The following is a 144,179-nucleotide window of genomic DNA, read 5'->3' on the forward strand; positions in this document are numbered from 1 at the left end:
TTTCCATCTATACAAATACAAATGATTACTTTTTCTTTTTGCCAACTGCTCAACGAAATGATTAGATAATCTTTTCTAAACACAACACCTCTTTAGAATTTAAAACAAAACAACTTATAAAACTTACTTTGGTAAATTACAATCTTTAGGTTGCCACCTCCACTTTTGATACATAGAATCTTGTCTACCATTTTTCATACAAGTAACTTGTTGTGTCAAAAACTCACACTCATTTTCTTTGTATAAAGGGTGAGTTAACTCATCAAAAACCCAACTCCCATCAAAAACATCACAGCTTTCTGGTGGCAATTCAATATCTTCAAAGGTCTCTCCATCATTAATAAAACTTGGAAAGATTTTTTGAGAAAATGGGAATTGTGTCAAGTCATTGTAAAAAATGATTCCAATGACAAAAACAGTAAAAACAACTATGGAAGTAGTGAAATGATGAGTATTTTTTCTGTGAATCATTTTGTGAGGAATTTGAAGATGTTGAGAGGAATAGAAAAGAAGAGAGATACATATACATTTATGGGTGAAGTATAGGAAAGAATATTGGTGAAGTGGGGACTGTCTTTTCAAAGTATATTTGGTGGATGAAGTGTGGTTTTCTTGTTTTGATTTTGCTTAGGATATTAAGGAAGAAGTTAACTGTTCTAACAACAACTTTGTTTAGTCTATATCTGGCATTGGACTTTGGAGAAAGAAAAGAGTAAGGAGAAAGGTTTGTAGAGAGGTGGGTGGGGAGGTGTCTCCACTGTGTACTTTAGTTTTTCGAAAGAAAGAAAAAAAGAAATATAAAAGATTTTAAAATAAATTATGTTTTCGAGTTTTTTTTAAGAAGGAAAAATAAATGAAATGAATAAACTAATTTTACATCAATTATCTACACCACTCGTCGCTACCTTACCACCAGCCACCACCACACCGTCACCGTCGTAACCGGTACCGTGCTAATTATATATATTAATAAACATACAATTCCTTTGTGTTCATTTAAATTCATTTTTGTCCTCTCTTTAACAAAATAAACGATCATAAATGTTTGGCTATTTATTTATGGATAATCAGTTAACTTTGAACAAACATGAAAAAGATTTTGTTAAAGGAAGGAACTGGTTAATTTGGCCGGTTAACACATACATTAGAATTTATCTGATATAACAATTAATAATATTTAAAATTGTATGTCATTTTGTCATAAGACAAATTAATGAAGTAAATGTCTACAGTTTAATGCTTGTCTCTTCCCATCGACAAAAATAAAAAAAGATACGACGGATTTAACATATACCTACCTCGCCTCCAAGAGTCCAAGGAGAATGCGCAGGCGATATTACAAAAACAAAAATGCTATGATAGACATATCGATTTTATTATTATTACTACTACAATTATTATTAATATAATACTAAATTAATAATAATAGAATAGAATGAACTGCAATCGTGGGCACGACATGCCTCCTTCTAAGAGAGCATCACGTGTGTTGCTGTTATTACGTGAGGGCATTCACATCACATGTATATGTATCAGTGTTCAACCATACATTCGGAAGTTATGGAAATACAAATGTCATATATACTCCACTAGAAAAAAGAATTGAAGCCAATTATTTTAACATATATCATTAACAGTCCACTATTTTTCTAGATACAAAATTCAATTTGAGACAACTAAAGACATTCTAACCAGAGAGGTTTCCAAGAGGATGGGCCGTCACATGTCTTGTTGCCAAAATCCTTTTAGCGAAATACAGATATTTAATGGAGCAGTGGATCTAGCATTCATTAAATAATTTAAAGTTATTATAATTTTACAAATGTATGAAATTATAGATGATAATCTGATATTGTCTCGTCTTAAATTAGTTGAAAAGAAATGAGTTGATTGTTTAAACGGTTGAATTATCGTGTATTATAGATTACTAGCCTAATGCCCACGCACAGAGCCGGTCCTGAATTTTTTAATGCTAAGGGCAAAATGATTTAAAAATGCTCCTATAAAATTTTGTAAACAAACAATACACTTATTTTTAAAGATCTAAATCATAAGAAACCTAATTTTTTAACTATATTTTTATTCTTGAGACAAAAAATAGTTGTAGTTATTATAGTCACTTGTATATAAATAGTTCACTAATTGATCAATTAATCAATATTAGGTGGTTTTCACGATATCTCATTAGGTCACATTAGATTTAATATTCATAAATCACAATAATAGTGTTAATTTGATTAACTCAAAAGTGGAAGGGGTTTAAATCAAGACTCTATATATTTAAAAGGGTAGGAGGTGGGAATAAGTAATACTTTTTCATTAGTTAATGTTTTCTCTTTCACAAAATTTATACATCAGTTAAAAAATGGACTACACTACAATACACATGCTACTCATATTGATAGGTGTACAAATTATCTGCCCCATGTTAACACGATGCTCAGGGCTATCGCCCTTACTGCCCTGATACAGGACCGGTACTGCCCACGCATTGCAACGGTTTCAGTTAATAGCATGCGAGATGCCGTACCGATATTAATTTAGAAGATGTTTAAAATATACTTGCCTTCATCCCCCGCGTCTAAGTGTATCGGTTAGATCATGCCATATATTCCATCAATCTATCAAACAAATAAATTAACAAAAATTTAAGACGATTATAAGCCGGTCATTAACAGCAATTAAGAGATGAATAGTGCATGAGTTAAGGAGGGGTAGTTTATGAATGTTCATAAAAATGCTTAATGTCTTAATGTTATTCTCTTTATAAAGTGTTTTAGATTTAGATAGATATTGTCGTGTCTCGTGTACTAATATAAAAACTTTATAAGCTGAACTTAACAATCAACCCCATAACATCCATTTAACAAGATTAAAATGGACTACAAGCCCAAGCCAGCTAACTTAAAAAGTTTCCAATCATCCCAATACATAATTAGTCCACTCTATTTTTAACCCATACAAAACTTACAACTTTTATACTCGTACTTGTTTTTATTTTTTTAATTAACATTAACAACCAAATTTGTTGCCGAAGAGACTTGAACCCAATACCTTTAGGTTGATGGGTCACTCCAATACCGCTAGGCTAAATGCCCTTTTCTTTATACTCGTACTATCATAGCCTTGCATAACACCCAAGCTGTCAAGCATATAACTAAACTTTTTCCGGTTGTTTGACTCTCGAAGAAATACATTGGTTTTGAACAGATCTTCTTTAACATAAAAAGAATGGGTCCCGGTAGTTTGCACCACGAATTACATCGTGATTATAGTTTATTAAAAACAATATGTCCCTCAAGATTACACATTTGACAAAACTTTTTATTAGAAACCAATCAATCAAGAAGGTGATCTATACATCATCACTTTTAGTAAAGCATCTAATATGTTGTATGTTTTATTGGACAATATATCAGCCTAAAACCTATTTAGTGATGTATAACTAAAACAATTAAATGTATGAATCATCATCATTCAATAAAAATCCTAAGAACTACAATATGGGAGGAAATGCCAATCTATAAAATTTGTTATGACGTATATAACTTTGTACGAGTACATCTTAAGAAAGGAAATAGAACTTAAGTTTATTAATTCAGCTCAATGTGACTCATTTGGCCCATAAATAGAACAAAATTATTACTCGTATGATCTGTATGGCTGTACCTGAACTATTTTGCCATTTCCTACAAAGGCTAACAAATTACAAATATTATTATCCCTACCCAACACATTTTTGCCATACACAACAATATATGCGTCAGACAGTTATACTGTATAAGTATTTAATGTATATATTGTTGTGCATGGTAAAAGTATGTTGTGTAGGGATCATTGGATCATTATAGTGATGGATGGATCGATAAACTTAGTAACAAAACATTTTTAAACTTAATAACAGATAGATTTGTAGATACAGAAGTTAGCTCTTTTTTCCTTTTTGGCTTGAGATAATTGGTGGATTTATATTTTGAGAGAAGTAAAGGTAAAGGCAGGCTTATACTAGAATTATATAGTGATGGTCTGATGGATATATCATGTATAGTATGTGTATTTTGGAAGCTAAGGCAACTAAATACTGGCCAATATCACTCAACTACCATTATACCTTACCTTTTTTTCTACAAAAATCAAACAGATTACTGCTTTACAAGACGCGGGGAAAGGGCTTTGTACACCGTAGGCTTGATTAAGGGTTGAATATCAGTGTTATACCCGACTCTCATAACCCTTAGTAATGCACAATGCCACCACTTCATTTATATCTATAATCCTATACAATATAATGAAGTATCTGACCTTTTGTTTGAAATTTGGGTTAAGTGTCGCGGAATGTATCCAACTATGACCAAATGTCTATAATGGGAATCAACTATCAAATTGAATATTGTATGTTCACAACTGATAAATTGTCCAAATCATGTAATATGACATACGTGGTAACCCATATGACCCATCACGTGTAAGTTTTTAATTGGTCGGTTTATGATTTGAACATTTTTACTAAGTTCTTAACGCACAATATCCAATCTGATAGTTGGTTCCCACCATAGACATTTGGTCATAGTTGAATACATAACGCGGCGCTTAACCCTTGAAATTTGAAACTTTTAAGGATAACAAGGTAACTACTCCGTATTTGCCTTTTAAGCATATTGTATATCTTTTTTGACTGGTGACTTTTGAATATTGTATTTATACATTGAAAGCTTGTATTTTAGGAAAACATGCATACAAGTTTTCCTCTTAAATTGGGATTATTTGCAATTCTCCATAATTGAAATAATCTTATCCCAATCAATAGAAAATCATATGTTCACATGTAAAAATGAAGCTAGAAATATTAAATTAATTCATATAATAAACTATCGTCTCATGATTTGGACCGTGGAGAATTGGTTAAAAGTTCTTGAAGAATTGCTTCTGTCACATTAACGTTCTAGCTTCATGATACTGTCCAATTTCAGCTGTAGCTTTGGATGATAATGTTCACCCATTTAATGTACTTAGATTGCTCTGAGATCATCAGCTAATCATCCTTGGCTATCTTATATAACGTTTCACTACATACTGTCCAATTTCAGTTGGATTAAATGACCACTCCATCATGTCCAAAAAATGTTATATATTGGAAACTTAATTTTTGGGGGGGGTAAAGACTTACAAGGGAACACTATAACATGATGGAGCGGGGTTTTGGTATCCCTTCCTTTCCTCCTACTCATTACCAGCGTGCAGAATCCAAAATGGCTGCAGAAGCACCAATGCCTAAATTTGCTAAAATTTCTTACGACAGTTCGTTACCAGTTGAACTATTGATTAACTGCATATCGCGCCGTAAGTAATAACATACATGTAAAAGTGTCCAGATTTGGACATGCATTCAATACGGATGTAAATATTACACACAATACAATTCTCATAACAGTAGCAATCTAGTTCTTTTTTCTGATCAAACTAAAAACATTCAAACAACAACATTTTCCAAACTGCTGACAGGCTAATTAAACAAAAATCAACTCTACACCCTGAGGCTTTATTGATTCAAGTTGTTTCTTGGCAGCATTTTCTGCCTCTATCTTTGAGAAGTCCTTTAAATGCTTGGTTCCCTTTCGACCCTGGGGACGAGGATCAATCAGAATTTTCTTTAGACCAGCAGCATTGTCTATGATATATGCAACAAGTTCAAGGTCAGTGGTTCGACCATAATATCCCAAAATTTCAAAAATCCTGAGGTTTTCATTTGGCTGACCATCTACACGACTCACCTTCCTCCTCCTTTTAATTGGTGAGACCCAAAGTAGCTGCATAATTAAAAAAACAGATAATGTTATTAGGATACTAAATACACCAAACTTAACGAAAATAAACTTCTGCTTAAATTCAGATAAATAACCGTTGTACCTCAACTGTGAAAATCTCCAAACTTGGACAAGCTTTAGCCAATTTAGTGAACTCGAGCAAGCTATCATCTTTCTGAGCTCCAATTGTCAGTCTTAATCTCTTGACATTAGGTAGTTCAGGAACCGCATCAAGCTTTAAACTTTTCTGCAAAGAATGAATACAATCACATATATCCTACTTTCATGGAAGATTATAATTAAACAATGCATTGTGCACGTTAGATACGAATTATACTACTAACCTTTGGAAGGTCGATGTTGAAGGAAAGAACCTGAAGAAACGAAAGACAAGATGAGTTCTGGCTGAGCATATCATTTCCGAACCAAGTAACCCCTCCAATATCTACTTCTTTAAGCTGGGGAAGATCTGAGAGACGTAATGCTATTGGTGGACCCTTGTATTTGAATGATACTAGGTTAAAGTCATATAGATTAATGTATTCAATCATATTACAGAACGCTATTTCGAAATGTTTTAAGTTTAGAGCCCGTCCTCCAACATGAATATTTTCAGTAAGGTGACTCGAGTAATGAATAGATAGCGTTTCAAGATTGGGAGAATTCGTAAGAAACTTCCGTAGAATTGCTTCACTCACGTTAACCTTCTTCAAGAAAAGTTTCTTTAGATTTAGCATCTCCACAGCCACAATACCAGAACAGTGGTGTTTTATATCTCTATCATATAATCGATATGGGAATTTGTAACCACGGTCAGGATGACAACATTTAGGATCACAATTATCCATAAAATCCAATTCAAAGATCTCAACTTTCTTATCTACCGCAAACCTGACCCATTCATTAATATCTTCATAGTAACTTATATCCAAATCAAAACGAATTCTTAACTCTTGAACCGTTGGCTGGTTGTGACTTCTAACCACGCTTTTAACCATGTTGACGTACTTAGACCGCTCTTTATCAACACATAGCTTCCGGTCCTTATACATTCTCTGTGAACTTTCGGTGGCATCAAAGTTCAATTTGAATAGCTGACACCACACGAACCTCCATCTCTTGGAGAGAATACTCGTGGCCAAAACATCTTTTATAGGCAAAAGACACAGTATCATAAGAAGCAAATCATCATGCATTCGGCTGATGAAATCATTTATATTAAACCCTTGACCACTTCCCTACACAAATGTATGTATATCAATAATCATAGATCAACAGTTAACCTTAATTATTAACGGTTCTTAAATGCAAAACTGAAACAGTAAATACTTACGTGGAAGTGAAGGTGGTGCTGTTACACGATTAAGTTGGATAAAATACCTCTCATGCCAATTTTTTAATCCATAAAAAACACGGAGGCCAATTATTTATTCATTATACATTGAATTTAGGTGTATGATAGCACCACCCTCACTTTTCCCAAATAATTAACCTATTAATGATTTATACTGGTTTGATTGAAAGACCCTTATCAAACGTGTACATTTTTGTTGCAATCGGACCTATAATTATATTTGAATGTTATTCGAGTCCATCAATCTATATGTTAGGGATTATATGTACGTAACATTTTTGCTGATATTAATATTTTTAGGGTTTATATAATATATATATATATATATATATATATGTATGTATGTATGCAATTATATATATATATATTATGTATGCAATTATCCTTTAATATTTCTTTTGAAATGTATGTAGTTTGCTATACAGTTATTGGATAAATGATTATATGGAAGTAATTAAGGTCTTTGGGAAACAAATTATTTTTTGGCAAATAACCTAAAAATCAAAATGAATTCAGGAATCAAATTAAACTACAAAATTTAAGCTATCGATTTGTAACAATAGTACTACGTAATTAATTAAGCAATTGACAAGTACCTCATTTCGAGAAAGACGAGGCCTTTGGTTACTCATGATCATAATTGAGTATGTAGTTGAAGAACAAAATGAGTGAGATAGATAGAATTGAAAGAGAAATTAATTAAGTAAAGAGTTTGATCAGAGTAAAATTTGAGACGAGCGAGTGAGGGTTTTCAACTTTTCATATGTAACACAACTCTCTTATTAGATGAATGAAATGTGATTTTTTGTACTAAAAATTTGGAGGATTCTGAAAAATATTCCGAGAACTGATTGGGCCTTTTTTTTTCTTGTAGATTTTAGGCCCATGGTTTTCTACCTTTTATTTAGAGTTACCGAAACGATCGCACCATCAGATAATTTCGTAAGCTTTCAATATATCTATACTATATATAGATTAATGTTTCTTTCGATAGCTAGATCCAACATCAATTTTTGGTTCTTTTGAGATTTAGGATGATGAATTTTGTTTGTGTTTAGAAAATGATGTTTATTTGGAATATGGGTTTTTTTGGAATATGGTTTCGTCGAATGTCAGAAATGATTGTTTTCCCGCATTGTTCACCACTTTCTCAATATTATAATGGGCGGTTAAAAAAACCCGAATAGGTTAACCGGTTATTATTAATCGAAATCGATTAGATAGGTTCGAGTTTTAAAACCTAGAAACTGGTTATTAACCAGTACAAGTTAACCGTAACCGGTTATTACTGTTTCAAAAAATAACCGAAACTGACTATTAAATATAATAACCGAAATCAGTTAACCGATTCTTGCACCTCTAGGTCAGACAAAGGCTATTACATAATGGTAAGTGTTTTATCTATAGTATATCAAGTTTTTTTGCGGATAGGACTTTTTGAGGTTGTGTGAAAAGCAAGTTAGGCAAAATTGAAAGGTATTGCCACGTAATACAACCCTGGCGTACATCTGAGTTAAAGACATGTCCGATTAGGGAAAATCTCATCTATTTACATGTTTAAGCCGTAAAACACTCGTAGTTCTTTTTTGGGTAAAGAACACTAGTAGTTCTTCGGCAACAAGTGATATGGTGTTTTCTGACGTAATTTACATTTTCATAACATGAAGAGGTATATACAAGGAAACATATTTAGCCATTCAATTCATCATTAGACTAGTGAAAATCCTATTATACCTTATTCTACTTATTTCTACGTGACATGTTTGTGAAAATCTTGTGAGAACATTTCAAGGTTTTCAGAATTTCCTGTAAAATTGCATCAGTTTTGTTATTGATATGCTCTTCAAGAAGAGGTTTTAGATTCGGTGTCTCTGGATCCGCAAATCTATATAGTTGGCCGGGGTATGGCCATGTGGCTGGTTGTCTAGTTTCAGGATCCAATAACCCCGAAGGGAAATTATACTTTTCATGACAATTAAGTTTCTCACCGATCGTGTGCAGCTCTAATTCATGAATCTAAACCTTCTTTTCTACTGTTAACCATTCATTAATATCTTCCATATATTTATGGTCTAAAATAAAAGGAATACTGAATTCTTGAATGGTTAGGTAGTCATTAGGTTTAATGACGCTACTTACCTGATTGACAAAAATTTTCTGAAGAACACAACATTCTCTTCTTGGCCATTTCTTTTGTCACTTTAAAATTCAGTATCACTAAATAACACTACAAATATCACCATCAGATGGAGAGGCTGCCGGTTACTAACTATTCTTAATCATATCATATTAAGGATATATATCCTTGGTCCTCCGGCGTTTGGCTGATGTAATCTGTTGTACTTGATTGATATAAATCCACTGTTGGGTACACCATGGGCTGTGACTAGCAAAAGGAGATTTAGAACACTCGAGATTGTAGAAAGGCACTTTGATCTCCCAGTCTTGGATAACTTGGCTACCAATTAACCTTAGATGGAATAACATTGCTATGATCAAGGTTAACTCTAATACTTGGAGAATTGCCCTTGACACCCTGCAACAACTTTGCGACTAATAGAATTAAAACTTATAGGCAGTTTTGGTTGAGTTTAACAGCAAAAGCCCTCTGGTCCCTGATCATCAGCTGGAGGAAGTGTAACTCCCCTGCACTCTAGTGTCATTTATTGGGCTGAAGGGTTTAGACCAAGAAAAAATAAGCCACTTTGATGTTGTTGTTCAAAGGACTCTTTAGAACAATAACTGCCTTAACTCTAAATCGTCTAAACCCGAGCGAGGCTATCTCTAATAATATAGTCTTGATATCTTTCAGTTGAGTTATTAATAAGAGTAATCTTCTTGATACATTCGATATATGTAATGTTCAAGCATCTTGCTAATTAGTAATTTAATTGTTAAAAAACATCATAAAGCAAAGAATAAGCACAAAATTTACGAAACTAAACCCAACACAACAACACTCTTGCTTAAAGACATGAGCTTTACTCCTAAATTTAGTTCATAGTTGTACAAACATCACAAGCTCTAATGGTATGGTGAAATCGATAATAAAGCACTTATGACTTTTGTGTCGTCACAGCAAATCTATTCTACAACATTGTTTTGGACTTTCACCATACCAGCTAGCTATTACAAAGTTCTACAATATATAGATGTTCTGAAGTAATTAAACACACAAACAACAAAGTTTTTAGATTATGATCAAAAGGCAAACTAGAGAATTACCAAATCCACCCCATCCCTGAGAGATATTGATTCCAGTTGTCGCATTGCAGATAAACGTGCAGCTTCCTCTTTCCTTGAGCTTTTCTTTAGAACTGTGGTTCCCTTCTCACTGTGGTGGCGAGTATCAATCAATATTTTTTCGAGTCTAGCAGCATTCTCTATGATGTGCACAGCAAGTTCAAAGTCGCTGATTCGACCATGATACCCCACAATTTCAAATGTCTTCAGTTGATCATGGGGGGTACTAGCAACATGCCTTAAACTATCCCCTCTCGTTTTCATCCATGAAACCCAAAGTAACTGCAATAATATATTGAAGTAATCAAATTACTAATTATAAACTAAAAAAGCTAAATTTATTTTAACTCACAATTTAGATAAAAATAGAACTTTCACACAGCACAAGTACAGTACCTCGATTGTTAAGGTCTCCAAACTCGGACAAGCTTTAGCTAAGTTAGTGAATTCTAGTAAGCATTCATCTCTGCAAGCTCCAATTGTCAGCCTCAAATTCTTTACATTTGGTAGTTTGGGAACTGAATCAAGCTTTATGCTTTTCTGCAAAATCAGGCAAATATTATCAACATATTTTCTTAAAGATTTAAACCATCAAGAGATGAATTACAATTCCTAACCTTTTGAAATTTAATGCTGAATGAAAAAACTTGAATGAAAGAAAGACAAGACTTCATTCGGCTGAACAGGTCATTTCTAAACCAAGCCACTCCTTCTCCGATATCAAGTACTTTAAGCATGTTAAGATATTCAAGTCTTACATATTTTGTTCGGCCCTTGTACACAAATGATTGAAGGTTAAATTCACATAGACGAATGAATCTAACATTCAAACAAGACACGATTTCTATGTGTTTTAACTTGCGATACGGTCCACCAACATCCACATATGAAAATTTTCCGACATCATGAAGGGATAATGTTTCAAGATAAGGAGAATATCTTAGAAATTCCCACAAGATTCCATCAGGCATGTTAATGCTCTTTAAGAACAGCTTTTTTAGAAAGGGCATCCGCACAGCTTTACTGGAAGATGGCCATTCAATGGGGTGACCTGCTTCGGGATCCAGTAACTGTAAAGGGAAACGGTAGTCATTTTCTTGACAGCCAACTTTCTTACCAATCTTCGTCAAATCTAGTTCAAGAATCTCAACCTTTTTGTTTACAGAAAACTGGAGCCATTCATCAATATCTTTCTCATATTCATTATCTAAATCAAAACGAATACGAAACTCTTGGATGGCTGGGTAGTCATGATGTTTGATGACACTATTCTCCTTACTTACAAACTTCTTTCGCTCTGAAGCACACAACTTTGGATCCTTGGGCATATTTTCTAACATTTCGGAGCCATCAAAAATAAGCTTCACTAACTTACACCATAAATATCTCCATTGTGTGGAGAGACTGCTTGTTGCTACCAATTCCTTCATAGGCAACAGACACAGTATCAAATAAAGGATATCATAAGGAATGTTGCTGATGTAATCTCTTGTACTTGATCCTCCGCAACCCTTCTTCACAAATCACAAATGAAAATCACCAATACGCGTTAGTTATTTATTAACTATAAGAAAAATCTAGGCTGAAAAAATTAGGGCAAATAGCCGAAAAAGGGGCATTGAGTTTCAACATTCTCAATATAAGGGTAACCTATATTTACGTTGGATTATTATATAGTATCACTTATACGTTTCAAATTGATTAGTGGACTTATCGTCGTAAAATTAAGGTTAATTACCCTTTATTGAGAAAACATATATAATTTTGCCGTTTCAAATTGATGTATTATGTGATAATTATATCATAACAACAAAAATAACACTAAATTGAACGAATATTAAGCAAAATGTTTATATGTAACAAAACAAATACTTGTGTGAAATTGAGAAAGTAAGTCAGTAGATCAACCATGCAGAATCAATCAAATGTACGGTTTAATCATCAACGCACTAATTTTCGATAAGAATCATATGTTCTTAATTTCAACAAAATATATACTATCTTACATGGAAAGAAAAAGTTGGTGTTAATCGAGTTCCTTTTTTGCTAATTACCTTAAAAAAAAATAAGATCCATGAAGAAATTAATAACTAAATGCATTTCAGAAGAATCGATGAGCCACTATATACATATAGATATATATGGATATGTATATTATAACTGTAATATCTCGAGCAGGATTTTAGCAATCAGAAATGATTGTTGATACATGCATTATATGGATTTCATATATTGGTGAAACCCTAAAAAACAACAAATTGAAAAAACTTCATCATATCTCTAAATAAGCATATATTAATTCGTATCACCTCTGTTTCAGTAGATCGGGTCCTTTTATTATCCATTTGTACGTTGGTTCTTGCTTGTGTAATGTGAAGAAGAAAAAACGGTGACTGTAAGAAGCTGGTTTTTGACTAAAAGTTGACAAACAGGATATGATACATTGATACCAGGTTTTATACTGGTACAATTGGGCCGGCCTTGATTTAATTTTTTGTTATTTTGGGTCCAGCAGTTGCTCCTTTTCCAATACTCTACTTTTTGTTCATTCCTTTTTGTGGGATGAAAAATAAGGTGATTTGTTTTAATTTTTTATATAGTTCCAGCCCAAACATGACAAGGAATTAAAACTCTGACGATACTTAATTAATTCCACCGTGAGGATGTAAGATGTTGACAGTGATACACCGTACCCACCCGAGGGTAGAGCGGCCGGTTGTAGTAGTTATACATCCGGCAAGGGGGAGCTAGTGAGTGGAGTAAAAGTGTGTGTATGTGGGTAGGCATATGTGTGCGCGTGGACATGCATATATGTACGTATGTGTACGTTGCAGGGACGCGCACATATTTATCAGCAACAAAAAAGGAAAGAAGCAGACAACACGTAAGCACACGTGTATGTGAAACGTATATGAGTGTATAACTAAGTAAAGCCACATATGGATAATGAAGAAACTCATTTTAAAGATATAACTAGACACGCTTTAAAACTATCGAACAACATTTTCCAACAAATACAAAGAACGTTAGATCAGAGCATATATAGAAAGTACAAAGTGTTTTAGATAGCAACAAAGATTTGGAGAACCACTAGTGTGAGTTTTATCCCCAAATTACTTAGTATTAAGTCACATGACAAATTAAGATTACCAAGACAACAATTGATAAAATACTTTTCAATGTCAAACTCTTTATTACTTGAACTTAAGAATTACAAGATGTGTTGTGAAAATACGTAAGAACTAATCTATACTTCAACCGGTATAGCTAAATATTTACAAGTAGTCATTCAACGCCCAATAGTGAGTGCGTGGAATGATAATGTCTCGCCTTAATTATAATATCTAGGTGGAAAATTTTTAACATGATCATTTGTATTATTGAAGATTACATAACATCTAGCCATCTATATGTGTCACGCGCGCCATAGAAGGACCAATGATTTATCCAAAATTCGTGAACATATGGCCGTAAACCTTGATCTAAATTTATGATCAATTGTGCAACCAAGCCTGGAAATATCTTTTGAATCTTAAATTATTGTCTCTTAGCCGGTGTTGTAAATCAAGACCTTAACGGCCTTTAATGGATTTAAAGGAGGTCCATGGTCACGTTAAAGGGGTTGTAGGGTAAATTTAAAGGTCTGAGTCAATAATGGTCAAATAATGAATTTAACGGAGCTTAACGGTCAAATAACGGGATTTAATGGTCAAAAACGGTATTTAATGGTCAAATAACGGATTTAATGATCAAATAATGGATTTCACGGTCAAAAGACACCCCGCTTTGTGACTAATTTTGTTAGGATATTGCTAATATGTATAGTTTCTAAATAAATTCCTTTATATTTTATAGTCTCCGTTATAACGCCGTTATAACTATGCGAAATGAGATTTAACCTTAATGGTCGTCGACTGCCGAATAACCGTTGAACGTTATTTACAACCTTGCTTCTAGCAATATTGAAATCATATCATAAATAAAAGATGGTATATGAAAATGGGGCTTGCGTGCATATTAAAAAAAAAAAAAAAAAGGATCGATTCAATAATCTCAAAGTCTGATCATTTTTAACAGGGGAAGTTTTCCAGAGTGAATATTAACATTTAACAACCACGTCCGGAATTGGTGTGGAACCGTGGAATGTTAGAGCTGTTGCGTGGTTTGAGCGATGTGGAGGCAACATCACATGACACAAGAGCATCAAAGGGGTTTAGTTTTTGTTTTTATTTTTATTTTTTGAGTATCAAATAATTAAAGGAAAACTGTTCATCATAATCTCACTAAAAGCTTTTGACATCAAAGTGTATTACCTCGATGAATGGTTTGGATAAAACAACTCGATTAATCACACAAAATAAAACAAATGAAGAAGCCCGCTCAACATAGAAAGGAAAAATGAAATGACATCGAACCATCCTGAATGTTAGTTCACAATTTATGAGGATCTGCGTTAACAATTGATCCCTTTTGGTACAAAGTAATTGCCACTTTTTTTTCTTGCTGACCATAGTAATTCTATTTGATGCTAGTTTCTTACAAGCATGTATATATTATAATAAAGTTGAAGGGGTCTTTGGATTAGCTTATTTGCCTATGAAGACAATATAATCTCAATTTTGGTGTTTAGATAACCTTATTTGCTTAGCTTGTATGCTTTATCTAAAAGCTTGTTTATTTCCATAATTAAGCTGCATTTCTTTAGCTTATTAGCTATAACTTGTACAGTTATACTTAATAACCATAATAAGCCATAAAATATGGCTTACTAACTCATCAAATAAAACCCACAACTAGGCCGTGAACAGCCAACCATCGCACTATAAAAATTGGATAGGTTCCATCTACGGTCATTGAGGCCTCCTAAAACTTCCACTAAATTCATCAAGTTGTACCAAAGAATCAAAACAGCCGGTGATTAATTGGAGACATACTACTTAATAATAATAATACATCAGCAGCATGTGTAGCATTCAGTCAATTTAGACTAATAGGATAATTATACAAGAAGCTAGATGACGATTTATGATTATTTCAAAACCCAACGGGTGATACCAATGATGTTTTTCATCGAGTTAAGCAAACGATCACTACCATTATAATATATGAAGAAGAACTTGCCGAGATCTTCAGGATTCGTTCGAGTCATTACGTCAGCAACATAGTCCATCAGCATGTCCATAAGGATATTGATTTCCAACTTGCAAGCAGCCTGCAGTCAATCAACATACAGAATTAAATAAATAATAGTAATAATAATAATATACTATATATTGATTGAATGAAGTTATAATTAATTATAATAATAAACAAAATATAAATGAAAGGAAAAAGTAAAGTGTAATCGTACATCCATAAGATGAAATAGAGCAGCATCATCACTCTGAAAGGGTTTGATAAAATCGGCATCGAAATCCTTCAACTTGTCTTGGAGGACTTTTTCGTCATCATCAGAATTCGAATGCTGGATCCTGATCTCTGCGCATTTCTTGCAGAAGTCGATAACTTTTATAAGGATGCTGTTTTTGATTCTGAGAGAGAGCTCGCCGTGATATTCATACTCGTAAAAGCGACCGATCAGCTCAGATTCCATTGTAAGAATCTCATCCACCATCACCGGACCATCCAGCATTTTCAGATACATACCACGTCACGGCGTCTTTGTCTTCTTCTTATCTGACATCGCTCGCTCCTTCCTTCAAACTAGTAATTTGATTTGGGCCTTTGGGGAAACCAGAAGAAAAAGACAAATGAAACCCTTAAATTGATTTGTGGTTTTTGAAAGTAGTCTTTCTTTAAATGGAAAAATACATAAAAAGGTAACCTGTTTACACAAATTTTCTATTAAAGATAACCTATTTTGTTTTCGTCTATTTAAAGGACCCTATTTCTATAATTTTCCTAATAAAGGGTATTTCGTTAGTTTTGGACAGACGACGTCCGTTAAGTGTCACATCACCGATGCCACGCCATCAGATTTGCTGATGTGGCAGTTGACTTTGACTAACTTATATATGTTCGTTTTGGATAAGTTAGTCAAAGTCAACTGCCACATCAGCAAATCTGATAATGTGGCATCGGTGACGTGACACTTAACGAACGTCGTTTGTCAAAAACTAACGAGATACCCTTTATTAGGAAATTTTTAGAAATAGGGTTCGTTAAATAGACGAAAACAAAATAGGTTACTTCTAATAGGAAATCTTTTTATCTGTTAAACCCTTCTTTAAATCTATATGTCACTAACCGAAATGGATTATTATTTACATATTAGGTTTATATCACTGCAATGCAATGGCGGTGGGGGTACTGGTGGTGGTGGAGGTGGTGGTGACAGGTGACAGCGGTAGTGTCGGCAGCGGTGACGGTGGTGGGGGTGGAAGAGGAGATGGCTGTGAAGGCGGTGATGATGATGAATATAAAAATAATTGATGCTAAAGGAGTTGAGAGATTTATATTAAAAATCATTAAGTGTATTAAAGTATATTAAAGGTGGTAGCATGATGAATGTAAAAATAAAGAAGAGAGACATTTTTAGTTTTTCAAATGCTGAAAGTTTTTTTAAAAATAAGTCATTTACTTTATTAGATAGTATAGATATAAATTTTAGTAGTTGTTGTCTATCAGTATATTTTTATAAGAAATTTTAGATTTATAAATAATATTATTTGATGTGTGGTTAATGAAATGATAAAAAATAAAATAAAAGAAAGAAAGAAAGTAAAAAGGTATATATGAAATGCAACAATAGTGACTAGTAGAGGTGATAGCGATGGCGACCGGTGATGTTGGTGATAACGTCTAGTGATGTAGGTAATTAATGTAAATGGATTCATGGAAATATTTTAAAAAATAATAAACTATTGGTATAATTTTATCATTAAAGGTGGTATGGTAAAACCGTATATTTAAAAATTATGATTTGCAACAAGGTCTGTATTCATTATACAGATGAAAGAAGAGAAAATAAATTATATGTAAGCTCCACCTAATGTGCCACGTATGACAAATACTTTATGTGTTGTTATTAACCTGTGATTTTTATGTTATGATTCGTGTTACGTAACTAGGGATGAGCAACAGACCCGTTGACCCGTGTCTGACCTGGAACCGGCCTGAACTGACCCGCCTGAAGCCCTAACGGACCGGGTCACGGGTTACGTTTTTAGTGCATTCGCGGGTCACGGGTTGGACGGGTCGGGCCAGTCTGAGTGAAGGCAAAAACTGAAAAATTGTAAAGGAAACTCGCGACCGGCCCGAACCCGACTCGAACCGAAGCGACTCAAACATTCACAGGTCGGGTCACGGGTCATGTTTTCATGCTCTCGCGGGTCGCGGGTCGGGCTGGGTTTCGACCGGTGCCCTAAACGTAACTGCATTATGCATATATTCATTTATTTTTAGTATCAAACTTCAATGAAACATAAAATTGATGTTTGCAAATATGTTATTAGGTTAATACAACAATAACATATATTTTTTTTGGTTATTTATTTTTGGTAATATATATTCAAGATAAATGTTATATGTTTTGTTGTTTAAAAAAAAATAAACATGATAAAAGTGTAAAAGAAATGCAATTTAAGATTTGTATATGTGTGGGCAGAAGCATAAGTAGTAGCAACTTGACAACTTTTCGTTTGATCTAAGTTGAACACAAGTAGCTCCTCTATTGTTGAGGTGTCTGGATCTGATGTACGTAGACGATAGACTTGGACTATATATAAGAGGTGAATACCTATCAACTCTGCAACCTTTTCACTAATTCTTGAGCAAGGATATGTTTCAAACCTATTGGGCCACATGCTCGAATCTCATTCATTGCAACTGTTACACTTACACAATTACATCCGATAACAAAACACAAGCACATAAATGTCAACCTTTTAGATTGTATAGATTGCATTAAAAGTAGGACAAGGTGTTTAGTAGAATGGAATTAAAAAGGAAAGAAACAGAATCGAAAAGACTTTCCTTGTTTGATTACAATATAAAATGAGAAAGAGAATATGATGGAGTGAGAATCAATTCAGCTCCCTCCTTTTTCTATAAATCGTAGAGAATTGATGAGAATAGAAAAAAAAATTGATATTTTGTTTTAATAATGTTATATGTATTTAATTCAATTATTATTTAAAACTTTATAATTTTTTATATTTATTCTCGGTTTGTACCTAATGATAGAATCTATTCGCTTTCTCACTATTTCATTCTCTATTACATTTTTATTCTCTTTGATTTCCTCGTACCAAACACTACTTTTGAACAACGCAAGGCAGTAAGGGCACAAGCCTAGGTCCCGATTTTTATAAGAGCCCAAAATTTTTGAGTTTTTGTAACTTATATAATTTTGGGGGCCGATTTTTCCTTTTTGTCCCAGATTTAATTTTTAATTTTGTCCATTCTTAAACGGATGTGATATTCGTACCGCTTTTTTTGATATATTTACCACAATATATAAGTTTTGCAGATGACTGTACAATTCAATAATACATACTTATGATAAATCTATCAAAAATAGTGATACTAATATCACTTTTTATTCTTAAAGACAACCAAGCTGGGTGCTTTTGGAAGAGCCAAGCATACGCTTGGAAGTTGTGACGTACAAAAATTCTCTCTCATAATCTTATTATTTGATTTTTAAAAAATATCACGATATCGTTAATAGGAGAATGATTATTAGAAAGCTTGGAAAGAGTATCATTTTCTATTACATTTATAGCATTGTAATATAACTTAGTCTTATCCTAGAAAATTAGAGCCGACAATTATTGCCCAGACATCTACATTTGGATCATACTGGACTGTCTATTTTTATATTAGGGTGATACTAGGTGTCTTGTATACATTGAGCGACCATTCCCATTCACAACCCAACCAACTGATACTATTTATACTATATTATAAAGTAAATTCCTTTCAGATTTTCAACATTGAATTGAAATTTTCAATATTGATTTTAAGTACATCATAAAAAAGATTTTCATCTTTTTTCTCTCTCCGTCATAAATCCTTTATTCCTCCAATTCATTCAAAATCTTTTATCTCAAAAATCATACGTCAATAAATTATAAAAGTTGTATGGGTGTTAAAATTTCATGCTCTTTCATTAGAGATGTCATTCGATATACTTTTGATGAATTTTTAAATCTGAAGGCGGAGGCCGTAGGCATTTGACTATCACACTCTCTGACCTAGCTATCATTCCCACCATCTCACCGCCACAACGCGCGGGTACTTACTCTCGTTCATTAAAAAATTAATTTTTCTCTCTTAAAACTATCCAACCCAACTAAACTTAACTTTTACACTCCCATTAACAACCCAACTAAACTAATATTTTAATATAAAATAAAGTTTTATGCTTAACAACTTTTATTCAATATATTTAAAAAACTTTTTTTGTTTACAACTATTAATTAAATTATATTTATCATAATTAAAGTCAAAATTATAATTTACATATCATCGTACGGGGGTAGTATTTTCAAATATTTCCGTAAAGTGTTAGATTTTATTAAAGTGTTAGATTTTATCATAGTAATTCGAGTTGGTTTAGGAGAAGAATGTTTGTAGTTCATATTAAAATAAAATTACAAATTATATATCATCATCATATAAAAAGTTTGGCTAAAAAAAGTATGTAGAAGGATAGAATGAATATTTAACACATATCTAACAGGGTATATAGTTTTGGAACATATAATTGAAAGATATATCCACATAATATAATGACATGTTTTCATAATAAAAATCAGTTATATAAATTTAAAATAAATCATATAAATCTAAATATGTGAAGTAGATACTAATAATATCTAAAGCTATAAAGATGATAAATCCACTACGTACTCATTTTGTTTATATTCTTAATATGAATGTGTTATATCTATACATATAAAATTAAGTTATAAGTATAAAAGTAAACATTTGCAAACACAAACCCAAATTCAGTAAATATTATATATGATTACATATGAAAGTCCCTACCAATAAATTATATAATAGTGTCCAATTAATGTTGGGTGGTACAAACAAGTCGGCAGAATATTTGATGGACCCTATCTAAATGTTACGACCGAACGGAAGAATTATCCCCGAGATCATATGGATGTAGAAAAAGCTTCTCATTTTGATGAATTGAAAACATCTCTTTTCCATTTCGGGGATAGTCTAATAATAGACTTAATATAATTACAAAAGGAGTGGTAGCGGGTCAGAATGGGCAGAGTCGATCACTGGGTAAATCAAAAAATTGAGAAGACAACTTTATGATTACACCAGTAAATTGAGTTCTAAATTTATGTATTACTCATATATTTTGATTCTATCATTTACTACATACCACGTGTTATTTAGAATTTCATTTATACCTATATTTTCCTTTTTCCATTTAAATGGAACTAGACTGGAGCTCGAGCGTTACAACGGTTATATGATGATGACAATATAAAACATGTGAGGTGAGACGACGACGATAAATTACAGAAATCGGGAGAAATCAACCACACTAACATTATATATAGGTTTATGACACCACAAAATATCAAATACTAATAGTTCTCGTAATAGAGAAACATAGAGTGTCAAAATTATTAAAAGCTACTTGGCCTGAAAACAAATAACACGGGGCATCGAAAAAAAAGAAACATAAAGCAGCGCCTATTACAACTTTGGTAAATTGTGAAAATGATAGAATTGGTATTTTATTATTATATTGTATTGAGATAATATAAATATGGAGGGTATTTTAGAGGTAGAATAGTTAAAATGGGGAATGGGCACTTTGGTTTATTATGGAGTATATAAGCATAATACTTGTTTTTAAATACTAACACGGTACCCGCGCGATGCGGCGGTAGTCATGGCGGCGACGGTGTGATGGTTAGGCGACGGTTGGGGATGAAGCGACATAGAGTTGTGTATATAATTAATGTAAAGGGTTAATGGACATATTTTAAAACATAAATGATTGATAGTGTAATTTAATCATTAATGTTAAGGAGATAGTGTATTTGAAAGTATTTTAAGGGGTGCCAAATGAAAATATTACATATTTTCAACATTACCAAAAATAAAAAAGGCTATTCTTTTTATAATATAGTATAGATAACAATTTAATTACTCCGTATTAAAGTTATTATATTTATATAATTAAAATATAATATAATAATTAACTAGGCTTAATTAATAGAATATCATAACTAACAATTATATGGATTTTATATATTGGTCGTATATTGTTTTCTCTTCTTAGCTTTATAAATTGAACTCGTCATTTGTTTTCCATTTCTGGACTTTTTGATACGAGCTATGAACATATTTTGTCAAAACAAGAATATATATTTGTCTATATATCATGTGTCTTCACAGTAAGTTGCCTGTTTCAACCCGTTTTCAAAATTACCCGCATTGAACCAGATCCATTTTGACCCGTCACCCAGCCCGATTCGACCCGTACATTTTGCCATCTCTATCCAATATTACTGTAGTTGTGTTGATATCAAGGAGAATACATTTTAAAAGGCTAAAATGAAAAATGAAAAATAATACTGTAACTAAGTGATGGTTTTTGTGGGATGAATGTAACATAACAAGTTTTCATAATGCATAAGTGAGACAAACTTAAAAACAAAAATATTTATCGTCTTAATAGGTTTATCAAGGTAAATTTACTAATATATTTAGTAATTTTAGTGTGGAATACAGAAAAAAAAGAAAAAAAAAAGGATGATTTATTATTATTTCAAGACCCAACGGGTAAGAGTAAGGATTTCCTTCATGTTGTTAAACAAACGATCATTTCCATTATAATGGACGAAGAAGAAATTTTTAATATCTTCAGGACTCTTGCGACTGATTATTTCAACAATATCGTCCAACAGCAAGTCCAACAGGCTAGTGATCACCAACTTGCAAGCAGCCTGCAGTCAACATACATAATTAAATAAATAAATAAACATCAATACAACAATTCGCATGAATAATAACAAATTAATTAATTTGAAAAAAAAAAAGGAAAATCGTACATCCATAAGATAAAGGATAGCATTCTCATCATTACTCTGATAGAACTGTTTGATAAACTCGGCATCAAAATCCTTCAACTTGTCTTGGAGGACTTTTTCGTCATTATCAGAATTCGAATGCTGGATTCTGATCTCTGCGCGTTTCTTACAGAATTCGATTACTTTTTTATAGATGCTGTTTTTGATTTTGAGGGACAACAAGCCGTGATATTCAGACTCGTAAAAGCGACGGAGCAGATCCGATTCCATCGTAAGAGTCTCATCCACCATCACCGGACCGTCGTGCAATTTTAGATACATATGACGCCACGCCGTCGTCGTCTTCTTCTTATTTGACATCGCTCGTTCTTCCTTCAAACTGATTTGATTTTATTTTATTTGATATGCGGAAGAAATAAGAAAACCCTAATTTAATTTGGGGAACAAGAAGAAGAAAAATAACCCGAGTTTGATTTGGGGGTTTTGGAACTGGTCCTTACTGAATCTATATAAAACACTTTTCTATTCCTTAAATACATAAATGCATTGTAATTTAGTTTTCAATTTCAAATACAATTGTGATGATTTGTTAGCTAGTGCCCCTAGTGCACTGGTTAATAAACATTTGATGAACTTGTTATTTCTATATTAATCAAAAATTGTATTTAATGTATATTAATTCAACTTAGTGATTTCTATTTTTTAATGAATAATTAATACATATTTTCATATTTTAAAAAAGTTGGACTTCATTAAATGTTTTATTAAATGTTTTTTAACTAGTGCACTAGGGAGAGTTAGCAAATCCCATGATACTTTTTTCTTTTTACGGGAGTCCATGTTTTATATATATTTATACTGAGGTTGGTTATTGTAAAACAAGTATTAAAGTAAAACAAATAGGACAAGTTCTCGACCCTAATATCATGATAAAATTGATGCACGAAGATTCACGAATCACACGTATATATATTGATGCACGATGATTTTCATAATGCACAATGATTTTCAGGTAAAAAAACATATTGTTTAATTTGTTTTCCTTTTTAAATAGTTGGTGGTTTACTGTACAACACCTTAATGAACGTTTAGTTGTATACGTTAATAATTGGTGGTGTACAGATCACCACCAACAAAATAGTAAAAAACTAGATTTGAGGCCCGTGTATAATACACGGGGCTTACGGTGTTATCAATATTGGATGTTAGTTTATTATAGTCTATAATTTAATATATTATTTTGAGTAATAAAAAGTTGATCAATATATCAACATTTTGAGTTTTATATTGAAATATTTTTACTAAAAATTTATTTATCGAAGTTGTTTACAATGACATGTTTAACGATAATTGAAAATTAGAAAATATATGTTCATCAAAGTTGTAAATAGTGACATACATAACAATATTTGAACATTACAAAATCATAATAAGCCATTATCATTTTATTTGTTTTATTGTCATACATGGTGTATTACATTCTAATATTACACTATTGAAAGTAATATTTTATCTTTGAATAATATCTTAAATATTTCAGTTAGAATATGACAATGTTTTATGTTTTTTCTATAATGAATTATATTTTTATATATGCTTATGTTTTTTACATGCGTCATGACAATTACTAAAAAACAATAAAAAATAATAGTACAACTACTCATAAAATCTTAATATATTTACATTAAATTTCATTTATTTTTAATTAAATAATATTATATTTATATGATAGAACAATATATATTAATGATTATTCTGTTGGATATATATTAGTTACTATTCTATTGGATAAATATTAGCTATCATTCTATCGGATATATAGTAACTATTATTCTTTTTTTATTTTATTTAAAATTATTGGGTCAAAAATGTAAATTTGTGATAGAAAACAAAAAAGTGTAAATTAAAGTCAAAATTGAAAACAAAAGTGAACTTTAAAAAATCGAGAACTGTGATTGGTTGATAATTTATTAGAGCACCTGTACTTTAGTATAATAAAAGATATTAAAATTAAGATAAGATTAAGATTAAGATAATATTAAGATAGAAAAATCAAATAGAGATTGATAATTGAAATATATAATCATATCTGAAAGAGTAAAACTATAAAATTGATGTTTTCGTTTTCTAGAATTTAAGATGACAAAACCTTTTTGCATGATTAAAGTTTATATATAGATAACGTTTCCGTTTTCTAAAATATATTTTAAGTTTATATATTTTTGAAGTTAGGTCGACAGTTTTGATCATCAATAACATCGAATAAATAAAATGCAATCAAATAAAGATTAATAATCAAAATATATACTCATATATTCAAAGTAAAATTATAAAATTGTTGATGTTTTCGTGTTTTAAAGTCTAAGATGAAAAACTCTTTTTGCAATCCAACATATATGACCACTCATCCATTATTATTGAAAGTGAGCCTAATAACCATATTATTCGGTATGTGTCTTTTACAGTTTTACACTATGTAAAATTGTAAATGAGTAAATCATCTTTCAAATTATCTTTTGTACGTATATTTGACTATTTGTTATATAAGTTTATTCTATAATATAGATATAGATAACTACTCCAAATATAGTTTATCTATCTATATCTTTACGTCTATATCATCGATATTAGGAATTAGCTTTGTTATTAAATTGAATATATCTAATACGTATCTTCAATTAAGATTTACGCATCCATAAATTGTAATTGTAAAATATAGTTATAATTATGACATCATCAATATTTAATTTGATAAAATCAAGAGTTGTGATTGACATTAGGTCAGTTGTCTTTTAGTATATATAAAGATAAAGATTATTAGTATATATAAAGATAAAGATAATACAAGGTTATTTTGAAAATGACCCAATTGCTTCTAATGAATGATGTAATGGAATAGTTATTTTAAAAATTACTCAAATTGTCTTTAATGGATTAATTTACATTTTAAACCTTTATTTTACTAATGTACATTATAAGTCATTATCTTCTAAAATATTTCAATATAAACCACTAGACACCGTCACTAACACCAATAATTGCCGCCAGATTTGTCCTCCCCACCAATGTGTAAGGTATGGAAATGTTTATGTGTAAACAGTCTTTAATCTACCAACAAGTAAAAAAATTTCGTCCAGAAAGATTTTTGGTCACAGTGTGAGAGTAAAGAATGTGTACGTATAATAAATGGTTATTTTTTCGTTTATAGTTGAACTTTCATTTCATCCCTTTTAAAGTGTATTCAAAAAAAATTGCGAAAACGATAAATTTATAAGGTTTGATATATGAACAGTGATTTAGTTTTACTAATTAATTGAAGTCGATTGAAATAAAAATAAAAAATTAAACCAGTTTTAACTAAACCTTTTTAACTTCTGTGGACCATTTAGTCCAATGTGGTGTTTTGAGAGTTGGTTTGGAGCCATGGGATGATCCAAAAGTCTCAAATCCCGATATTGTTTCGGTTTCATCTCGTTTCCAAAAGTGATACCGAATCTCAAGTGAAATTGACACAGATACTTACTTTGATAGTTTTCGGGACCGAAACCGGTACACTGGCAGGAAAATACTAATAACGTACCGGTATTGTTTAATATAGGACCAGGAACAGTAACAAGTTAAAAGAAACTTGTAAAGAATTGCAATGTCATGTAAAGTACACCTCCATATTTGGATAATAAAAGGAATGCTATACACATGGTTTGTCACATGTATACACTTGGTCTAATTTAGGCAAATCATGTAATTGGTTGGTATAAGTATAACACTATAACCCGTGACCGCAACGAACCGGAGCAAATACTAAATGGGCCGAGCGTAGGGTTTGGGAAACGGGCTGGTACAGGCCAGTTTGTGGACCGAGCCCATCCCTGGTCATGTGTATACAGTTGGTCTAATCTAGGCAAATTATGTAAAAGTAATGTTTTATCTGTTGTGATATAATTTAGCCAAAAAAAAGGGATTTCAAGGAAATGTCGTAAACATATGCAGAAACTATACCACGTAAAAATAACAATATCCATTTGCTGAAAGTATCTTTAAACAATTTGTACCAACAGTAGCAAAGGGTAGCTTACTCTTCATTGACCTCATTGCTATTAACAATATCGATTTGCTGAAAGTAGCAAGGGTAGCTTACTCCGAGTATTCCCCGCCTTGGCCACTTTGACTCTCCGAGTACTCCCCATATAGACCCGACTACTCGCAACTCCCCAGTCAGGCAAGTTGGTACCGCCTAGCGAGTTCTGCAACCATGACCAGCAGTAGTAAGAAAATCTTACTCTTTATTGGCCCCATTGCTATTAACAATATCCTTTTGCTGAAAGTATAGCAATCTATACCAGCAGTAGTAAGGGTTTGCTACTTCGTTGTTGAAAAATGGTTTTCTAGGGTTAGGGATGTTATCGGTTTTGAGTTCTCGCTGTTCTTTAAGAAAGTTGAGTGAGAAGAAGTAAGAAGTCAAAATCATTGGAGCGAGACCAATGATTGCTATTTGCAAGTACACCATCTATAGAATCATTATATTTCATTGCGATAGCCTCTACTTCACTTTCATTTTGAACCACTTCTTGACTATCAAATATCAACAAATTCCTCCTCAAGTTTCATCATGTTCCACATCCTGTGCCAAAAAGGCAATGAGAAAAACAATATGAAAAATTAAAACTCAAGAATAACACACTACATTTTTACATATTACATTACACATAACATAACATAACATAACATAACATAACATAACATAACATACATAACATAACATAACATAACATAACATAACATAACATAACATAACATAACATTACATTACATTACATTACATTACATTACATTACATTATATAGCAATGTTTGTGGTTATGAATAGTGTTGGGTCAAATGGGCCAATAAGAAAACTTTTGTTGGGTCATTTGGCCTATCAAAGCAAATAATTTTTTTTTTAAATCTACTTTGATCATATATTCTAAATTCTATTGATTTTGATTGGTCCACATGAGTTTGTAAAAATTTGTTTGTCATTGTAGAATTTCTCTAAATAAATCCCAAATGCTCATGCCAATTTAAAAATTGACACTGTATAGAATATAGAAATTATGAAAACATAGGAAGTACACAAACCTGAAAAGATCTTTGAACATCTTGACTGAAGATGTGCTCTCCTGAACAGCATATTCACCATCTGTAGACCAAACAAATTCCACTAAAGATGACAAAGAAAATGGACAAATGTGGGTTGTTGCATTGTGCTTCAAGCTCTGAAGGACAAATTTCATAATGCAACAAAGTTCAAACAATTATCACTGTATTTCACATTACATTCAGAATTGAACAGGAAGCTATATGACGCAGAACAAGCACGACATATCACACATTCCCAACTCGTTAACTGCTAAAGGCAACCTCTCTCCGTCAGAAACCTGAGAAAAGAAGGGGACTAAAAGGTCACCTTCACACAAAAGGGAATTAAAGAAGAGACCTTATTTTATTTTAGTTTTTGCGTGGGAGGAAATAGAAACCTCATGATCAGCTCCCATGGTCTTGATGTTAACACTCTGGGTCTCATTATACTAAAACCGTAATACCATATAGTGCCTTCATCATATCCAATATGATCCTGTACAGAAGCTCAAGCTATTGTAGATGAGCAGGTTCTGATAAACATGTACTCTCATGATAGATAATAGTAGCATCAACAATGCTGGAGTATCTAAAAATTTCATCCAACTATTTACCAAGTAAATAGATTGCTTCAAAATGTACCACAAAAGCAACTTAGCAGAGTGAATGGTTAAATATATGTAAGAAATGAAGTGAAGATACCTATAGGCACACATCACATGCACTATATACTCCTATCCATGGTAAACATCCGATGATGCGAAGACATTCATGCAACCTGTCAGAAATATGCAAATTACAATAAAGGATTCCGTGTTGAATGAAACATGTCCTAATACAATTCAATTAGTACAGTGATTAATTAACAGTACTAAGAAATATATATCATTATTATTAAATGTAACGAGAGAACTCATCTGACAAGCAGCTAAGACAGGGGGCCAGCCCTTATAGCGACTTAGTGTCTTGAATGCAATAATTTTAGTATGATCTATGTTTGTAACAGGGCACGTCAAATCTCACATATGCATTATGCAATTAAGGTAGAAAAGACCGAGTCTAATGAACATCTATAATGCATACCTACAAGAAATGATCCAATAATTTTATGTTTGATTTGTTGTATCATATATCAAGCGAAACCGTCATAAGTAATAGTCAAACATCTTATACCCCCACGGGCGCCCATACCCTCCGGACCATATATGTTGTTTGCATAAAGAAACATGAAAATTAAAATAGTCTTTATGTCTTCCAAGACTGGATCCAAACAAAATACGAAATTCACATGAATGCAAACAAAAGATGGTGGGGTTCAAACACGAAAACTTAACTTTCGTGCCGCCAAGGAACCCCCATTAAACTTTTGACAATTTAAATAAGATAAATAAATAAGATACACAAGCAAAGGCATGTATTACTATGAAAGATGCCACCAAACCATTTAGCTTAAAACATTCATCAGATACAACGGAAGTAATAACATCCATGGCAGCTAATCGTAATGATAATAAGTTAAATACTACTACTACTACACCGGAATTTTTTACATATCTGCCTATCACCAGGCACGCAGGCAGCAGCATCAAACAACAGCTGGTTTACTTCTTGTCCAATGACCAATAGACCCCCCTTGGTCCGGATTCCACGCCATCATCAAGCTATAATATCAATCAGATCGTTAATACATAAATTAAACCTGAACAACAGCGCATAAAGAACAACATACATAAAATTAGAATTCTAAATAGACAGTACCTTTGGCACTTTTGTTGATACTTCTTCGTTCAATTCTTTTTCTTTTTCTTCTTCTCTTTCTTTTTCTTCTTTTAGAAAGTTTGCTAATTGATCATCTGATAATAGTTTTTTTGCTTTAAATGATGTTGCACTATTCATAATGAGAGGGGTCGAAGATTAGATTAGAAATAATTTAAAAAAAAAAAAAAAAACAATTTGAAAGAAAGAAAGAAAAGAATACTGACTTTTTTCTAAAAAGAAAATGTGCATAGACCCAATATCGTCTACAATCAATCAAAAAACCAAAACAACAATAATCAGGATTAACAAGAAGTAAGAAACGAAACACCGCTGTAAAATAATAACTAATAATATATAATTTACAGTAATTAGTTGTAGTATATTGAGTGAGTGAGGTTGGTACCTTTGTTCAAAGGGCAGATTTTTAAAATCAGCAGGTGACACTTTTAATAACTCAGGATCAAACTTGTTCTTTGTAATTTCTATCTCTGCTGCTATTTAATATTGTTCATTCAATGTATTATTATTAATCAAAAAAATAAATAAATTAATTTAACCTCCATTAATTAAAATCTTTACAATAATTAAAATAATAACTACCAAGTTGAGCCCAAATTTACCATTAAAAAATACAAAAAATAATAACTTTAGAGTATTATGATGTACGTACCTTTATCATCATGAACAATAGTTGCTGCTGACATTTTTTTCCTGCTACAATCAATTGGTTAATACAACCAAAATAATATGAATAATAAGAATAATTAACTAAACCTACCTCTAACTGATTGGGATTACTAATTCATTTATTCATAATTCAGTTCGTAATCAAAATTAAATAAGTAATGATAATAACTAAACAGAGAGGAGAAAAAAAAAATAGTTAACGCACCTTCGTTCGTTTTTGTTGTACCGTCGTACAGCCTTCGAATTTCGATTGGGGCCGCTAGAGTTTCAATTTTCAAAAGAGATATAAGAATATCATGTTTTTGTTACTCCGTATTTATTGGGAAAGTTACATTTTTGGTCCCTAAACTTGACACGTTTTTCACTTTTAGTCATTAAACTTCAAAAATTGCAAATTATACACTGAACTTGTCACTTTTTTTCACTTTTGGTCACATCGCCCAGTTTCGTTAGTTTTGCTCCATTAAGTTGCCCAGATTCGTTAGTTTTTTCTTCCATTTTTCATCCTTCCCATTATTGTATAACTAAAATCGATAATCGACAAACTTCACTGATAAAAAGTGTAATTTACCTAACTTTTTTATATATACCTTATTCGTCCAATTTTAAATGTTATTATTTTGATTTTTTCTTAGTATATTTTTACTTTTAACTTTGAATACAAACATTTTTATTTGTAATATATAATAGTTGGTGTAAATTAAATCAATGAAAAATATATTTAAAAAAAATTAGTTCATTATTATATGTTTATAACAAATTTATATAACACAGACAAAAATATTTACGGTTAAATCATAAGGCGTTATAGATTATCAGAAAAACCTACAACACGTTACTTCAGATAAACATTACAATATCATTTTTTTTATTTTCGTTTATTAATAGTTAATAAAATGAATTAAGAAAAACTATATAAGTTTATATAACACACTAAAAAACAATTACGGTTAAGGTAGACATAAGAAGACTCAAAATTTAAACATAGTCACTAGATAAATCTATCTTTATAAATAAAAGTTTCAATAACAATTATTTCATCGTCGTTTAAAAAAAACAACTATTTCATCTAATCAAACTACTATATAACCAATAGATAGTAAACTGTAAACATAAAAAATTTGTTTCAAAACATAATAAATGAATATGTATTTTCACTAATCGGCCAAAACAATATATAAGACCTAAAGTTGGACCGATTATCGATTTTAGTTATGGAATAATGGGAAGGACGAAAAGTGAAAAAAAATTAACGAATCTGGGCAAGTTAACGGAGAAAAACTAACAAAGTTGACGTAGTGACCAAAAGTGAAAAAATATGTCAAGTTCAGTGTATAATTTGTAATTTTTGAAGTTTAGTGACTAAAAGTGAAAAACGTGTCAAGTTCAGAGACCAAAAATATAATTTTCCCATATTTATATATAGCTAATGTGTCCTGGTCAATGTCCCAAAGGATCTTTTCACTAGTCAAACTTTAGAACTTACAACATAGATTATTTTTTTATATAAAAAAAAACCCATAGATTATTTATTTTTTATTTTTTATTTTATAACCAATCAATAGATGCATTGGTATGTGATGGAACCTGAAATTGAGAAAACTTGTGTTCAAATCTTGATATGAGTAAAATGCTCTAAGGAATGAAGATAACGATTTTTTCATCATGGATTTCCTTTGGAATTATAGTTGTATACTAGGTTTTATACCCGTGTTCAACACTGGACACGAGACTTACGATATTATCAACATTAGATCTTTATACATGTAAGTCATAAAAGCTTATAATGTTGAAGATATACGGTTCCAAGTGTTATGCCTTGCAAGTTTTAGTACAATAATAACATGCTCTCTTAGGATTATTAGAATTTTTAATTTATAATTAAAATATATGATGAGGTAAGCGGGATTCTATTTGATGAAATTGAGCGATTTGATTGGTTAATAAAATATTAGTTTAACTGTCTTATAGTATATATTAAGATTAAGATTAAGATTAAGATGCTTTATTTTTCGTATATGCGTCATGACAATTACTTAAAAACACTTTAATAAAAAATAACAGTACAATTACGCTTAAAATCTTAATATATTTACATTAAACTTTATTTATTTTTAATTAATTAATTTTACATGTATATGATACAACATACTATTGGATATATATTAGTTTTTATTTAATTGGATATATATTAGTTATTATTCTATTAGATATATATTAGTTATTATTATATCTTATTTTAAAATTATTGGGTAAAAAGTGTAAATTTGTGATGGAAAAGAAAAAAGTGTAAATTAAAGTCAAAATTGAAAAAAAAGTCAACATTAAGAAATCAAGAGTTATGATTGGTCGATAAGTTATTAGAGCAACTATGTTTTAGTATAATAAAAGATGAAGAGACATGCATGCTGCTTTGCTCAAACTTGTCATTTAAAAAAATTATTATTTTTTAATAGTGTAAATTATTCGCGAATGTCGGGAGGTCTAACATACGTTGTTTTATTTGATTCTGTGTTAGAGAGTCCTTTCGTAGAATATATTCCTAATTTCAACTTATCGATTAAAAACTCGGCCATCATCGAGAGATGTGGATGGAAAACTCGCATAAGCCCATTACAGGTGGAAATTAAATACTTTTATTCACCCTAATATATATATATATATATATATATATATAGGGTAACACTCCGGTAAGAACACTTTTAAAATAAGAACGGTGAAAACACTTAAAAAAGTCATTTTGATGCATTAAAAGTCCATAAAGCTAACATAGTACTTAACTAATTATCATTATTTAAGTGTTTAACAACAAATTGATCCGTCAAAATCGAAAAAATCACATTTTTTGTTTTGTGCATCCATCTTGGATGCATATTCATCAAAATAATGCATCCAACAAAAAACGTGATTTTTTCGATTTTGACGGATCAATGTGTTGTTAAACACTTAAATAATGATAATTAGTTATGCACTATGTTAGTTTTATGGACTTTTAATGCATCAAAATGTAGTTTTTAAGTGTTCTCATTTGTTCTCATTTTAATTTGGTTCTTATTTGATTGCCACCATATATATATATATATACACACTATATAAATGACTACTTAGGTTTTTCTAAGTTAGTCCTATGTGTCATGCTTTAGGAAGCAATTTATATACTATAAATCTGACGTGGTTGTTGTATAGCAAATACAAGGAGACGGTTTACGTAAAATGGCGGTTTTTCATGTGTAGGCCCATAGGTGATTTACTTTTTAGATTAAACAACTATAATCCTCTTCAATCTTCTCACATAATACCTTCATCAAAACCACTCCATACTCTACCTATATCTGTTGTCTCCAAAAACATCCCACCTTCTCCTGGATTCAGTTGTGATCCATCGCAAAACGAATAAGGTTTTGCGTTTGAGTGAAAAGGATGATGATTTCAAGGTATCTTTCTTTTGCTATTATTATTTTTGGTGATTCTTCTAATTAAAATTTCCGGTGGTTACCCGTTGGCCATATCAATCTATTCTTCGTAGTTACGAGTAATAGTTTACAAACTCCAGAAATTACATAAAATTATTTTGTTGTATGTTGCCTGCACGGTCTTCCCTTTCGATATCAAAAGTTTATTAATTTTTATGCTTTAGATCACAATTGATGAATGGTAATTGGTAGCAGAAAAGTATCATAATAGACTAATAGGTGTGGTATTCAAGTGCAAAGTCTCTGGATGTGTTGATTTCAAGCCGTTGGTGGTGGTCAAATGTAAGTTTGAGGGACGATATGCATGGTGGTGACAGTTATTATTAGCAAACATTCACTATATTGATTTTTCAATGTGGATTTAGGTTCCAGGATATGGAGGTCCAACAAATCCAAAGGGACTTATTACAATAAATTTCATGATTTATAATCACCCCATCGATCAGGTAAGATGTCTTTTCGTATATATAGTAAAACAATATTTTTGTGAGGTTGGTGGTCTTTTAAGAACTATAGTAAACATCTATCTGGAAACCATGTTTAGTGTTTGGTCAATCGAAGTTATATTGGGACTGATAAAGTTATAGATTTAAGATGCTGATAAGAAAATGAGAATGTTATTTGCCATTACGCATTTTTCTTTTATGTTTGTTTAAGATGATAAAAACTGAATTGGTCATGAATTTTCTGAACATCTAGAAATACACTCAGGGTTCGCTATTCTTTTTGTTAATATTGCGCATTTGCATTATTCACCTAATTATATTGATGATAGAAGCTATTCCGGTTATCTAAGTTAAAGTGTTGATAAGCACATTTTGTCTTGAAAATAATCCGTCCAATAGGAGAGAAACTGTTTGTTCTAGCAATATGGAATTATCCTTTTAATTTTAGTTAGGTTAATAAGGAATTTCTACTGTGCATGTAAAAGAAACCTGTGAAATTGCTTTGTGAAGCTATATTAGCCACAATGAATGAGGATCTAAGTGTTTACTGCAGAAGCATAGTTTGTATTTAATTCAAGTACTATTTTCTTTAGTAAAATTAGCTGGTCATCTAACATGTCAAAATGGTTCCATAATATGCCAAATGCAATATATTTTAGGATAAATACAACTTAAACCCTGAATAACTTAGAGCTAAATTGAGCAATGCAGGTTATTCTTTGTAATATCTTGAAGTTTTCCGAGTTTAACTTCATTGACAGGTTCATGTACTTCATAAAATCATTTTTAATGTTTCTACTGGTATATATTCCATCAATATATTTCCATAAATCCGTACTTGAAGATCGAGAACACTTCCTTAGAGTTTTTTCTTTCTTTTTTTTCTTCAGGTAAATCTTGACCATATGTTAGAGAAAGATGGTACATTTATGGGCCATGTTAGGAGCTTTTTCAGCACTGTGTGGGATTCTTTTGTGTAAAGCGAAAAAAATATAACCAATGGTTGCTGCAGAAAGGCGCTCAGTTGACGAGAGAGTCAAAAAAAGAATCGAGCTATATAATGAGGTGTTCAACCTATTTGTAAGTATCATAATTTTCTATATGTATTATTGCTCATATTCAACCAATTTGGCTGCTTTTCTTGTCAAGCTTGGCATTACGCCTTTCTCAAAGTCTTGTGGTCCAAGCCATTTATGAGAATTGTTTAGTCTTTAGCCCACACATGTACTTGGCCTGATCGAGAAGTTTGCTTTGGTGTTTTCCAACACCTATCTTGCAAGCCTTAGAGAAAAAGGCACAGGGCTAAAAGTGCAACCCCCAGAGAATGACTGTAGATATCGATAGAAGACGCGGTACACAAAGGCCTTGAGTGCCAAACTCTATAACTATAATAAAGGCGGGGGTATCCGAATCAACCTCCAACACTTATTCCGGATATCGTGATCTTCAATCCAAGTCTAGGTACTCTTTCTGATTCATATTCTCTTGGGTACACGAAGCTAAGTATAAGTAGATGAAAACAGTCCACTAACCAATTGTTTTTTCTGCTCCTCACATGTGTATCTATGGCAATGTTGGCTATTCTGTTGAAACTGGATACACTTTCCCTTTGGCTGACAAAGTCGACCAGTACTGTGATCTATTTTTATAATATTGCCATAGATCAACATGTGAGGAGTGGCAACAGTAGTTCGTCAGTGGACAACCATTGCAAGAATAGTGGTGGAAAAAACCAAAGAAAACTTTTCAATCTGGTCAAGTACATGTGTGTGTGATTTTACAGGGATCATTAGCGAATAAGATTAGTTCTTGAAGTTTATATAAAAATAATATATTTTGACATGAATGTTATGATCTGCTTTATTTATTTAGTTTAATTAATTGATTTATGTGATTAGATACATTCTTAGTTTTGCATGCGTGTCCGAAAAATTAGTTCTTGAACTTCACAATTAATATATATGCTTTTTATGATTATATACATGGGGATTTTTCAGAATTTTATGGGTTTTTGTTTTCTATGGTTTCACATAAATTAGGATTCTGATTTCAGGATGATTATTATAATGGATCATATGATTAAACCGACATGTGCAGTGGATACAAGCTTGGATCGGCAGTTATGGCATGAGCGGCAGTTATGGCGTGGTTGTGCAGGTGGTTTACAGATGCTTGAAGTAAACTCCAAAATCTTTTAGTTACCATAACGTATGCTTGAACTAAACACTTTTGATATATTGGGTTTTTAATTGCACACCAAACGTTTGTCAAACTTCCCATAGAAAAAAAACTTCTATCTTTAGTGAAGAGTGGAAAGCGTAAGTTACATCATCCTTCTCTGACATCGTCATTCTTGATTTGTGTTTCGTTAAATTATGGCACTGTCTTTATTGTATTTCTTCCATAATGGTTTCCAACACTTCAATGATTTGCAAAAGTGGAGACATTTGGCAAAACAGGTGCAGAAGTAGGAATAAAGGGAGAACTTTTTCACTATGCTCATGTTGTATCAAGGTCACTCAAGTAAATGAATTGTGTTGAATCAAATGCATATGCTATATATGTCAAATAAAGGGTAAATATTCACTACCACTAAATGCCATTGAACATATCAAGTTACCGTTTGATGAGGTAGATCTGGTGTAATGATTGTTGATTTTTTTTTTTTTTTTTTGCGATGAGATTTATGAAGGAAATGAAAGATTTAGTGTTGCACAAGGTGTTCAAGTTATAATAGATACCATAGAAATAAGCTGATTGAATTTGATGTATTGGTTTGTTTGCAGAAACAAGTACTAAACCTGAAGTTGTTGTCAGGTTTATGAAACTATCAATGTAAACACGTCTTTTTAGCCTTTTTGAGAGCTGAAATCGAAGCATACAACTTCACGAGGTTAGACTTCGTCATGTCCGTAAGTTGATTTAATGTGGGTGATTCCTTCTCGATATACAGGTTACCGTCAAAGAAAATATTATTGGTGAAACTTAATATACACAAAGTTTCAAGTTTTATTTGTACATTTTCATTGTCACAGGCAAACAGAGCAGAAGTTGTATTTTTACACGTAAGGTCTATTTTCTTTACCAACTGGCGAGAAACCAATTGCTACTTAACCTGTCGTCACTATATTACCTTATTAGTATTTACCTCGCGAGAAAATATATAGTAAAATGGTTGGTAATGGGTGAGTGGTAATTATGTATTGCAGGCTGGAAGTGTGTCTTTACGTGTCAAGCCATCAAGAGTGAAAAGGGAGCGTTGTGAGGCTAAGGTAAATCTAAGGTCAAGGGTGAAGGCGAAGAAAAGAAACAGATAATAGCTCCTATCAAAACCATTATTTGCTTTCCTTTGAGAGGGATTTGAGAATGTTAAAGAGCTAAAAAAAACCCAAAGAACGTTTTGTGTGATTTCTTCAAACGTCATGCATGCATCCAGAGTGGATCAGAATAGACGATCCTAAGAAACTGTAAAGTTGCAGGCAACTCTAAGGATGATGCAAATGCTAAAGTAATTTAAAGAGTGTGAGGCAACACAAACCTATTATATAGACAATCCCTAAACCATTTGTCGGTAAATGTGCCATACACACTCAAAATAGGGGATTACTTCCTAATGGTACTTTGAAATTAATGGTTAACTTGACACATATTACATATATGCAAGCTATGGACGATCAAACAGATGTTGTCATGGCTTATGGATGGAAGGATTTTCATTTCTAAATGTGGTGCTACTGAAGGCCAGGTTCTCAGGTTCCTGGTGAATGTCAAAAAATGTGTTCACATGGATGTTCTTGATGTTGATGTTTGTTAAAGTTTGCATATAAAAGAAAGTGTAATTTTTTGTGAAACAATACTGTTAGCTTTTAGTTGACCTTTTGAATACGTCGTTTGTTCTAATATAGTGTAATTTACATGACTGGTTAGTAAGGTATTGGGTTAAGTAAATATTAGTAGTATTAGTATCTTGGCATGTACAGTGGATTGATTACTAATTCTATTAAGTTGTGACATACTTAGCTTTATGATAAATATGTAAAAAAGTTGTGTACACACAGATTTACGGTTTACGTAAAAAGTTTGGGTTGTTTGTGTATCGCACGGGTCTAGGCACTAGTATATATATATATATAAGAGATCTCATTGAGTACGCGTAACACACATCGTACATATGTGGTAGGTGGAATTTTGCCCCATTTGTTGTTTGAAGTCTTTACGGTGTTGGTTTTCCAAAAGACTTATTGCGATTGAGATTTTACTACAGTTGATTTTTCGGGCGCACCTACTAACGCTCCAACAAACTAATTTCCTCATTGTGATTTGATACATATCCCCAAAACTATATTGACAGAATTCATATATATCCCCAAAACTTTCACCGGATACACATTCCTTAATTAAGGATAACTAAATCGGATATGCATCAATATCCTCTATAGATTACACGAACGACTTACAAGGTATTTACTCAAATCTCTTTTTGGACACCGGGGTACAACCTCCTTATATAATGAGAGGTATATCTCATTCAAGGTATATGTTACCTTTCAGTTGAAACACAAATGCCCAAAACAAATAACACCAAATTAATGATTTTGAGGTGTAAAGCCCGGATTAACCCTATTACCAACTGGGAATAGCTAAGAAATCGCCACACACAACCAATCTCATCCTAGATAGAGTTCCTAGTAGAGTCCTCACACTAAGCGTGGTTTGATGCTGAACACAACATAACAAATAAAACCAAACAAAGACACTTAACTTAGCATAACCAACAAGGAATTAGCCTAGTGGTAAGGCAAGCACTTGGTGGCCTTAAGATCTCAAGTTCAATCCCCGCTGGGGACAAAAAATAATTTCTTTAAGGTACCCGTTACCAATGAAGCCTAAACCCATATGTGAAGTTTAAATACGCGAGTTCGATCCTTCTGGGTGCCCAGATCATGTGAGGATTAGGCGTGAGGTATTTTACCGGCATCATATGGCTCAAACGGGGTGGGTCGATGGGTATCCAATTGTGGTACTAGGGCTAGGGTTCCCCCCATTACCTTTTTTTAACTTAGCATAGGAGTCCATCTTCAGTAAGCATCGGAATAGATCCCCACTAGCAAAAGACAAAGAACATCATACATTAAAACACTTATTAAATTTAAACCCTAACTATTTAAAATAAAAAACTAAAAGATTCAGAGTCACCGGTTTTCTTGACAGATTATCCTCACAATAAGTTCCTGCTTCTATATTGTACCCCAATGAAAACATCATCACATAATTACTCCAATTTACAATATGCACTTGTGGCTTCTATGTCACAGACAATGAAATCTTTATTGTTTTCAATTTTCACCATACATACATCTCTTCAAAATTGCTGATTCGACCAAAATTTTTGTATATGTTAATTAAATTTTACCCCCGAGTTTCAAAAGTCTGGAGTTATTGATCGATGGGCTTACTAGCAACGGATGCCTTAGAACACTCATCCTTTTCATGGTAACCCAAAGTAAGAAAGAAGTTGTAGTAATAAATTAACTTCATATAGCATATCAAAAATTCTTCGATTCTTAATGCTTCCAAACTTAGACAAACTTTAACCAAGTTGTTGAATTCTAGTAAGCCATCATATTTTTCCTAATTCCAATTGACTACCTTAAATTCTTGACGTATGGTAGTGTGGGAATTGAATCAAGTAATAAGCTTTCCTTTAAAAACCATGAAAATTGTTTCACGGTATATCCATTAAACATTTGTAGGAGTGGATTATTAGGGGGTTTTCGAGATGAGTCTTGGGTTTCATCCCAAGCAAGCGTGACTCGAGCACCGCATACTGCCCAATTGGATGTCACTGTGGTGTTTCAAATGCTAACTACTAACTACTAATTCGATGTTAAAAAAAAAAAAGCCTTTGGACGACTGATGTTGTAGGAAAGAACTTGAATGTACGAAAGACAAGATTAGATTCGGCTAAACACAAGCAATGCACTTGACCTCGGAACAAGACTAGCTTGTCTAAAAACTTGGAAGAACTTCAAGATCTAAAATTTATTGCTCATGAACACTTGTAAAGGCGTACTTAAAGCTGGTCATATAAAACGATGCACCTCCGAACAAGACTTTATTTCTAAGTGCTTTAAATGGAGATTTTGTCCAACAGTATGGACTCACACACTCAAGCTATCTTAAACCATGAATAGATAACATGTCAAGATTTTCAGAATTTTCTGCAGGATTGCATCAGTTTTGTTAATGCTCTTCAAGAAGAGTTATTAGATTCAGGATCGATCTCTGGATCTACAATTAAGGTTCCAAGTTATCCTACTGCCAACTGGATCGATCCATTCATATGATAATCCGAATATTCAGGAGCTATATCAAAAGGAATACTGAATTCTCAATCTATTAATTGGTTAGTCATTAAGTTTAAATGACACTACTCGATTGATCACCTGATTGACAAGATTTTCCCGCTGAACACAACTTTCTATCCTCGGCCCTTTTTTTGTCACTTCATAACAAGCAGTCTCTAAATGATACCACAACATCTCCGTCTAATTGAGAGACTGCCTGTTACTAGCTACGTACCTATTTTTTTACAGGCCACAGAAATAGTATCATATAGAGAATATCCGCTGGCATTTGCCTGATGCAATCTGTTGTACTTGATTGAGTTAAACCCACTGTTGGGTCTAGCATGGCCTGTGACTAGCAAAGGGAGATTAGAAAAACTCCAGAATGTGCCCTGCTTTCCGCTCTATTGTTAGATATACCCACTGCACGCTAGCTTCAGCGTCAATCTTTTGAGAAGGCGTGTAAGTTGACACATGGCTACCAAACTAAGATGGAATTGGCCTTGACACTTATATGCAACAACCTGGAGATACGCAACGTCAACTTGCATTGCTAATTCTCTCTCTGCGACAATGGAATTGAAAATTATGGGCATTTTTTTCTTAGACCGTTTACCAGTGAAAGTGTAACTCCCCTATTTTTCTGGTGTCATTCATTGGGTTGAGGATTTGGCTTTGACTGAGAAAAAACAAGCCACTTTGGAGTTGTTTTTTAAACGACTCTCTGTTGCAAAAATCCGAACAATAGCTGCTTCAACCCTAAATCATCTAAACCGGAGGTTATCTTTGATAATATAGTCTTAATGTCTTTCAGTTTGGTTATTAAGAGTAAAGGCGGGTGTAAATTTGTTTGCTTTGATCGGTAACTAATTAATTAAACCCATCTTCTTGATACATGTGTAAAGATCATGGAGTGCAAGATAAGCACAAAGCTTTACGAAACTAAACACAACTCTTGCCCAACGACATGAGCTTTATTCCGAATAATTTTAGTTCATAGTTGTACAAACATCACAAGCTTTATTAATGGTATGGTGAAATAGAAAGTAAAGCACTTAGGACTTTTATGTCACAACAAGCTAGACTAATCTATAACATTGTTTTGGATTTTCACCATACCAGCTAGCTATTACAAAGTTCTACAACAGATGGTCTGAAGTAATAAAACACACAACAAACAAATCGAAAGGTAAACTAGAGAATTACCAAATCCACGCCATCCCTGAGAGTGATTGATTCAAGTTGTTGTCGACGTCGCATTGCAAATGATCTTTCAGCTTCCTCTTTCTTCACAGCTGTGGTTCCCTTCTCACTGTGGTGGCGAGTATCAATCAATATTTTCTCGAGTCTAGCAGCATTTTCTATGATATGGACAACAAGTTCAAAGTCGCTGATTCGACCATAATATCCCACAATTTCAAATGTCTTCAGTTGATCGTGGGGGGTACTAGCAACACGCCTTACACTATCCCATCTCATTTTCATCCGTGAATCCCAGCGTAACTTCAATAATGAATCAAAGTTACCAAATTACTAATTATATGCTACTAAAAAAAGCTACATTTATCACAAGTACCTCGATTGTTAGAGTCTCCAAACTCGGACAAGCTTTAGCTAATTTAGTAAATTCTAGTAAGCATTCATCTCTGCAAGCTTCAATCGTCAGCCTCAATTTCTTTACATTTGGTAGTTCGGGAACTATACCAAGCTCCATGCTTTTCTGTAAAATCACAAAAACATTATTGCCATATTTTCTTTTGAAGATTTAAACCATCAAGAGATGAATTATGATTCCTAACCTTTGGAAAGATAATGTTGATTGAAAAAACTTGAATGAAAGGAAGAGAATCTCGCAATTTCCTGAAATTGCGATTTTCCATCCAAGCAAGTCCATTTCCGATATCAAGTGCTTGAAGGGGAAGACTTATGAGCCTTACAGTTTTTGCTCGACCCTTGTACACAAACGATTCGAGGTCAAATCTAAATAGATGAACGAATGTAACACTCAAACAAGACACAATTTCTATGTGTTTCAGCCTGATTCCACCTTTTCCACCAAATTGCACCCATGATAACTTTCCTACACCATGAAGGGATAACGTTTCAAGATTAGGAGAATTATCTAGAATTTGAGGCAAGACTCCATCACAGATATCAACACTCTTCAAGATCAACTTTTTTAGAAAGGGGATCCGCACAGTATTGAGCCACGCATATTCAATTGGTTCTTCTTCTTCAGGATCCGATAGCATTCTAGGAAAACTGTAGTTTTCATGACAACCAACTTTCCTACCAATCTTCGTCATATCTAGTTCTAGAATCTGAACCTTCTTTTTTACAGCAAACCGGAGCCATTCATCAATATGTTCCTCATATTTATTATCTAAATCAAAATGAATACCGAATTCTAGAATGACTGGGTAGTCATGATTTTCAATGACATTATTCACCATAGCTACATACTTCTCTCGGTCTGAAGCACGCGACTTTGGATCCTTGGCCATGTTTCCTAACATTTCAGTGCCATCAAAAACAAGTTTCGCTAACTTACACCATATATATCTCCATTGTGTGGAGAGACTGCTTGTTGCTACCAATTCCTTCAGAGGCAACAGATACAGTATCATATAAAGAACATCATAAGGAATGTTGCTGATGTGATCTCTTGAACTTGATCCTCCGCAACCCTTCTTCACATATGAAAATCATCAATGTGTAAAAATTAATAAGAAAAATCAAGGCATAAAAAAATTAGGGAATTAAATTTCATTTTTCTCAATAAAGGAGCAACCTTATTTTTAGGACAGTAAAAGGGGTCAGTGATTAATTTGAAACACGTAAGAGAGTTACTGATAAACTTTAAACATATAAGAGGGTAACACATTGTTCAAATCTGGTGGTTTACAGTGTTTGTTTTATAGTTTACGATGGTTTGTGGTCGTATCTCTTTATTCATTTGAAACTTATTAGCGACCCATTTTATCGTCGTAAAATTAAGGTCACCCTTTCATTGAAAATTAAAACATAATTTTAATTGCCTCTTTTTCGGCTATTTGCCCAAATATCTATATACCAGTATACCCAAAATTTTGATGCGTTATCTGATAATTATCATAACAACAAAAATAACTCTAAGATGAACAAATATTAATCAATAAATTTTTCTGTATTAAAAAAAAAAAAAATCAAATTGTGAAACTGAGAACAGCAAATCACTATATCAACCATGCACAAACAATCGAACGTACCATTTAATTTCAACACTAATATTCGATAAGTATATATCAAATATATTCTTACAATCAAAACACATAATATTATCTTATATACATGGAAAGCAAATTAAATATGGTGTTAATCAACTTCCACTTTTGCCAATTACCTTTTAACAAAAAATTTGAATCCGTGAAGAAACTGATAATTAAAATTATTTTAGAAAAATCAGTCACATATATTTGTATGTATGTATGTATATATATATATATAACGGGTATCGTATAGATCAAAATTTTAGCAATCAGAAATGATTGTTGAATCGTTGATACATGCATTTCATATTGGTGAAACCCTAAATCAACAAATCAAAAAAAAAGAAGCTTCATTTCTGAATTAATATATGATATATTTATATCACCTTATTTTCAGCATCAGATCGGGCCCTTTTCAACAAATGAGCAAACTTCATTTGTATATCAATGTATAGGTTCTTAATTGCAAATTGTGTGATGTGAAGAAGAAAAAAAAGCGACTACTGTAATTAAGAACTGAAGGTAGTTGAGACTAAAAGTTGACAATTATAAGCTGCTAGGACATGATGACATCAAGCGGTGGTTTTATATATACCTAGTACAATATAATTGGGCCTCAATTTCTTTGTTCATTCCCTTTTGTGGGCTAGAAAATTAAATTTGGTTATCTTTTTTAAGTTTTTATATGTTTCCAGATCGAGACATGAACATAACAATGCAAACTCGACGATATTGACAATGATACCCATACCTAAGGTAGAGCGACTGGTTATAGTTATACATCCGGCAAAGAGTGAGTAGAGAAAATATTTGGAGGCTAAATGGAGGGAACCCTGACCCCGATATCACAATTGGATGCTCATCGATTCACCCAGTATGAGCCATATGAAGTATAGAAAATATCTGTGTATGTGGGTAGGCATATGTGGGCGGCGTACGTACGGGCATGCATATGTGTATGTATGTGTATCTTGCAATACACAGATATATATGGCGTATTTATCGATCAACAACAAAAAAGGAAAGAAGCAGACAACGCGCGCAAAAGCACACACACATGTGAAACATATACGAGTGTTATAACTAAGTAAAACCATATATGTATGGAAATGAAGAATACTCGTTTTCAAAATATAACATATTAGACACGTACACTATAAACTGTTGGACCACATATTCCAATTAACACAATGGATGCTAGATTGGAGCATAGAACGATAGAGCGTTGTAGATAGCGACAAGATTTGGAGAACCACTAGTGTGAGTGTTATTAGCTAATTACTTAAAATTGTGTTAACCCACAAAACAAGTTAAGATAAACAAGACAACAGTTGATAAATATCTTTTCAATGTAGAACATTTTATATCTTAAATTCAAGAATTACAAAATCTGTCCAAGAAATAAGTAAGAACTAATATTTACTTAGACATATATAGCTAATTGAATAACAAATTCTGGTACTCAAAAAATTAAACTTAAACAAAAGAGCACACTTGATTGTTTAATTAAGCAAGAACACTCAACTCGCTAAACACTTAGGAAATTGCTGAACGCTTACTCAGAGTAGATTATCTCTTAAATGCTCTACTGAATTTGTATCCAATATAATGTACATTTACTTCTAACAAACATTCCCTATATCTTAAGAGGTATCGTATGCTTCCACACGTCAACTATGATCTGACAGTTGCAGTCCATTTACGATCGATCCCTTTTAGTACAAAGTAATGGCCATATTAAACAGAAAGCATCAGTACACTCCTTAAAATCTTGCAGAATGACATAAACTTTACTCCTGTTTATTCATATATAGTTGTACAACAACCACAAAGCTTTGATGGTATGGTGAAATCGGAACAATATCCACTTATAACTTACATTTCACGGCAATATCTATATAATAATGTTTTCGAGTTTCACCATACCAGCTATTACAAATTCTACTATAGTCTATCTAAATTAAACAAATGAACAACAAAGTTTTCAGAGATATTTAAAGGGGAACTAGAGAATAACCAAATCCACTTCATCCCCAAGAGATATTGATTTCAATTGTCGCATTGCAGATGATCGTGCAGCTTCCTCTTTCTTTGAACTGTTCTTTACACCTGTGGTTACCGTCTCACTCTGGTGGCGAGTATCAATCAATATTTTCTCGAGTCTAGCAGCATTCTCTATGATGTGTGCAGCAAGTTCAAAGTCGCTGATTCGACCAGAATACCCCACAATTTCGAAAGTTTTCAGTTGATGATGGGGAGTACTTGCAACACGCCTTAAATTCCTCCTCCTTTTCATCGGTGACTCCCAACGTAGCTGTAGCCACAAATATAAGTTACCAAACTACAAATTACATACTAAAAAAGCTAGCTTCAGATACCTCTCAATTATAACATAAAAGGAACTTTCACAAAACAAGTACCTCGATTGTTAAAGTCTCCAAACTCGGACAAGCTTTAGCCAAGTTAGTGAATTCTAGTAAGCTATCACCTCTGCAAGCTCCAATTGTCAGCCTTAAATTCTTGACATTTGGTAGTTTGGGAATTGAGTCAAACTTTAAGCTTTCCTGCAGAATCATAATTAAAAACATTATCACCAATTTTCCGTTACAGATTTGAAACCAACTAGAGATGAATTACCAATCCTAACCTTTGGATAATTGATGATAAAGGAAAGAACTTGAATGTGGGAAAGGCAACATGACATTCGGTTGAATAGGCTATTTTCCAACCAAGCCACTCCGGTTTGAATATCAAGTAATTTAAGCTTCGGAAGAACTTCAAGTTCTAAACTTATTGTTGGACCCTTGTACACGAATGCTTCAAGGTCAAATTCATAGAGATAAATATATCTAAGATTCGAACAAGAGACTATTTCTAAGTGCTTTAACTTGATCGATCGTCCACCAACATCCACATACGTAAGGTGTACTTCACCATGAATGGATAATGTTTCAAGAAATCGAGAATTTGTTAGGACTTCCCTCAAGATCGCATCAGTGAGGTTAACGTTCTTCAAGAACAGTTTTTTTAAAAAGGGGATCTGCACAACTGAAGAATTGGGTGACAGCCATCTGACCGTGTGTTTTACTTCACGATCCAATAACCGTTTAGGGAAAACATAGTTTTCGTAACAGCCAACATTCTCATCAATCCTATTCAAATCTAGTTCAAGAATCTCAACTTTCTTTTTAACTGCAAACTGGAGCCATCTATTAATATGTTCCTCGTATTCGTTATCTAAATCAAAACGAATACGGAATTCTTGAATGGTTTCATAGTCATGATGTTCAATGAACTCATTAACCTGACTGACATACTTCTGTCGCTCTAAAGTCCACAACTTTCGATCCTTAGCCATTCTTTCTAACATCGGAGTGCCGTCAAAATTAAGTTTCACTAACTTACTGCATAAATATCTCCATCGTGTGGAGAGACTTCCCATTGCCACCAATTCCTTTATAGGCAACATATATAGGATCATAAATAGAATCTCTTTCGGGATCTCACTGATGTAATCTGTTGAACTTGATCTTCTATGACGCATCTTCACAAATCAAAATCATCAATAATTAATTAAGTTTATTGATCAAAAATATTCAAGCATACATAATTAAACCAGTAATATTCCTAATTAATATTTGATATATGCATTGGTGTGATTGTCACAATTCAGCCATTGACACTACCAAATCGCTAGATTAACCATGCACAAAAGATTGTCAGCTTAATTACAGACTTGATCGAATCAAAATTTATGATAATCATCGCATATATGGATCAATAAAAGTTTTTGTGCTAATTGATCTAGAATATCAAGGATTACTTTAATAAGAAAACAATAGAAAGGATATGCTTAAAATTACACAAATTTGATTGCTAATAATATAATAATCCATTTAAAAAACTGGCCGTTCATTACTTGATCAAAGATGAAGAAAACTGTAACATATACATATATCAATCGGTCAAGATTTCAATAGCAAGAAATGATCGGTGACACATTTCCATTTGTGAAACCCTAAAACAACAAATGGAACACATAAAAAAATTTAATCTTAATTTAAATCATTGTAAATATAAGCATTAGTTAATTAATAAAAATGAAGATTCACCTTGTTTTGAGCAGATCGAGCCCTTGTGTTGTACATTGTTGGTTCAATTCTTACTTGACTGATGCGAAAATGAAAAAAACAAAAATGAGGGCTGCAGCCGAAGCAAGACTAATTTCAGACTAAAGTTGGCACTTACTTGGCAGAATTTCAGGTGTTTTTTGAGGTGCTTTTATTTATTGAATATGGGCCTTGATTTTGTTTTTTAGTCCAATGAAATTCTTATCTTAGAATTCCAGAGTCGCTTTTTCAAGTTTTTTTTTTTGATAAAATGAGGATGTATATATGTCTAAATTATTTCTTAAAAAATCAACATAATTTTAAGTTTTTAACCAAAGTGTATAGAATGAAAACCTGAAAGAGAAGACGTATGGAAAATGAACGAACCCGTTTGAAAGAGCAAACACAATAAAAATTATCCGACCGGAGTCAATTTACAACCGGGAACAAATTAACTATACTAGATTGGAAATTAAATGATTCTATAGATCGATTTGAAGATAGGAGTAACAGATTAAATTTCGCCTCAATGCAGCTAGCTAGCTATATAGAAAGATTTCACCTTTAAATAGAAGACCTTAGATCATTCTAGCCACACCATAGAAGGACCATCCATGTTACAAGATTTGAGAACAAACGGATCTAAACCTTGTACAACAAATTACCAATTTACATTAGCTTTTCTATAATTGGTACAAGAAATCGTATTATCAAAGAGTTTAGAAGATTCATAGAAACTAGGAATGTTTTGCGTTTATATACCACATATATGCACTATTAGAAAATTAACAGTTACTAACAGCAAAATCTGTCCCTAAACGCGTTTAATGATTGATATATATTTGACGGATTCTGATGGACCTTAAATTTGCCCTTGGTAATATTTAAGATTTTTTGATGGTCATAAATTTTAGCGACAAATTTATAATGGCAGTTTTTATCCACATAATAATGGTAAAAAGTACTAAAAACGAATTTTGTGACGGCTTCACGGTGGATTTCCATTGGATACTTATGACAGATTGGTTTGATTAACGACGACGAATTAGTGAAGCTCATTTTACCGACGGATGCCACATTTTAGGCTTAACACTTCATGATAACTATATCACATACTCACCGTCACGTCATAAGCAACCTAGCTAACTAACTTAGCAAACAAAAGTTAACAACTTAATTATGTACAACGAGATTCTCCATTATATTTTACTATGTTGCAACATATGTCCCTTAACTCGTATCCCTAGGAGGTGGTCTAGAAGTAAGGCCTTGAATTCTCCGTATAAGGTACTAATGCAAGTTAGAAATCCGTTGATACGTGTTGACGACATTATTCGATCATAATTATGTTTAAGCCATGTATAAATGGACCTATTAATTAGCATTTCAATGGTGGCAATTTGATTTATTTTGAATGCTTGATAGCGAGTACGATTGAATTTTTCTCGCTAATGGAAAATTCGGCAAGACCTTCAGTTATATGTAGCTTAAATTGTCATGTTGAAGAACCCCAAAAAACTATAGTCTTTAGAACGGATCTAGAACAACAGGCTGAAAATCTTTGTATGTAGCTTAAATTCGGGCAAGATCTTCAATTATATGTAGCTTAAATTCAGTCAATTTTGTATAAGGCTTGGAGATTTTGATACTTACGATGTTTTAGAAAAATTGTACGGATGGAAATTTTTTTTAAGGCTCATGGTGTTTTAGGAAATTTGTTTAAAAGTTTTGAAAAACAAGGGAAAACGGTGACTATAACATCGGCTTTGCACACATTACTGAAGGCCGGTATATACAACACCGGTACTAGCATAGCAATTTCCGAGCTGGCTAGGTTCACTTAAGGCTGGTTTTGGAGACACTAGTATTTAAAAATTTAATCTTGCAAGAATTTTAGCTCCAATATGTACTTATGTAGTCTCTGATCTATAAACAATCTTTAATATTGAAGTTGCAAAGAAGCAATTAGGGAAGAAGAGAGATGAAACAATTTTCTTTCTCTCTTTTTAAAAGAAAGGCGAGTTTTATCTCCTCCAACATTCAGTCTAAATCTTCATTTTATTTTGTCAAAGATAATCACTCTCCATTCATTACAACAGATGAATCCATGGGACATTCTTCTGTTTGTACATGTCTCATCGCCTATTCGCATTCTCTCTATATAACTAAGAGAGCATATGTTTTTGATTATGTAGCAATTATAGTCTTTATTTGCCACCTAGGATTTTAGCTTAGGTGTCCTTCTTTGGTTTTTTTAACACATTTTTAATCAAAACGAGGTGATGGTCGGGGAAGGCGGTCTACTAGTGTCGGTGATGGTACTATTGGTGGTGGTGCCGGTGATGGTACTATTGGTGGTGGTGGTGCTGGCGGTGTCAAGTAGTGTAGATTGATGTAATTGACCTAGTAGAAATTTTTTAGAAGATAAGGGCTTAAAGTGTTGATTATTAGAATAAAGGTTTAGAGTGTAAATTAATTCATGAGTTAAGTGTGAATATATTTGATATTTGTTCACACCTTTAGGTGTGAATTTTTTCTTTCCACACATATAAATGTGAAAAAATTATAATTTTTTATATTTTTCACACTTTTACATGTATATACTTTTTAAACATTTTTAAGTGTGAATATATTAAGAAATTTTTTCACACTTCTTTAAAGCAAGTATGAATAAATGAATTTTTTGTTGTAGTGATTGCAAGATTGGTCCCTATGGTTTGTACATTTTAGCAAGAGAGATCCCTTTTCGAGAATCGTTGCAATGGGGGTCCCTATTTTGAGAATTTTTTGCAATAATGATCCAATTTTGACGGATCCGTTAAAGGTGTCCGTCAAGTGTGCACATGTGTCGCACGTGTGAGGGTATTTATGTACTTTCCACCCCACAGGGACCCCCATTGCTAAAATAAAAAAAACCACTCGGACCAATCTTGTAACTTTTTTAAAAATCAATCACTAAATAATACCTTTAACTTTTTTATAAAAAAAATAAATCTTATTAAATAATTAAGTTCTATATAATTTTTAACACTTTTTAACTTTTCATGATTATTTGTTGTTAAAAAAACTTAAAACATATGACCACTAAAAATTAAAAGGTATTATTTAGTGATGGATTTTTAAAATTGTAAGTTTATAAAACTTTTTAAAAAGTTAAAAGGTACAGTATTATTTAGTGATGGACTTTTAAAATTTATAAGTTTATAAAACTTTTTAAAAAGTTAAAAGGTACAGTATTATTTAGTGATGGACTTTTAAAAATTATAAGTTTATAAAACTTTTTTCACAACTATTAATATAATTAATAATTCACTTAAATCAAGAGATTGTTACATAAAATTATCTGCTCGTTAGGTTTCTAATAGTAAATTTATGTATACTTTTAAATTTTAATAATGGAGATAAACCTTATATAAATAATTTTAATTTTGAAAACTGATTTATATATAATTTTTGTTATTATAAAAGCTTAAATAAATAAAATATTGCATGTTAGGAATTTGATATTTATTATATAAAAAAAGCAACTTTGTTCGCATAATATAAATGCATATATGGTAATTTATTTATCTATTCTCGTGTCAAATACACAGGAAGTTAACAACATTTTTTGAAATAAAAATTATTACCAAATAAATGCAAATAAAAACTTATAAATTCTAATCTACAAATATAAGAAAAAGCAAACTAATAGTTTGATATTTGCCTTAAAAAACAAAATTCTTGATATATTTTTAGAAAGTAGATATATGTTAATATGTGAATTAGAGTTTAATCATAAACTGAAGTATTTATAAGCTTTAGACTTTTTAGTGGTAATATTTTTTTAGTTTTTTAACAATAAATAATCATGAAAAGTTAAGAAGTTTTCAAAATTATATTTAATTATTTAATAAGATTTGTTGTTTTATGAAAAAGTTGCAAGATTGGTCCATATGGTTTTTCCATCTTAGCAATGGGGGTCATTGTGAGGTGGAAAGTACATAAATACCCCCACACGTGCGGCACACGTGCATACTTGGCGGGCACCTTTAACGGATCCGTCAAAATTAGACCAATTTTGCAAAAAAATTCTTTAAATAGGGACCCCATTGCAACAATTCTCAAAAATGGACCCCCCTTGCTAAAGTGTACAAACCACAGGGACCAATTTTTACAATTAACTCTTAATTCATTAAGGGCGAATTTGGTATTTTATAAAATTTCTTTTCATAGTGAATGTTTATTAAGGGTAATTTAGTAACACCGTATATAAATATTGCGTAATTATTTCTAAAAATGAGAGGTGTGATAATTTTTATAAAAGAGTATAAATAGTTATCAATTATCTAACTAATTAATTTATTTACTTTTAAATATAAATTAGTTATTACTATTTATTTTATTTTATTTAATCTCTTTGTATTTAATGTGTACAGTGTTGGTTTAAGTTTTTTTGGGGGCCTTAAGCGAGATTAATTTTGGGGGCCTAATTGTTTACATACAAATTAAAGTAAATACAAAAAGAAAAAAAAAACTATGTAGTTTATCTTATATACTCGCTGCTATGTGAAAAGAATGCAAAGAAGCAAAAATCTGTACCATCTTTATGATAAAATATTTCATATAATCAAGGTTTAATCACTAACTCGTTGTTCGAAACCTTTTTATGAGTGAAAATCAACGATTAGACTTTTTCAATTTCTTAATAGTTAGTTTTTTTTCATTCTTTTGTTCTTGAAGGTTGTAATTTCATTTGTATGGTGTTTTTTATCTAAAAGTAGGCCATGCAGTTTATTTTCCTATTTGTTTTCTTGGGCATTCTTGTTACCCTTCTATAATACTAATATCTAACACAAAAGTCTAAAGTCTAAAACATTAAGCCCAAAATATAAAAATAGAGGTCTTTGTATTTTGGGGGCCTGAGGCCCATGCCTAACCTCTTTATATAGTAAAGCCGGCACTGAATGAGTATCTATAGTTAATTTATTCAATTTATTTATATTTAATGTGGCTTAACTCTTTGAGTGTCAGCTAAGTTTTTTTGCTTGGGTTGGTCTAGGTATCTTATAAATCCATTATGTGGGCTTCGGAGGTGAGTTTTTCCCAAGGTCTCGGGTCCAAGTCTTTGGTTCCTCATTTCAAAGTATTTTTCATGAAGAGTGGATTGGAGGTCCAGCAAATCACTGGTTAAAATTGCCCCCAGCACATCTGAATCGAAACTAAATTTTTTTTAAAAAAAGTTTTTTGCTCATTTGTTATTTTTACTCTTTTTGGTATTTGTGATATTAATTAAAAAGCATACTTAGTCAAATCTATTATTTAAGGATTATATGATGAATAAGAATTTAGAAGATGCATTATTTATTTTTAATAGATTTTTGTAACAAGTATTTACACAATAAACTCTCATCCAATTGATGTAAATTTACCTATTTAAAATTGTTCTCTATTCATTTATTGTAAAAATGTATATCTTAGTATATAAATTATACCTAATTGATACATAATCTATAATAAGTATCGTTTCAAGCGAAACTTATCTTGGAACTAACCCTTTGAAAAATAATAATAATTAGTTATGCACTAAGTTAGTTTTATGGACTTTTAATGCATCAAAATGATTTTTTAAGTGTTCTCACCGTTCTTATTTTAAGACTATTCTCACCGGAGTGTTACCCTATATATAGGTTTAGGTAAACTAAAACAACTATTAAAGTAAAAAAAATAAACCAATAGTTTTCTTTTCACTGAACATCGCCTTGAATCATAAAAATCATCGTGCATCAAAAGCTTCGTGAATTTTCGTGCATCAATTTAACCATGATCTTATGGTCAAGATCTTTTAATATTTTTTTTTTTACTTTAATAGATGTTTTACAATACCCAACCTATATATATATATATAGGGTAAAATTATTTTGAGAACCCTTTTTTTTTTTGCGAAAACATTTAAGAACTTTTCAAATCAAGCCCAACCGATGATTGTTCTTTACATGAAATTTGATTTTTAACTGTTTTCTGAATAACTTATGTGTATTTTTGAAGTTTATAATTGTGTGTAGGCATGGATTATCATCCGTTATACAATTATGTGGAGATTTGGATTCTTGATCACATGTGCACGAATATTGCTATGATCACATGTATGCAAGTCGATCACATGTAATCATAACAATATTCGTGCACATGTGATCAAGAATCCAAATCTCCACATAATTGTATAACGGATGATAATCCATGTCTCTACACAATTATAAACTTCAAAATTATACATAAGTTATTCTAGAAAACAATCAAAAAACAATTTTCATGTATAGAATAATCATCGGTTGGCATTGATTTGAAAAGTTCTCAAAGGTTCTTGCAAAAAAAAAGTTCTCAAAATAACTTTTAATATATATATATATAGGGAAAAGTGAGTATGAGGCTGTTATGCACCCAACTTGGGTGAAAAACTCCTCACATACTAATATTTTAATATTTTAAATAAATACATGGCCCCCCATGATTTTTACCTTTTAAAAAAAGGTATGTGAGGGGTTTTTCACCCAACTTGGGTGCCCAACAGCCTCATATTCTCTTCCCATATATATATATATATATATATACTAGGTTTTTGACCTACGCGATTCGCAAGCTGTATAAAAAACTATATAATACACTTTATATATGAAGAAACGATAGCGAACATATTTCATTAGAATTACGTGATGTGAAAACTATATAAATAGTTTAGTAACATATAAACATATGGTTGAACAGAAATAGATTCAACCAAAAGCTTGACAAAATATGAACTTAAAGAGATAGAAGGACTTAAGCTATACTATTAAGCTATACTTTAAATTATCATTAAGAATTTAGTAATATGTTTTTCTTCAAGTAATTCTAGTAATTTGCCTTTTGTTGTCACTAAATGATCTACATCTAGAACATGTATCATGTACTCATCTTGTTACAACAGAACTCAAAGACATACAATTTGATCCTTAATGTAGAGTGACACTTCCACTACATTTCTCTCCAAAAAAGTTAAAAGTCACATGAAAAATTACAATTGGCTGGATATATAATTCAAAGAGGATAATTTGACTATGCCTTATGTGTTGAATGTTCTTCTTATCATCCAAAAAGTAAAACAGTTATATTCATTTGAAGGTGTTGCTGCGATTTTTAGAAATGGATTATCAACACCATGGTGGTTTTATTTTTTGTTTAATCTAATTGACTAATCCAGAAGAGGTAGAATGTGTCGTTCCAAAAGAGAAAGAAAAAGAAAAAGAAAATTAGGATGTAGAATTTGGTTTAAGGGTGGGGTAAGTCTCGGACTCCGGGTGATTTACAATAACTTGAATTTATATGACTCAATTTTTTTTGGGTTTTGCTAAACGGAACCCTAAGGGTTTTTGTTAAAATGTATTAATTAGTTGTACGTTTACCATAAAACCCATCTTATTTGTACTTACCGGCTATTTGCAAAGAAAAAGGTATACACCAAGGTAGTTTTTATACTTAAAAGAGGATATTGTTTATTAAAACAAAAGGTTTAAATTTGGAACATATATTCAAGGTGTAGTTAATATAATGTTAAGATTTATGAGTTTCGATGTTATCTTTTAACTAATTAAATCTATTTTTTACACTTAATTTGTTTTATTTATTTGTTTTATTTTTGTATATTCATATAGTTTTGAAAACTTCCATATAATCATCATAAGAAAAAAAGGAAAAGAACTTTATGTAATGTTGAATAAAAAAGATAATGAAATATCATTAGGTATAGACGTGATTTTTTAGTTAAAGAGAAGATATCATTTTATCTAATGAGAAAATCTTAGATTTCTACAATATATTTATTTATTTATTAATTAATATATATATATATATATATATATATAAGTTCATTTTTTTTTCTAAATATATAGTTTATTTTTGAAAAAAATATGGAGTTGACACATAGGATAAAATCATATGTGGCATTTTTTCAATATAGTTTTAGATTGCAAGAGAGCTTTAAAAAGCTTGATTAACTATTTTTTATAAGAGTTTATATATATTGTTTTCTCCTTTTATTCTAATCACATGCCAGTTTTTTAGTTGAGCCCTTAACCTTTTAATTTGGTTTTTAGGAATACCGTGTGATTTCCACTAAATTGATCACATGGCCCAAGATAATCCAAACTATCTTTAATCAATCCAATCCAAGCCAACAATAAAAAACATTAAAGCTTTTTGGCCCAAAGTTCACCGCAAGCTTACTAGTCTTTCAATCCTGTTCTCAGATCTTAATTTATCTTTTCCTTTAAATGATTGCTTTGTTTGGATTAAGTGGCCGGATTAATGAAAGCAATGATAGCTAAACTCACCCCAGTTAATTAGACCTAAACTGACTAGTTGACTCATGAGTCATGAGTGGGATTTGATTTCCTAATGGGCTTATTATTGGGTCAGTATCCACCTGAGACAACATGTGCCCAATGTCACATATATTTGATCTGTTTCTCGTTATTTGGAATGACACGGTCACACGGACCGAGTGTTTGATGAAGTGTGTATGTTACTGATTTTTAAAAGTGTGCGTGATAGAATGAGTTTCCAGAGTGATCTAACTATCTAAGTTTAAGGGGTTATTTTCATCACTATAAACACGTCATAAATTTTATTAGAGACAATATAAGGTTGCTTTTTAGTGATTTGGTCACTAATGATGTCTAAGGACCAAATTAAGTGACCGTTTTATATGATGGTGACTAAGTAAAGTTATTAGAGGCGTCACTAACAAAAGTTGTCAATAAAGTTATAACTTGGAAGTTGGAACTACAAACAAATTATAAACGGACTAGCCTTGTACCCGCACGATGTGATGGGACATAGGAAAAAAAGTTGGTTAAGTAGTGATACCGTGTTATTACATGAATGTATGATTTAACTCAAGTGTTTCCTAGTCCGGCTGAAAGTGCAAACCGCCGTTGTTGTTTTAAAGTGAACGTTTTTTATGTTGATTGATTATTAAATTCAGTAACGCATGTGAGCAACTGCAGGGAAGGGAAGGGGCACGCGTAAGGTTTTTTTTTTAAGGGTATTTTGAAATTTCAAGGATAAAGTTTTGATGATAGTATAAATTAAAAGGTAAATTGAAGATTTTAAAGGTATAGTGTTAAATTTTAAAAAAATAATTTGTTTATATAGATAGTATAAATTAAAGAAATTTCACGGGAACAATAATTATTTTTGTTTTTATCTTCAGTTTTAAGATAAATACAATGCGTCAAATAAAAATCAAAAGTGAGGCTCGGTGGAGTTATTTGTGGTATAACCTTTTCTCACTCTTTTTTTCGGTGGAGTTATTTGTTCAAAAAAAAAATTTGTGGTATAACCTTTTTTTTTTTTTTTTTTTTTTTTCTTTTTGCATTTTTCTCACTCTTTTTTCTTTTTTCTTTCTGCCCCCTCCTTTTTCTTTTTTTTTCCCCTCCTTTTTCTTTTTTATTATTTTTACCCTTAACCTTATATAATTTGTGTTTTTTTTAAAATCATCTTTAACATTTGTTTTTTTATACTTTTTCTATACTTTACGTATTGTTCTTTATAAAATGCTATATATTTTGTTTTTATCCTATTTCTTTTTTATTTTTTCTTTTTGTTGCATTCTATATTTGTTTATATTTTTTAAAACATTTTGGTTTTTATATCTTTTTACATGTAACATTTGGGTTTTTTTTTTTAAATTTTCATTTACTTTTCGAATTCCCTTTTGTTTTTGGTTTAAATATATAATCCTTTTGTTTTTTTTCTTTTAACATTTGATTATCCTCGTTCAAACGGGCGGTATAACACTAGTTAAAGTAATAAAGTGAAAGAGAACCCAGCATCTATTTAAGGCCTTTTTACAAGAACTCGTAGAGCCTCGAGCCCTTGACTACAATTAAGATTACAAAAGGGGTTAAAAAAAAGTCTCGTTAACAGTACTGTCAACCCCAATTCTATGTGGAATTCCTTAGTCGAGGACCCATTAATGAGGACCGAGATTGAGTCTGATTCACGACATCCATGTATAGCACTCTTTTTTCCCAATTAATCAAAACAAATTGTTCTTACTAATAAAACAAATTGATCAAAACAAATGTTTGCCTGTTTTAGAAGCATCCACATATAATTATTGTTCTTACTAATAAAAGTGTTTTATAAAAAGTTGAACAAAAAATTATTACCATCAACTTTCTGATTTCACACCATGTGTCAACACAGTCACATACCATCATACCACTGGAGGCTCGTGAGGGTGGTGGACTTGTGGCGCTGTAAGACGACTTCAATGTTAAATTTACCATGTGTGTTTAACATTGTGCTTGACTGCACATCGTGGCATGAAGTAGTTCAATATAGTTTTTTCAAGTTCTTAAAGTGATAACTTTTTGTCAATGTGATCCATATGACCACATCAACTATCGTTAAAGCGATCGACATCAGAAAAGAATAAATAGTATAGTAAAAGAATAAGATGTTGAATTACGTTTCATTATTTTGCTTTAATATATTTACCTATATACTAAAAACTAACTTAAATTTTACAAGTTAATTTGCATAAAATACAACTACCTAATATATCATATCATACATATTTTTTCCATTATTTTTATAATTTACCCTTATAATTCTTATCTTTTAACACTTAACCTCCCTCAACTTTTTTTTTTCCATTTTATTAGTAACAAACTTTATGTTCTCATGTTTTTGCCACACAAATATCACATATTTACAGTTTTACTCCTGAAAATTGTTTATTCGTTTGTTTGGCTTTCTTACTAACTTTCGAATTTTATAACATTACGATTCTCACACCTACTTTTCGTTAACATTTGGTTTTATTCTCCTTTACACCTTCTTTTAATATACGTAAATTAGTTTTTTTTTTTTTTGTTTGTTTGTTTTTTTTCTTTCTCATCCCAAAATTTATATATCATCATCATTGTCGTAAGAATGTCATTATATGGATGAATATAGTTGTTATTATTCTTATATATTCTTATATGTTATTTTTATAATTTTTACATGTTCAGTTATCTTTTTTCTAATTTGAGTTTGAAGATACTTTTGTATAGTCATTTTTTACCATGAGTTGTAAATTTTACATGTAATTATTTTTCCCGGGCAACGCCCGGGCATAAAAACTAGTATATTACTAAGTACTAACAATAATCGGCAATGAGCTTTAGATCAATTGGTATCAGTAAATAAAGAGATGGACTAGAGATCATAGGTCTCAAGTTCAAATATGATCGATCCAACGAGTTTTACCGCAATAGGTATTTGGGCGGAGGGTTTTCCCCTAATTGAATTGTTTGGTAGGCTTTGGTTATTCAGCGCTGTCTATAGTTTGCAGGGGCCGGTACGGGCTACCTTTCACCATTGAATAATCCTATTTCTTAAGCAAATGTATGTTAGGTTTAGGGAATCATACTTTCTGTTAGAGGGAGCAATAAACAACCGTCCACTTGGTCAATGATATTTATGTGTGTGATGATTTAACATTTAAATTGTGTGATGGAGAATATTACCAGACTTCATGGTCGGCTGGACTCTGCCTTATCTTCTCATTATTTATTAATCACTTGATTAATATAGAACACATATATCTAATATCTGATTCCCACTAGCTACTAGACGTATACATATATCTAACTTGTAAGCAACACAAATATAACATCTAAATCATCATAAAACTTCACAAACAGGAAAAATATGTTTAATACTTTCCCAAAGTACAAATAGTACATGTTTAAGTTGTTTATAAATGGTTAATCGGTAACCACCTAACCAATCAGTTTATTAATCATATTTCGATAACAAAATAAAGGATTCAACTTTTAGTTATATATTTATTTCTTTTCTTTTTTTTTCCCTTTTAACTTAAAAATGATACTCGTAGTATTTTGATTAATCATACACGTGAAGTGTAATCAAACTTAAAGATTAAGCCTAAAAAAAAAAGTATACATCCGATGTTCAATTTCAAAATATAATTCGAGTAAGTACATATGTTTCTAGAACTAGAATACAATCGATACATTATTGCAATATTGCCTCACAGCTTTACATACAAAGATAATGACTAGATGTCAATTATTAAAGGGGGGGACAGATCACAATCGTACTAAATTGACTATTATTTCATTGCATTTTATTATTTGATATGATAAGAATAAACATATGCAATGAAGTAAGCGAAATAGTTATTGATGACATCTTAGGATATCTTCAATATCCAATTTGTTCTAAGTATTTTTACAAGATAGTTATTTGATAAAATCTTAGGACATCTTCAATATACAATTTGTTCATTACAACTTGTTCAAGTATTTTCACAAGATGTCAAATATACTAAAATTCAATTTAGTCATTCATATTAAATGTAAAATCATTATATTAATTAAAAAACATAATATTAAGCCAGATGTCATGGGTTTTATCCTTATCTCTTGCAAGGCCGAAGGTCATTTTTTATCTTTAGATAGAACCTGTAAGCAGTCTCTCTACACCGTCGTGTTAAGGGTAAGGTTGTCTACATCTTAACCTCCCTCATACACCGTCGAGATATTGAGACTCAAAACCCATAAAAAATAGCATTGGACGTTACTTACTTACTTTTATAATATTGAGCCATAGGAAAAAAAAGTAAAAACACTAGACTTACTAAGCCATGTTCGTATTTAACGATAAAGGCTCGGGCTATTTAGACCGATCGGACATTTGCAGATCTCTATATAGCAATCTTCCATTTGCTTTTTCCAATACGAATATGGTACCCGCACAATACGACGACGGTGGCGGGGACGGTGGTCTAGTGGTGCTAGTGATGGTACTTGTGGTGGTGGTGAATGTGTGAAGCGATGTAACTTGATGTAAAGGTGATAGTGAAATATTTTAAAGATAATGACCTAGAATTTTACTTATTAAAATAAGTTTTTGGAGGGTAAATTAATTCATTAAGGAAAATTTGGTAACGCATAAAACTATTTCCAAAGTGAGTGTTTATTAAGGATAAGTTAGTAATCTCGTATGTAACTATTGTGTAATACTTTTCCAAATTGGAAGGATGTGATAATTTTTATGAAAGAATATAGATATAGATATGATATTTTTTAAATTTTTTTAAGAATCCTATCTCAATTGTAATTTTTATTTTATAAAGAATTCCATTTAATAAATTATCAAGTCATACAAACATACGAATACTAACCTAGTAATGAACATATGTTGATGGATACTTTACAATCGTTTTTTGGAAGACATACCTTTTTTAATTTATCTTTCACGATATACAACTTTTGGAAGTCAATTATATAAATCAAACCGTATATCACCCGCATCATTGTTACAACATTGAACATTGTACATATTTAATATTTTACTATTCTTGGTAACTTTAAGAATAAAAATCATGGACAGTGGACTATTAAGTTTGCTTGTAAAAAAATGAACAATATTCGTTACGGAATTAATTCTTATGTATATCATCTTCAAACTATGGAATTAATAAGTAACAAAAAGATACTAATTAGATTCCCAGTTGGGAAATTATGAAGGAATTACAAGAAATTAAAGAAAAAACAATTAAAAGAATTCCCCGTGGTTGTCATGTTCTTCCCTTTGATTGAAGAACAATCTTCCAAATCTGATGTTACATGCATGATTAAAAATATAAATTATGAATACGAATTCTCAAAAGAATTTCAATGGCCAAATCAAAGCTGATTTTTTTAGCATTTGCTATCATGCCACCATCTGTTCTTGCTCTATGTACATCTGCTCAATCCATTGTGGCAGTTTTTCCTCACTGTTTCCGCTGTACCGGTGCGCGTCGCGTGAGCTATGGAGCCCAACCCCGACAGCCGCACCACCTCCAAGTCCAAAAGATGCCGATTTCCTAAGCTTATTTGCATCTTCACCACTAAACCCCCAATCCAGCTTCCCGTCTGGTGAGCCCCATTCGGTGAAGCTGGAGTTTTGTTGGGGGATTGACCGGGGACTCATTCCAGCTCCCCGGTCAATAAAACTCTGACTACGTTGTTTGGTAAATGACCCGGCTCTTGAATTCATAACTGCTTGTGCAACTGCAGCGGATGAATCAAATCCATACCCGTAGTTCCCTGGTTTTCTAACCGGGGAAGACGTGTAGTTTGGCGAAGGGTATGATGCTCGGATAGGGTTTGAATTTCTATCGAATTGTTGACGGCTGGTCGGAGACTGTGATAGCATCTGTGTTGTTGTGTTTGATACTTTTGGTGATAACAAACCGTGAAATTGTGACAACAAAGATTGATCAAGTGACCCATAAACATCATCAAGATTCGTAGGTTTTAAGTCCACAAATCTGTTGTTGATGTTGTAAAGATTATTTGACAGATCTTCCATTATCTGTCGTCTTTGTTGTTGCTGATTTCTTAAACTCTCGGACCCAAAAAACTCTGCCTCCATTTCAAAATCTCTTGCATTTAAAGACGTCTTTAACCGACTCCCGGGGAGCTGGAGTGCAGGTGGTGTCAAATGATTCACCTTATTCTGCCACATCGGTGATGTTGGAGGAGACATTGGCGTAGTCGCTCCAAGGGCTAATGGGCTCATGGAGCCCATTTCCATTGAAGCGACAGGAACTCCTGATTTCGGTGACGGAAGCCCTGAGCCGGTTGAAGCATAAACCGGTCTCAACTCTTCCACTCTGTGTGCGAAGAAACACACTTTCCTCGCACATCCAATCTCATCTTTACACAAACGAGTTCTATACTGAGCAGGGTGAAGCCAAGATTCAAACACCCCGTGTGCGTATTCACACGAGTCTCCCTTCACACAGCTTCCTTTCCGAAACTCGGGGCAAGGAACACAGCTATAGTTAAACTTTTTCAAATCACGCCGGCGAGCATTCTCGCCGGGGTGAACAAACGGACACTCGGTCCAATCATGAGTATAAGCCCTTGAACAAGGCTTAACCTTAAACGTATACATCCTAAACTCATCAGAACCATACACACCATTATTTATATCCGGCATAGATACATCAACAGGATACTCCTTTTTCACGGAAACCATCTCCTTATCTTCAACCATTTCTTCATCACTCGAAAAACCATTCAACAACACCTCCAACTCTCTACGCATTGACGCTTTAACCCCCCGCGGAATCAAATTGCCCGGTTTGTTCCCTCTATGATCATTTACATAAACATTCGCCGAGGCTTCAAGTAAAAGCCTAACAGCTTCAACAGACATAGCAGACCCACCAGCCGCAGCACAATGGAGTGCAGTAGCACCATCTGAATCAGATGCTTTATTGACATCAACTTTTTTTGTGTCAATAATATATTTTAAAACCTGACTGCTTCCGTAAACGGAAGCAATCATAAGTGGGGTTCGTTCTTCGAACCCCATCTTACGTTCTGTACAATTTCTTCTCCCGTACCAAAAACTAGTCTCGTCTAAGTTCACACCTTTTTCTTCAACCATATATTTAAATCCGGTTACGTCATCCGCAGCAGCCAACTCAAGCAAGTTAGAGCATTCCAAAAATAAACCTTGATATTTTTGTTGTCCATCCATGACACAATGAAGTTTACCTTTTGCTATTTGACACATGAAAGTACGTTATATAGTTATAATATATATAGATAAATTGATATGAAATATTTATATATGATATATATATGGAATATGAAGAGAATGAGTTGGGTGAAGACGTATATTTATATGGTGTTGGAAAGGAAGTAAAGATAACAAATATTTGGAGAACACACACGCTATGGGAAAGAGGGAAGGAAGGTGTTAGTTTTCTTCTTCTATGTTTCTATTAGTCAAAAGTCAAAGTTTTCATCAACGAAAATTGAAATGAAATGAAATGAAATTTAAATGCAAATTCAGATTCAAATCAAATTATATAAACAAGAGGGACCCACCAATTTACTCAAATCTGACTGGCTTTCAACGGGTTTGTCCAGTGGAGTATGAGCTTGACCCGGCTGGAAATAATGTTACAATCTCACGCGCATGTGTAAGCTCGTGAAGAAAGTTTAAGTGCTAATCAAAGTAAGTGACGTTGGAGCGCGTGGGATTTTAATATATTCCTGGCGAATGGTTACACGAGTAACGCGTTACATTTTACTCGTTAGTTTCAGCTCACATGTTTTATTTCTATTTTTAATTAATGTCGATGATAACTTTATTATGTTCAATAGTACTGTATTATAATTCCCGAAACTTAAATAATCGATAGTTTGTGACTTAGTGTATGAGTTTTTTATTTATGATTTTTTGTAACCAACGTCATGATTGGGGAGATGCCTAACTTTTTGTGGTTCGTTTTTAAGTTGTTATATCAATTATTATAAGTTGGTTTATTTGGTTGGATATGTTTAAAAGTTATGGTTCGAATATGCTATCGAGTATCAACTTGTCAAGAACAAGCTTTGAATGTGGTTCGTGTTTTTGATATCTGATTTAGATCGGGTCCTGTTTGACTTTCAAAAAAAATTATTCGAAGAATCATGTTTTATGTTTAACATATGTCTAAGAATAAGATGACATATGATATGTCTTGTTAGAATAGCATGAGCTATGACATGCCTTGCTTAAATAACACATGTCATGAGCTATAACATCCCTTGCTCGAGTACATGTCATATTTTATAGCTCAGTAAAATATAACATTTTGGCAGGCATGAGAACAAAGGTAACCTTGTACATAAATTATACAAATGGCATATAAACATAAATATTCATATGGATAATCAATACATGTCAAGCTACAGTCTTTACAAAGAAAATGAAACTGAAAACATTAGAATCCTCGAAAGTGTTTGTCACCTTTCCAAATATATTTTCTATAAAAGCTCAATTCAATGTCTGTCAATACACACATTCAATTCAATCGCATTCAATGCTTACAATCAATCAAGAATCAATCATATCATATTCATCACACAATCACTGCCACCTTAGACTCGCTAAGAGTTTGTTAAGTTCGCACTGATTTATCATAAGTTGTAGTGATTGTGTCCTAATCTTAGTCCATCACTGAGCCAATTAATTTAGGTTCAAACAACATACATTTAAAACTTAGAAAGTTTATTTAACTTTTGTACAAGAGAGCCGATTAGTTATTACAATATTTGACATAACATTATGTTCAGCCAATGATGGAGAGCCTAGCTGGTTAGAGGCATTCCTGGTTTTACTTAAAGTTTTGAGTTCGATCTTTAGTAAAAGCAAACCTTGGGATTTTTCCCTCCAACTACTTCAGCTCATAGTCAATATCTCATTGCATAGGATACGTGTAAGGTTTCACCATTATACGGTGAGGTTTTCCAAATGTCGTATATTGATTGAATGTTCGGGAAAAGAAAAAAACATTATGTTCATTTTAAACAAGAATAGATTGTATAATTCAGTTTAAAAAGATGAGATATATCATTTTTCTTTGTCAAAATTAAAGTTATCCTGTTATGTTGCAAAAAGATTTTTTTTTTTACGACAATATTTTAAGTTAAATTAAAATGACCCTAGCAAGATATTATAGCCCAAAAAGGTACCATACACAATACAATTGCAATTACGAATATCTAACACCGCAACAAAAGTAACACGATCCATTGATATTTTTTTAGGCAAATAAGACCTAGGGCCTAGGGGTGAATGTTTAGTACTTATTTAAGAATTATGGGAGTCGGTTTTGCTTTACTTGTGGGATTTTATTAAGTTAGCTAAAATTTTGGTCCAACGTATCCTACGTGACTATAATCGTTAAGAGATTTGACCTGTAAAAATATGTTTCACACTAATTAGGCATAAAAAGCCACTTTTGAGCCTTTGATGGTATATTACAAGAAAAATGTAGGATAGTACAACATGTTATTACGAACAGGACCCATAGTTCATATAGGGCCCATAATTTGTATCCCATGGTATATATGTATTGCGGTTGTTTTGGAGTTGTTTTAGGTTTATTAATACAAAATCAGTGATAAAGGAAAAACATACCAAGAGAAGTTTACTTTTCGTTTCAAAAATCAACATCGTAATTGCGAGTTTCAATTTGTGGTTAGATACTTAGATCCCTTCTCCCTTTCTTTTAGTCGCCCAATCTTATTTTTAGTTTCATATTTTAATTATTAGTTTGTTTAACTGTTTTTTTTTTTTTTCCGAACGGCAAAAATTTATATAATGAAAGCAACTAGCTAGGTACTAGGTGCAAAAGTACAGTTACAATGTAAATCTAGAAAGAAACCAATACAACTAATCTAGACTAATCACGAAACAATAACTGCAAGAATTACAGAAGTAGTGAAAAAAACTCGTGTCAATCACGGTAACCCAAGACATGATAAAAACTCCCAACCAACGAAGGTGAGGCAGCGATTTTCGCTTCGTGATGTTTTTGAAGTAATCTCAACCTTGTCCCGACTCCCGAGGTCAAACCGAGCCAAAAAAAAAAGAAAGAAAAACACACGAAAAGTACAAAGATGGGTTCGGTCCAAATGACAAAAAGATACACGACTATACAATACCAAAGAAAATACAGAAGGAAGCTTGAAGACCAGTAGCCCAAGGAGTTTTGAATGGCATCTCGTTCCAATCATACCAACTCCTATTATCTTTTCTATTGCGACGATGAATCCAGTTATACGCCAAAGAAACGATAGCATTAAAAAACTCGAGACTACTCTCTTGAATATTGTTATGAAGGCTATATTTCCTTTTGAAATATATATATTTTTTTAATACAATTCCTAATGAGCCAGTAATATAATGGTCTAGTGGTGGAGATTAAAAATGAAATCAATCATTTTTATTTCAGTTTAGATTTAAGTGTTTGTTTTAATATATACTAGACTTATGCTCGCGCAATACAGTGGCGGTGGGGGTAGTGATAACGGAGGTGGTGACGGTGGTGGTGAATGTAAAACATTGATGTTAAATGTGGTATTATAGTTATTTTAAGTGTTGTGGGATCTATATTGTAAATTATTTTATTACGGGTATTATAGGTATATTAGATGGAGATGTTTAAATTAGTGAATAAAGGAGAAAGGTATTTTTAGTTTTTCAAAGACAAAATTTTTTTTAAAAAAAAATGATAGTTTATTTTATTAGATAATATATATTAACGATAAAGATGCTAATGAGAGATATTGATAGTTATTGTGAATAACCAAAAGAGATTTTCGATTTTGCAAGAATGCAACTTATTGATTGCACTTCGATCGAGATAATCCTGATGGATTCACAACCACAACTTCGAGAAATCAAAAGATTATTGCTTTAATCATATGTTCTTAGAAAAACACATTCTGACTAGTCTTTATCTTTACTCTCTTATAAAGTAAAAGACCTTTTTTTATTTTGGAGAGTGATATTTATACAACAAAATATAGGCATATGCAAAAAAGGTACAAACTGTATTACGCAGTGTACAACTGTATTATGCAGGATATGTTGTAGATGCCTAAAAGTTGTTGTAACAATATCACTTCCCTTTTATTTTGGTAATTCTGTCTTTGAATTACCATAACCAACTGGGTTGGATCAGTGGTTGGAGTTCATGCCTCTGGAAACAGAGGTCATGGGTTCGATCATCATGCCCAACAAGGCCGGAGGTCATTTTCTACCTATGGTGGAACCTGGAAGCAGCCTCTCTACCTTTGGTAGGGGTAAGGCTGTCTACATATCAACCTCCCCCATACACCGTCGAAGACGGTATTGGGACCCAAAACCCGTGGAAGACGGCATTGGGAGTTACTTTACTTTACTTTTTTTGTCTTTGAATTACCAGAATTGCCCTTGACATTTTATGTTTTTCTATACTACTATATAAAAATTATAACCTCATATTGAAAATTTAGAAAAAATGTAATATGTGAATTGACCAAAATACTCTTGATGAATTAAATCAAACCCCTTAATATTAAATTACATCATTAGTACATTATATTACAAAATATCTCTATCAACCCAATTAATGCAGCCACCACCGTCACCATCCGTCGCCGCCATCACACTGCCGTCATTGCCGGCTCACCGTTACATTGCGCGGATTCCATGCTCGTGTTTTAAGTTAAACGGGAAGTGTCAATGAAAGACATGATGCAAAATAAAACCAAGGATCGAATGTACAACACTTTTAGAGAATAATCAAGGGTGCTAGTTGTATGTTGTTAAATGACAAAGGGCTGATATAAAATTATTATTATGTATTACAACCTTATAATTTACAGTATTTAAGGTTGTCTATACAACCTAACAACGTTATAAATTATTTAAGGTATTTCATATATTACCTTATTAAAATGTTTATATCATTTATATCTTAATTTACATAATTACTTTATATTTATGTTTTAGTATTAATAACAAACAAATCATCACCTTTTGACATGTAATGTGTAAAGTTTACGGATTTCTGTACACTGTAAGTTAAAGTCTTAAAAAATCATCCACCTTACTTATTACGCTGATACATTATTAGTAGTTTATTATGCGCCAAGCCCTTTTGATTTAATTAGGAGATGTTTGTATTAGATGCTATTAGCTTAATTATCTCATTATCAAAACATAATAAACCCAACCAAACGTTTCTAAAGAGAGTGCTCGTTAGTTTTTAAGAAAGGAAAAAGTGACTTTATTTGCAAGCCCACCTTTAAAGGTTGGTTTTTGCACACACATACCGTTACACATGTATGTAATGTTTTTTGCATAGACACTAGAGTGCAATGGCATTTTCTAATCTTGTTTATCACATGTGTGTATGCTATCTTTTTCTAAAATTCATTATTGCACTTCATGGACTTAGGATAGAGAAAATGACAATATATGTTTAAGGCATACTTAATCATATATTTCTATTATTAACCAAAACCTTAGCTTATATATAGAGAATTGTTCATTTGAAAACTAAAATTTTTATAAAAATTAGAAAATTAATCAAAACATACAGTGATATGAACATAACACAATGTGCTTCATAAAAAAATTATATTAAATTTTAAATCACGGTGTGTTTTGATAGCGCGTGAAAACTAGAAAACTGGTCAAACACACTGTGATTTGAAACTTAACGCAATATGTTTTATAGAACACATTTAAAAACGCATTGTGTTAAGTTCAAATCATAATGTACGTCGACCAGTTTTCTGGGTTTCATGAAAATTTTAGTTTTTAAATGAACAATACTATATATATATATATATATATATATATATATATATATATATAATGATATTTTTCTTGTAGGTATAATGATATTCGTACCATATCTTTTGATCCATTTAAGGGTTAAGCATCCCGGGGTGTAAGTAACTTTGCAACTTTTCCTGTTGTGTGTATCCATAAAAATATTTGAACATTGTATGTAAGTATCTCGCTAAATTGAACATATGATGTAAAATGTATACGTGGCAACCATATAAGCTGCCCACATAAAAGTTTTTGATTGGTCAACGTAGAAATTTTACATTGTGTTCAATTTAGCGAGATACTTACATATAATGTACAAAATTTTTGATACTTACATACAATAAGAAAAGTTCCAAATTTGTTTACACTCCGAAATACTAAATCCTAGATTTAATATTATTGTGCATTAGCCAGATGTACAATATACATAAACTATTGTATTTTGTAATAAATATATCAAAATTGTTGGTACTAAACCACTAACATCACTACTTTTCTTGTTGTACTACGTCTAAGTTACTTATGCCGAGTTGTCTAATCTCCTAATCATATTGCAATTACTATGTCTACAGTCATGTTATGTTTACTTTCTTTTTCTATTTTCCAAAATCATTGTCGAAAATATAGTACAAACTACAAAGGGTACATAGAACATATATTTCAGAAGACAGATATCCAACGGATATAACTAGAGGTAGCATCAACAATGTAGTTGTGTTTTTGCAATCTATGTATGGTTTTATTTGGAAACCACATTTTCCTCCTCAATCCATTAATTTATTTCTATTATTCATTTTGGATCTATTATCTATATATCGATACAAAATCATTCGAATCTAGCTTCTTATCTTGTGCTTTTAGAAATTGTTTCTTAATTAGCCTTTATAGAATAAACAAAGATGATAAGATCTATCTTTATCTCATATCAAAGTACTGTCATGGGGCAATGACTTCATATGACACATTGACACTTCTTTACACAAACCACAATTTTTGTAGCGGAGTTAGTACGGGACTAGAGAACGACTTTATATATAAGTTTTTGAGTGAAACCCAAAATTTATAGTTTTTTCATATTGCCCCTTCCCTCAAACAATCATCACCGATGCATTTGATATTGTTTGGGTGTAATTAATATTATGATCATTATCATTGTAGAACGAAGTCTACCCTTAACATTAAATTCTACCTCCTTATATATATTTTAGTTAATAAAACTACTATATAGCATTAAGGTGAGTCGCTTGACACATAAAAGTAACTTTGGACTAGCAAGCAATATGTCGCTTCATATTAATGCATTGTCGTTGATCGAACAAATGTATCTCAGAATCGTATTCACTTATTCGGTGTTTGATAGTATGTATTTGGCATGAGAAAGTTTCATCATTAGCGACCTTTTTTTATTCTTTTGAACCGCTATAATTTTTATTACCAAAACTTCAGCAAAACACCCAAGCAAGAACCATTTCACAGAAAGTTTACAATAAAAAAGATGAACTCATTGACCATAACGATCAAGAGAAACTATACTTATTACTACGACTAGAGACCCACCTATACGACAAGGAAACAGAGTAAAAGACAACGTAACTACTTTCCATGCCCCAGTTATGAAGGATGCGATTTCTGTGTGCTTCTACAATGACAACTACCAGTCCACCATACGAAACTCTTTGCCTCCAACTACCTTTTAATGGTCGTTTTAATCGAAACGTACATGAATTTGAACTTCTAAGCATCTTTATATAACTTAACAATCAACCTCAAGATGTGCTTAGAATCTGCTGTTTTGTTCGATTTTAAGTATTGACTTTTTGCTATGTAATTGTAACCTTGTTGGGAACATCTAGTACTTTGCTCCATGTTCTGTTATATTAATATATTTTTGTCTTTCAAAAAAAAAAAAATACAACTTAACAACCATTAAAACGAAATAACATGTAGATAATTACAAATAATGAAATCATTATGAACTCCAAATTATATTATCATGTCACATGATTACGAATGCATCTTGTATATATGTACATGCGCACCCATGTGGGGCAGTAGTCTCTATTATTGAAGTTACTTTTGTCAAATAATAACGCACTGTTTTATCACGGGTAATGCCTTCTTGTCAACACGTTTTGAACGTTTCCCCCTGGACTTATAATTATAATATAATAATACTACTCGTATAATAATAATAGTAGAACAATGATTGGTATATCAAAAATTCGAATAAAAACACTAGCATGGTGCCCGCACGATGCGGCGGTGGTGACGGCAATGCGGTGATCACAAGTGGCGGCAACGAATGAAGGTGGTGACGACTAATAGTGTAAGTTATTGATGTAAATCTAATTGATTATAATTAGTGTATATACGTTAAGGTATGTGTATTTATTTCATTAAAAGTATTTTTAGTATATAAGTAGAGGTAATTAAATTAGTAACTAAATAATAAGCTGATTTAGAAAATAAAAAAGGGGTATTTTTATCATATCACATAATTCTGTAAATAGAAAGGGCTATTTTTTTTTATAATATAGTATAGTTAAAACAACATCAATGATAAAATTGCTCATAAAACCCCACTTATGTTTCGATCTCTCAACACCTTCTATTGGGTTGTAACGTTGCACAATTATCAGATGATATCATGGTTAAAAATAAGCAGATGCAGATCACCCCAAACCCATGGGAAACATCGATATTTCCTACGCTGTTGGTAGCTTTCAAGAAAACAAACTTTCTTTTGCAGTCAAACAAAATTGGAATATATGTGAGAGTCAACACTTTGTTTAGTCAACTAATTAAAATTAAATTGGGGTAGAAGAGTACTTGTATATGGATCTATGCAAGAGTATGTGCAAAAAAGAGGGTATTTGGCCTAGCTCTGTTCCGTGGTGACTTATCATTCTAAAGGTTGTGGGTTATAATTCTGTCGTATGCAAATTGTAGATATGTCATATGTATGTGTTAGAATTATTAGGCAAATTATACGTTGTAATTGTATCAGGATTACTATGTAGCTAGACGAGATAATCAGAAGGGGTGCAGTCGAGTTGTGTATCCCTAAAAAATCGAACGAATTAATCTTGATTATTAAACACGGAATTTGATCATCTTGTTCTTGGTTTTCTTATTCTTATTTTCGATTAGATTCTAGGGTGTTTGGTTTTCCTTTTATCGTTCGATCCCAAACCATCAAAATACAAGGGTGGTTGGTATTTCATCCACTCCTATACAGGAAATGATAATAGTATCATATATTTTGATTAACTTATCATATTTATGCATAATTCAATTGTATCGATTGCTGAAACAGTTGTACAGTGTGATAAAATAATCAAAATCAATGGTACATTTATCATTTCCCTTCCTATACAGCTCATTTGTGGTAAATTTTGGGAAACGCGTTGTCGTTTTGATAGCTAAAATTGTCGTAATCTACTATTCACGATGGCGCGAAGGTAAATACTAGCAAACTTAGGGGTGTTCAAACACACGGGTTTCGGTTTAATAAGGTTAGTCAGTTTGGTTTAATCGGGTCTTAAATAAAAATTTAACCAACCAATACCCAATCCAAAAATATAAACACCCGATCCAAACCACCCAAAAAACATTCGGTTTAAATGGATTGGGGCCCAATAAATCCGAAAATGTAAAATGATTCAAAACTTAAACTAAACATATATAACGACTTATCATGGATAGTAAATTAGAACTAAATTTGTAACATATCTTAAGTAAATTAACTACATAAATATAGTGATGGTATTGTCTTCATGATATCATACTACAATTATTCTAGAATACTTGCATTTTGACTACGCGATATATATAACCAAGTTCATCAATATTAACTTATCGGGTTTCGGTTTGAGCCCCAAATTTTATTTTTTTACCCAAAACCAATCCAATACCCGATAGTTTTATTCGGTTATAACCAATTAACCAACCAAATCCAAACAACCCAAACCCAGTTAACCCAAATCCAATTGGATTGGACGGTTTTCCTGGTGAAACCAAATAATGAACACCCCTAAGGAAACTATTGAGGCATATCTATCTACAATATAACTAAAAGAGTAGGTTGGGGGTACACTTAGACACCCCTAATCCCCCTCATTTAGCCAAATACTCCTTCCTTATTAATCCTTTATTTTTTTAATTTAATAAAAATGACCGACCTTTAATAAAAAAATCTTTATTATTATCATCTATATATATACCCCTTGAAAAAACTACGGTAAAAAAAAGCTACGATCGACTAATAAAATGTTTTTTTTATATAGCTTGTTCATATATAATACTCATTATTACTATTTAACATTGAATTCTTATGTTATTGTTATTATCTCTTTTAATTTAGTTTGTTGTCCAATATAGGTTCATTATGACTACTTCTTCAACAACAAAAAATAAGACCACATTAGTTCATCTTAAAGATCTTAAACCAACATATGTTAACCATCATCAATGACTCCGTGTTGTGCATGTATGGACTGTTTCAGAGTTGAACAACCCGAAGAAAATCAAAACGTTCGAGATGGTCTTTGTTGATGACTTGGTATGTATTTTTCAAATTATATACTCTACACTGTTTGTTTCTTTTTTTTTTATCTAACTAAAGTTGGAAAAAAAAGGTAAACTGGAATCAATATTTATATGGAGTTAATTTTCATATGTTTCTTCTTTAGCTTTCGTATTGATTAAGTTGTGATATTGTCATATACTTTTTGTTTCTCTTTTTATTTAACTAAAGTTGAAAAAAAAAGGTAAAGTAAAATCAATATTTATATGAAGTTAATTTTCATATATTTTTTCCTTAGCTTTTGTATTCATTAACTTGTGATATTGGTTATACACTTTTTGTTTCACAATCATTACAAAATTTATATATCTTGAGAATATCATTCCAATGGACGGGCCTGTGCACTAGTCTTTATATATACTAAAAGACAACTGACCTAATACCTTATTAACCAATTAGAGCTCTCATAACTATCAAATTGGAAATTGATGATGTCATCACTAATTTAGAAATAAATCAAAAATCTTAATAATCATTATCCAAATATAATAAAATATTATATTTATATTAATATTTGTAGAAAAAATCTCACTAATTTACACCTTTATGTTTTCTATCAATACTTTACACTTTTTACTCTCACTAAAAACTTAATTTATCCTTATTACAATTTGTAGTTATCAACCCTCACTAAATACTTAATTTATAACTATTACAATTTGTAGTTATCAACTTGACAATTTTGTTTTAGATTTTCATCATTTAATTAATTTAAAGAAAGACAGTTGTTCTAAAAACTTATTGACCAATCACAAATCCCGACTTCTTAAAGTTGATTTTTGTTTTTAATTTACACTTTTTTGTTTTTAATTAGAAATATTTAGAATATGTTCTATATAAAAATAAGTTATAAATTTTGAAAGTGTAAAATAAGAACGTAATATCACCTTGTGTAACAATAAATCAAATAAAATGGTAATGGCCTATTATGATTTTCTAATATTCAAATATCGCTAAGTATGTCATAATCTATAACTTTAATGGACATATTATGATTTTGTAATATTCAAATATCGTTATATATGTCACAGTAAACAATTTCGAAGAACATATTTTAAAAAAATATTTCACTATAAAACTCAAACTTTTTTAATACAGATCATGTTTTTATTACTAAAAATTATAAAATAAATTTTAAATCATAATAAACTAACCTCTAGATAAAGTTGTAAGCTGGTATATTTGCCGCAGACATAAAATAAAGGAAATCCAAAACCGCCTTTCACAGTTTCACGTGCCAACCATTTCCTATTTTTCTTCATTAATTAGGCGTAACTAAATCTATACTACTATATAAAAACTATAACACGTATGTTGAAAGTTTAGAAAAAATAAAATATGCAAATTGACCAAAATACCCTTAATGAATTAAAGCACCATCAACCCATAATATTAGAATTACACCATTGGTCCATACAGGGTAATGATTAATCCTACTAATTTATTAGTATACAAATCCTCCTAATTACTAGGATTGTTACATGTGGAAAATCAGGGGGTGAGATTAACAAAGCAGTGGATTACATGTGTTAACAAGTGGATATATTAGAAGGATTTTTAGAAGGATTGGTTAAAAGGATTTATCATTTTCCGTCCATATATTATAAAATATCTCTACTAACCTCATTTAAAACAAACATCTTTACGTACACCAATTGATGCCGCCATCACTCACCATCCGTCGGCGCCATCACACCACCGTCATCTCCAGCTCACCACCGCATTACGCGGATACCATGCCCGTATATGTTAATTTTATATATTTTGACATTTTCTTATACTAAATTACCAATAACATATTATTGTAACATATTATTAATATTTAGTATAAATAATAAGAGGATGTTTGTGATTGCATTTTGAGCTGTTATCTGATTATTGCGTTTATATAACATAAATAATGAAAAAATGTGTTTGGCAAAATAAGTGATTATCTACATTTTATTAGAAAGAAACACAGTTTTAAAAAAACACGTAAGGACATGCTTTTTCAAAATGCAATTTTTAAACTAATAATCTATTTTAAAAATGCAAACACAAACAACCCCTAAACTTACAAATCCCACTAAACAAAACATTTGTTAATTAAGTTATTTATTAATTAATGTTATCTTTAAAATTATTTTAGAATTACATGTTACATAATAGCAAACAATTTTATGCATACTTTTTTATACGATGGTTGTTATATTGCGATTCATGCTAAATAATATGATATGTTTATATGTTGGTTTTCTTATTTAAAATATTTAATGATATACTAGCTTATATACTTTGACAAAAAATGATGTTTGAAAAGATGTTATTAAATGTTTAATACAACAATAACAAAATATATATTGTTGGTTATCTATATTCAGTAAATTATATTCGTACCAAATTTTATACGATTTAAACATGATGAAATCGCAGCGAAGCGCGGATGCATTGTTCTAGTTAACCATCAAAATACAAGGGCATTTCATTTCATTTCATTTACTTCTTTGAAAAAACTCAAGAAGATAAAAACTAATAACATCTCCCTCTCCTTTCCTTTCCTTTCCTTTTCTTTTTTTCATAAAAAAACTCAAAAACATAGTGTAAGAGTTTCTTGGGTTTCTTACAAGCCGACTTTACAAATTATAAGGGTAATGGGAGAGACTCTTTAATCATTAAATAAAAAAAAATATACATACATCTACCAATTTCAGTTCTCATGTTTCTGCTAATGGGGTACGGGGTTTCTGCTAAAGGGCCAAAATGGTTATTACTCGTAGTAATTTAGTAATTCAGCAATGGAAAAATGTGTGTGGGTTGGGTTTGGGCATGTCAAAGGGCCAAAATGGTTTTGGCCAAAACATGAGAATTTATTTAGTATCAATTGAGTTGGACTAACATGTAACTACTTTTGTCCGTATTTATGAAATACTAAATAAAATTCTTTAAATCCTAATATGTTCGTTTCATAGCTTCTTTAACTTGAACCATTTGAAATATATGTATATATTTTTTTTAATGACAAATTTGGGCTCAGCGGCATGCCTCTTCATATACCCAACTCCAATTCAAAGGAAACCCATACTGTAAAAAACCCTGTCTCCATTCCTGGGAGCATTTTGCTCACACCATGATTTGAACCCAAGACCTTTCAGTCTCAGACTCCATCATATACCAATTAATAGTCATTGTTATAACATTGTTGATTATAAAATGTTGTAGAAAGAAAACTCGATCTAAAATAACACCTTGGTAGCTTTCTAAACCGAAAACATGCCTGCTGCTACTTTCATTGATGCATCTCCCCGCCCTTCTGTTTCATTTTCTTAGCTTGATGGCTCACACCAAAAAGCCGACTTACGATAGGAGTTTGCTTAATTAGTAAACATTTATTCTATCTCACGCTTTACATGCATAACATGTCTACCTCATGGTCTTCACACGTCCCCATAACATGTAATATGTATTAACTCTATATATAGTGCTATTTAAAGGGGGAAAACAGGTTATAGACATCCATACATTCTGTGATCGAGCATGCTTGAGCTATAAACATTAGAAGAACAACATGCAAATTGCCAGTTCACTTAGCACATAACAGTCTGGTAAAAAAGAACCATTTCATTCGACAAATTTGTTTTCAGAAAAGTATAAAGCATCTGATATAGAAACGGATACATGACACTGGATGTCCTTTTACAATAGTCATGTAGTTAATCACATTAAAATGAACCACGGTTAAGCTTATTGCTAACTTAACCGCTTCATCCATTACAGAGTGCTTTTCCTTTTGAAAATCATATTGCACCTGAAAACTTTCATCTCTAAGGAAACTTATCAAAACATATAGAGGAAAAGCACTTTGATTAACTACATGTTTAGAGACAACCATGGATACGCAAAGGTATTTGATCTTCAGTGGCGTTTCCTTAAAAATGGCTCTACCCAATATAAATTCAATTGTAGAGACAAGGAATCATCCTCACAAGCTCACCCGGCTTGGAGAACTAGGATTAGCATAGAGGATTAAGTTGGGGTAGGATTTTGTATGACTAAGATCGACATCTGTTCCCATATTGCCTTGCCTAGAGATGTTGGTGATGATTGGCCAAGAGAAGTGGGCCTAACTAAGGTGACTCAATGCTACAAAGGGCTTTGACCTGACAAGAGAGGGACAGAATACCGAACACTCCAAAGGAATTTCCTGATGGAGGACGCGAACATAGAGTGAAGGCATATGGGAATAGGTTATGTAGACTTTTTACTTAGATTTTGGTTCTCTGTGACCTCAGAAGTGATTTTGGCCTTGAGTAGAGGTAGGCTTAAACTGTGTGTGTGTGTGAGAGAGAGAGAGAGAGAGAGAAGGGGGGAGAGAGAAAGAGAGAGAGAGAGGGGGGGGGGGAGGGGTTTACTCTAGCGTTTATGTACCTCAAAATGTTTTGTCTGTTAGAGGACATGACTAATCAGAGATTATTTAGAGGCATAGGATTAGTTTAGTGGATTTGAGAGTTATGTGAGAGGTCTAGTAAGTTACTTTGTTTCATAGATTGTTTAGCACCCGTTATCTTTCTTAGGTCCATAGTTTCTATTTATAGGTTTGTATGCATGGTTGTTTTCATATCACATGTTGGGTTTCTTGCAAGATAGGCTACGTTTGTTATGTTTTTACACTTTTATGTTGTTTAATATGTTCATTATGGTTGTTATTGTATATGTATTGTTGAACCTATGCAAAAGTATGTTCAGGTCGCATGTTTGTTACTTTTCCCTACTCTGAATGTAGCCGGGCAACAATAGATATATCTTCTTATGCTATGTTTTGCCGACAGGTATGGTAACTAAACTCTTTACACATTCCGAATTTATCTTTGTGGCCGGAGGTCCTTATCGAAGCAGTCTCTCTACCTTTAGGTAGAGGTAAGACTCTTTATATCCCGCCTCCTCATACTCTGCTCAGGGATTGAGTCTTGTTGTTGTTGTGGGGACGAGGAACACTGCAGAAAAGTTGTCGGTCTAAAAACAGCCAAGTCATCCATCAATTTCAGATTATCGTACAGAGTGGAGTACCTGATATCAGAGTTGCGAAAATAGAAAGGGAAAGAACTAATGTACTTTAATTACGAGCATGGTACCCGCGCAATGCGGCGGCGGTAGTGGGGAAGGCGGTCCGGTGGCGGCGGTGATAGGGTTTTACTTTGCTAGAGATGAAAATAGTTGAAGGGCATAGTTGATATATCACGTGAGAGGGTGTTTAACAAGGGAGATTATTTAAGGGCATTTTTGTCTTATCATGTTCTTAATTAAGTTAAGGGGAGAAACTCAATTTATTTTATAAGGTATTATAGATAACCCATCAATTAGGTTTTCTATATAAAAGTGGTTTGCAAAATGGGTGTCGCCTATCGAGGATGGGCTAGTAACATTTTAAAAACGGATATATTCCGGTACTGGTTAAAACAGGTCACACCAGCTTCCGTTTTCGCTGAACATTTTTTGACAACTCTTTTTAATACATAATCACTTAATCAGCATTAGTATGCAAATGTGAATACAAAATAATCTAAAATTCAAATAAAAAGGATTGGGAGATTTTATGCAATAGAATACTCAGTGCAGGAGACTTTTAACGCATTTCTTTTTTATCTGGTTGACCTGTTAAAGAATCAAGCATAAGTAGAATCGATCCATTTATAAGTAAATGGGTCAAACTTTAAGCCTACCCTAACTAGAATATGAAAGACGATCAACAGCACCTTAAAGATGCCTAAATATATATATCCACATAGAAACAAACTGTAATTCGAATAGACCTGTATATAAACACACACTTTAAACGATTTGATGATCTTAATATCACTACAGTGTTAGCAGCTTCTGGTATACTTTGACCAGAGCCACAAAAGTATTTCACAGGATGGTTTATATCACCTTAATTAGCCCATATACATATTTGGAAGTTTATACAAGTAACTGGGACAAAGCTTATTAGACAAACCAGAAATTGGACAAAGCTGCTTGCATAATTGTGCAATTAGCTCGCATTAAAAAGGCCTGATAATGCAACATTCCCTTTATGCATATTTTGCCAAGTATATGACTGGATTACGCCAAATGCATCTGTCTCTCCCACCTTATATCCTCTGAAAATTCCATGAGTGCACCTCGGGGATCACCATTTGATAAAGATAAGTAGTATTGAGCAGTTACATCATCAACATGCATGCTTCTCCTCAAAGAGTCAAGGATCCTTCTCTTTCCATGCTCAGACGTCACCTTGTTCAAAGCACGAGCTATGGGTGCACCATCCAGATACAGTACTGCAACTTCCCTCTTGGCATGAGCATCCAATTCTATGTAGCAGGTGCCATCCACGAGTACATCTGGTGTGGTCACAGGAATCAACAATCTATCCCTCGAGTGTATTCCATGGTCACTCATCATGTTGTTTAGGCGCTTTATGTCTGTAACCTAATTAATAAACAGAGTTAGTCACATCTTTAGCCACATCTAATACAATCAAACAAACGGTACAAATGGAGATATCTAGATACTAGCAAACAATTAACGAACCAGATCTCTCATATTCACCAATGTAACATGTTTTACTACATGGATCACCCATGCTGACTTAAGTTTAACTGTCATCCAAGCAGATATTTTACTCGAGTCTAGATAAAATGGATTTCTATCAATTTAAAAGTTGTGAGTAATCAAACTCGATAGAGAAGTTAATACTGGTTTTAATTTTTGAGCCTCTCGTATGAACAAAACCTAGAATGACCTAATGTTTCTATCTTTTAGTGAGAACTGGTAACGGTATTTTAAAGCAAAGCCAAGCCAGAAATAAAAGGCGACTTTTGTAATTCATAGGTAGTTTTTTACTTGGTAAAATATGAAGTGATCAGGTTTTAAACTTTTTTTTATTTTTGTGGTTGTGGAAAACAGGGGTTCCTATATGTGAGGCGATCGTCTAACGTCTCGGACTTCAGACCCTCATCACCTTAGAGCGTCTAACGTCTTTTAAAATTATCTTATTATATTGTCAAAAATCTCCAACAGTAGAGAATGATACATATACCCAACTGAGCATAGAGTACATAAAGAATTTCCTTAGCTGCAACTATAAGTCAGAAACACATCATATAAGTGAACCTACAACCATAGTTGTCAACTTGTGATTCAAAACCAAAATTTTGAATTGGGACACACATTGTGACTCAACTAATAAGAATCATGAAACTATATATATATATATATATAACACTCCGGTGTGAACAGTCTTAAAATAGGAACGGTGAGAACACTTAAAAAACATCATTTTGATGCATTAAAAGTCCGTGAAACTAACATAGTGCATAACTAATTATCATTGTTTAACAACACATTGGCCTGTCAAAATCAAGAAAATCATGTTTTTTGTTTTGTGCATCCATCTTGGATGCATATTCTTCAAAACGATGTATCCACCAAAAAACGTGATTTTTTCGATTTTGACGGATCAATGTGTTGTTAAACACTTAATATATATATATATATATATATATATATAGGGGGACAATCAAATAAGAAAAGTCTTAAAATAAGAACGGTGAGAACACTAAAAAACATCATTTTGATGCATTAAAAGTCCATAAAACTAACATAATGCATAACTAATTATCATTATTTAAGTGTTTAACACATTGGCCTGTCAAAATCGAGAAAATCATGTTTTTTGTTTTGTGCATCCATCTTGGATGCATATTCATCAAAATGATGCATCCAACAAAAAACGTGATTTTTTCGATTTTGACGGATCAACGTGTTGTTAAGCATTTAGATAATGATAATTAGTTATGCACTATGTTAGTTTTATGGAGTTTTATTGCATCAAAATGATGTTTTTAAGTGTTCTCACCGTTCTTATTTTAAAAGTGTTCTCACCGGAGTGTGTATATATACAAATGAACACCAAAATTAAAACATCTATAAGGTTGCGTCTTTCCAAGTTCCCTCTATATATCGAAACGAGAAAAAGGTCCAACAAACAGATATTAGAAAATCAGAAACAAATATTCTTTATTCATCATGAAGATTAATTGAGTATATTCATGTTTAAGAAACTAAAATTATTTTTTTATTCTCCCAAAAGATGCATCCATACCAACAAATTTGGGCTTGGGACACTGCAATTCCCAGACATCAATCAAGTTATTCAAAGTTTTCACCAATTTCTATCAACTTAGTGCTCTTCTTTGTTGATTTATACAGATAAAGGTTGATACATTTTATTCTACATATATGTATTGTTGCGTTTCTATTAGTGATGACACATTCTTAACACATACAACTTAATTATACTTTCATCTCAACAACAAACACAAAACTGTACAAAATAAATAACCTCAGAACTTAAACACTTGATCAACAATAAAAGCTTGGAGCTTTAAGCTCTTAAAAACACCTTGTCAAACATACTTGATCCATTGGCAAGGCACCTAAAGATAATAGAAAGTGATAAATTTACAACAAATTTTAACTATCCACAACAATGTATGTTTTATACAGTTGTACACTATGTAGTATATAACAATATGTGGCAAAATTTTAGTGTAGATATATCACTACCCAAGGATAATTATCTCAAACACAACAACCAATGGTACTTCCTACTACATGGAGGCCAAGGTTGGCCATTGCCCACCCACGACTTAGAGTTTCCTGAATGTGTGACTATCTTGTATATTGTTCCCCCAACCAAGTAGTATCTTGTAAACCGTTCGACTACCCTAGACATAATTCCTTAGCTACGCTACGCCAATGCTTCCAATCTTAATCTTAATACTGGTAAGTAACAATCAATAATCATACACTCACACTAGTGTCCAATTACAAAAAAAGTAAGCACCCAATTCCGACTACCACAGATTTTGGGTCCCAATACCTCGGGTGTAGAGAGAACCGCTAATCCAATTACATTAATACTAAATAAAGAATAGGGTAAATGCCAATTAACTTTAGAGGGCTTACCTTGAAAATTGTAATAATCAATCAATCAATCAACTATCCTAACTACAAAGTTCATAAAAACACGTGATCTAATACATAATTTAGGAGTTGTCAACATATACCTGAACGGAATATTTGAGAGCAAGACTGGCAAGGGAGTCACCGGGAAGCAGGCGATGCGAAATCGCAAAGCGATTCAAGGTTTTATTGTGTCTCCAGAAGCTACCAGAAGTGGGATTCCCAATCAATGCCTTTAATTTCCATGGACCAATAAAAGCCTTGTTATATATATCTCTATTCCCAGAAGCAACCACGGAACACCATATCTTGCATACGCATGCCGACCGTCCGATATCTATCGCAGGAAGTTTTTCGAATATCGTACGGAGGATGTCTTTGCAGGTTAAAGCTTCTGCCGCCATGTTAGATTTTCTTTTTTTTTAGATTTACTTTGATTTTTTTTTTTTTATTATGGAGGAATGGATATTGGGTGAAGAGTGTTTATCTGTTACGTGGATAAACTCTCGCACGCAAGTATTGCAATTAGGGACGAAAAATCTCAAATCTGAGTGGTCCCGCCAATCAGGATTAATAGCGGTATCCATTTTTATGAGTTCGTGAAATTGGTAGTTTGGTACCAATCGGGATCGGCACTGATAAATATCGAACAAACCCAAATGGTCTTGTTTGGTCTCGACACAAGGAATCTTCATCTTATATCTATATCTATTACGGACATCAATATCTTAACCAAAAAAGAAATGTTTAATTGACATTTTATATATGCTTTTACTCAAATTTGATCGATCTTTTATTGTAATCGAATATGCAAAACATCACTTATTATCTGCACATTCAAGCAACCAATTTAGTGATTTTACAATATTTGGTACTAGTCTGGATTTGGTACTACAATCCAGCTTCGGTACGGATTTGGTACCGATCCCATACTGATTTATACAGGACCGAATCGGTGCCCATATTTGGTGTATTTCAGGATCGGTACAGATGGTACCCGTTACGTGCACATCCCTAATTGCAATAAGGGCTTTGACACTGGTTGATGGGTTTTTCCGAATCATAGGACTAGACTAACAGCCCTTGGCTATGTCCGGCTAATTTGGGCCGATGGATGTAGCCTATAGCTATATATCATGTTACCCCGGATAGATTCGACTAATAAAATATTAAGTTGGTAGTTTAAAAAAATATATTAAACAAGGTTATAAATAAATAATTATATCAATAATTAAATGGATGAGATCATATGTTAATGCATGCACTATCTTTACTACTATATAAAAATTATGCACCCCTTGTTGAAAAGTTAGAAAAAAAAGAGATGCAAAATGACTATTATATCCATAATAAAATAATTTACACCATTAGTCATTTATCTTCTAAAATATTTCAACTATTCCTTTAAATCAATTACTTATACATCAATTACATTTACATCAATCTAGAACACCCGACACCGCTACCAACATCAATAGTCGTTATCACCATATGTCCCCAACATCACCAGACCGCCGTAACAATAACCGTCGCATTGCGCGGGTACCGTGCTAGTATAAATTGACATATATTACGGGATGTTTTTTTAGCTTATTAGAACACAATAAGCGTTTTAAGTTTTTGGTTAAGCTTTTTAGCTTGTGTTTATATGTTTATATAAGCTAAATTTGAGAAGCCATTTAGCCATGTTGACAAAGCTCTTATAACAAAAGCCATATTCAAGAATTTTTTTTTTTTTTGGGAATAATCCAAACATAAGCAAAATATAAGCACAAACCTAAGAATAAGCATAAGCCATTAAATAAAAGGTCGTAGGCCAAACATACCCATAGTCGATCAAATGCCAAACTCTGAAGAGATATAGATACTATGAATCAAATCTATATTTATGAGTTTGTAAGAAGAATTATTTAATTTTGCTTTTTATTTACTTTATTTTAGGTTCATATAAATTTGAAAAATTTATTAAAGAATTTTTCAATTTAATACGGTAACATTTCTCAACATTTATAAAGGAGTTCATGTTATTTTTAAGAGTTAATTGCAAGATTGTTCTCTGTGGTTTGTACAAATTAGCAAGGGGGGTCCCATATCAAGAATCGTTGCAATGGAGGTCCCTATTTTGAGAATTTTTTGCAAATTTGGTCCCTTTTTGACGGATCCGTTAAAGGTGACCGTCACGTGTGCACGTGTGCCGCATGTGTGGGGGTATTTACGTACTTTCTACCCCACAGGGACCCCCATTGCTAAAATGAAAAAACCACAGGGACCAATCTTGCAACTTTTTAAAAATCCATCACTAAATAATACTACCTTTTAACTTTCCCAATTTTTTTTTATTAAGTTATTAACTTAAATATAATTTATAACACTTTTTAACTTTTCATTATTATTTGTTGTTAAAAAAAGTAAAAACATATAACCACTAAAAATTAAAAGGTATTATTTAGTGATGGATTTTTAAAAATTGTAAGTTTATAAAACTTTTTAAAAAGGTAAAAGGTATTAGTTAGTGATGGATTTTTAAAAATTGTAAGTTTATAAGACTTTTTAAAAAGTTAAAAGTTATTATAATTTTTTTGAACATTCAATTGGTATGCGACATCACGGCCCATGGTCAATATCTCGTATTTAGTGATGGATTTTTAAAAATTGTAAGTTTATAAAACTTTTTAAAAAGTTAAAAGGTATTAGTTAGTGATAAATTTTTAAAAATTGTAAGTTTATAAAACTTTTTAAAAAGGTAAAAGGTATTAGTTAGTGATGAATTTTTAAAAATTGTAAGTTTATAAGACTTTTTAAAAAGTTAAAAGTTATTTTTTTTTCGAACATTCAGTCGATATGCAACATCACGGAAACCTCACCGTATAATGATGAAGCCTTGCACGTACCCTAGAAAGTGTTGACTATGAGCCGTTACAAGTATTCGAAGGAAAAAACCCCAAGATTTGACATCCCTAGGGATCGAACTCAAGACCTTGAGTAAAACTTGGGATGTCTCTGACCAGTTGGACTAATCATCATTGGCTAAAAGTTATTATTTTAGTGATGAATTTTTAAAAATTGTAAGTTTATACAAATTTTTAAATATTTAGTGGTGCGTTTTTAAAATTGTAAGTTTAAAAAGTAAGTTTTATAAACTTAGAGTTTTTAAAAATTTATCACTAACTAATACCTTTTAACTTTTTAAAAGTTTTATAAACGTACAATTTTTAAAATCCATCACTAAATAATACCTTTTAATTTTTAAAAAGTTTTATAAACTTACAAATTTTAAAAATTCATCACTAACTAATACCTTTTAACTTTTAAAAATTTTTATAAACTTACAATTTTTAAAAATCCATCACTAAATAATACCTTTTAATTTTTAGTGGTTATATGTTTTTAGTTCTTTAACAACAAATAATCATGAAAAGATAAAAAGTGTTAAAAATTATATTTAAGTTAATAATTTAATAAAATAATTTTTTTTTTTTTGGAAATGTTAAAAGGTATTATTTAGTGATGGATTTTTAAAAAAGTTGCAAGATTGGTCCCTGTGGTTTTTTCATTTTAGCAATGGGGGTCCCTGTGGGGTAGAAAGTATGTATCCGTCAAAAGTACGTGCACGTGCACACTTGACGGCCACCTTTAACGGATCCGTCAAAAAGGGACCAATTTTGCAAAAGATTCTCAAAATAGGGACCCTTATTGCAACGATTCTCGAAAAGAAACTCTCCTTGCTAAATTGTACAAACCACAGGGACCAATTTTGCAATTAACTCTATTTTTAATTATTGAGTTTTGACAGTAACAAACTAACAACTTTTAAACAATGTCTATGTGGCTATGTTTAATTTACTATCAGGCCTGGTTTGCACTTGTAGGGCTGCTCTACTGCACAAGCCCATAATTTTATGGGGGGCCCAAATTAAGTTAACTATTATTCTATTAAAGACGTGTAGCAAGTAGGTATTCTTCCAAATTCCAATTGCACAATTATTAAAAATGGTGATATTGTATGTTACAAGAACTTTTAAGGTAGTGTTTGGTATGATAAAATTAGAAAGGAAGAATGAGAAGTATTTCATTTACTTGTTTGCAATGAAAAATAAGAATGACAACAGAGAAATGATAATTATTTTCAATCTCTACGAATGTTTAGAATGAAATATTTTTTTTATGATACTATATGTATTAAATTTATAATTATCTAAAAGTTTTGTATTTATTTTATTTTCATTTTTTATTTGTACCAAACAACATAATCCATGTAATAGGGTGATTAAAATTATATTAAGGGTATATTAAGTACTCGTATTTAATAGGTTAATGGATAATATTAATAATATTAATAAGGACATATTTAGTATATTAAAGGTAGAAATATTTAAAAGAGATTAAGGTAATTTGTCTAATAAAAGAATATAAATATATATCAAAACTTTAATTTTTTTAATTTTGAAGACCTATTTTATTATTGGGGCGGTGCTTATAAGCGTTCGCACCTTGCGTCCCAAAGGTTGAAGACGCCGAACGTTATTGACAACAGCCATCTTTGGAGGGAGTCATTGGCCAAGAGTCTTCACCAAGAAGCTCAAGCACAGAAGGAGGTGGGGTCGGCTGAAGTTTTTTTGTATTGTTTTATATATGTGTGTGTTTTTGTGTGTGTGAGATAAATTATAAATTAATTGATGATGTGGCGAAAAAGTTCCAAGAAGCTGTCCTTATATATAGGGAGAGTCCTGAGAAGAGTCCTGGGTGATGTGATGCTGATGTGGCAGACAAGAAGCTCTAAGAAGCTTGCTCTTATAAGCACCGGCCTTATACGTGATCTTCAAAATCCATGTAATGGGTTAATCAATTTTTTTTTTCTATCTTAGCTTTTAACTCTGCAAAACAATTGAATTTTATAACCAAATTGCATAATTTATTAACAATGTAATAACACATTAATATTAATAACATTTGGACTCTTAAGATCAAAACCCTAAATAAGTCTAAGAAAGGAAAGATCAAAACCCTAAATGACTGAGATTCACAACCTTTATTATGATCTTATCGATTATCATGATAAAACAATACGAACAAACGACAAGGAAATATAATGTGTTAGAAAAAAAGAAAGATTTGAGGATCAGAATTGATTCCAGCATTTACATCAATAGCGACTCGCTTGGGCATTACTCAAAGATAAAGATGCATAAGATTGAATTTGATATGTTTTCCATATTTAGCTCAAATTTTCTCTTATAAATTGTAATCGGGTGTATCAACCAAAAATCATCAATAACAATTCAATTCTAATTATTTTCATGGTATCAGAGCCACTAATTGGGGCTTCATCATCTACCCAGTAAAGTACAATCGTATCACCTAAATCAAAAACCACAACCACCATGGGAGAAGAAGCCGGTGGCTCCGGTTCCAATTTGGCATTACAATTAGCCACTTTTTTACAAAACAATAACAACCAGCAATCCCAAAACCCCAAATTATCTGACAATCTTTAGATCAATCTGAAGCTAAATTGCACCAATTACGCCCTATGGACCCGTATGATTCGGGTTGCTATAGGTGGTCGATCAAAAAATCTTTTATCACATTTAACCCAAAAACCACCAGAAAGATCAACAACAGAAAAATATGAGTCATGGGAGCAAGAAGACCTGATTGTGTTCTGTTGGCCCATTCAAAACATTGAACCAATATTAGCCGGAAACCTTACTGAATTCGCCACTGCTAAAGAGCTTTAGGATGCTTTGGCGATCACTTACCGTAGTGGCAAAGACAAGCTTTAAACCTTTAACCTTCGTGTGAAGGCTAATGAACTCAAACAAACCAACAAATCCCTTGAAGAATTTTGGATTTCCTTGCAAGGGGTATGGGGTGAAGTCGAACTAATCGACCCAAACCCGATGAAGTGTCCAGAAGACATCAAAACTTATTCCAAAATTAGATCTGAACAATTTTTGAATGGTTTAGACCGAAAATTTGAACCGATTATCCGTGAAATTCTCCGGGTCGACCCGCTTCCGAGCGTCGAATCCGCATATGCCACTGTTCTTAAGGAAGCCGCTCACCAGCTTATTATAGGAGCAACAACCATTGAAACACAAGGTATAGCTTCCGGCCTCATCGCTGGAGAATTTACCTGCGGCGGCGATGGTTTTGCATCAAAAGGGTTTCACCGGAATGACGGCAAGAAAAAGGGGATCCAAGATGAAAAATCTCATCTCAAATGTGAAGAGTATGGCATGTCAAGACACATAAAGGATCAATGTCTCGAGATCGTAGGTTACTTGGATTGGTGGACTGGTCCAAAGAAAAATGTCAAATCCACTAAAATCGAGAAGGGAAAGAACATCACACCTACCGCAAACACTAACCCCAACAGTAGTAGCCGGAGATTTGATGGTTTTGGTAGGGTAGCCGCGGCTGGAATTGATGCAGGAGAAAAGAGCTTTTCGGTTGCAGGTATACGGAAAAAGGGGAGTGAATTTTGTTACCATTATTCTAATATTTCCTTTCCTTATAAATATACATATATGGAACATGATCTTAAAAAGGCAGAGACTTCACGTGAATGTGTGGTCAAAAAGGAGGCACATGAATGTTGGGTCAAAAAGCAGGAGGGCCCACCATCGAATTTAAGCTCAAATTTTTCAAAAGAAAGTCTAAGCCCACGAGTTTTTAAAGGGAAGGGCTCACATGGTACAAACAAATTGTAATAAATCAAATGGGCCATGGATCTTTCACTGTGGCGCAATAGACACAATGACATACGAGTTGTTTGATTTTTCCGAAACTGCAAAACCCAAGAAAACATATATCCAAACAGCAGATAAAGGAAAAATGGATGTAAAAATCGGAGGAACAATTAAAATTTCTCCTGACATTAAACTTTATTTATGTTCCATATTTGTCACACAAACTTTTCTCAATCGGTCATGTGATAATTGCTCAGTTATCATGCATCCAAATTTTTGTCTCTTACAGAATATCAGGATGAGACAGATTATTGGGCGTAGCACTGAAAGAGAGACACTGTACTATATTGATGAAGTAAATTTAAGTGGAAATGCGATGCTAGCTCATGAATCAAGTGAAAGTGCAACATGGTTGTGGCATAGACGACTGGGACATCCTTCAGTTAGTTATTTACATACTTTGTTTCCTAAACTTTTTCCATTAAATAAACCGTTATCGTGTGAAACTTGCCTTTTGGCTAAAAGCCATAGACAAACCTATAAACCCAACAATACTAGGGTCCAAATTCTTTTTTCATTAATTTATTCTGATGTGTGGAGCCTTCCCCCAGTCTTTAGGGTACAAAATTTCCAGTATTATGTGATTTTTGTTGATGATTGCACCCGGATGACACGGATTTATTTCTTAAATAATAAAGCTGAAGTGTATGATAGGTTTACTGTTTTTTATTCCATGATTCAAACACAGTTTCATCAATCTATTAAAATTGTTAGATCAGACAATGGTGGAGGATATATGAACTCACAAATGAATATATTTTTTCAATCCAAAGGAATAATCCATCAAACCACATGTCCACATACCCCAGAATAGAATGGTGTTGCTGGAAAAAAAAAACATACTTTTATTAGAAATGGCCAGAGCTTTAATTATTGAATCATGTGTTCCAAGACATTTTTGGCTAGAAGCTATATCCATTGCCACTTACTAAATTAACCGACTCCCAACAAAATGTCTCAATATGAAAACTCCACTTAAAACCCTCACTGAATATCATACCTTACCACTAGTGCTTACACTCCCACCTAAAGTGTTTGGATGTACTGATTTTGTTCATATTCCAAAATCACATCGTGATAAACTTGACCCATGTGCTGAGAAGTTTGTTTTTGTTGGATATGGAGTAACTTAAAAGAGGTATAAGTGTTATAATCCGAAAAATCGTCATATGTTCACCACAATGAACTGTGATTTCCTTGAAACCGAGTATTTCTACTCCTTGTCACACAGTAGTCAGGGGGAGGAACAATGTGACACATTGAGTTGGCTGGGATACACCTCAGAGGAAAACTCCCCAGAATCTAGTACTGCAATTTCTCCAGATGCCCCTCCAAAACAGTCCACTCAAGAGCAACAACAACACAGTGCCACCGAAAATATGAGTCCAAACCTAATATCCGAGGTACGTAATTCTTCTCTAAATGTTACACCAAAATCTACTATACCAAGTTCAAATGAAAGTATGCAGGATAATGAAGAACAGGTTGATACAGAGGTTCCAGACAAATATGTGCTTCCAACAAGGTCAACTAGAGGAATTCCTGCAAAGAGATATTCCCCAGAAAATTTTTCCAGAAACTCTAAATATCCGATAGCTAAAGGAAATTTATCTGAAGAAGCAAAAGTGTTCATAGAAAAGTTATATTCAGTAAATTCCATCAAGCGTAGAGCAAGCTTTGAAAGTAAGTAAGTGGAAGGATGCTATGAATGTGGAAATGGATGCACTGATGAAAAATGAAACATGGGATAAATGTATTTTGCCGCATGGCAAAAAGCCAGTAGAATGCAGGTGGATCTATACAGTCAAATATAGACCTGATGGAGAGATCGAAAGATATAAAGCTCGGTTAGTTGCAAAGGATACACCCAAACATATGGAGTTGACTACGCTGAAACATTTTCTCCAGTTGCAAAGCTCGATACAATAAGAGTCCTGTTTTTTGTAGCAGCAAACCAAGGTTGGCCTATTCATCAGTTCGATGTAAAAAATGCCTTTTTTACATTGGGAATTAAAAAAGGAAGCGTATATGGAAGCTCCGCCTGATTTCTTTTACGGTTTTAAACAGGGAGAAGTCTGTAAGTTGAAAAAGTCTCTGTATGGATTAAAACAGTCACCTAGAGCATGGTTTGACAGATTCACAGTAGTAATGAAAAAATATGAATATAAGCAAAGTAATTCTGATCTGATATCCTTTATGACTAAGAAACAGAGTATGATCATACTCTGTTTCTTAGTCATAAAGGAGATCAAATCACATGTTTGATAATCTATGTTGATGATATGATCATCACCGGTAATGATGAAAGTGAAATCAAAAGGCTAAAAGAAATTTTATATGCAGCACTTGAAATGAAGGATTTGGGAAATTTAATTAAGATACTTTCTTGGAATTAAGGTGTTGAGATCACAGCAATGAATTTTTATTTGTCAGAAGAAGTATATACTGGATTTTTTGGCTGAAACAGGGATGATTGATTGTATACCGGCAGATACACCCATGGTTATCAATTAAAAATTGTTTACGAAATTAGATGGTAAACTTGCTAATAAAAACAGGTACCAAAGGATGGTGGGGAAGCTGATTTACCTTGCTCATACTCGTCCAGATATAGCATATGTTGTTGGAGTGGTAAGTCAGTTCATGCACCAACCTCAAGAAGAACACATGGATGCAGTTTTCAGAATTATCAGATTTCTCAAAGGAACTACCGACCATGGAATTTTGTTCAAAGCATATAGTCATCTTAATATTCAGATATATACATATGCTGATTGGGCTAGAGACAAAGGAAATCGGAGATCGACGTCAGGATATATTTCTCTATAGTAGGAGGAAATCTTGTCACAATATATATGGAAGAGTAAAAAGCAAAAGGTTGTCTCTTTGTCAAGTGCTGAAGCTGAGTTCCGAGGTATAACTAAAGGCTTAGCAGAGGCGTTGTGGCTGAAAAAACTTGTGACTGAATTAGGATTTGCTCCAAAAGAAAGTATCCAGATTATGAGTGACAATGAAGCGGCCATTTAAATCTTCGAGAATCCAGTGCAACATGACAGGACTAAGCATGCGGAAGTTGACCGGCATTTCATCAAACAGAAACTTGAAGATGGAATCATTAAGTTACTATTTGAAGATCTGCTTGAGTAAGTTAAATTTTGGTAACCCCACTATTCAACTTGAGGGGGGAGGGGTGTTAGAAAGAAAGAAAGATTTGTGGATCAGAATTGATTTCATCATTTCATCAATAGCGACTGGCATGAGCGTTACTCCAAGATAAAGATGCAGAAGATTGAATTTGATATGTTTTTCATATTTAGCTCAAAATTTCTCGTATAAATTGTAACCGTTTGTATAAAAAAAAATCATCAATAACAATTATTATTCAATTCTACGAGTAATTCTTATCATAATGTGCGTTTAGCAGTAAAAGATTGATTTCAATTGTTCAGTACGATCTTTAGCCTTTCTTCGTAAGATCCTGAGAACTGATATGCCTAAAGACGGTGCTCAAGTCAGAAATGCGATCTTCTAGGGCAGGAATTCTTATATGCTAATTGCCAGAAATCCCTCTCATTTTGGAGTAATTCTTATCATAATGTACGTTTAGCAGGATTATTTCAATTGATCCAAATACCCAATTATAGATTTTAAGAATCTTCTGAATAAAAATTAAGTTCATCTATAAAGATTCCCTGCAAAACGGATTATCATCATGAGATTAATCAACTCGTTAAATGTGCCTGGTGTATAAGAGCAATGATACTTTGATCAAATGACTTTTTTATAGTGGCTTGGAGTTCCCGGTGATCTTTAGATCTCAAGCTCGAATTTTCATTTCACCAACTTTAAGATATAGGTAGTCCTTTTATGAGGGCTTGGCTTGGGTATACACAGATTTAAGTCTGAGAGGGCAAAGTTTACCCTTGTTAATTGTCGTGCCTTTGGGCGGATTAGTAGGGGTTTTTCCCCCATTGGATATTTGAAGTAGACATTTCTACTTCGAGGAAGCTCTCTAACACTAATCCGGTTAAAACAATATATGCTAGACCTCTCGTTCATTGTACGAAGTCTCAAGCGAAATTCATTTTTAAAAAATAAGTCATTGAAAACCTTTTTACTATTAAAAAATACTCAGTATAATTTTTTTCATGAGAATGTTGATAGTTATCCTTAACCTATTTAATGTAAGCAAGACTTTTTTTCAAAGATTATTACACCAATTTATAAATACATTTTATTAATTGATTTAATACTAGTACTATAAATTGATAGTCTAAAGATAATAAAAAAAAAAGTCATTCATAAGTTGATGCAATTAGAGATGCTACAAGTTAAAAAATAAGAGCGCACAGATTAATTGTATCATCGAGGAGTTAGAATATTTGCGGCGCCGAAATATATAGTTGCATGTAGAAAACTAAAGTACCGAGAGACACTTTTAGTGTGTATATATATCATGTCGGCTTAGCTTTGTTCATTTTTCTAAACTTTAAATTACTTAAAAAGTCCTTCAGCTAGCATGTTCACACACGACTACACAAGTATAATATTTGCACGTTTGTAATGTCATTTTCACTTCATAACCCCAACTCCCTTTCGCCCACCTTCTATTTAAAGCCCCCTCATGTTCCAAACACATACACAATACATTCAATATGGGAAGCCTTGGTGATTGGCCCGAACCGGTGGTTTGTGTCCAAACTTTATCCGAAAATGGAGAGCTAATGATTCCCAACCAATACATCAAGCCGCCACTCGAGAGGCCTTGTTTATGTACAAGCGACATAAACATACCAGTGATTGATTTTACTGGTCTGGTTACTTCACCTGAAGTAACCATGAAGCAAATTTCAAAGGCGTGTCGCGATTGGGGTTTTTTCCAATTGGTGAATCATGGTGTGAGGACGGATTTGATTGATGGGGCTAGAGAAACTTGGAGAGAGTTTTTCCATGAGCCTATGGAAGTGAAAGAAAAGTATGCAAATTCTCCGAAGACCTATGAAGGGTTTGGAAGTAGATTAGGGGTTGAGAAGGGAGCTATTCTTGATTGGAGTGATTACTATTACCTTAATAATCTTCCTTCTAGTAATACAAAGTGGCCTGCTCATCCACCTTCCTTAAGGTAACCTTGTTTAAATTCTAAAACTGTCTTATACTAGGGGTTGAACCCTAAACTTCTATCTTAAGAAGCAAATGACTCTACCAAGCGGTCTAAGCTTTCAATTATTTCATAGATAATGGTAGTATCGCTTGAAATAGATTAAGTTGTTGTTATTTTAAGGTTGCATGCATGCAAGCTAGAACGAACTCAATCTTGACCTGATCGAATACCTTAGGCTCAATCCATGATCATAGAGATTTAAGTTGATCTCAAGAAGCCTCATAATTAGTTAAGCTCAAAGCAAATTAAAGTTTGTTTCTATATCACAATAAAAGGTTATTGACGATACTACTTCCTCTGTCTCAAAATAAGTTGCTACCTTTTTGGGCGTTGAGTATGGTTCATATTCAAGTGATTATAAATTGCCTCAATATAGTAGCTTAATATATGAGAAAGCATGGGTAATTGAGTTGATAAATAATTTTCTGAATTGAACAAAAATGTTTTATCATACCAATTTTTCACTAATGGTTTGAGTATTTTATGTAGAGACGTAATGGAGGAATACACGAAAGAAATATTAAGGTTAGGCGCGGACTTGTTGAAGGTATTCTCAATAAACCTCGGATTAAAGGAATATTCACTTCAAAACGCGTTTGGTGGGAAGGACATCAAAGCTTCTCTAAGAGCAAATTTCTATCCGAAATGCCCTCAACCTGACTTGACACTCGGATTATCTTCCCACTCGGATCCGGGTGGCCTGACCTTTCTACTCCCAGATGAGCAAGTCCATGGGCTACAAATCCGCAAAGATGATCAATGGGTGATCGTGAAACATGCGTCTAACGCCATCATTGTCAATATCGGAGACCAAATTCAGGTAATCATCACCACATATACATATTACGCGAACTAGTCACTACCTTCCCATACAATGATTCACTACAAGATTTCTGATTTTAGGAGACCACCGTTGTTGTCTCCAAAAGTCACTAAACGACAAAAAAAGCTGTTTTTTTTTACTTTTTTGGTAAAAAAAGTTTTTGAGATGACATTGTCGTCTCTAAAAAAAATATATAATTTCATTTTAATTTATTTTTAAGTCAAAATGAAAATAAACAATTATTAAACTTTCGAAGACGACATTGTTTTTCAAAAATTATTTGACTTGTTTTTTATTCCCGCCAAGTGAAAATAATTTCCCGCCACACTTTTGAAGACGAATGTCGTCTCCAAATATTTTTGTCCAAAAAATTTGTTTTTATAATTCTCACCACAGAAAATATACAATTATTAAACTTTTGTCGTCTCTAAAAGTTTTTGGAGACGACAATCGGGGCATTTGGAGACGACATATGTCGTTTCAAAATGCCGAATTTCTTGCAGTGATTTGGGCTCGCCACGAGTGCACACTGGCCGGCCAGTCCTCATGGCGTGACTATTGGAATAGCCCAACCCATATGTATTTATAGTATACTTCAAACAAGCTTAATTAGCTTTGCGTCTTACTTTTTCTTTCTTTTCTTTTTTGTCCGTTTCTAGAATATATATTTATAAAAAATTATCGTATATATTAGTCTATTTTAAAGCTACTCGTATTATTATAATAATGTATTAGTTTATATAGATAATAATTACAGTACTTAATTAGTTAGTTGATTATATGATATGGTTGGCAGCATTTGACTTGCAGTGATTAAGAAAAGGATAATGATAAATCAACCTAATTGGTATGTTTAAAGTTGTGCTTAATTGTAAGATGATGACATGTGGTAAAATCAGGGGGCAAGAAAAATTCTTAAGGTTTTAGGCATATCTTTAGGCACACCAATTAAGTTGATTAATCATTTTCCTTAAGAAAAATTATCCCCTCAAATTAACATTTACTATTTTAAGCTCATTTGGAAGTATTTCACTTGTATATATCTAAATCCCTTTGTTACTTATTGCCAAATTAAGAAATATTGCTTGTGTTTGAGATATATGCAGATATTAAGCAACGCGATATACAAGAGCGTAGAACACAGGGTCGTTGTGAACCCAAACAAAGAGCGACTTTCTTTGGCCTTTTTCTGTAACCCAAAGAACCAGATGCTTATCGAACCTCTGTCCGATCTGGTCACGCCAAAAACACCTGCTCTTTATCTGCCGATGACGTTTGAAGATTACAGACGTTTCATTCGGACAAAAGGCCCACAAGGGAAATTTCAGCTGGAGTCTTTAAAATCTCCAAAATAAATTAAAATACTCCATGTAGTAGTTATCAGTTGGTTGTAAAATCTCCAGATTGAGAAATAAATATCTGTATATTATAGGTACGTAATTGTATAATACTAATAATATAATATAATCTATAGACTTTTGTTAAAAATGTTGTAATAATCAGCTAGTAGTTTGCAATTGCAACCAACGATGTTAAGTTCAATTTGATATAATATCATACCTAAAGCTAAAAGCTGAAGTGTACAATACTTGTTATCTATCATAAAATCCTTTTTAGTAGTGATGTGTAAGTTCGCCAATATCTAATATTGGCCGGGTAATTAAATGCAAAAATCGTTCTTATGGTTTGTCGTTATTTTTGTAGTTTTATTCCCTCCGTTAACTTTGCTAAAATTATTTGTGGTTTGCATTTCGTGTCTAATTCTGTTAAGTCTCCCACATGTAAGTCACGGAAGGGGCATTTTTGTCATTTCATTCCTCTCTTTCATACTTGTTGTTTTCTGCAATTTTTATCCCTGCCATTAAATTGCTATTTTTTGTAATTAACACATTTAATCAAACACATTGTCTGTATAAATCTTTTATTATATATATATATATATATATATATATATATATATATATATATATATATATATATATATAAATATTTGCGAAAGTTATGATATATATAAACAAAAAAGTTCATTTATCGAAGTACCTAATGAATAAACTGGTTGATGTTGTAGGACAAATAAAGTATCAGAAACGGGTAAGTGAGATTTTTGTGTATTCAAACAAAGTATCATAAACACATTTTATCTGTTTGTCCTACAACATCAACTTGTTTATTCATTAGGCATTTTCACTGCCGATGAAAACTTGAAATTTTATGTTAACAAGTCTCCTTATCTAACACAAAGAACCATGACACTGCTTTTTTAAGTGGAAATTGTTGTTCTTGCATATCGTAAAATTCACAATTGCATATGTATATAAATAAACGATTTAAGCAATGTACGTATTTGATTAAATGTTTGAATAAAAAAAATAACACCATGGATGAAAATTGCAAAAACAACAAACCACATAAGTGTATTATAAAGAAAATCGGGAAGAAGTAAAGTGAAATGATGAAAATGTTTCTCACATTACATGCACGTAGGGAGACTCAACTAAAAATGATAAATTCTCCATTATATCCTGTTAATAATTCTTCTTTCAAAGATATTACAACTCATTACAAATCAAGAAAATTTTGCATGAATATTCTAATACCAAAAGTTCAAATAAACATATAAATTGAATATATATTAACAAAACTTATAATTTGAACTAATTAGCTTATATCACGAGAACTTTTTGGAACTAGACATCACCTGAAAGTTCTAAGGGGAAAAAGACCAGCTTATTTGACTTAAAACCAAGGTCGTAAGACTCCTCCGAGTCGACCGAGTACCCAAAATAAACTCTTGACTTTCCACCTTACCGAGTCGAGTCTGAGTCACGAGTTCTCCAACATTGATACAGACAAAATGATGATAAAGTGTGAATCTATGAACTAATGTAACGTTTAATTTTCAAGTTTGATATGTTTTTAAACAATTATGTTTAAATTTGAAGTTTCAAATATATCTCTAAAGTTCTATTATATTACATATGATATCAAAAATATTTATGTTTGTATTTTAAATTTAAATCCGAGTTCTCCACGAGTCGAGTCTGATTCTTCAAAAACTCCTAATTCTCCATCTCGTCGAGTCAAGTCCAAGTCAATACATAAAAATCCTCATGGTAAATGAACCACTAACAAATTAAAGCCCATGACTCTTACATAAAAATGATGGACCCAAATCCAAGCATTGAATTTATGTATATGTTTTTAGAGGTTTGGTATGGTGGAATTAGAATGAAAAGAGTTAAACCGTGAAAAGTTTGTTTCATTGTTTAGTTGCATTAATTAGAGAATGAAAATAAAAAAGATGTAGCAAAACAGTTCATTCTCATCTTCACTACAAAATAACGAAAACAAAGAATAAATTTAAATTATTTTGTATTTCACATGGGTTTTATGTATAGACTATACAGTTACATTATGATAGAATAACTAGAATATTGGGTCCGCGCTTCGATGCGGTTTTGTCATGTTTGACAAACTATACAACATTTGTCACGTTTTACATTTGTTATGAATTTATTTTAATGAATTAAATTAACCAACAATATTATTTGTTATTGTATAAAAACATTTAGTAACATCTTTTCAAACATTATTTTTTTTGACAAAGTATAAATTTGTGTATCATTAGACAATCTGGTCATTAAAATCAGCATATAAGTATCTATGTACGTTATTTAGCAAGAATTATAATTAACATAATAACCATAGTAAAACAACTATGTATAAAATTATTTGTTATTATTTAACACGTGATGTTAAAATAATCATAAATAACATTAATCATTAAATAGATGAATTAACACATGTTATGTTTATTGATATTTATAAGTTTATTATTTTTACTGTATATTAATATTACTCGTAATTTGATATAACAAAATGTTACTTAATAAATTAAGTAAATAATTGTGGGGGTGAGTTTACCCAAGATCTCAGGTTCAAGTCTTAGGGTTCTCATCTTAAAAGAATTTTCCATGAGAAGGGAGTTGGAGGTCCAAAAAATCTCTGGTTAAAATTGTCCCCAACACGTTTGAATTGAAACTCATTTTACAAAAAAAAAAAAAAAGTATATAATTGTGGGTGATTTTTGTTTGTGTAATCAGGATGATTTTTGTTTGTGCAGTCATATATTGTAACATTCCAAGATTTTTAAGATAAGTTAAACCCTTTTTGTAGTTTTAACATTAAAATAATTTTCTGGTATTTTATTTTTAAATACGGGATTAATTTAGTTGGAACTTTAGCGGATAGGGAAATAAATTATCCACAAAAACTAGAAAGGGGCGTGGCATCAAGGAGGAGATGCCAGCCATCCTCCCATTTTGGTGAATCATTTTCCATTCAACTCAATTTATGTTCTTTTTGCATATTCTTCTTCTTTTCATTTTCATCTCAAATCAAAGTTTATTTCCATTTAATTCATGAAAACCTTTCAACTTGAACAAGAATAATAATAATATTTCTTCTTATCTTCTTAGCAATTAAATTGGGTTTAAAATTAAGTGTGATTCATCCTCCATAATCAAAGAATTCTTCAACTAATAATAATATCCAAGTATTTTAACAATAAGGAAAATTTGGGGTTTTGGTGGTGTATGTATGAGTGTCGAATTTCATAAGGAAGAAAGGAGAGAAAAGCTATGATGATTTTGCTATTATTTCTCCCAATTTCAAACTGTAATTTAGTTTATGGTTATAGTGTTGCATGATTGTTTTTGATTAAAATTGTTGGTGACCTTTATGATCAAGTTGAGAATTTGATAATTGGAAGTTATAAAATGGGATGGTGGATATAGAATGAAATTTTCAAATGAACCAACTCAAAGACATTACGAGTTTTGAAATGGGTTGAGAGTGCATACATTTATATATGCCTTGGGTCAATTATCATATGATGGTGGATTCCGTTTATGTGGTAATTCATTGGGCGTTGAGCTTATATAGGAGTCGTTTTTTATTACGGGCCTAAGTATTGGCCATAGTCCATGTGGGACATTTGAGCAGGGGGATTGATATTGTAATCATTTGCTTATATGGATCCATGTAATGCGTTAAAGTACAAAGGTGAGCATGTAGTTATGATACGACGATGCCACCGGCTACATGTAATAGTCCTTTGTGAGTTGCCCTCCTTCGTATGTATAAACGTATGCAAGATTATTCACTAAGCTTTGCTTACTTTTTAGTTGTTTACCCTTTTTATAGGTTGTCCCGAAAGTTGGAAACAAGATTATGTGCTTTGAAGATTATTGATGAATTGAATTGTGGAATTGTGACTTATGCGGTAAAATGCTTTGAAGCTAGAACCCGTAGTGGCCCCCTTTGAACTAATGGCTCTTGGTACATTTGAAGTGTTTTTGGTTAAACATTTTTATGTACATCTCTGCAAAAGTGCAAATAATAGATTGGGGTCATGGTCTTATGTAACATAAAGAATTGTTTGAATTTTGGATAATTTGGCAACTTGGGTAAATGACCCGTTTAGTCTTGTAAACTTGGTTTGTAGCAACGGATGGTATAAAGACTTTTGGAAATGTTGTGTTATGTCTTATATGTCAAAATGAAGTTGTTTATCAGTTGTACGAAACTCGGTAATGAGAAAAAGGGTCGAAAGTTGATTAAAGTGTCAAACTACGAATCTGCAGGAGGACGACCTTTGTTTCCAAGGACGACCTTTGAGGGCGGATCTTGCAGAAACAAGAGTCGTGCTCTTCTGTAACTTTTCACAAATTTTTACCGAGGCTTCGTTTGATATTTTCGGGTCCTGAAACTCGCATAGTAGTCTATTGGGCTAATTGTTTGAAAAGTACTTCAACTTTGACACTTTTGTTTTTGTGGGAATCTAACAAAAAGAACTTCTATTTGAGGCAATGAAACCGGGTAAAATATCTTTTGTGGGGCTCCGTACAGGTAGCCAGTCACTTTTTAATTTCATTTAATTTTTGATTATTTAAACCGATGAATTTAAGGATCTGTAAAGCCACATAAGCTGCCAAGTCATCACTCATACACGTCACCTCACTCAATTTTTCCGACAACATCATCTTCTCCGGCAACACATTTTCCGGCAACACCAAACTTTGATGACATTCTGGTGAAGTGTTTTTTAAAGTCGACCCTCTTGACGTTTTCGTCACTTAAATCAACAGTTTTTTAACCTAAATCTTTTAAACTATTCACAAAACTCCATGGATTAAACTCAAATTGTCCGAAACTCAAATCAACGTTGCTTTCCCTAAATTCTTTACCCATACACTAAAACACAAAACAATACAAAACAAAACATATTTCTGGTCATTCATTACCGGCTCATCCCACCGGTTAATTAATTCAGTCACTTAATGGTTAATTAAACAAACATGTCCTAAGTTATGTATAGCGTCAAAGTTCTTTTTGAATCAATTTTATGTATTTGCTTGTAATACTCTTCTTGGACCATATAACATCTATTTATTTTCAAATAGTCTGTTATTTTTCATACTATTTCCATTTCTATTGTACTTTCATTCAATATTATTACCTCTTATCAAACACTTTATAGTTAAAAGGAATCAAGTTTTACCAACATGAGGTTCGAATCCAAAATCAAGTTTTTATATGGTTTTAGGTAATAGGTTCAATTCCCTCCCTCTTTCTCCATTTTGGTGTAGTTTTTTTTTTAAACTTTTTTTTTTTTATTTTGCTTTTTTAATTTCTTTTAATAAAAACCATTCCAAAAAATAATAAAACGTACGTTTTTACTTTTATTTTAGAACGAAATTTTATAGTTAATGAGAATGGTATGTATTGATGAGTGGCGATCAAAAAGAGATGGTAACAGTTGGATCGGATACGGTACGAACATAGCACTTAACTCGCTAAGCTTTAGAGATAACTTTTTAGTGGTTCTATTTTCATGATTATTTTGGTTCTCACTTATATAACTTCACTTAGTTAATATATATATGAAGTAATATTATAGCAAATTTACTTTTTCTTTTTATAACATATGTAAAGAAACATGATTCATATAGTAGTAGAAAACTAAATGGCGAAAACCACGTTTAGTGCGTATCTATCATGTTGGTTTAGCTTTCTCCATCTTTGCTTAACTTTAAATTAAAAAGCCTTTCACCATCGTTTATATATACGAGTATAATATGAGCAAGTTTTTAGTATCATTTTCACTTCATAATCCCATTTCCATATTGCCTACCTAGCTTCTATGTAAACCACCCTCCAATTTTCAAATACATACACAACACATTCAACATGACAAGCGTTGTTGATTGGCCGGAACCGGTGGTTTGTGTTCAAACATTATCTGAAAATGTAAACCAAATTATCCCAAACCAATACATCAAGCCGCCACTCGAGAGGCCTTGTTTATGCACAAGTGACATAAGCATACCGGTGATTGATTTCACTGGTCTGATTACTTCACCTGAAGTAACCATGAAGCAAATTCTAAAGGCGTGTCATGAATGGGGTTTTTTCCAATTGGTGAATCATGGTGTGAGGAAGGATTTGATTGATGAGGCCCTAGAAACTTGGAGAGAGTTTTTCCATGAACCCATGGAAGTGAAACAAAAGTATGCAAATTCTCCAAAGACTTATGAAGGGTTTGGAAGTAGAGTAGGAGTTGAAAAGGGAGCTATTCTTGATTGGAGTGATTACTACTACGTTAACAATCTTCCGGCTTGTCATACAAAGTGGCCTGCCCATCCACCTTCCCTAAGGTAACTTTGCTTAAATATTGGAGATAAGTTATACCTGGCTTCATTTTTGTTAGCATTGACTCGATCATATGCGGTGTCATAAATTTTTTTCCAATGGGGTAAAATTATAAAAAGCATGAAATATAAATCTAAAAAAGCAAAATGTTAACATATATTGAAATTTTTAAAGTCCATAAAATTTTTTAAAAACATAACAAAATCTGAATTTGGAAGGAGGCCCGCCCCCATGTGATACCGCCTCTCCATTGAGTAAATTTAATAGATAAAATTATTGTCGGCATAAGGATGCAGCCTCGACCTCCTTAACTACGTTCAAATTAGAGTTTTTTACCATACTAGTGTTGTGGAAAAAATTATTTACCAAAATGGTATAGTTTCAAAACTATTTACCAAATTAGTATATATATTTTCATTACATCCCCTTAATGTTTGTCATATTATCAAGTTTGATACTTCTTTTATCATTATATCTTTATGGTAAGCAAATTATCATTTTATTCCAATTAAAAATGAATACATACATATTCACATAAAATCAACCATCTAACCACAAACATTGGATATTAATAAAGATAAAATCAAATCAAATTTCATCATAGTTACAAGTATATTTATCTGACATCAATATTTATCTAATATCAACATTTATTATATACGCAGGTTGTCTAAAGGTAAAAGTTGTAACATGTAAAAATTTATCTGGAAGGAGAAACTAATTGTGATTCATATCATCATGTTTATCATAATTTTTTTAGTACGACCTTCTATTTTAATCCTACTCGGGATTTTTGAAAAATCATTACTAATCCACCCTATCAAATGTGAAAAGTGAGACGCGAACTCAAATAAATTTTTTCTAAGGTCAAATATTTTACCAATGAACCACAACTCATTTACACCTATAATCATAATTACTTTTAAGAGTTAAAATTAGTTCACACATATGATTGTTCAATTAAAGGCAATAGCAATTCTTCATATTGCATAAGTTGTCTAACACTGTTCAATGTAATAATATACACACTTGGATGTATGATAATGATTTTATTTGTTATACAGATATGAGTAATCTGATATGAAATTATATATTTTTGATAAATTATGTTTTGCAATGTCACATTCACTTAGAAAAAAGAGGTCAGAGTTATTAATTACAATATATATATAATTAAATCGACTAGTTATTAAAGTAAGCCGACCACTACGAAACATAATCGGTTTACACGTAACAATAATATAAATTGTGTGTACACTGTAAAAACAATAAGGTCTACAAAAACTTATAGTGCCTATCGTAAGTTACGTTTGTAATTTGAAATTAGTAAAACCTGGAAGTACGTTAGTGAAGAAAATTGCTGGAGCATGGATAAAAGATGAAGTATCTTAAGAAGATAGATTTGAATGAGGTTGACAAATCTTGATAATATGAATGTAATGAAATAAACTAAATTTAATAAATATACTAATTTAGTAAATATTTTTAAAACTATACTAATTTGATAAATAAGTTTATTTATTACACTTTTTTGAAAAAAAACTCGTTCAAATTTAACTTGTATTTCTATATCACCATAACACGTACGTTGACGATATTGAATTATATTTGATTAACAAAATCTTCTTATTTTAATATATACCCTTCATCAGTAGTTCATCCCAAAATAAGTTTCACCTTCTTGGAATTTCGGTGTTATATATTTTGAAACTACTCAAATATTGTAAATTTATTTGGATCATTAACAGACCACCAGTAATTTCAATACACCAATTAAGAAAGAAACTCAATAAATGTGATTAAACCCCTTACGTGGGATTCAAACACATGACTTTATGGTTCCTAGGTTTTATCCGGCCATCAAAATGTCACTAGGCCATTAACTCATTGGCCTCTATTTAATTGAACAAAGGAACATGGAGTATGAGAATTTGTTTGAAATGAAATTCAGAATTTTTTATGATAACTTAGAAGAAAAATTCAAAATTTTCCATACCACCAAAATGTTACTCAGTATATTCATTTCTATAACACTAAACGATGTATGTATACCTTCTTGAATGATAGTATTGAGTTTTTTTTATGTAGAGACGTAATGGAAGAATACACGAAAGAATTTCTAAGGTTAGGCGTGGCCTTGTTGAAGGTACTCTCAATAAACCTCGGATTAAAAGAAAATTCACTTGGAAACGCGTTTGGTGGCGACATCAGAGCTGCTTTAAGAGCAACTATCTATCCTAAATGCCCTCAGCCTGACTTGACACTCGGATTATCTTCCCACTCTGATCCGGGTGGACTGACCTTTCTACTCCCAGATGAGCAAGTCCCTGGACTACAAATCCGAAAAGATGATCAATGGGTGATTGTTAAAGATGTGCCTAACGCCATAATTGTCAATATTGGAGACCAAGTTCAGGTAATTAAACATCACCATAAGTCCTAAACCCATTTGAATTATTTGGCCGGCCTCGTGAACATGAGTTTCACGAGTCTATCACCGGTCCTCCTGGTGATCATTACGACCCCTTTAATTTATTTAACTATTTTATGGAATAGCCAAACTGCATAAATTTTTTTAGCTTTACTTACTAGTACCGCCATCATGTTATAGCTACAAGATGTAGACGGCAAGATCATAGGTTTAAATTTTGCCAAAGGCAATTGGAGAAATATATATTGTGTCTCATGTGTGAGGATGGTCTTCATCGAGCATAAGTAGTATGCGAAGTATGTTTTGGGTACCAAAATAGTACATGAGACTTTTTTTTTTCTTTTTATTGCGGAGTATTATTTTATTTTTGTTCGTATCTACAATATTTATAGATTAATTATTATGGTTTTAGTTTATTAAAAAGGTTATATTTTTACAAGGGTTCCCATAGGGTCATTAACATTCATAAAATAATTATACTTTTCTGATGTAACCTTTTAATATAAAAAATAAAACTTTTTTATGCATGTTAACGTAAGTCCCTTTAGCTATATTTTTATAATTATCATTTCCCATTCTCATAATAATGTATTACTTATAGCTGAAACTATTTACATGGTTGTTAGCATGCACATTTTTATTACTTGTTTTAACCGGGTCCGCATTTGAAAGTTTTTTCACCCTCAATACCTTGGAGGAGGAAAACCCTCAATCAAAATACCTAAAATTAAGCACAACATTTAATTGAGTTAAAATTATGTCCTCTCATCAAGACTCAAACTTCTATTACTGATAGACTACTTTTGTAAGATACCATGTACCATTAAGCTAAATTGTTCGTTTGGTTTTTGGAGTATTAACTAATTCAACCCAAAAAGAAGTTTTGGTCATAAGTATATAGCTTAAGAAACATATATTTAACTTAACGTATAGGAGCCTAGGAGTATTTTCTAAAAGGGAAAAGTATTTATGTGTGTATGTAACTTGTGACCAATTACTATTTTATAAAAGAAACTTTAGTCGGGTTCATTGTATGTAAGTAACCTGTTTAAACTGAATGAATTGTGCATGTAAAAAAGCTGATGTGGAGGTCTCTCATTGGGCCATGTATCAAATGTCTGATGGTGCCACGTTGATTTTTTACACGATTCGTTCAGTTTTAGCAGGTTACTTACATACAATGAACCAGACTAAAATTTCATTCGTAAAATAATAGCTGGTCACAAGTTACATACACACACACATACTTTTCCCTTTCTAAAAATTGAATAACTTTACGTCTTTAATTTAAGTTCATTATTTGCAACTTGCATAGAAATACAAATTTTATTTTAAGTTGGTTGTGTTTGAGATCTGCAGATTTTAAGCAACGCGATATACAAGAGCGTGGAACACAGGGTCGTTGTGAACCCAAACAAAGAGCGAGTTTCTTTGGCCTTTTTCTGTAACCCAAAGAATGATATGCTTATCGAACCTCTATCTGAGCTGGTCACGTCAAAAACACCTGCTCTTTATCTGCCGATGACATTTGAAGATTACAGACGTTTCATTCGGACAAAAGGTCCACAAGGGAAATTTCAGCTGGAGTCTTTGAAATCTCCAAATTAAAAATAAAATACTCCATATAGTTATCCTACACTTATTGTTGTTTCCATGTTGTAGCATGTCATTCTTGTAATTAAGTAGCTAGCTAGTTTGCAGTCGTTTCACAATGCACATCATGTTAAGACATTGATGATAAATAAAGGTGTATATTATGCACATCATGTTAAGACATTGATGATAAATAAAGGTGTATATATATACATATAGCTAGGTAATTGTATTTATTCAATCTACCTATAGACTTTTGTTTAGAAATGTTGCAAGAAGTACGTAGTAGTTTGTAACCTAAGATGTTAGACTTTGATATGATCAAAATAAAGTTTTTAAGGGCGCGTTTGATTACAGAAAACACCCATTGTTTTTTAATTTTGTTTTCCAAGAAAACATGAAAAACAGAATTGAAAACGCGTTCTAATAATAGTTTTCTAAAAACGTTTTCAATAAAACAAAAAACAGTGTTTTTACTTTTCAATAAAAAAAACTTGAAAATATCTCTTTCTTGTTTTTCATTTTCATTTTGTATTTCCTCCCTCTCCCCACATCTCTACATGTTTTCAATTTTCTAATTAGAACACGTTTTCAAAATATTTATTTATTTTTCTAGAAAATAAAGCCCTTTTTCATTTTCTAAACAATTAAAAATAAAAAACTAGAAAACATTTTTTACAACCAAACGGACCCTAAATAAGATTTTCTACAACCAAAGTACCAAACGGGGCCTAAATATTCTCATGTTATTCTTATTTTGATACTATTCTTACTTTTTTGGTATTCTGGAGTTGGATGTATTGGATTAGGATTCTCTCTCCTCTCTCTCTCTCTCTATATATATATATATATACTAGCACGGTACCCGCACGATACGGCGGTAGTCATAGCGGCGACGGTGTGATGGCTGAAAGACGGTTGGTGATGGAGCAACATTGAGTTGCGTATATAATTGATGTAAATGGTTAATGGACATATTTTAAAACATAAAAGATTGATAATGTAATTTAATCATTAAGGTTAAGAAGGTAGTGAATGTGAAAGTATTTTATGGGGTGTCAAGTGAAAATATTACATATTTTTAGCATTATCAAAAATAAAAAGGACTATTCTTTTTATAATATAGTATAGATATATGTGTGTGTATGTGCTTCTCATGATAAAAAAATGTGGCATTTTATGTATAAGTTACATCTATAACGGCTAAGTACCGATGAAAGTTGATCTGAAACTGAGGTGGTGTTCAACGTCATTATGCGTTCCATCTTCGGCCATACTTTGATCCTCTCGTAGCTATGTAATGGTATCAACTTATTTTGTGTACTTATGTCTTGAGCTACGAATTTAAGTCGTAAATCAACCAGGATCACTTCTTCAAATGGCAATTTAACACTACAAGCGGTATTCAAGATCGATCAAAGAAATGTATTTAAATTTCAATAACATGTTGTTTGGCGTATAATCATATACCTGTCTTTGAGAAGAAAACAAATTCACACCTAAACACACTAAACATGGGTCCTATATTATTAAAGGAAAAATGTCAGCAGTGATAAACAATGCACTTGCTTTGCTTATGTGGATTATGGTCTATTGGACTGAATGTGTTGTGGATAACAATTGACATACCAGTTAGCTAAAAAGAAAAAGATAGAAGTTAGATAAGTTCGGGAAAATCTGTAAAAGATGACATGCGATAGTTGACATTTAGGTTCCATATTCTAGAAAGAAGATATAAAACGAATAATACCCTTCACGTGTTTCTTTTTAAGTAAAACTAGTTACGAACTTTATCTCCGGAGATATGATATTGCATTCAAAAATTTTATACATGCGAAAGGTACATTCGTTTATTTTTTATTTAAACGTGTGCTTAAAAATGTATTGTCGTGGAAGACATAAGATATAGTAATCATGATGATCAATTTTATGAATAATTGAAGAAAAAAATGGATGCTAGTTAATCATGTAGTAACTATAAAATTTTTTTGTGAAAACACACTATTTTTTTAGAACGGCAAAAAAACAATGTATTAAAATAATAAACAACCGCTAGCAAGACATTAGAGTTCAAATAGTACAATTACATAATTCTAGATAACCAACTATGTACACTATCTGGAACCTGCATGAAACTTTAACTGCAAAGATTACAAAAAGGTAGAAAAAAAACTTATGTCAGTTACAAGACATAAGAAAAAACCTCATCAACGAAGGTCGAGTTACTGGTTTTCACTTCGTGATGTTTTTTATGCAATCACATACAAGCTCCGAGGACACGTATACCAAAAATTAACATAGTGTATAACTAATTATCATTATTTAAGTGTTTAACAACTTATTGGTCTATCAAAATTGAAAAATCATGTTTTTTGTTGGATACATCATTTTGATGAACAAAAAACATGATTTTCTCGATTTTGATAGACCAGTGTTGTTAAACACTTAAATAATGATAAGTAGTTATACACTATGTTAGTTTTATGGACTTTTAATGCATCAAAATGTAGTTTTTAAGTGTTCTCACCGTGTTCTTATTTTAAGACTGTTCTTATTTGATTGCCCCATATATATCTATATATTTATTAAAACAATAGGAATCCTAACCTTTTAAAGCCCTCCTCAATATAAAGCTATTTTTAAAATTTGCCACATAAGTTTTTATCCTATTTGTCATTATTACATTTTTTTGACAATATTTATCCATTAAATATTAAATAAAAAAGATATTTATATACAAACTTAAGAAACCAAATCCCTTATATTTAATAAACAAATCTCATATGCAAAAAAGAAAATTAAAACCGTATAAAGTTAAATATGAGTTTAAATTTTCTATATATTTTTTTTCCCTGTAAAGGCAATATTCTTTATCTAACTTTTTTGATCTTGAATTTATTTAATCAGATCGTATATTATCAAAATCGTTTCATTATAGGAATTTAAATATTTCTAACTAGATAATGATATAACAAGTTGATTCATTGAAGTTACGGGTTATGCAGGTTCATTTCTTTCATGGGTAGCAATTGTTTTAATAAATACATGGGTTGTAATTACAATTATTCCTGATCAAATAAGATATTTAGAGCAAATATGCAGCCACAAGATACTATCAATCTCATTTAAACTAATTTTCACTATCCAAGTAGCACGACACCATTAGGTTTCTAAATATGTTCAACTAAGTTTAATTTTATTTTGGTATTTAAATGTTGAACATTATATATATTATTGATTTCAATGTCAATATTAAAACTTTTAAAAAATAAGTTTAATATCCGCACATCATGCGGGTAAAAAACCTTTTATATCGGATACCTTGTATATATATATATATATATACACACAACTAGTCTTGAAAACCAGGCTTTGCTTCGAAAGTTATGATAATATGTTGTGCAAGTATGGACTGTTTCGGAGTGGAACAACCAGAAAAAAAAATCAAAACGTTCGAGATGGTATTTGTTGATGAATTGGTATGTATTTTTCAAATTATATACTATACACTTTTTGTTTCTCTTTTTGTTGAATTTTTTCTTTTTCTTTTTGTTGAACTTTTTATTTCTCTTTTTGTTGTTCTTAACTTTAAATCGTTTAGTCTAAAATTGTTGTTTCTGTTTGTAGTAAGTTTAAATATCACAACCTGCAAAATTTTAATTTAACTAAAGTTACCAAAAAAAAAAATGAAAAACTAAAATTAGTATTTATATGGAGCTTTTGGCCTTATTTGAATCGTTTTACATTTTATCTTTAACTATTTTAATTTTTTCCGTTATCTATTTAATATATTTAGAACTCCAAATTTTTAGTTTTTAATAATATATATTAAGACTACTTGTCCATTAGACGGGCCTGGGATAATATGTTATAAACATAATGTTTAACAATAATAAAATAGAACGTGTGACTATATCATGAACAAACAATATTTTTAAAAAAAATAGAATGTTAAATTAAAAAAATATATCCAAAAACGAAACAAAAAAGGCCACTAACGCAATATCATAATAACCCAAATATATATAATGTTTTAAAAAGTTCAAATATAATTATTTAAGAGCAATGCTCCAACATTATTTAAATGTCATAAAAGTTAGCATTGAATAATGGTAAATAAAAGAGAAAATAACCCCAATACCATTTTTTAAAATTTTTTATCAATTTACCCAAATTTTTTTAGATTTTAACAAAATACCCACAAAAATCAAAATAATTTTGGAAAATCGCAATGAGATTGTTAAAATCGCAATAAGATTATCAAAATCGCATAAAAATGAATCTCATTGCGATTTTATATAATCTCGTTGCGATTTTCGGAATTTTATTGCGATTTTATGAATCTCATTGCGATTTTTGAAATTTATTGCGATTTTGTTGGGTATTTTGTAAAAATCCTAAAAAACTTGGGTATATTGATATATTTTTAAATAAATTGGGTATTAGAGATTATTTTCTTTAAAGAAAAATTGCAAATTGATGATAACTCAACAATCACAAAAGTAAAACGATGAAAGTTAAATGCTACTAACTGGGGAAAACAAGATAGGGCTTCAAATAAATTAAAGAGAAGATTACATTTTTGGTACCTCAACTTGACAATTTTTGCACTTTTAGTCTCCAACTCAAAAAATTGTAGTTTTCATACCTAAATTTTTATGTTTTTTTAAGTTTTGGTACCACGTTCATACGGCGTTAAATTTTGCCGTTAACGCCCTCACGTGACAAACACGTGAGGGGTATTTTATTATTTTGACCCCCTTTTTTTGAGAAAATTACAGTTTTGATACCTCAAGTTGTCAATTTTTTAATTTTGGTATCTCAAGTAGACAACATTTTTTTTTATTACACTCTATAATTTTCATCTCAGACATTAGCATCTATCAAACAACACACACTTAAAATTCAACACACAGTCATGTGAATCCATGTATACCTATATCTCTATACCATACCAAATCCAATACATAAACATCCATAAATAGATTTAAACCTCTAATATGAATTATACACCACCAGAAAGGGTTGCCGACTATCTCCCTCCCCACCATGCACCAAGTTCCGATCTAATCTCGTTTGTAGCAAATATATTCATCTGTAACAGATTCCGTTAAGATCTTGTTTGTAGCAGATTCCGATCAAGTTTCGTTTGTAGCATATTCCAATAGAAGAAGAGGGTAATTTAGGGGTGAGAGGATTCAGATCTCTTATATGAATCATACACCACCAGAGAGGATTTTTCGGCGACATCAGTTTTTTCCGGCAATCGATCCACCAATGCATTCAGTTATTCCACCATTACCCGTAATTACACCAACAACATATAATATTTCAAGAATAGATACACACCATTAGGTGTTTTTTTAGGATCTGTTAAAAAATAAAAATAAAAAATCATGTGTGTTGATTTTTAAGTGTGTGTTTTTTGATAGATGTTAATGTGTGAGATGAAAATTGGAAAGTGTAATAAAAATATGTTGTCTACTTGAGGTACCAAAAGTGAAAAAATTGACAACTTGAGATATCAAAACTGTAATTTTCTCACGAAAAAATGGGTCAAAAGACTAAAATACCCCTCACGTGTTTGTCGCGTGAGGGCGTTAACGGTAAAATTTAACGCCGTATGAATGTGGTACCAAAACTGGAAAAAAAATACAAAACTTTAGGTATGAAAATTATAATTTTTTGAGTTGGAGACTAAAAGTGCAAAAAGTTGTCAAGTTGAGGTAAAAAAAATATAATTTTCTCTAAATTAAAACAAATTATATGTCAAATTGGATCATGGTTAATAAAGCTATAAAATTTAGGGTCCATCCATGTTAATGAACTTGCAAAAGACAAAAGTTGCAGAAGTGTACAAATAATAGAGACCATTATCGCAACAATTTTAAATTATAAGACCCATGTATTCTCATAGATTAGGGTCAAAAATGAACATATACAAAAGAAAAAAGGAAAGGAAAAAAAATCAAAATGACAAACATTCCTGTAAACTCTTTTTATATCTACTAGCACATTACCTGCATAATGCGGCAATGGTCGTGACGGTGACGATGTGGGGGGGGACAACTATTGGTGATAGATGAGTCGTCGAGTGGTGTAGATAATTGATGTAAATGGTTAATGAAGATATTTTAAAAGATAAATGATTGATAATGTAATTTAAACATTAATATTAAGCAGGTATGTAGGTTAAAATATTTTAAAGGATGCTAAGTGAAAATATTACATATTTTTCTACATTTCCAAAAATAAAGTGTGATTCTTTTTATAATATAGTATAGATGTATAGAATTTGTAACCAAAAGAAAAAAATTTTAACAATAACACACGAGTCTTCCAACTTTTTAGCTTTTAATTAGATGGCAAAAACTTTTTATTCTTCAAAAAGAATATCAGAATTCAGATTTTGGCATTTCTAACTTTAGAATGCAAAATTTAGGTATGTTTAGCAATAGCTTTAGAGAGTTTTACTTTTAATTTTGAAAAAAAAAAACTCATCTTATATTAAAAGTTTTGTTTGAATTCAACTAACTTTTACTTTTTTTATATATAAAAAAAACTCCAAAATGAAATGATATTTGAAATAGCATTTCAGAAACTTTTAATTTAGATGAAACTTTTTATTTATAAAACTAAACAAATATCTTTTGAAACTACAACTACCATACTAAATACTTAAAAAAAACAAAAAACCATAGCTACAGACACTTTTACCAAATATACCCCTAGCCGTTCAAAGAAATTAAACAATAACACACCAACGTTTCCTAATCTTTCTGGTTGATATACTTTTGAATGTATACGCACATGATACATACTAATGTGTTATACGGAGTATTAAGTTTTTTAGTTTGGGTTGTCATCTATATCTATATTATATTATAAAAGAAATAACCCCTTTTATTTATGGAAGTGTTGAAAATATTAGCACCCCTTAAAATATTTCAACATACACTACCCCATAACATTAATGATTAATTTACACTACCAATCCTTTATTCTTTAATATATTTTCATTAACCATTTACATCAATTATCCACACCACTCGACGCCGTCTCCACCACCAACATTCGGCCCCCCACTACAACGGCATTGTCACGACCACCGCTGCATTGCGCGGGTAACGTGCTAGTTATCTTAAACCTATATTCATTGAGTTTATAAATTCGGTTACGTTGTTACATCTACCATTTATTTTATATAGTAAATGCGGTTCATATGAGAAACTTTAGATGAATAATTATTCAACTAACAGGGTTGAAGAAGTCTCAATATGATAACTCATATTTTCTGTCTACCAATCGGAAACATAATAAGACGAGTTAGTCAGTTCAACACAGTCAAATGTTCAACGGATTTTTTCTGCCTAGTAACAAGGACAACCTCATCTAACAAAGTGATAAACAACAACGAGATGCGAACATATGACATGACCGCTATATGTGGTTGATATAGAACGATACAAGTCAAAGAATCCATCAAAAGATCTTAACTTGCGAAAAGAGGTGCATCCAGTGCCTAGAAGTATATAGCCTTGGTCGGGTTATCTATGAGTATAATATACAATTACACATGCTAAAATCCAAAATAGATGCGGGTCAATGAAAACTTGATTACTTGATTTAGGTCGATTTCACTATCAGTTGTTTTGTTTATTTATGAGATTAGGTTTGGTATATTCTAATGAGATAGTAGTAAAGGTAAGACAAAATTAGTATCTTTGGATTTTTGGGTTTTGGAATCACTGTGCGTCAGTGTCATCTTGATTGTGAACCACGACCGAATCAAAAACAAAGAGATACCAAAAATTTTAAGATGAGAATTCTCTCAAGTTGATTTTCCAATTTGATTCACGTTGAAAAGATTTTAATCTTTAAATGAAAATAAATGGTCAAAATTCATCCAACAGCCAAGATTACCATAAGGTTAACTTAAAAGAAATTCCGTCCAAAAATTTTAGTTGAAAAGAAACCAGTCAGTTGGCTTAAAACGCATTCAAGTAACGTAGATTTTCTAGTTCCACGAAATGCTCAAAGGACCAACTCTTTAACAGATCAAAGCCCAAGATTACTACTTAAAAAACATGGACACAGATCCAAACACTGAATTAATGTATATGCTCTTCTTGTTAAGGAATCAAGTTTTACCAAGTTCAAGTTTGAATCCAAAATCAAGTTTTTATCTGGTTTTAGGTATCATACTAATGATAGCGCATATTTTAGTCTAATTTAAAAATAAAAAAATAAAAATTGAAAACACGCAGTAAAATGTCCTACATGCCGGTCCAAAATTGTTGAGCAAACTCCAAAAGAAAAATCATTACATATAAAGAAGCTTTTATCAATGAGCTCAAACTCAAATTGCGCTTTGTCAAGCTCTGGAGTCGGAACATACATATTTCAACCTATCCTGATTCCAGCATTGGAACCAAACTTGAACTTCATCCAGCCACAATCAGGGCTACATCATAGAGACTAGTCAAACTATCAAATGAGGTTCAAGCTAAAACAAAAGTTACCAAGTTATGTTTACCATTGCCAAGAACTCCTACAAAGGGATTAATATTGGGGAATTTTTGCTGTGCATTGTGCAATGGGTTGAAATATTTTAGTTATTAGAAATCTACGATATAATAAACTACCATTTCTAAAGAAAAGTAGGTAAAGTTTTATGACTAAAAATCTGAAAACTGAAGTGCAAGCATATAACAAAGGGGCGACAAGCACTGTATCACTAAGCTGAACAGCTAAACTTACAATCCTGCAACAAAACCATATCCTAAAAAAAAGAAGTCAAAGTCACTTCAATAACCACATATACCTATATATGTTGTAGAAAAAAGACCAGATCCTACTAGCAAATAGATAGACGTCCCATAAGTTTGAAGGGGCATTACTGTCATGGCCTTACGGGCGCCCTTTCTTTGTGCTGCAAGAAGGGCATTTGTACTGCTTGATGCTTTCAGCTTTAGCTGGTGTTATTTTCACACACTTACCATGATACCACCTCTCACATATGTCACACCCAATCCAAAACTCATCCCCACTGTAATTCCCTCCACAGCTCCCACAAAGGGTTTCTCCATGTTCATCATCATCTTCTGCATAACCTTCATCATAACCCCTTGGTGTGCTCTTTGCCTGACCATCATTCGTTCTCTGTAACCAAGCGATAAATTAAAGATTGTTAGTTTAGCTGCTAAAATGTGTGCGACATTGTAGAATGCAATTAGTTGATTACTTTTGTGCTCGATCTAGATTTGTTGCCGTTATCTGCATTAGGCTTCTCCTTGGAATGCTTCCTCTCTGTTACGACTTCAAAGACGGTGGGTAGGTCATTTATCATGCTGAACAGACGTTTCCTGTGAAAGAGTGGGGATTTAAACATATGTATTTATATAGGAAAAGGGAACATTTAAATCTTGCATTTCACAGAAAGATCCCATACCAACTAAAGTTTAATGCCGTCTAGACAAGCACTAGAACCGAACTTGTGAACCCTTGTGGATCTTAATGGTAACTTGGTAATAACAGGGAGTGCAAAGAATATTGAGCCATTATCATTAGGAAACAGTGTATTAATAGATATATTCTCGGTGATCAGATACAATATTAGGAAACTTCAGAATCTTTTTTTATTATTTTTGAAAAGTGGAGACTTCAAAAAGTGGAAACAGGATCTAGAAACTTAACTCAATTAGAATTCAAATATCTCGTAGTATTAAAAAACTAACGATTCATGCTTCCTTTCTTTGATTTTAGTTTTTATTTTACAATATGGGTTAATAAGTTCTTCCTAAATTAGACTTCTGAAACATTATGTTACACAACTCACATCGTTACTAGAGAATGAATTATTGTAAAAGTTGCTTAAGGTCAGTCACTTGCTACATAAGGTCTAATCTTTGAAATTCTACCAACAAAAATAACTACTATCGCACATCACCACAAACTCTCCTTCCACCTAAAAGAAGACATAACAGAAGATGATCACCGGGTAACAAAGCTGAGCATCACAAGAACAAAACACCTGTATTTAGAGTTTAGACTGACTCACTATCCATCTACATAATTGATAGTGCTATGCATACACATGAGTATTGTTAAATGCAAGCAGAAAAAACTCTGAAGATTAACCGAGTGAAGGATAAAACTTTTGCAACTCTGAAAGACACATGACTACTTATTTCAAAATTAGTCTCCTTATTTCATTTTCTGTCAATAAGTCTGATGGTCACAGACCACACAGCAAAATTAGCACACACAATTATCATCAGCCTCAATCCCTTAAGCTATAAACAAAAGACATTAATCACACCCATATATATTTCCTTGTTGAAAAACAATTGCTCACAAAGAAGCTACTACTTCCAACTTTCCGAGGATAATAGATTCAACTAATCAATTGTTGACAACATATAAATCCAATCATAAGTTTACATCATTCTTCCATATCATACAAAAAGGAAGAAAAACTCAAAATATTTCTTCCTTGAAATAAACTTGGGTCATAACCTAGAGTCATTTTGGATGGTCAATCTATACGCTTCCATGCAAACACTACCTTTGCAAAGCTTGTTTTAAATAAACATCATTTGCAACTCATTAAGAAACAGATTAAAAGTTACATATCTTCAAAAAACACAGGTAGTTACTAGGTTAGTGCTCTCACTAGCTAAAACTTATACTTCAATTTCTGAGTTGTTAGCAGAAAAAGGAAAATAAAAATAGGACGACAAATAAGACATTAAATATGCATATGAATAGAATAAACAAGATTATAGTAAGGCATAATTACAATATACGAGATGAAAGATACCTCTCATTTCTATTCAAGCGAGCACCAAAGTAGAAAGCAACCGCCAACAACCAAGAATCAGTATGGACAGCCACCAACGACAGCCAATCTCTTCTCTGCATACCATCCCTTGCAAAATTGATCCCCAAAGCTGGTTCCGGAAGTTCTGGAGGGACTTCCTCTGCTGGCAGCGTGACCTCCCATGTTTCATTTGGATGTCCATACAAACACAAATTCTCTTTCTCTACAAGTTCACAAATCATCAATTCACCACATTTAGTAATTCAACAATTTACCCAAACTACATTCATTTCATAACACTAAGCAATCAATTGCAACTACCAAAAACTCATAAAAATAAAACAGCCACAGCGTTTCATAACTTGAATTCTTCAAATATTGAAAATTGTTTCATCTAACTTAATATTTTTCCAATCCAAAACTTATATAATCACTTAACCTTAAATACGCAAAATTATTTCCTAACTGCAGTAACCAAACACAAAACATAATTGCTCAGAAATCATTACTCCTATAAAGCAGCAAAAAAACTTCAAACACATTCGTTCTCCATTTAGAAAAATAAAACGACATTTTAACTCTATATCAAAATTAGTTTAAATTTCGATGTTTACGATACACGAAATGAAAGTTTTTCACCAACTGTACACAAATTCATTCAATGCAATAACTTTTGTAGGTGGAGTATCAATTTTCAAATCTAAAAAGTTATCAAACTGACCAAAATAGTCAAACATGACTTAGTTGACTTTCCCACACACTTAAAAAATATACACTCACGCTCAACCACTTCGCATAAGTTGTCACTCTTCACACCACAAACTAAGCACAAATTTAGTTTTATAATTTTATTATTCATTTTATAATAATTAGCACCAAATAATATATAAATTAGTGTTATAACGTTAATTACAATTTTATTCAATTTTTTAAAAACAGTTTATAGCTTAAATTTAATCCTAAAAATCAAACAAATATACTTATAACAAATTAATTAAATTCTAAAAATGTAATTAAATTAAATATAAATTAAAATAAAAGCAGCGAGATAAACCTGGATCGCAGGTAGCATAAAACTCATCAACATCTGCAACAATACAAAAGAGGATTTATTTAATTAATTAACTGGATATTACTGTTATAAACAATAGAAATTAATAAAATTAAAAAAGTCAAATAGCTATAGATATAGCAAATGAAATATATATATATATATAATATATATATACCGTAAGTGAGAGCACGAACGATGCCGGAACGACGAGCACTGTAATCCTTGAAGATCTCTTCAACAGTACGAGGACTTGATGAAATTGCAGCCATTTCCATAAATAGCAATAAAATAAACTTTTGTGAAAAAAAAAACAAATTAATTAATTAATTAAGGTAAAAACTTATTTATTTATTATTTAAAAAAATATATATATTTCAGATCTGAGAAAATGAAAACGGTTATAACAGAAATAACAGATCGAGATGAAGTGACGGTTATTGATGTTGTTTGTTCGCCATGAGAGAGAAAAAAAAGAAGGAAAAAAAATCACACAGTTTTTGTATGAAGAGAGAGAAAGAGATGATGAAGATTTGTATAGGGAGGGTGAAATGAGGAAGAACTGATGCCTATATTTGACTTTTCTTTTCTGTTTCCTTTTCAGATCGAATTGTGGCCGTCGGATTTTGGGGTTCCATTTCTTTTTGTTTTTATTGTACTTTTTGTAATAAATCTATGAGAGGTATTTTTCGAGTTTTTCTATCTCACAAGTCATAAGTTTCTTTTAAATTCAAACTCAATATACTCTTTTTACGTAAAAAAACTCACTTGTTTTTAAGAAAATCCCTTTTATCTCTAGCATCTTACCTATACTAGAACTTAAATTCGAAACTTTAAAATCTCAAGTCCTTAACAATTAGCTCGTTTTACCAAAATAGAGATTTGATTTAAGATCAACGAACTAAATATATTTCCAATTCCGACTGTAGCACTTCCAGCTCTATCTCATCCTCATCCCCTGACCATCCTAAGCCCTCTTCTCCGCCCATGTAGAAAAGGAGCCACTGCCTACTGCAACTCATCCATCAAGAGATACCCACTACAATACATGAGTTTAAATAATTATTGGTGAAACCAAATTATTTTATGGATAAATTTGTTAGGGATTATATTATAACACTCACAACGCCTCGTGGTAGTCATGTGGTTGGCGCACATTTGACCTGGCCATGAATGCACCCTACTAGGTGTGACATGTGGCCCGCAGCATTTCAACCCATCCCGACGAAACCTATCCACCTCTCAAGTCGAAGTTGATTTGGAATTGAAGTCCACACGAATCAAAAACGAAATTAAAAGACAAAACCAAATCAAGTGAAGAACCAAAAGGCACCAAGAAAGTATCATGGACTTTGTTAGTAGAAAAAAGTTCTAACGAAATGTTGGCTCAACGCTTTCGAAGATCCGATTCCTAGCTAACTCCTTAACCGGCGATAGTTTTTGTGGGGAATTCATTGACAACTACAAGTCACCAAATAATGGCAGCCAACTAAAGAACATGTCGCCAAGTTCAACACCATTTAAAGCCATGACTATAAACACTAAAGCAGTGGTGAAAATGATGCCCAAGTAATAGATGCAACTCGAAAGGCATACTTTCAAGCAAAGGGATGCAAGTTAAATACTACGATTATTGGTTGCTTTTAAAAGATAAATCGATGTTTCTCGTGCATTTCGATGTTGACGTTGGTCTAACTATGGTCAAAAAGAAGTGATGTGTGAAAATCTAGTTACATTAAAATCCTTAAAAATACTCCGAATCGAATACCACACACAATCGGGCAGTGGACCCGTTCGTATGCAATATAGATTAAAGCAAGTAAAGGTTCGTTCCACGGAGACTACAAAGAGCTAGAGAGTTTTAAGTAGTTAAAAAGATTTTGGTTTTTAAAGACACCACGTCATCTTGATTTTGTATTAAAAGTTAGTTGATTGAAAGAGTTAGAAATTCCTAAGAATTTATCGAAAAGAAAATTGTTTTATATCAAATAGGATGAGAAGATCATCCACTTCGACTCCATGACACACATTATTTAGGTTGCACTTAAATGAAGAACCAATTCGAATATGTTGATTAATAACCGAGAACTAAACAAAGACTCACCCCGTGCCCGTCAAGTTCATTACTTTATTCAATTCCCTTAATTAACTAGTTCCATTACTAAGACCGGTACCCCAAGACGCCTTTCATAACTTTCCTAACCAACTAATTGTTTTGATTATTTAGATAACAATTGTGTCTCTTGATTGTACTCAAACATTAACCCGTTAACTCTTATTAACTATTAATTACTTTCTACCGTACCCGTCATAGAAACAATCGCTTCTAACCAAGCAATCAAAATAACTTTTACACAGCCTAGTTACCACTAAAATCAAATCAACTTGAATTCAAAAGATTATGCAACCATTATTCAATGTATCACTTCATCTCAGTGGATGACGAATTATTTAGCTACTCATAATCATAAACAAAGCACAATGAGTAAAAGTATAAGAGAACATAATGTACCAATGTGTAGAAAACAAGTAAAAGCTAAGAATCGATAACCGAATGCCTTGAAGCTCACGAACAACCCTTGGACCTTGATGGACGAAAAAGTTGCTGAGTATTGCCCCAAAAAACCCTAAAATCGACTAGAGGTGATTGTATATCGAATGGGAGGGTTATGGTCTTGTATTTATAGTGAAAAATCAAAAACCCTTCAGCCGACCTATTTTATGCGCCGCACATAAGCTCCATGCGCCGCACAAACTCGCAAATTTCTATATTTCAGACTTTCCATGCCCGATATGCGCCGCACGACTCTCTTGTGCGCCGCATAGGCACTTTTGCCAAATTCCCTGACCAAAATTAGACAATTCTGTGCGCCGCATGCCACTTCTATGCGCCGCATAAGTTTCCAAATTTTACGAAACTTGTATTTTTCAACTCGTCTTCACTCGTACTCGTCCAAAAATCATCCTAATGCATCTTTTAACCTTCCAAATGCTATTTCTAACCAATGTACGTGTTCTAAGCCTGAAATCACTAACAATACCATCAAAGCATTGAATATACATATAATTTGCACATTATTAAGCTTAAAACGACTTATAAACGATATGAAAATATGCATATAAATGGACATATCATGAAGACTATCTCCTTGTTGAAGATATTATAGATGAGCAAAACTATGAACCCGTCAACCTTCCAAAGATAAGCTTCTCAGTCCGGATCCGTATACATTCCTAATGAAATCGAAAACCACACGGACCTCGACATCATCCGACGCGGCATTGTCCCATTCTTTGGCATCCAATTTTGCCGTGCGCCTCAACAAACTTGGTTAGCTCCCGACGAGAGTTATTGATACAAAAGAGGAATCCTTTGCCACCATTTGCACGGAAGACGAAAAACGTACAATGTCCGCGCATTTATGGGGCAAAGTATATTTAGTTAGGGGAAGGGAATATGAGGCTGTTAGACATCTAAGTTAGGTGGAAAACCCTTCACATACTTTTTTTAAACCATAAAAATCATGAAGGTCAAACATTTATTCAAAATATTAAAATATTTGTATGTAAAGGGTTTTTCACCCAAGTTGGGTGTATAACAGCGTCATACTCACTTTTCTCATTTAGTTATTAGTCACATAAGAGAAAAACTTTCTCACATTAACGAAGGCGAAAATGATGAATGGCTAAAAACACTACTTTCGAAGTGCCAACGCCTATTAATGTTAACTAGGAATTTCATGCCGCCCAATGGGCGGTGTAGGTTTTTGAAAACGTTTGTGTTTATGGGTAGGGTTAAAAAAATCACAAATTCATGGGAGACAAAAAATATTGAAACCCAACTTTAAATAAATACAAAAGGAATATATTAAACAAAAAAATTAAAAAGAGAACCAAAAAACAAAAAGAAATACGATAACTAAATGAATAAGTTATAAAAAAAACAAATGTTACATGTGAAAAAGGTATAAAAACAAAATGTTCAAAATAATACATATGATATTTAATGCAATAAAAAAATTTATAAAAAAAAGAACCAAAAAACATAGTAAATAATAAAATATATATGAAATATTTTCTAAAGAATTTTACAGAGTTACTAGACGTCAGAATAAAACTTAGAATCCTCTCCTTAATGAAACCAAAACGAATTTGCTCCATGAAACCTATAAAATCTGAATACTTCTTTTGCCCGGTACGAGAAAGATATGTCAAGACTTAAAAGAGGAGATTAGTTGTGACCTGAAATGAAGCGGGAGGTTATGAAATACATTAAGAGTTCCTCCATGGTGAGGCGTTTTACGTTTTTGCATATGAGGAAAGCTAAGATCTCGGCATAACGATTCTTTCAAAATCTTTCTCGACTCAGCAAGGTTACTATTTGTTTGGAATTGCCCGCAGAACTTCCGGGAATTTATTGTACCTTTCATGTTTCCCATTTTATGAAGTATTATATCGTCAAGGTTTCACATGTACAATTAAAAGAAATCAATTTTCAAAACGATATAAAATAAGATAATGTCGAGGAGCCTATTGCCTCTGTGAAGAGGCGTTTTAAGAAGAATATGATTTAAAGTTTTACGGCAGTACAAAGTGATATGAAAGCATGGATGGATGACGATGTGTTAATGAAATTTGAGAGTCGTTGCTAGATGCGACTTGGATCACCAGGTCCTGATCCGTTCCAAGTTGGCGAGAGTTGTAACATCTTAAATTTTTAGGTGAATAAAAATTAACTTTTATTATGGTTTTGCCTTTAAAATAATTTCCTAGTATTTTATTTTTGGATACAGGATTAATTTAGTTGGAACTTTAGCGGATAGTGGACAAAATACCCACAAAAACTAGAAAGGGGTGTGTCATCAAGGATGAGATGCCAGTCATCCTCCTAACTTTCAAATTATCATTCCACTAACTTATTTCTTTTCTTCTTGCACCTTCTTGTCCATTCCATTTCAAACAAAATTTAATCTTCCATTATTCAATTAGAAATCATAATAATCATATCATAGTGAAGAGTTAAATTTGGAAGCATTGAGTGCATGGGTTGTGTGTGTATCGACATCAACAAGAAGGATGGAAGAAGATTTTGTAATCCCAAATCTTAATTCAAACTCTTTTCTTGAAGGTAACAATTCCTTTAACCTACTTTTGTTTGTTCTTGAGAATTAGGGTTCATACAACCAATTAAATTGAGAGTTTTAGGAAAAATGATTATTTTGCCATTAGAGCTTTTCCATTTACGAATTTACGGTTCTTTAATTTATAAGAATTTGGGGTTCTCTTAAAAATGGGTTATTTGTTTGAAATCAGGCTAGGGTTCATGAAAATGGATAAATTTGGGGATTTTAGTTGAGTTGGCTATATTGTAATGCTTTTCTAAAACTCTTTCTTGTAATGGAGCATATTGATTTGTAGTTGCATGAATATTTTGATAAAAATGTTTTTAATGGTCTTTATGGACAAAGTAACAAAATGAAGATTTTGAGTAGTAATTAATGTAGTATGACCATATAGAAGTGATTATGAAAAGATGGAAACAATGATTTTTGAGTAAAATGTTGTATGGTTATATTGATGAGATAATGAAATGGTGATTTTAAATGAGCTATGGCCATGATGTTGTGAAATTAATTTGAGATATTGAAAGAAGCCAACTTTAAGAATGATGAGAATGTAAATTAGTGAAAATTGCTAGTGAATTATTTGTGTTTGACTATGGTTAGATAGCCTTGAATATGGTGGATGACCTTATACGTGTTTTGAATTTGATTTGCTAGATTGAAATTTGTAATCTGTGTTCTTGCGGTCATCATGGATTTGGTTGTCGCGAAAGAGGTGAGTACTTTTGCATACGATTATATGTATGTTTGATCGATTACCATATGATGGTGGATTTCGTGTGTGAAAATTGATTTGGTGTTAGGGTCTAATTTGAGGTCGGGACCTAAGGGGGCGTTTGGTTCGCAGATAATTTATGAAGGAATTGGAATCTGTTAAAGGAATTGGAATTTGAAGGAATTGGAATTTGAAAGTTATAACAAATGACAAAAAACTTGTCATGTGTTTGGTTGACGGAATTCAACGGAATTTAACTAAGGAATCTCAATTGAAATTATAACAAATGACAAAAATACCATTTATAATAAAACTAAAATAATAATAATTATTATTATAATAATAGTATAATAATATAATTATAATACAGGAATTTATAAAAAATTAAAAAACTATATTAAATTAAAAAACATAATAAATAAATAATTATAATAATACTTATTATTATATTTAATAAAAAATAGAAATAAATAATAACTAATAAAAATGTAAATAATAATAAATAAAATAATAACAATGATAAATAACTAAAAATAATAAATATTAATAATGATAAAATATAATTGACAAATCTTAATAATAATAATTATATATAACAAATGATTATTATTTATTTTAATAAATATATCTAAATATTTTATATCATAATAAGAAATTAATAAAAATAAAATTATAATATATAAAAATGTTAATAGTAATAATATAATAATAATAATGATAAATTATTAAAAATATAAATTTAAATAATAATAAATACAAAAAATAATAATATATTTACTAAATAATAATAAAAATAATAAACATTAATAAAAATAATAGTAAAAAAATAGCTTCTTAAATCCTAGTTAAATAATAGTTAAAGAAAAGGTTAAAATAATAATTATTTTATATTAGTTAAATAAAATACATTAAAATATATTATTTTATAAAATATATTAAATTATAATAGCTTCTTAAATCCTGGTGTATAAAATAATAATTATTTTATAATAGTTAAATAAAATATATTAAAAAATAATAAAATAATATTTAATAAATAAATAAATAAATAAAAGGTTAAAAAAGTAACTAAAAATATTAATAATAATTATTATTATAATAAAATTTATAATAACATAATTACTCAATTTAATAATCTTCATAATCATAACAATAACAATAACTTAAAAAGGATAATTTAGTCAAAAATGTGAATTCCAAAGGAATTGAAAACATTCCTTTGAATTTGTGAAGGAATTCAAATTCCTATGTTTAAGGGAATTTAATAGAATGTTTTAAATTCCAATTCAATCAAAAACTCCAACCAAACATGAAATGAAAGGAATTTGAATTCCAATGAATTCCATGGAATTCCTTCTAACCAAACACCCCCTAGTTGAATTGAGATGGGGCCTAAGAACCTCTTCTTGAATTGAGATAAAGCCTAAGAATCTTTGAGGCCTAAGAACCTCTTGAGTATATTGTTAGCGTACGTATATGGATCCATGTATATTTTGTTAGCGCAAAGGTGAGTATGCAAGTAATGGTATGACGATGCCATTGGCTACATGTGATAGTCCTTTGTGTTTTTGCCCTCCTTCGTGTGTATAAGCGTATGCAATGGTATTCACTAAGCTTTGGCTTATTATTTTAGTTGTTACCCTTTTTATAGGTTGTCCTGGAAGTGAAACAAGCTTAAATGCTTGGAGATTAAAGTTGAATTGGAAATTGGAATGTTAACTTTGCGGTAAAAATGCTCTTGTGACTAGAACCCGTAGTAGCTCCCTTTGAACTATTGGCTCATTGTACATTTGATTGTTTTGGTAACGTTTGGTCATGTATATTTCTGTAAAAATTGGTTTGAGTCATGGTCATTTGTACATAATGTATTTGGTCTAACTTTGGTTAATGACATAATGGGTAAACGACCCGTTTGGTTGTAAAATGAACGTTTGATGGATACATTTGCTATGTTTGCTACTGAGTTTGTAGCTTTTTTGAATCACAAAATTGGTCATTTGAATCATGAGAATGAGTTTACCAAAGTTACAAGTTAAGTCAAGTGTCAAATTTGAGTTTTAATTCTGTCAGACCCAAATATGCGGCGCATATTTTGGTCCATGCGGGCGCATTTTTGGAAGCCTGAAGTTTGGGTGCCTTCTGAGCAAAAATGTTGCGCATGTTTCATGTCTGAACAACATGCGGCGCATCTCTAAAAAAAAAAAATCTTTGTATTTTTGGTTGAGTCGAGTTGGGTACTTTCAGTATTAAAGTGAAATTGTTGGTTCTCAAAGAAGTTAATATTTTTGTATGGAGGCCTTGCTTAATCGTCTACCTACTCGGGATGAGTTTGCCAAAAGAAATGTATACCTTGTTAATCTGAATTGCAGTTTTTTGTAATGTGGTAATGGAAACTCTCGAGCAGATTTTAACTGCATACGTATGGGAGCAAACCTGATTTTGTCTGATTACCCGGTAATGTGAAATTCCACCAATTCATGTATTTCCAGTTAACGACCTATTATGTATTGATCGGGACTTACCACTTGACAAAAGAAATAACAAGATCATTAAAGCAATTATTATGACTTCTATGTGATGCTTATGGAAAGCAACAAACCGGAACATTTTCGATTATGAAAGTTTTGTGGGAACTAATGTTATAGGCGAGATCAAATTATTAACGTATATGTGGATTGAAAGTAGATCAAAAGGATGCTCCATAGATCGGAGGTGTTGGATATCTTTTGATATATAGTTCAGTAATATTGTATTTTCATAAAAGTTGTACATAGTATAATTGTGTTGTGAAGTTAACATTAAAAAGATAAAAAAAATAAAATAAATAAGTTTCACCCAGGAATTAATGCGCATCAAAATAGTTCAGCAAGTTCTCGGGTTTGCCATTGCTCACACCAACTGTAAAAATATACCTTAAATGCTTTCAGGGTAGCCCCATTGATTGTACCAGTGTTGCTGCTACATCTGTCAATGAACAACAAATGCATGTCTACTAATATTGTAGCATTATGGTGCATTATCTTGTGATCTAATAATGCTGGTTGTACCACACATTTTACTATACAGACTGCAGACGTTATATGTTTGCTGATGATGATAGTCGATGAAAGTCAACATGGAGCTTCTGTACATAGTTTTGACTCTTTGCTATACGTGTGACCGTAAACACCATAACTGGAAAATCCAGCGCCTTGTAAAAACAACAGAAGAAATAGACAAGACAACCTAAACAGTGTCAAAGCACATAAGCAGCTTCACAGATTGATACACATCTCCCATTTGACTGTATAGAGGAACAGATCGTATGCCTTTACTTATCTCTCGTACTGGTAAACATGTTTGGCCTGCAAAATCATCCTTTTCTGATATATCATATTCATGAACTTCGATTCTAAGCAGAGCTAGTTCTGGAACTGTTAATGGGAACTCGAAAACTTCATTCCAACTTGGGTTCCAACTGTCCTCTACCTTCTTTGATTTTTTCATAGTAGAATCAGCAGGTACTCCAGCAATACCAATCTGCATATTGCATTGCAAAACAAAATCTGTAAAAACTTTCAATTCAAAAAAGGGATTGCAACGAGCAGCCTAAATGCCTAATTTATATTATTACAACATATATAAATGGATCAATAGACATCATGTGCAGTAGGCAGAATGAAGGTTGGACGTGTCGGTTAATGGGTCAAAATAAGTCAGATCCAGGTTAACCTAAAATGCAATTGTGTCCTTTTATTTAAATTGATCATTTACACAAGTATACCCACAAAAACAATACACATACAATTAGAATCATGTGATTTAGGTGATTGTGTGCCTTAAAAATACGCTTTGTACAAATTTGAACTTGTTTGACAAGTTTACATATTAGCTAAAGTAAATTTATTTCGCCTTTCTGAGACTAAAAATAGCCCATATAGACCCATTGATAAGTAAATGAACTTAAAGTGTCACGTTTACGTTTGGCTTACCTTCACATAGAAATCTGGAGGCGAGTATGCATCAAAATGTGTGTGTTTAAAATCATAATACCATCCTTCACCCATAAAAAGGGTTACCTGAGTAACATCAAGAGGTTAAATTAGTTAGTTATTAGGAGATTAGGATGAAGAAAAATCATCAAATTCAACTATTATAAAAGCCAAGTACGTTGGTCACTTACCTTAAAGGTCATTTTCAACGGTAGTTGGATCCGGGGGTCGAAGACCTCAGGACCATCCCTCAACAAGAGTTCAGGCTTTTTAATATATCCACAACCTCCATTGCCCCTGAACATTCCTTGCATTAACCACAGTGATCTTCCATACCCCTGTCACATTAGAGTTGTACACATCACTTTTGCCACAAAAATGTGCTACGCTTACAAGGTGATTAGTTCCAAAATAAAAAATCAAAAAGAAAAAAAAAAGGAAAACCTGAACCTACCACCACATTTATGTAACTACAACATATAAACTGTTGGAATTTTGCAAAGCATAAGACCATTCTCATTGGTGACTAATATAGAAGTCGGTTGGCATAACTAGAATAAAAAAATATTAAAATCTCAAACACTCCGCCAACTTGTTCGATCGGCCAATCAAAGTCGAAGTATATTTTAATATACTTTTTGTCCCATCTCATAGACAATGCCATGACATTTCTACATTAACTTTCTAGTTTATTATAATTTTATTGTTTTTGTTATATAAAATAATTATTTTGTTTAGGTTGTTAATGGGAGTGTAAAAATTGGTTTTAGTTGGGTTGGATAAATTTAAGAGAGAGAAATGACTTTTTTAATAAATAGTATCGTTGGGTTGAGTTGTGAATGGAGATGGCCTAAGGAAAATAAGTACCGAATAAACACATAAACATAGAAAACAAAGATACAAGTTCACATGCGTGAATATAAAGACTAAAATTGTAGAACCAAAATATGCAGAGAAAGACCAACCTGCATATTGAATGCCACCATCTGAGCTCCATGCATCCACCCAATCATTGGGTCGTAATTAGATGAGTCAAATCTTATTCCTTTAGGATACACTCTCAAAATATTTCTCTGCGTAAATCTAAAAGAATCCAACCATTAGTAGTTGGTTAGTATAAACAGGCTAGATCGAAGACCAAGAAGGCATGACCATTTAGTTAGTTGTGCTTGTATGGCAACATTGAATACTAAGAGAGCCACCTAAATTCAGAAAGAATTATTAACATGCAAGAGAACCGTTTTCATCAGAGGCGGGTCAAATGAGACATACAGGTTAAAGGCACCTAACTTGAATTGAAATGCACAAAATGACGTAAATCAACTGTATCAAAGGAGTTTAAGTTAATCGTGTAGTAAACTAGTAATATAACTTTTGTAATCATCTTTGGCATATTATTTATATGTCGAAATTTAATAAATGGACAGAAACTGTGTTTGCAATTCGGCAAACACGCCCATTATGACTCGAACTTGAAATTACACGTTTTAATACAAACCCATTACCCAACACACCACTAATTTTACCACCTCTGGTTTCCCTAAGGTTTCCCTATATGCCCCAATCATATCTAATATGGAAAACATAACATATAAATATACTTCTAATAACGGTTCTTTTACCTCCTTTATACGAAGAATTTTTTAGTTTCTTTCACTAAAAGATTGTAGTACTTGGATCATATGGTTCCTAAAATCAGAAAAACTTAGAACTATATGTCGGAAATACTCCCATTATCACATATCTCCCAGATAATGTTTGACAGAGTATCTAATACCTGACAATTTGTGGGCCATGAGTTTTTGCTGCCTTCTCAAGCTCGTGTTCACTTAAGCTAAGTCGTCTTACTTTATTAGGATCCACTTTTAGCCAATCATCCAAACCACCCTTTCCCTTTCCAGCATGTATGCCGATCAAACTTTTGTATTCAGGAGCTACACTGTCAGATTCAAGATCTTCATCATCGTCGTCGTCATCTGAATCATCCTGCAAGGACACAGTTAATTGCCAAGGAGGACGTTCCTATTAACTAAAGTTGATGTAAGAAGGTGATATTAGAGCTAGAAACTTCAGCCGGTTTATTCTAGAAAGGTTGATTGGAGTTGTGGTCAATCTCTAACGGGTCAAATATATAAATAAGCTAAAAGAGAAAATGGGTCAAGCAGGTCAAAGGGATTGAAGCCACCATGAGTTCATACTTCATGCACACAACCTCCGAAGGCGTTTCACTCAGAGTATAGCTTCTTCTCGTATAAATATTGTTCAGTCACAATCAAACTGTTTTATTGTTGCAAAAACAGAGCCAGAATTTCTTTGTCAGCAACCCAAATAAGAACTCACATGTGTTCATCTAGGCACATTTTGTCCAGTTACCCAACCCAATCAACCCACCCATCTTGCCACTCTGGTATATATGTACACGTACCTTATCATCAAGAGAGCTTGAAATTTCGCCACCCCAAGCTCCTGCAGATGGATCCTTCTCCTGTGGTCCATTTTCCTTTGTCTTTGGATTTCCCCCTTTAAGGTATTCTTTAGGCGGTTTAGTAGAGATGATGACACGTTTTCTGAGAAAGTCTGGTGAGGGCAATTTCTCTAAACATTCCTTGTCGGGAGTAAACAACATATCTCCGAATATTTGATGGACCATCTATATTATGGTCATATAAAGATTAACCCAATGATACCATAACCAGCAAAACAAAAGAAAAATGCTAAGATATAGTTACCTTTGCTACTTTAGCCTGAAGATCTGTGGTAAGGTGATCTTCTAAAGTAATCACAACAGGATACTCAGATGCAGAGAAAGCATGGTTTTTAATAGACTTTAAACAGGTGAGGAGTTCAACAGGACTGGTCATTGTCCTATATGATATAACAAAAGAATTAACGTCAATATTCGCGTAAACCTTTATGTTAAGCAAGACTTAGTGGTGACTACTGGAAGAAACACATTGACATCCAACACTTCAAAAAAGCAATTGTATTACATTCCATGAAGGACAAGCACATCATCCTTTTCAGAATTAGGCCATATATCTAACTCAATGACTCTTACACCTCTCTCCAACGCTTGAACAATGGGAACATCACTACAGTCACTACTTAGTTGATTCCCAGTTAGATACGAGTTGTGGCCAGTGAAGATAAAATAATGAGACAATGGTGCAGTCATATCTTGGTGAGCCTGGAAAATAAATAAGACCATTTTAGAATAAGAAAAGAAATCTGCAGTTATATAGACTACACATTCAAATTTAGTTTTTATCCTTTTTTTTTTGACAGTCTCTTATAAGTGAACAAACCAACTCTTACACATTAGATGACACCAATATGACATCTATATTACGTACACCTATGAAAAATACGCTTACTTATTACCAACTATACATCTGATGGAACTTAAAAGTCAATTACAGTGGGATTACACAGTTTCTGATAGATAATGTTAAATATTCATTACCATCTTGAGTTCTAGACAACCGGGTGTGCATCTAAACACGTGATTACCATACATGTACATATAAATTACGAAATTGTAGGCAGATGATGTGTTTGCAGATGTGAGTCTAGAACCTACATTCAAGGTATTATAAGCATAGATGCTCGAGTTTTAAATCAAATTCATAAATACAGCATTAAACAACTACTAAGATGATAAACCGACAACCAGAAGTGCCTGCTATAACATATTCATTATTCCTGAGGAGCTAAAGTACACAGTTTATCACAAGCAAATATGCATGTAAGTGTACAAAGTGTATTGCAGAACAATATTCATTCTCAATTGGATAAAGACGCTGATTCATTTTCGGTTCCTTTCATTGGAAGTGATGCTCAAACATCAAAGATGAGACTATTTCCGCTTTCTCTAAACAATTAGCTAACTAGCTGCAGTTGTAATATGGTGCCAAAACATGTCTTCGGATACAAAATTGAAATCATAGTTTCCAATTCAACTAAGCAGTGGCCAAAATTCAGATTGTCAGTCACTCCTTTAGCAATGCTCAATAATAACATAATTACTAGTTATATAACCAATTCACAATTCCTGACCACCCGAATTACTCAATGAAGCAGATTTAATTACAATCTAACAAATACAAATATGAAATATGTATGCATATGTATCTACATATAGGGTAAATGGAGAGGGATCCCTATTCAAGCTAACTGTATCTACATCCGTACTTCTAAAACTCTATACTACTATACAAGGTTGTGAAACTCGGGAATTGGGATCAGATCGGCGAGGGGGAGTCAGGAATTTTTAAAAATCGGATTGGAATCGGATCGGTGATTAGTGGGTTTTTTTATGTATAAGATAATAGTTTTTGAAATTATTTGTAAGAAAAATTAAAAATATATATAAAACTTCCAACTTAAACATAACATAAATTTTCAACTTAAACATAATCGTCTAGAAACACTAACATAATTGATAAAAGCTTTAAAAGAAAAGAAAAAAAAAAGGTTTGACTTTGGTTGACCCGATCCGATACAGCTGAGTCTTGACCGATACAACTGAGTCTTGACCGATACGGCCGAGTCTTGACCAAGTTGACCCGAGTCTGGAACCCCGGGCGATTTTCAAATCGAGTATGACAAACTCGTATCGTACATACACGATCCGACTCGGCTGTATCGGCCGAGTTTCACACTGCTACTAAAATCTCACACGACACCGTCGACCACCAGCGACCGTCAGAAACCTCCATAAAAAACAAGAAACCGCCTGAAACTATTATCAACCTATTCTACTGTATATACGCATGTATGTATATATATATATATATATATATATGTACTTGATCAAGCATAATCACACACTAGCAAATACAGATATGTATATATATAGAATCAAGCACAATTACAGACTAGCAATTTATGAATTTATTTAAATAAATGAAAAGAAATCGAAATGACCTGACGAGAAGGCGAAAGAACCGGATTAGAAGAACAGATAAGGAATCTAAAGAAGGCGTCAAGATTAAATCCCTTTCGATGGAAAATAAAAGGAGAATTATGATTCATAATTATGGCTTCAGCTTCTTGAATGGTGGTTTTGTCCTGTTTCTGAACCTCAATTAAGAAATGCATAAGGTGATCAGCGGTCATTGTGCCGTGATCAGAATACTGATCGAACAGGAACTTGATTCCCGGTGGAGGCTCAGCGGACGGAATCCGAAAACGACGTCGGAAACAGAAACATACTGTGAATGTTTGTTTGGCGGATGCCATTGCATGGAATTGAAAAAGATGGAGTGAGTTAGGGGATTTTGAATGAAGGTGTAGCCAGGTTTTTGGGTGAATGTATATATTGGGCAAGGTATATGATATATTGTATGTATAGATTATATTATATTATTACAGTATGATTATTATTATTATTATTATTATAATATGCATGTGTAACTTTGTATTTGGAAATGGTAATGAAATTGATAGATGATTGAAGAAGGGCTGTGATAGTTGGAATTGGAATGCAAAGCTCAACTAACTTTTGAGGTGTGGGACCCAGAGATGTGGGTGTGTATACAACTGTCAACATAAATATACCTTTCGACTTTCACCATCAATCTAAATGAAGAAGCGGACGTCGATGTGTGTGTATGTGCACACTTTAACGTCGGCACATCCAAAAGAGAATAGTAAATAGAAAAATGATAAATCCTTCCTAAAAATCCTTTCTAAAATTATAAAAAATGACACGTGTTATCCACTAATTCTGTTTTTTAATTTTACCCTTTGACTTTACCACATGTCTTCATCCAATAGTTAAAAAAATTTTTAAACCAATATGTTAAGAGGATTAATCATTTCCCTAGTGAGTAAATAACACCTCACACCGTATTTCACGGGCTATGATGACGGGATATACTAATAATACTATACCGCTATATGGGGAGGTTTGAGATATATATAATTTAATTTTCAGGTTCTACTTAAAATTAAAAAGAAGACCTTACAAAAACAAAAAGTAAGAATCGAACTTATGTCTTTAGTGAGAATATATTATTTGGATTCTATTTATTATCTTTTTAATTTTAACATCTTTTTATATATATTTTATATCCACAAGTAGATTTTTAGACATGTTAATACATTCATCAAATTAGTTATAATATCTTATAGAAAATGATTAATCAACCTTACCAACCTACTAATCTATCTAATGTCTTAATGGACAAGTGTAATTCATTCATTCTCTCTCTAAATCTTTTCCTTTAACTATACCAAGTGTCACCATCATTTTGTTAGGTTGATTAATAGATTGTTTTGTAATATTAATTAATCGTTTTCCATATCATATATATCACTAAGTCGTGTTAAAAATCTCTATATTATGATGTCTAAAAGGGATGAGTATCATCTAAAGTTAATTTTAACTTTACTAGTAAAGTCGAAGGAATTTTGACCATTACATCAAAATCAAAGGTCAAAATGAAAAATCATATTTAAATTTTGACTATTGATTTTAATTCCACGGTCAAGATCATCAACTTAACCAATAAAGTGGACATTAACTTTCGAGGATCTCAGTCTATTTAAAAAAGGGTTACAATGGCCCATTTGTCATTAACTCATAAATAGTCCAAGTTAACCTCACACTAATGTCACATACGATGAGTGGAAATAAGGGCCTTGAATTGGGTCATTGTTATTCTAATGGGTTTGCTTTTATAGCTAGGGCTTATTCGGCTTTTGCAATATCATAAACCCACCAAAGAGATCCAAAATAAAAAAAAGGCCACCAATTTAAAAATTGAAAAAAATAAAATAAAATAAAGGAGATTCAAAATAGTATTTTGGGTCATCCATTCCAAACTATCTCAACTCTTCTTCAGGTAGATACGTCAAGTTGAACCGAACAAGTTAAAATCTTAGGACATGAGTCTTGTGTGTCGTCCCGTTACAATAAAGATACCAACACAACAGCATTTCTAAAACTATAACTCATTTTGTAACTAAAAAAAGTTGAATTCACAACAGAACTGTTCCAATTCTCACAAAAAGGAGTATAAATGTTGATATAGTCCACATCTTAAAATATGCTACGATGAGTCGATGAATTGGTGCATGTGAAACCCTTCATTCGAGCATCATAAGTCTACACAACACAGATCACTTGGTTGAAGCTATAAGAAACATATGTGGACATAGATATAGTTTTCACCGACCCCATCAATCCATATCGCACAATTCCAGTAAATCAGATGGTTCAACGCTCCATAGCATACAGGAAAGCACAAAAAAGAATCAAAATGTAAGAGAGCAATTAACTCAACAATATTCACAATTTACATAAGATGACATCAAGTGAAGTGGCTAAACCAGATTCACTATAAAGGAAAACATCTTTGCATATTGAGTAGTCCTCTCCCTTTGATTCTTGTAGATGCAGCCTTGGAAAGCTTAAGAAACGGCTGCTAATATATACTCAATTCACTTCATGGCTGAGGCCATGAAAATGCTTCTCATAAAGCCGAAGGATACACAAAAGCACTTACTGAATATCATTATTACACCTGAGGAAATAAATAACCAACTTAATTTCAAGTATAACTATGTTATTATGTTAGATGATCAAAAAACATCATTTTACTGGATTGCCAAGGGGTAAAAATGTCATTTCAAAATGTATCTAAACTGCAACTAAGGGGGTATATGGGATTGCTTTCGTCTCTGCTTATCTGCCTAGTGTATACGTATTTTTTAAAGCACATCAGCAATAACAAACACTATCTCAAAAACCGCTTATCTACTACAAAAGTGGAAAAAAGCAACTATTTTATAAACACTTAAGCAGATAGGTACTGGCCTGCTTATAAGAAGAACAACGCTTATTAATTAGCAATTCCTAACTTTAGCTTAAATGGTCATCATTTCATGAGTGCTATATTAAAATTTTTGTTGGTTACATTCTTAATGGAAGCTAGCCCCAATTCTTGTTATCAACTTCACTGTAATAGTTATAGGATAGTGACACTAGGACAGATTTTTCACAAGATGTACTTTACATTTTTACCCTTTGTCAGAAAGTTGTACAATCCGAACATGTTACATAAAACTGAGACATGTTCTAAAGTGACTTACCTGCCTTCTCCTTTGCCGAAGAATCATTAGCCATGAGCGACTAACCACATAGCACGGGAGAAGAAATCCTGCCAGCTGAAGAACAGAAACCTGGAACTGCAATTCATATCGTAGTACATTCACTAAGCGAACTATTGCAGACTATATATAATATAATATAAGCCAATGATCCCAGATAAGAAAGCTACAAACACGAACTCGCCTTAAAAAATTTCGATGACTCTGGCACCATTCCCAGGTCTTTTGTGACTAGCAAAGCTTGGCGTATCAGCAATATCATCATCAACTGCATATTTATGTAAGCAATACTAGTGATAATAAATCTATGGACTTTCAAAGTCACAAGCAAGTGTATATATTAAAACTTTTGATTTATCTTTAACTTACAATAAGAGCCATCAACCGGAGGTAAGCAATGTTGCTATTACTTGATACGGCGTAATCTTCGTAATCTGGTTCAAGAAACTGGTGCTCCGCAGAAGCAAATGCCAAAAAGTGAGTATCGCGGAGATCAATTTGTGGGCCCCAAGCATGCCTGAAGGAGACAATCGAAATAATAAACAAGTAGATGTTATCCAAAAATAAGAAAGTGTATGACTTTTTTTTAAAAAAATGAACAATTGCAGAAGTATTATAGCAACTTTACCTGATATCAATAGTCATAACATCAGGATTACTTCTTGTTGGTGGAAGAGTATAATTGGGTGCGTAAACCTGTGAATGAAACATAACTACATTACCATCTTAAAAAAGAAAAAAAAAAAAAAGAAAAGACTATATTCACCATCTTATACAAATGCGGGTCGGAAAAAGGCCAAACCTGATTACAAATCTCACAGGTTAGATCCCCTTTCTTATTACACCATTTCTGAATGCATTTCCTATGAGCAAACTACAATAGCCACAAAAAGGAAAAAGTGAAACTCGGTATGACAACTCGATTTGGTACTTTTTGTATTGCATTTAAACTATGAAAGCAACATAACTTTAGACAAGAAGAAAGGGTAAAACATATCACATCCACAAGCCCATCCATTAGATAATATATCAAAAAAGGGGCCCCCTTCATGTATATTAATGAAAGCAACAAGAAGTATTGCTCTCATAAACAAACCCTTCAGATATATTATATTAACCAACTAGGTTGGATCAAGTTATTGGAGCCCTTACCTTTGGAGACAGAGGTCAAGGGTTTAATCCTCATGCTCAGCAAGGCTGAAAGTCCTTTTCTAACCCGTAAGCAGTCTCTCAACCTTAAAGAGAGGTAAAGCTGTTCACATCTCAACCTCCCTTATACATCGTCGAAAAACGGTATTGGGACCCAAAACTCATTGAAGACGTTACTTACTTTTTTAAATTTATTATATATAAAATAAATATTATTAGATTATATCTTAATCCCATGTATACAAACGGTTACCTTAAAATAAGGCCAATTAAAAGATTAGAATTCTTTTTTATGCATATCGATAACATCATATGTTCTATAATTTTAAAACATTAAACAACTCTTCGTAGAAGAGTTGGCCACCTGCCGCCACTTTCTGGGGCAACCCGGGTTCGATCCCTGCCAAAGGGAGATTTGAATTTGGTTGAAATGTGGGTACCAATTCAGTACATGAATCAAGGGGTTTACACCAATTTACCCTTTTTCTATAATTTTAAAACTTTCCCTTTCGCAATTTCAATTGAATACAATATTTAAGACATTTTTAAAAAATATTTTTTATTCATAATATATTCAATCTTATTTTAACTCATACAAATTAAATTCAATATGTTTTAGACATTTTTAAGATAGGATGGTCCAATTTTGGTAAGTAGAGCTCTATCTAAATCTAATAAATTATAGAAATTTCTTAGATAATAAAGTCCAGTTTTAGGTAAGTTGAGTTTAATTTAGATCTAGTATTTGTAGAAATTCTTAGATTAAAAAAGAAAGAAAAAAAAAAGTTAACTTTTTTTTAGTTAAACTAAACTTCTGGTTGATTAATTGAAATATTGAAGTCTCTCGTTGGTTAATTGAGTTTGAGGCCTAACTGTTTTTTATATTAAGACACAAGTACTACACAAACAACAAACATCATAAATACAATTATTGCTTCAACTAGAACAAAATATCAGAAACAAACCTTGAAACCCACAAAACAAAACAAAAGTATACTTCAATGTTTTGAAAAAGGAAAAAAAACACATTTAAGAAAGGCATACATAATCAGCACAAAATCAACACGTATCTACAAGTAACTAAACCACTAAGACATACATATACTTCAATCTTTTGCAATAAAATAGAGCACACTTCAACATCATCATCACCATCTTAACATATAAAATACTAATTATTAAATCAAAAGAGCATGTAACTAAACCACCAATGTTGATTTCTAACAACAAAATTTGTATCACTCTGAGACTCAAAAGTATAATTAGGAAACCCAAGACAAGTTCTCTTTTTTTTTTTTTGTTCCAATTAATTAAGTAACACCTAACTAACTAATAGTTTGACCCAACAATTAACAACTAATTACTATTTTTCTTGAATGTAAATGTATATTATATATAAAATAGTATCTAGTAGTATTAAATTTGAAGGCCCAAAATTTATTTTATTCAAAAAAATGATATTGCTAACCATAACCCTTGAGTTGATGCAATTAAGTAAGCAGTTGAAAATTATTTTTAGAGATAGTTACAACTTTGTAGTATTTTAACATAGCAAAATGCCAAAATCCATATAAATATATTTAATTTATATAAAATAAAATAGAGAAAAAAAGAGAAAGACCTTGATAGTGCCATTACAAGCACAAGGGGATTCCAAATCATGTTGATCATCCTCTTCTTGACAAATTCTGCATTCTTTGATAATAACCATATTTGAGCAACACCCTTTTTCACTTTTTATTAAATCATTGTTTTCATCAACATTATTATTTTTATTATTATTGTTATTAACATCAATATCATTTCTTGGTGGGTTGTTATTTTGAAACAAATGGACCACTTCAGAAGATATACAAGTATTAAGTTTAGGGTGGTCTGTAGTAGTTGTCATTTGTTTCACACAGACCATTAAATGTTCATAAAACAAGCACACACACACACACACAACACACGAAGTGTGTGAAGGGAGGAGAAGGGGGGAGTTTGAAGAAGTCTGAAAATTAGGAGAGAAGTGACGAGAGAGAGAGAGAGAGAAAGAAGTGGGTAAGTGTTTTGAAAAGGTGTAATGTTTTCAAGTTACTTTAATGGACATGTCTTGTTCTATTCAATTGACTATATTGACCTTTATTAAGTTTTCATCTTTTTCTTTCTTTTTTCTTTTAAATCACGAAACACAAGGTGCACAAAACAAAATAAACAATACTAGTTTGGAACTTGTTTCCATGAATCAAGATTATTGGGTTTTTTTACGGATAAAATGGTTAATATTTTTGTGTCTTAGATGTTATGGATTTAAGTTTTATCTATACTCCTTATTAAAGATTATATACCACTCTCAAAATGGAAAGTGTTACCAAAATGTCACATACGAAATTACCAAAATGTCCTTAATAAACATCCCACCATGGAGGGGTTTTTATAAATTATCAAATTTATCCTTAATGAATTAATTAACATCCTAAACTCTTATCTTGCTAATTTACATTCTAAGTCATTATCTTATAAAATAGTTTTATTATCTTAACATCAACTTACACCACTCGACACCAATTGTCGATGTTATCACCACGCGTCACCAACCCCATTATACCGTCGTCGCCGTTACCGTCGCCGCATTGCGCGGGTACCATGCTCGTTATACGTATATATAGTTGCATATTATTATATGGGTGAATGGAATATGAGCCTGTTAGGCACCTAAGTTGAGTGAAAAATCTCTCATAAACTTTTTTTAAACCATAAAAATTATAGGAGGCAAACATTTATTCAAAATATTAAAATATTAGTATATGAGATATTTTTCATTCAACTTAGGTGCCTAATAGCTTCATATTCTCTTCCCCATATATATATATATATATATATATATATATATTTGTTGTGAATAACTAAAAGTTATTATAAATTTATCATTACATAGTATATCTTGAACAAAAAATAATATTAATTTGTTCATAAAAATATCCCCAGTGTATTCACCTTATCACAATATATATATATATATATATATATATATATATATAGTACAAAGAAAAATATGTCTCAGATTTGATAAACGTTTATATGAAGAAATTAAATGAACTAATTTTCAAAAAAAAAAAAAAAAGACCGCTAATTTTTGTTTATTGTTTCTAGCATTTGGGAAACAAACTAATTCTAAAAATATAGATAACAAGGCATAAACGAAGTTATGAAATTTGATGTGATAATTACACTAGTTTCATACACGTAATAAATAACACATACTAACAAAAGGTAATCATGGATTGGTCAAGTTTCGTGTATTGATTTTCTTCGTAAAGAAACATATAACTAACCTATAAAAGAAAAAAAAAAAAAAAACTATTAGAAAAATTAATTAAAAAATTGTCTTTACAAAACTATGCTAATGACTCTCGTAAAGTCTTCTCCGACATGGTCAAGTACTCGTCAAATGAGTCAACATTTGACTTGTATGTTTTTTTGTTTTTTTTTTTATTTTTATTTTTAAAAGTAAACTTCTATTAACACTCACCCCGGCAAATCACCGGCGGTCAATATGTACAAATTTTACACCAAATTGAAATTACACCAGTCACTCCATGTGATATTCATATGTTTCGTTCTATTTTTAAAATCATAAATAACTTAATGTCTTGATACTTTGGATGATACCAGTGGACTTTGCTTCAACATTGTTAAAAATACTTTCGTTTCTAGCCTTCCAGATACTCCAACAACTTATAATTATAATACCTTTGATGGCCAAAATCTCCTCTTTCTTTCTTCTTTGTTGCTCATGGACCTGTAGGATCTCTTTCAAATTAAACACAAAAAAAGGCGTCGTTCTGCACCACCCACTAATGAAGTGCCATACTCTCGCAGCAACAATACATTCGCAGAACAAATGAGTGGTCGTTTCCAGCCCTTCCCCACAGAAAACACATGTAAAGTCCCCACTTCCACAACCTCTAACCCTAAGAGCCTCCTTCGTTGGAATCCGATCCATGGCAGTCCTCCATATGAACATATTACATTTTTTCGGTATCCATTTACACCACTTAACCACATACCTGTTGGTATAATCATTATTGCTAATAAGAGACTCTTTCACGTTCTTTACTGAGAAGACATTGTTTTCTCCCCCACGCCACCCCCATTTGTCATCATCATCCCCAATCGTCACCACGTTCAGTAAATTTGCCAGTTCATCCCATTCCATAGCTTCCTGACTAGTTCTCGTGTTTCTGGTCCAATTCCACCTCTTGTTGATGTTACCATCTTCCTTGAATATTCTTTCTCCTACCTTAACTTTTTTTTATCCTTTTCAAGCTTGAATAACAATGGGAATTTTTCCTTGAGCGGCTCATCACAAAGCCAATAATCGATCCAGAACCTTATCTCGCCCCCGTTTCCTATCTCGCCCTTTAACAGATTACTTATACCCATTCCCCCAACCTTTACGGATTCAATACACTTAACAATATTGCACCAGACCCCTGGGAGGTACTTATTAGTAGGAATGAAGTTCCAGCCCCTTTTCGTGTCGTGTAATGTGTTAATGATCTTCCTCCACAGACTATTGGGCTCGGTCTTGAATCTCCACATCCATTTAGATAATAAAGCCACGTTTATGTCTCGTAATCTATTTAAGCCCAGTCCGCCCATACTAATGGGGGACGCCACTCTTTCCCATGAAACCCAGTGGATTTTGTTCCCCGAGTCGGAGCAGCCCCATAAAAATCTCCTTATACGAGCCTCCAACCCCTCTATCACAGTTACCTAGACCTTGAAAATAGAGAAATAGTATGAAGGTAAGCTTTCCATTACCGATTTAATTAGAGTAACTCTGCCAGCCATAGAGAGATTGATAGCCTTCCATCTGGACAATCGGGCCTCAAAGATATCAAAAAGAAAATTCCAATTTACTATCTTGTTCATATTCGCGCCAATCCATATCCCCAAGTGCAGGAATGGCAGAGTACCATTTGCGCAGTTTATACGCCTAGCCAAATCAACCACTTCCATTTCACCAACCCCAACTCCGAAAAGAGTTGATTTACCGAGATGGATTTTCAGTCCAGAGCACAGATTAAAAACTTTCAGTACCTTGGTCAAATAACAGAGGTTACTGTGTGACCATTCCCCAAGGATTACACAGTCATCAGCGTAAAACATGTGTGATAAAGAAGGGCAGTCACCCCCGAGATCGATACCTTTGAACTTCCTAGCTGCCTTAGCACTATTAAGCATTACCGAAAAAGCTTCCATGACAATAATGAAGAGAAACGGAGCAACCGGGTCCCCTTGTCTCATTCCTTTTTGGCATTGGAATTCGAAGGTTGGAGATCCATTCACAAGAATTGAGGACCTCGCGGATGATAAAATTCCGAACGCCCACTTGCACCACCTGTCCGGGAATCCCATCTTATCCATGATCGATAATAGGAACTTCCAATTAACATTATCGTATGCCTTTGCGAAATCAATTTTGAAAGTAAACATTTTCTTCGCTTTTTTCTTAGCCCATGAAATTACTTCGTTAAGGATCAGTGGCCTGTCTATAATACACCTCCCACCAAGGAAAGCGGTTTGGTCAGAAGAGATAACCGAGCCCAACACTTTCTTCAATCTGTTAGCCAGCACTTTGGATATCGACTTGTTGATGATGCCTATGAGATTTATGGGCCGATAATCATTCAAGTCACCTGGATCTTTGACCTTGGGGACGAGAGTGATAAATAAACTCCCGCAACCCCTACTAATACTTCCTGAGTTGTAGAATTCATTAAATAAGGCAATGAAATCGGCTTCCAGGAGGTTCCAAAAACGTTTAATGAATTTAAAGTTAAACCCGTCGAGCCCGGGGGCCTTATCATCTCCACACTCAAACACAGCCTTTTTAATTTCAGTCGGGGAGAACCTCGTGGTGAGACCATTAGCTTCTTCCTCAATAAGTCTCTGACCAGTCCACTCTACAAAATTTGGTCTATCTACCCACTCTTCCTTGAATTTATCAGGAAAAAAACCCAAGATGTGTTTTTTAACCCTTTTAGGTTTCTCAACCCATTTGTTGTTGATGATGAGACCATGTATGGCATTCGACGACTTCCTCTTGTTAATGAAACCATGGAACAACCTAGAGTTTTCGTCTCCGTCTATAGCCCAACTAATCCGAGATTTCTGCTTCAGATCCATGGCTTTTGAGTTGTTCACCTCCGAAATTCTTCTATGACACTCCTCCCTAATCCAATTTTCTTCATCGTTTAATTCTTTCTCTTCCATAATAATATCAAGCTCCTCCATCTCCTTTTTACAATTTTCCACTTCTTCTTCCTCTGACTTTCGACTTTTTTCTTTCCATTCTTTTATATGATTCTTCAAATGCTTCAGTTTCAACATAATTCTAGAATCTGCCT

General features: G+C 32.3%; 14 protein-coding genes across 15 annotated transcripts in view; 2 read left to right on the forward strand and 12 right to left on the reverse strand.

Annotated features, from left to right (window-relative positions):
* Positions 1-751, reverse strand: part of LOC122588677 (protein ESKIMO 1-like) — a 6,752-nt gene extending 6,001 nt beyond the window's left edge. The window contains exon 1 of the mRNA XM_043760846.1: positions 128-751. Coding sequence (XP_043616781.1) covers positions 128-471 — 344 coding nt within the window. The 5' untranslated portion in view covers positions 472-751. The remainder of the gene's footprint in view (positions 1-127) is intronic.
* A 14,568-nt stretch (positions 752-15,319) lies between these two features.
* On the reverse strand, positions 15,320-16,152 carry LOC122590200 (SKP1-like protein 1A). The gene is made up of 2 exons (XM_043762536.1): positions 15,752-16,152; positions 15,320-15,613 (listed from the first exon to the last, which is right to left on the reverse strand). The coding sequence occupies exons 1-2, from the start codon at positions 16,043-16,045 to the stop codon at positions 15,431-15,433; spliced, it is 477 nt and encodes a 158-aa protein (XP_043618471.1). The 5' UTR covers positions 16,046-16,152; the 3' UTR covers positions 15,320-15,430.
* Positions 16,153-22,029: 5,877 nt separating this feature from the next.
* On the reverse strand, positions 22,030-22,906 carry LOC122589725 (SKP1-like protein 20). Its single transcript, XM_043762052.1, has 2 exons — positions 22,434-22,906; positions 22,030-22,328 (listed from the first exon to the last, which is right to left on the reverse strand). Exons 1-2 carry the CDS (start codon positions 22,770-22,772, stop codon positions 22,146-22,148), a joined length of 522 nt encoding a protein of 173 aa, XP_043617987.1. The 5' UTR covers positions 22,773-22,906; the 3' UTR covers positions 22,030-22,145.
* A 6,040-nt stretch (positions 22,907-28,946) lies between these two features.
* Positions 28,947-30,241, reverse strand: LOC122588718. Its single transcript, XM_043760889.1, has 6 exons — positions 30,180-30,241; positions 29,958-29,998; positions 29,691-29,781; positions 29,512-29,550; positions 29,288-29,417; positions 28,947-29,190 (listed from the first exon to the last, which is right to left on the reverse strand). Exons 2-6 carry the CDS (start codon positions 29,989-29,991, stop codon positions 29,131-29,133), a joined length of 354 nt encoding a protein of 117 aa, XP_043616824.1. The 5' UTR covers positions 29,992-29,998; positions 30,180-30,241; the 3' UTR covers positions 28,947-29,130.
* An 11,193-nt stretch (positions 30,242-41,434) lies between these two features.
* On the reverse strand, positions 41,435-42,939 carry LOC122587965 (F-box/FBD/LRR-repeat protein At3g26920-like; the record flags this gene model as incomplete). Its single annotated transcript, XM_043760115.1, has 3 exons — positions 41,435-41,743; positions 41,817-41,960; positions 42,040-42,939. Coding segments are annotated over 3 exons (1,353 nt in total), but the record flags the coding sequence as incomplete, so codon positions are not given.
* A 2,554-nt stretch (positions 42,940-45,493) lies between these two features.
* LOC122587966 (F-box/FBD/LRR-repeat protein At1g78750-like) lies at positions 45,494-47,032 on the reverse strand. Its single transcript, XM_043760116.1, has 3 exons — positions 46,136-47,032; positions 45,909-46,052; positions 45,494-45,802 (listed from the first exon to the last, which is right to left on the reverse strand). The coding sequence occupies exons 1-3, from the start codon at positions 47,030-47,032 to the stop codon at positions 45,494-45,496; spliced, it is 1,350 nt and encodes a 449-aa protein (XP_043616051.1).
* Positions 47,033-61,066: 14,034 nt separating this feature from the next.
* Positions 61,067-63,298, reverse strand: LOC122587089 (zinc finger CCCH domain-containing protein 29-like). The gene has a single exon (XM_043759164.1). It carries the CDS (start codon positions 63,204-63,206, stop codon positions 61,350-61,352), a length of 1,857 nt encoding a protein of 618 aa, XP_043615099.1. The 5' UTR covers positions 63,207-63,298; the 3' UTR covers positions 61,067-61,349.
* A 15,854-nt stretch (positions 63,299-79,152) lies between these two features.
* On the reverse strand, positions 79,153-82,907 carry LOC122588653 (F-box protein At1g55000). The gene is made up of 2 exons (XM_043760809.1): positions 82,467-82,907; positions 79,153-79,824 (listed from the first exon to the last, which is right to left on the reverse strand). Exons 1-2 carry the CDS (start codon positions 82,764-82,766, stop codon positions 79,459-79,461), a joined length of 666 nt encoding a protein of 221 aa, XP_043616744.1. The 5' UTR covers positions 82,767-82,907; the 3' UTR covers positions 79,153-79,458.
* A 10,862-nt stretch (positions 82,908-93,769) lies between these two features.
* Positions 93,770-96,670, forward strand: LOC122589246 (jasmonate-induced oxygenase 2-like). 2 transcript variants are annotated; one of them, XM_043761511.1, is made up of 3 exons: positions 93,770-94,236; positions 94,765-95,095; positions 96,205-96,670. In XM_043761511.1, exons 1-3 carry the CDS (start codon positions 93,770-93,772, stop codon positions 96,451-96,453), a joined length of 1,047 nt encoding a protein of 348 aa, XP_043617446.1. In that variant the 3' UTR covers positions 96,454-96,670. The 2 variants fall into 2 exon arrangements, with proteins under 2 accessions (XP_043617446.1, XP_043617447.1); XM_043761512.1 differs by having other exon boundaries at positions 96,195-96,396.
* A 5,624-nt stretch (positions 96,671-102,294) lies between these two features.
* On the forward strand, positions 102,295-106,873 carry LOC122589935 (jasmonate-induced oxygenase 2-like). The gene is made up of 3 exons (XM_043762266.1): positions 102,295-102,816; positions 104,900-105,227; positions 106,602-106,873. The coding sequence occupies exons 1-3, from the start codon at positions 102,350-102,352 to the stop codon at positions 106,848-106,850; spliced, it is 1,044 nt and encodes a 347-aa protein (XP_043618201.1). The 5' UTR covers positions 102,295-102,349; the 3' UTR covers positions 106,851-106,873.
* Positions 106,874-115,544: 8,671 nt separating this feature from the next.
* Positions 115,545-119,159, reverse strand: LOC122588835 (PHD finger protein ALFIN-LIKE 1-like). Its single transcript, XM_043761046.1, has 5 exons — positions 118,887-119,159; positions 118,712-118,744; positions 117,658-117,880; positions 116,080-116,200; positions 115,545-115,997 (listed from the first exon to the last, which is right to left on the reverse strand). Exons 1-5 carry the CDS (start codon positions 118,984-118,986, stop codon positions 115,746-115,748), a joined length of 729 nt encoding a protein of 242 aa, XP_043616981.1. The 5' UTR covers positions 118,987-119,159; the 3' UTR covers positions 115,545-115,745.
* An 8,185-nt stretch (positions 119,160-127,344) lies between these two features.
* LOC122586852 (phosphoinositide phospholipase C 2-like) lies at positions 127,345-133,913 on the reverse strand. Its single transcript, XM_043758853.1, has 9 exons — positions 133,444-133,913; positions 131,508-131,704; positions 131,247-131,382; positions 130,943-131,167; positions 130,295-130,503; positions 129,483-129,600; positions 128,709-128,855; positions 128,518-128,604; positions 127,345-128,065 (listed from the first exon to the last, which is right to left on the reverse strand). Exons 1-9 carry the CDS (start codon positions 133,756-133,758, stop codon positions 127,772-127,774), a joined length of 1,728 nt encoding a protein of 575 aa, XP_043614788.1. The 5' UTR covers positions 133,759-133,913; the 3' UTR covers positions 127,345-127,771.
* Positions 133,914-135,646: 1,733 nt separating this feature from the next.
* On the reverse strand, positions 135,647-139,835 carry LOC122589425. The gene is made up of 7 exons (XM_043761719.1): positions 139,403-139,835; positions 137,435-137,506; positions 137,261-137,328; positions 137,002-137,149; positions 136,817-136,900; positions 136,615-136,710; positions 135,647-136,046 (listed from the first exon to the last, which is right to left on the reverse strand). Exons 1-7 carry the CDS (start codon positions 139,688-139,690, stop codon positions 136,041-136,043), a joined length of 762 nt encoding a protein of 253 aa, XP_043617654.1. The 5' UTR covers positions 139,691-139,835; the 3' UTR covers positions 135,647-136,040.
* Positions 139,836-141,093: 1,258 nt separating this feature from the next.
* On the reverse strand, positions 141,094-141,982 carry LOC122587967. The gene is made up of 2 exons (XM_043760117.1): positions 141,517-141,982; positions 141,094-141,098 (listed from the first exon to the last, which is right to left on the reverse strand). Exons 1-2 carry the CDS (start codon positions 141,980-141,982, stop codon positions 141,094-141,096), a joined length of 471 nt encoding a protein of 156 aa, XP_043616052.1.
* Between the last annotated feature and the right edge of the window lie 2,197 nt (positions 141,983-144,179).

The sequence above is a fragment of the Erigeron canadensis genome, chromosome 2, assembly GCF_010389155.1.
Source record: "Erigeron canadensis isolate Cc75 chromosome 2, C_canadensis_v1, whole genome shotgun sequence".
Taxonomy (NCBI): domain Eukaryota; kingdom Viridiplantae; phylum Streptophyta; class Magnoliopsida; order Asterales; family Asteraceae; genus Erigeron; species Erigeron canadensis.

Bases quoted from the DNA above. Each gene is read 5' to 3' on its own strand.
- LOC122590200 (XM_043762536.1), bottom strand. From the start codon at position 16,045: ATGTATCTGAAAATGCTGGATGGTCCGGTGATGGTGGATGAGATTCTT. The intron at 15,614-15,751 runs GTACGATTACAC...GATTGACTGCAG, and splicing joins CTCTATTTCATCTTATGGAT to GCTGCTTGCAAGTTGGAAAT.
- LOC122589725 (XM_043762052.1), bottom strand. From the start codon at position 22,772: ATGTCAAATAAGAAGAAGACGACGACGGCGTGGCGTCATATGTATCTA. The intron at 22,329-22,433 runs GTACGATTTTCC...TGTTGACTGCAG, and splicing joins CTATCCTTTATCTTATGGAT to GCTGCTTGCAAGTTGGTGAT.
- LOC122588718 (XM_043760889.1), bottom strand. From the start codon at position 29,991: ATGTCAGCAGCAACTATTGTTCATGATGATAAAG. The intron at 29,551-29,690 runs GTACCAACCTCA...GATTGATTGTAG, and splicing joins AATCTGCCCTTTGAACAAAG to ACGATATTGGGTCTATGCAC. The intron at 29,418-29,511 runs GTCAGTATTCTT...CATTATGAATAG, and splicing joins CATTTTCTTTTTAGAAAAAA to TGCAACATCATTTAAAGCAA.
- LOC122587966 (XM_043760116.1), bottom strand. From the start codon at position 47,032: ATGCGTCATAGAAGATCAAGTTCAACAGATTACATCAGTGAGATCCCG. The intron at 46,053-46,135 runs GTTAGGATTGGT...ATGATTCTGCAG, and splicing joins TTATCATCAATTATCCAAAG to GAAAGCTTAAAGTTTGACTC. The intron at 45,803-45,908 runs GTACTTGTTTTG...TTGTGGCTACAG, and splicing joins TGGAGACTTTAACAATCGAG to CTACGTTGGGAGTCACCGAT.
- LOC122587089 (XM_043759164.1), bottom strand. From the start codon at position 63,206: ATGTGTCAAATAGCAAAAGGTAAACTTCATTGTGTCATGGATGGACAA.
- LOC122588653 (XM_043760809.1), bottom strand. From the start codon at position 82,766: ATGGCGGCAGAAGCTTTAACCTGCAAAGACATCCTCCGTACGATATTC. The intron at 79,825-82,466 runs GTATATGTTGAC...TTTATTAATTAG, and splicing joins CTCTCAAATATTCCGTTCAG to GTTACAGACATAAAGCGCCT.
- LOC122589246 (XM_043761511.1), top strand. From the start codon at position 93,770: ATGGGAAGCCTTGGTGATTGGCCCGAACCGGTGGTTTGTGTCCAAACT. The intron at 94,237-94,764 runs GTAACCTTGTTT...TATTTTATGTAG, and splicing joins GCTCATCCACCTTCCTTAAG to AGACGTAATGGAGGAATACA. The intron at 95,096-96,204 runs GTAATCATCACC...AGATATATGCAG, and splicing joins ATATCGGAGACCAAATTCAG to ATATTAAGCAACGCGATATA.
- LOC122589935 (XM_043762266.1), top strand. From the start codon at position 102,350: ATGACAAGCGTTGTTGATTGGCCGGAACCGGTGGTTTGTGTTCAAACA. The intron at 102,817-104,899 runs GTAACTTTGCTT...TTTTTTATGTAG, and splicing joins GCCCATCCACCTTCCCTAAG to AGACGTAATGGAAGAATACA. The intron at 105,228-106,601 runs GTAATTAAACAT...TGAGATCTGCAG, and splicing joins ATATTGGAGACCAAGTTCAG to ATTTTAAGCAACGCGATATA.
- LOC122588835 (XM_043761046.1), bottom strand. From the start codon at position 118,986: ATGGAAATGGCTGCAATTTCATCAAGTCCTCGTACTGTTGAAGAGATC. The intron at 118,745-118,886 runs GTATATATATAT...GTATTGTTGCAG, and splicing joins CGTTCGTGCTCTCACTTACG to ATGTTGATGAGTTTTATGCT. The intron at 115,998-116,079 runs GTAATCAACTAA...GCTTGGTTACAG, and splicing joins AATCTAGATCGAGCACAAAA to AGAACGAATGATGGTCAGGC.
- LOC122586852 (XM_043758853.1), bottom strand. From the start codon at position 133,758: ATGGCATCCGCCAAACAAACATTCACAGTATGTTTCTGTTTCCGACGT. The intron at 131,168-131,246 runs GTAACTATATCT...ACCATAATATAG, and splicing joins TTCAGGCTAAAGTAGCAAAG to ATGGTCCATCAAATATTCGG. The intron at 129,601-130,294 runs GTATTAGATACT...GGATTCTTTTAG, and splicing joins CATGGCCCACAAATTGTCAG to ATTTACGCAGAGAAATATTT.
- LOC122589425 (XM_043761719.1), bottom strand. From the start codon at position 139,690: ATGGTCTGTGTGAAACAAATGACAACTACTACAGACCACCCTAAACTT. The intron at 137,507-139,402 runs GTCTTTCTCTTT...TGGCTATTGTAG, and splicing joins CTTGTAATGGCACTATCAAG to TTTGCTCATAGGAAATGCAT. The intron at 136,711-136,816 runs GCGAGTTCGTGT...TATGAATTGCAG, and splicing joins AGTCATCGAAATTTTTTAAG to TTCCAGGTTTCTGTTCTTCA.
- LOC122587967 (XM_043760117.1), bottom strand. From the start codon at position 141,982: ATGGAATGGGATGAACTGGCAAATTTACTGAACGTGGTGACGATTGGG.